This window comes from Petromyzon marinus, chromosome 19 (assembly GCF_048934315.1).
Source record: "Petromyzon marinus isolate PM22_M1 ecotype Great Lakes invasive population chromosome 19, UKy_Petmar_22M1.pri1.0, whole genome shotgun sequence".
NCBI lineage: Eukaryota > Metazoa > Chordata > Hyperoartia > Petromyzontiformes > Petromyzontidae > Petromyzon > Petromyzon marinus.
Genome location: NC_133685.1, coordinates 2652691 through 2776492, shown reverse-complemented (window position 1 = coordinate 2776492; position 123802 = coordinate 2652691). Strand labels below are relative to the sequence as shown.

Genomic DNA, 123802 nt, shown 5'->3' with positions numbered 1-123802 from the left:
TGGGAGGTGCAGGGCAAGGACAACAAACTCGACGCGCAGACGACAAAAAAACATCGCAATCACCATCACCCACCATCACCACCACCATCATCCACCATCACCACCACCATCACCATCACCACCATCACCCACCATCACCACCCACCATCACCCACCATCACCACCACCATCACCACCCACCATCACCCACCACCATCATCCATCACCACCACCATCACCACCCACCATCACCCACCACCATCACCCATCACCATCACCCACCATTACCACCATCACCACCACCATCACCACTACCATCACCACCCACCATCACCCACCACCATCACCACCCACCACCATCACCCACCATCCCCATCACCCACCATTACCACCATCACCACCACCATCACCACCCACCATCACCACCCACCATCATCCACCACCACCATCACCCACCACCGTCACCCAACATCACCATCACCACCATCACCCACCACCATCACCCACCACCACCTACAACATCATAACCCACCGTCGCTCCACCTGACTCCACGTTCATTCTGCCCTGGAGGCTTCTACCTCCCCCCACCACCCACCCTCACCACCCCCCACCACCCACCCTCACCACCCCCCACCACCCCCCACCACTTCCACTTCCCATCTCGACCCCCCCCCCCGCTGCCTTCCCCGCACCCCAGTCTCCTGCCCACCCCAATGGCACCTGCGTGTGTCCTCAGGTGAGCGCTCCGACTCAATACGCCCGAGTCCAGACGCACGAAGTCAATTGGCGACTTCAAACGCACCGACCAAGAGGCGTCGAGGTGTCGCTGTCAGTCGGCGTTAATCGGCGTTAATCGTGCGCCCACAACCCCCCTCCAGCAAGCTGCAGCGACGGGGAGCGTCACGCGGACGGCCGCGAGAGGCGTTGCGAGTCGGGGCAGTCGGAGTCGACCTGCGTCTCGCAAGCAAAGAGCTTCAGGGGCTCTGGGTCCTTACGGAGTCAAGGGAGGGCTCTGATTGCTTCTCACCGCAAGCAGTGCCGGATTAAGCTAGCGCGGGGCCTGTCGCATGTGCTATGAAGGGGCCTTAAATAAAAAAAAAATAAAACACGTAAATATTAAAACACACATTTTTTTTAATTTGCACAGTAAAGGAATTGGAATGTTTCATTTGCTATACAGCTCAGACAATAGGACAAATCGCTAACCTTAAACACCCAGTCGTTCGTAAAAGTTGAAGGCGGTATAGTACTATAGTAATAGAGCAAGTGCAGAATCACTGAGCCGGAATTGATAGCTTGAAAGTATTTAGCGCGGGGCCCTTCAAAGTGCAGGGCCGTGGCTACTACACGTGTAGTAGCTACTACTGCACGTGTAGCTAGTACACTACACGTGACGTGTAGTAGCTACTACACGTGTAGCTGCTCTTGCTACGAGGATAATCCGGCACTGACCGCAAGGAACGTTGAGACCTCTTGGTGTCGAGCTTCTTGTTCTTCGCACGGCTGACGTTGACGCAGAGAAGCCACGACTGTGATTGGACATCGAGGCGGTTGCCAGAGCCAGATGGTTGCGTCGGGAGCACGTGCGTGTGTGCGCGTGCGTGGTAAGGTGGGGCCTTACCATCAGCCCCACCAAAACTAAGCACCTGCCTGGGTATTTTGTACCATCGGACACTCCACCCCCACAACTCCCAATCGGTGATGGGGCAGTTGTGGAGAGAGTGGAGAGTTTCCCATACCTGGGCAGTGTGCTTATGACTGGCTCCAGTTTAACAGCAGAGGTCTCACTCCGAATCAGTCGAGCGGCAATATCTTTTCATCGGTTGCGTAACGCTGTGTGGAAGCTACCTGGTCTGTCGCTCCGCACTAAGCTTCAGGTCTTCTCGGCCACGGTCATTCCCTCCCTTCTCTACGCTTGCGAAACGTGGACCCCCCTAATGGAACATCTTCGCCGGTTAGAAACATTTAGGCTGGCCTGCCTACGATCCATCCTGGGTTTAACCAGACTGGATTGTGTGAGGAGCTCACAAATCCTTGAAAGATCTGGGCAGGGTCCCATCGGTGAGCTCCTCCGGCAGGCAAGGCTGCGATGGCTGGGTCATGTAGCCCGCATGCCCAGCCACCGCATGCCGAAACAGCTTTTGTTTGGCCGGATTGAGGGGGCTAAGCGGGCGCGGCACGGGCTAGAGAAGAGATGGAGTGATGTGGTACAGGAGGACGTGGAGCTGAGTGGACTTGCCGATGACTGGTACCAGCGGTGTCAAGATCGGCCTCTGTGGAGGAGGCTCGTGAAGGATGCTACTGGGCAGTTGGAGGCAGTCGCCCTCCAACAACAACGGAGGGCGGAGGAGCGACGCTCACAACAGCGAGCGGAGCGCCGGGTGGCTAAAGCACAGCAGGTTGGCACAGTAGGGGGCACAGGTGGTGCATCAGCCAGTCATCTCAGTCAGTCGACCCGTGGCACCTGGGTCTGCCCCGTGACCTCCTGCCAGCGGGCGTTCGACACTTCACGTGGCCTCAGGGTGCACATAGCCTGGCACAAGCGTCGTGGTGACGTCACCGCCACTTAGTGGCGAATGGCGGTTGTTGTTGTTGCGTGTGTTGAACTTCTTTCGCACCGTCCGTAGCTAACCGTGCGAATCGGAGGCGCGGGGTCGGGGGAAGGACAAGCAAACCGAAGACACGACTAAAGCAGTTCTCAAGAAACGAGTTGTTCAATGGAGACGACGTGAGAGTCGCAGCGGTGAACCGGGGCGCTGCCGCGTCATCGTCATCGTCGTCGTCATCGTCGCGCGCTCTCCGCGGCCTCCGTCCTGGACGGTGACCGCAGTCGCCGCACACCGAGCGGAGAGTTTCTAATGTCGCGCATGCACGTCGCCATCAAAGGCACATTCAACCGTGACATTTCACGCGCGTGTATGTGAATATATGTCTCTCTCTACCTGAATCAGCTCAATCCTCCCGTAAACCACGTGACTTGTGTGGCCACCTTCACTGAATCCCCACCCCCCCCCCCTCTCATCTACAGATCTCCGTCTCTATCGAAATCATCTCAAGCCTCCTACATCGACTCTAAATCTCTCATCTGTCGCCTATACACCTCTCTACCTGAATCAGCTCAAGCCTCCCGTAAACCACGTGACTTGTGTGTGGCCAAACAAACGCCGGCTCCTCCTTGCAGCAGCAGCCGCAGCAGCAGCCGCAGCAGCAGCCGCAGCAGCAGCCGCAGCAGTAGCAGCAGTAGCAGCAGCAGCAGCAGCAGCAGCCGCCGCAGCAGCCGCAGCAGCAGCGTCGAAGCCCTGATGCAGCCTCCTCCTCCCGATCTTTCCTGACCCTTTGCTCCAATGTGCCCGTTCCTTCGCCATCCTCGTCCTCGTGTTTCTCATTCTCTCTCTCCTCCGTCTCCCGTTCCTTTTCCTTCCACACCCCCCCTCCCCCCCTCCCCATGGCATTCTATCCTTGACTCGACTCAGCCTGCCCGTGGTACCGCCACGGGTACCGACAGCAGTCAATCCAATACACGACGTGAACTTCACCGAGGCATCTCCATGCACCGCGCGCGCGCTCGCGCGAATCGTCACAATGCGCCCACATCCAGCGGCGGAGATTTGATTCGTCTGGTTCATGGCTTAGTCCTCCCCTAGGTCGTCTCAGCCTTAAACATTCGGGCTGAATCGATGCGACGAACGGTGTGTTCCGCGTCGCGGAGGAGACAAAGGCGGCCGGGTTAGAATCAGAATCTTTATTTGGGCTGGAGAAGTCCGATGAGCGAAAACCGGACGCGGTGTCGGTGGTGTCGGTCACAACATCGCGTCGATTGTTTAATAGGCGCTCGTTAACAATGTTTGTTAGTGGCCTACGTGTGTGTGCGTTCTCTTGCGCGCGCGCGATTAAATAATTCATTTCTCTTTGTCAATCCACTGCTGGATGAAGGCCATCCCCACGCCGTGTCGGCAATGGTGTGAATAGCACCACGCCCGGCCGCCTTTGTCTCCGCGGTGCCGATGTTCTACACACTCCACCAAGTATTCATTCAAGGCTGAGTCGACCCTTGAGAAGGCTCAGAATTTGCTTCAGATGACCGCCACTGATGTTGGCCGTGGCCGGAAATGGAACTCGGACGGTCGGGTTCGGAGCGCGCTACGTTAACCACTGCGCCACCGCTCCCGTGACAATACGTTAATAACAACAACCCCCACCCCTCCACGACCCCCCATCCAGCAGTGGATCGACACAGACGCTGTTGCGCACGAACACACACGTGCGTCAAGGGTAAATGCGCAGCCCGGCAAGTGCCTGCACACGTCACTGCTGGCTGGAGGGCGTTTGGCCTACTCTTCCACGGTGTCTGTGTGTGTGTTTGTTATTTTCTGTAAAAAAATTCTTAAAACATTCCTGCCACGGTCAACTAATCCTTGCACTTAAGGTGTAACATGGGGAGGTGATGGAGGGGGGGATTCTGACAATCCCCCGCCCCTCCCCCCTCCTCACCCAAGCTTCCCATCGCCAATCACCACCGCTCCCCACTCCTCCTGCACCCCTCTGCAGCCCTCAGGGCAGACTCAATGATCTGACCCCAAACACGCAGTTCAGCTGAGCGACCCCATACACAGAGCCCCCTTGGGCGACTGTGATTCAGCTGAAGAGGAGGGGTAGGGGGAGGGAGGGGGTGGGAGATGCGCGTGATGGGGGGTGGAGGGAGATGAGAGGAGGGAGGGACGGTGCGAGATGCTGACGATGGGAAATCTACCTCGTCGTTCTATATAAGTTAGTACATTGTGTGTGTGTCTGTGTGTGTGTCTGTGTGGGGAGCGGTAGTGTAGCGGTCAGCGCACTGCGCGACGAACCCGGCGACCAGAGTTCGATTCCCGCTCACGGCCGACACCGGTGACGATTGTCTGCACCGGTACAAGGGCCTCCCCTAGGTTGACTCAGCCTCAAATGAGTACCTGGTGCGGTGTGTAATAACACCGCCACTCGGGAGACAAAGGCGGACGGGCATGGTGCTGGCCACCCACCCCCTCGTGTGCCGTGCCGGCCTTCGTAGGTGCTACTCGCTAACAGCACTTGCCCCAACAGTCTGTTCAAGCAGACATGGTAGGGGGGGGGGGCGTCTTGTGTGTGAGCTAAAATCGTTCGTGATTCAAGTCTCTACTCTCAAACCAGCCAGCTCACGGTCATGCGATGCGACAATCAATCCGACAATCAATCCGTCAACTGCACACGAACTCATCTCAGTGCTCCATCTCCTCGGTTTGACGTCCCTCTCAGACCCAGTTCTGCTCCTTGACCGCGGCTCCGTTATTATCCTCGACCATCTGTCCATCATCCCTCCTACAGCCACGACGTCACCTGCCGAAGCCCACTCCATGTTCTTAATTTTTTGGATGCCTTTGATCATTAACCCGCGTGTGTGTTCTCCAATCGACGTGCTCATCGTTCTGTCTCTCAATGTAATCGTCGTCACCGTGGTCTATCCACTGCTGGATCGTTGTGATGATGACGTCTCCAGCCTGATGTCTCAAGCCTGCGCGTGTTCTCCAATCCACGTGTCGCTCTTTCTGTCTCTCAATGCAAATCCCAAGCATGCGCCTCTCCACGTGTCTTTGCGCGACATTTCCGATGTTTGCTCCATATTTTTCCACAATGAGCACGTTTCCAACCACTCCCGCCACCCCGCATGCCGTAGCAGGTAGTTCAGCACGAATACGGACGTCAGCGCAACGCCAATTCTGGCTATCATCAAACCTTTAATTTAAAGTATTTTACGAAACGATCAGCGATGTCTCGCACCAGTTCGCGGCACCCAGGGCCCGCACGGCCTCGGCGTGTGATTAGAAAACAATGGAATGATAAATAATCCACTTAATTACTAATAATACTTAATATTAATACCCGCCCGCTTTCCCCCCCCCCCCCATCGCAACACTGCCCCACCCCCCACCCCTCCACACCCTCCACCGCCCTCGTCCCCCCTCCACCCACGGAAGAATTTGCACCGAAATCGTTCCTCGCGGCTGTTATGGCCCAAAGATGACACCTCCGTTCCCCCCCGTGCATCTCTGTGGTGGTTGTGGTGGTGGTTGTGGTGGTGGTGTTTGTGGGTCGTGGTGTTTGTGGGTCGTGGGGAGCGGTGGTGTAGCGGTTAGTGCGCTGTGCTACGAACCCGGCAAACCCGAGTTCGATTCCCGCTCACAGCCAACACCAGTGACGATTATCTGAACCGGTCCTGGGCCTCTCCTGGTCGACTCAGCCTCAAATGAGTACCTGGTGCGGCGTGTAAACATCGCCACTAGGGAGACAAAGGCGGCCGGTCGTGGTGCCACCTACCCCTAGTGTGCCGTGCCGGCCTTCATAGGTGCTCGCTAACAGCACTTGTGGTGGTAGATAGTTGTGGCATTCGTAGTGGTGGTTGTGGTAGTGGCGGTAGTTGTATGGATAGTGGTGGTGGTTGTTGTTGGTGGTGGTTTGTTATTGTGGTGATAACTTGTGGTGGTTGTGTTGGTGATTTGTGATTGTGGTGATGATTTGTGGTTGTGTTGGTGGTTGTGTTTGTGGTTTGTGATTGTGGTGATGATTTGTGGTTGTTGTGGTTGTGTTGGTGATTTGTGATTGTGGTGATGCCCTGTGGTTGTGATGGTTGTGTTGGTGATTTGTGATTGTGGTGATGCCCTGTGGTTGTGGTGGTTGTGTTAGTGGTGGTGGTGGTGGTGATGACTCCGCGTTTGGGATTGACTGCCGTCTGTAATTAATCCCCCCACTCGCTGCGCGTGGTTTTTTGCGTCAACGCGTCCGTCGGACGGTTCATCTGCTCACGGCGGACGCTTTGGCGGCGAATTCTTCTGCTCCCTCTGCTTCTTCTTCTTCAGGGGCGTTGAGGGTGTAGCGTGGAGTTAGCGGGGTCACGGCAGCAGCGCGTGGTGAACTGACCGCTTGGAGCACCGCTCGCCCACGAAAACAAGACGTGTATTTAACAAGACGTGTGTTTAATAAGACGTGTGTTTAACAACAAGACGTGTGTTTAATACGACGTGTGTTTAATAAGACGTGTTTAATAAGACGTGTGTTTAACAACAAGACCAACTCCGCTGATGAGACCCGGAAGGTCGGAAACGCGGTGCGGTTTTTTGATTGCTTAAAGACATTGTGCTGGATAACCTTGGTTTCCTGGAGGGCCATTGGGCCCATACAATGGCGGAGCCAGGATTTACAGGTAGAGGTGGGGCAACCCCTCCAGCAATGAAAAATGATAGAGGAGTTCTAGATTTGAAGCTTTCGTGACTGCAAGGATCCATACTCTTTGGTTCTATTCGGTAAAGTCACGTAGGTAAAAATAAGTAAGGAGTTGTCAGTAAGTAACGACTTGTCCCTTGCTTTTTATTCGACACGTGTGCGGCGATGGCGCAGCCATCGATCGAGGGTCGAATTCGAACCGCGTTGTGTGATCGCCATCGCGCTCGCTGAAGGTGAATGCCTTCAGGGAAGTCGTGTACTGTTTACGCAACTGCGCACAATTCTGAGTCACTTATAACTGCTTTGCCGTTAACTCAGACTATTGTCCTATCATCTCATAGAGTCCCTGGCACGTAATAATATGCTACACAGTGGCAGTGGGGGTCGCCAAATGCCGATTTATTTATTACTAATAAACCCCGATGATCCGATCGAAATTAGGGATGTCGATCGGATCATTGGGGGGCACGTGCCACCCCCCCCCCCTTACTGGCTCGGCCAGTGGACCCATAGACTAACACGCGTGTTGTATTTATTTACGGCGACGGCTGAATGTTGCCCTGGTTTTTTGCTTTCAATCCAAATTCGTATCACTCGGCGCTCACAGTAGGTGAGTGGGCGAGTGCGTGGTGAGTAGGTGAGTGACTGGGTTAGTAGGTGAGTGGGTGAGTGAGTGGTTAGTAGGTGAGTTAATTGGTGAGTGAGTGGAGACAAAGGCGGCCGGGCGTGGCGCTGCCCACCCACCGCCCTCGTGTGCCGCTCCGGCCTTCACAGGTGCTACTCACAAACAGCACTTTCCCCAATAGCCTGTTAAGGCTACACGGGGGATCTTCGTCTGTGTGAGTGTTTGAGTGAGTGAGTCGGTGAATGAGTGGGTGAGTAGGTTAATGGGCGAGTGAGTGGGTGAGTAGGTGAGGGACTCGGTTAGTGGGTGAGTGAGTTGGTCAGTTCGTTGATGTGACCTGCAGTGTGGTGATGGTGGTGGTGTTGGTGGAGGGAGTTAATGCGCAGGATGAGACCAAATCCTCGACACGGGTGGAGGAATCAAGCGGTGAAGTTCACGGGAACAGTATCCGGAGCAGCAGCAGTAGTAGTAGCGATAGCAGAGTGATAAGGAGGCGACTCTTTATTCATACCGCGCCTCCCATCTCGTACATCTCGAGGACCCCCCCCCCCCTGCTCCCGGTGGCAACTGCCCCTGTGCGGCACCAGCTGATCGCCAGCACCGACCAGCGAGTGGGCTTGAGTCTTGCCAGGAGGGGGCGATGCAGCTCAGTGGCTTCTCCCACTCTGAGTTTCATTGCGAGTAAAACTCGTACGAATTGACAGATTTGGTCCACGACGTCTCGAGGTCTGTAACGTGTCCCGCGCATTTCTGCTTTGTGTAACACAGCCGCAACATTAATCAGGGCGGCCGCCGTGGCCTATGATGCTGTGTGTGGTAGGCGACGCTGTTGATGATGGTGATGATAATGGCACCCGCAGCATTAGCCAGGGCGGCCGCTCGGCTCGAACCTGACCTTTGCAACAAGCGGCAAATGCGGTGCTACCGCTCGATCGTCAAGGGCCGCTTTTAAACCAGAACCTCCTCCCCGTTCCTCCCTCGTGCTCCCCGCTGCTTCCTCGTGCTCCCCGCTGCTCCCTCGTGCTCCCCGCTGCTCCCTCGTGCTCCCCTCTGCTCCCTCGTGCTCCCCGCTGCTCCCTCGTGCTCCCCTCTGCTTCCTCGTGCTCCCCGCTGCTTCCTCGTGCTCCCCGCTGCTTCCTCGTGCTCTCTTCGTGCTCCCCTCGTGCTCCCTCGTGCATCCCTCCCTGCTCCCACCACCGCCGCTACAGCTGCGTGTTAACGCGGTCTCCCACATCCATCGTTGGCAGGTGAGCATAATGTGGACTAATGAGCGCCTCTCTGACTTCCCAAGACAGGACATTCTTAGAGCGATCAAACGCGAGCCCCGCCCCACCGTCCCCCATTATCCCCCCCCTCCTCGACCCCTCCCCTCCCCCCCAAGCCCCCCCAACAACGCAGTTCCCAGCTCGGCTTGGGCGGCACTACAAAGCTGCCGGGGTGATGCGAGAGGGAGGAGGTGGGGTGGGGGCTGTTGGGCAGAGCGACCACCCAGACCTCACGGGCCCCCCCCCTCCCCCCCCTTCACCACCACTTCAACGCCACCGCCCCCCCCCCCCCCCCACTTATCTCAAAACTCCTCACCACCCGCACGTATACAAAGACAAATATCCCCCGTGTAGCCTTAACAGACTGTTGGGGCAAGTGCTATCTTGCTGTGACTGTGACTGTTCCACCTGAAGACGGAAGCTTGTGTTGCCTCCGAAACGTCGTGATTTGATTTAGTTGTTTTCTTTAATTTTATTTTCCCTACGTGACTTTACCGAAAAAACCAAGCAGTATAGTTGTAATCACGTGCAGTCGTTTGTCAATTCGCCTGGCGGACGAACGCCTCCCCATTGCCGCGTCAGTCGTGCCCCTTGTTCGATCATACTTCACCACGCTGGTCAGTGCGGGCCGGTGAAGTGGAGGGCCACCCGCGACTGCCAAACGTTGTCAGCCATGGCCGGGGAATTGAACTTGGGTCACATCGGGTTCGCAAGTACAGTGTGCTGACCACTCTGCCACCACTACCCCTGAATAATTTCCACAAATTCTGAATAATTGATGCAATGTTCTTCATAACCATTGTGGACAACTATGACTCACTCTACCACGTTATGTCTAGCGATGCCCTACCCTCCAATGCCCTACATCGCCATGACCTTTCCAGCCATGCCATGGATTTCCAGCCATGCCCTTTCAGTCACAACCCCTCCAGCCATACCCTGCCCGGCCCTGCCCTGCTGTCCAACCTTGCCCTGCCTTGCCCTGCCTTGCATAGCCGTGACCTCTTCAGTCATGCCCTGCCCAGCCACAACCTATCCAGCCAGCCAAACCAAATGCATCTCTGCCCAGTGACGCCCTACTCACAAACACTCTGTACAGACACGTCCTGTCCAATCGTGCCATCCTCTCCTGCAATGTCCTGTCCTACGATTGCCCCCCCCCCCGCCTCTTCCGCTCCCCCCCCCTGGCTCTACCCAGCCCAGATAAGCCTTGCGCGATGCTCTGAGGCTCCGTGCCCCGCTCCCACTAAGCCTCTCTGCTCAATGCACTCTTGGCGACCTCGCTCGTGTCACGAGGAAGGGATTGGAGCAGTCGGGAGATGGCGCGGTCATGCCTGCTTCTCTCCATCTCCTCCACCCCCCGCCTCCTCCTTCCGTCTCCTTCCTCCATCACTCTCCATCCCCTATACATCGACTCCCTCACCCCCCCTCCATACGTCCATGACTCTCCATCCCCTATCCATCGACTCCCTCACCCCCTCTCCATCGACTCCCTCACCCCCTCTCCATACATCCATCACTCTCCATCCCCTATCCATCGACTCCCTCACCCCCTCTCCATCGACTCCCTCACCCCCTCTCCATACATCCATCACTCTCCATCCCCTATCCATCGACTCCCTCACCCCCCCCTCCATACGTCCATCACTCTCCATCCCCTATCCATCGACTCCCTCACCCCTTCTCCATACTTCCATCACTTTCCATCCCCTATCCATCGACTCCCTCACCCCCCCTCCATACGTCCATCACTCTCCATCCCCTATCCATCGACTCCCTCACCCCCCCTCCATACGTCCATCACTCTCCATCCCCTATCCATCGACTCCCTCACCCCCTCTCCATACGTCCATCACTCTCCATCCCCTCATTCTCTGCCTCCCAGCTTGCCTTCCTCCTTCTGCATCTCACTCTCCCTCGCCTCCATCTCTCCCTCCCCGTATCTCCACCTTCTCTCCCTCTGCATCCATCTCTCTCTCTCCATTCCCTGCCCCCGTTACCTCCACCCATTGGGAGAGATGTCCGTGCCTTGATCATGGGTAGCAAGAACGTTTGCCACCATTTCCCATTATCATATCGTCGTCACCATCATCAGAACTGTTAACTACGACATCGGCATAATCATCATTGTCTCCATGGTTTAGTCACCATCATCATCGACATAACGTATTCCACCACAGCCATCATCATCTACAAGACTGTCACATTTCATCATCATCCACAACCATCATCGTCACTATATCCAAATTCATGATCATCATCATCATCATCATCTTTATCCCACCGGTATGATCACCTGCATGGATTACGATAGCAGCTTCATCATGGCATCATCATCATCCGTCACCGTTTCCAGCATCCGGCAGAGTTGTTTCTGCAAAAAAAATACCGATATTCCTCAAATGTTCCTTCTTTCTTCCCAGACTATCTCTGTCTCTCCCTCATCCGCTAACTGATTCCGTGCTTTGTTCGCGTGTAGACCCAAGGCCTCGGTTATCTCCGTCTCGCTCCTCCTCCACCTCCCACTGCTCTCGTCAGCTGTCCGCACGCCTCTCCTCGCTCTGAACGTCGTCCAGTGTCGACGTTCTTCCTCTTGGGCGTTTCCCCCCAAAATTCCGTTATTGTACAGGGACTCCTCTACTTACGAACATCCGACTTACGAACTTTCAGAGATACGCACAAACCCGTCCGTATGGTTCAGCTGCCTGTCGTAAGTTCGACCGCCGCGCAATAGACGGAGGCGGTGGCGTCTCCATCTACAGAACGTGAAGAACCAGTGGCATCTACATCTACAGGAGATTATACAACTATTAAAGCTATTGTCCGTGTTTAGTGTGCATGCCGTACAACATGTTTGTAAATGATATGAGTAAAGTTGGACTCCACGAACAGACCTCTGGAACCTAACTCGTTCGTAAGTAGAGGAGCCCTTGTACTGTACTTTTATATGCTCCCCCGTCTATGTTCTCTCACCTTCACCAACCCGCACTGACCAGCGTGGTGAAGTATGGTCAAATAACCCACGTGACATGCACGTTGTCGGTGCGGGGAGGGAGGTTGGGGGGGGGGGCATTCATCCAGCAGTGGATTGACATCAGGACTGTCGGTGTGTGTGCGTAAAGCGAGCTCGCTACACCTGGTGTACCCCGGTTCAACTCGCGCGCATGAACGCGATCGTTAACGCGTGGATGAAGGAGGCGTTGAATGGTGCGCGATTAGAGGTGGGGAGTCGTGGCGGGCGGGGGGCAGGGAGGGAGGTTCGATTGACCATACTTCACCTCGCTGGTCAGTGCGGATTGGTGACGTTGGGTGGGGAGGAAGGACTGCTTCAGATCTCACGCGCCACTGATGTAAGCCGTGGCCGGGAATCAAACTCAGGTGTGCAGCTTTGTGTGTGTACTTACATGTGTGTATATATTTATAGTGCAAAGCGCTGATCATTGGGCCATCACTTCAACCGCAAATATTATTCGGTTAGTTAAACAAATTAATCTTTACGAGTTTGTATGTATATCGAACTTCTTTCGCACCGTACGTAGCCAACCCTTGCTAATCCGAGATACGGGGGAAGGACGACAGTTCGTCAATTTGTCATCGCCATCATCCCTTCATTCACATCATATGCATCATCCATAATCCTTCCATCATCATCATAACCATAATTCCCTCTACGGCAGAAGCTCCGCCATATGAACGTGGAGTTGTTGCCGTTGAGTGATAGCGAGTGGTGGCGCAGTGGTTAGCGCGCTGCGTTGTGATGCCAACGCCCCCCCCACCCTTCCTCACTTGTTCATCCCACCCCAGCCGCTCTCACACCGTCTTCCTTCGAGCATAAATACGTAATGGATCTTCCCAGCCGACAAAAAAGTTTGCAAATGGTTGTGTTGACGCCCAAGGGCAGCTAACGAGACGGTAAGACTTCTCCCCACGTCTTGCCCTGTGCGGGGAGGAGGAGGGAGGGAGGATGGGGGGGGGGGGCATGAGGGTGTCCGCGCTGTCCCACTAATCCTCGCGTCCCGTAAAAGCAGTGGTTACGGGTTCACTGTAATCTCATTATCAGCCGCGCTACGAGGCCACTCGACCGTCAACGCCTCTTCCCCCCTCCTCCTCGACCCTCAACTCCTCATCCACAACCCAAACCATCATCTCCTCATTCATCCTCCGCCTTCTCCTCCCGCTCCCCTCCTCAACCCGCTGCCCTGCCCCTCAAACCTCCTCAACCATCATCCATCCATCCTCCACCATCCTCCTCCCTCCATTCTCCTCCTCCCTCCATCCTCCTCCCTCCATCCTCCTCCTCCCTCCATCCTCCTCCATCCATCCTCCTCCATCCATCCATCCTCCTCCATCCTCCTCCTCCATCCATCCTGCTCCATCCTCCTCCCTCCATCCTCTTCCTCCAACCTCCTCCTCCCTCCATCCTCCTCCCTCCATCCTCCATCCTACTCGACCTTCGTCCCTCTCATCATTCTAATCCTCCTTCATTCTCAACTCCCTTCCTCCTCCTCCTGCCTCATCCATCCCACAGTCTGTTAAAGGCTATATGGGGGATCTTTGTCATTTGTTTGTGTACACGTGGGGAGCACAGCGAGGCTTCCACACGTCACGTGATAGCCTCAAAGTGCACCTAGCCTGGCACAAGCGCTGTGGTGACATCACAGACACTTAGCTGAGAATGGCGGCCGTTGTGATGGTTGTTGTTGTGTACACGTATGTGTAGTTGTTGTGTATACGTGTGCGTGTGTGAAGTTGTGCACACATCTTTCACCTATATCCATTGTTTTGATTCTCGTGAGTTCCGATTACGACTTAAAACAACCTCCTTCGTTGTGCAGTATTCCTTCAGGACCTTTCTAACGATAATACTTTCATTTTATATAGCGTCATCCCGTAACGTTGTACATTATTTTGTACATATAGTGACCACATCCCATACGCAATGTTGATGTATTTTGTTGTTGTTGTTGTTACTGCTGCTGCTGCCGCCGCCGTGATCACGAAGCACCACGGATCTCCCGTGCGAAGTAGCCGGGAAACTTTGCTCCACGGGACCGCCGTCACCCGCGGATCCAATTGAAATGAGCGAACAGCTCAACAATTCAACACAAAGAAACTCCACATCACCCGCAATTGCGCCCGATCCCGTTCGATCGTCGAGGCGATGCGAGGTCGAGCCTGGATCGTCAGTGGCCCGGTGTTTGTAGGCGGCTTTAACGACCAATATCATTCATAATGAAGGTTATTTGGGTTAGATCGCGTCGCATGTTTGTTTCGAGAGAGCGTGTGGTCACGTGCTGGGGGGTAGCACAGGACAAATGCAGCAACAGCAGCAGCAGCAAAAAAAACGTTGTTGTACTCTACTCCTATGCGTTCTCACGCTGCCCGCCCTTACCAACGCACGCGGACCGGCGTGGTGAAGTATGGTCAAGGAACCTTCGCAACCCGCAAGGCCCCTGGTCAAGCAGCGGGCTGGCAGACATGGGGCTGGACGTGTGCCCGAGGTGACGGATAAAGGCGCAGCCCCTGCAACCGCTCGCTCGCGCCGCGGCTGGCGGGAAGGCCTCCGCCGGAGGCGATCTCGAAGGAGCCCTCCTCGAGGGCCGACGCAGCCCCAACTCTTCCGCGCTCAAGAGCACCCGCGTGTTGCCCCCACTCATGGTGCCGTCGGATGGGCATTGAAGAAACGTGCCCCGTAATTTACGACTGCCGCGCCGACAGATCGAACCGGCCGACGACCTCTGGGGATTGCGGAGTCCGATGGCCACCCCACCGCGGAAGCGTCTCCACGTGCCGCCACAAGCCCCCACCCGTCATGCGATCGCCACTTCGCTTTCAGATGCGCTGCTTCTTAGGCCGTCTGGAACGCTCTTTCCTTCCGATGTTAGGAAGGCACTGGAGCTATGCACCTTTAAGTCATCGAGATTGACAACTAATTTCTTTACAATAGTTGTTTTGTTCGTGTTCAGTGTTGTTGGCCTTCCCCCGCGCCTCCTATTAACGCGGTTGGCCACGTACGGTGCGAAAGAAGTCCAACGCACATACTTCGCTGCCATCACCACTCATCCACAACGACCACCACCACGTCGCTCCCTCCCTCCGTTCTACCCCGTCCCCTCCCTCCCCTCCGTCCCCTCCTCCCCCCTCCTCCCCTCCCACACAGGTAGGACCGGTGTGACAGGTGCGGCTCCAACCGGACAGGTAGGGCCGGTGTGAAAGGAAGATCAACCGGCCCCGAGTTCAGTCCCACGACCTCAACATGGACCACGAGGGATCGGGCATCATTTTACGACGAGCGGTGAAGAGTGGCCGCTTCCTCCTCAACGAGGCGCTAGCCAACGCGGAGCCTTGGTTTAACCCTCGTCAATCTCGGGAGGAGGGTTTTAAAAAATATATATATGAATTCGTGAAAGAAAAAAAACAATCGGCTTTAGCCTTTCCGGCAATAATGCGAGAGGTTTTAAGATGTTCAAACGCCGAATAAGGGGCACGCCTTTTGTCAGCCATCAGGTCCGCACGAGCCTCACGTGCTTGCGGTTCAAGCAAGCGAGCAAACGAGCGTGCTTGCTTGGTAATTGTGGGCATGTTGTAGGCCAAGCGCGTGTGGTTAGACGCAGACTTTGACGACTTGCCATAGACGGCGTGTCTCTTTTGGAGTTTGAACGTCTTGACACATTCCCGTATTATTGCCGGAAAGGCTAACGCGTCGTTATTTTTTCATAATTTTAATAGCGGCAATAAAATTGGGTCCCAGGGATATTTAAATTCACGTGGTGGTTGGAGGGGGTTGGGGGATTGAAAGGTGAAGGCGCATCCCTGCAATGTCTTGCTCGCGTCACTGCGCACGCAAGCTCGAGACGTGATGCGGATCGTCAACAAACTGGTGGTGGACGGGGCGATTGCGAGGTCGGTCTTTGTGTTTAGTTTGTTTGTCCTTACCCCCCCCCCCCACCCCGTCGCACCTCCGATCGGCACGGTTGGCTACGTACGGTGCGAAAGAAGTTCAACGTACGGTACATAAAACGTGCAGGAGGCATGGGCAGATCGCGTGCCTGGTAGGGACGGTGACGGCCGGCGGTCGAGACTAAAGACGGAGCGGCAGCCGTGGAGGGAAGTGCGACCGAGTGTACCTCCACCGCGGAGATGGAGCCACGGATTGTGGCATCACGCGACCGTGATGGCGATGGCTTTGGGGGGTGGAGTTGAGCGGTAGATAGATCACGGCTGACGGCGTCGCTGATGACGACGATGATGATATGTTTGACGACGGTGAAAATCACGAAGACATTTTACTTTAGTTTGACCAGTTGTGGGATGTTCGGCGAGTCGGGAGGGACCGCCCCGGGCCCCACGCTTGGGGGGGAGGTGGGGGGGGGGCGCCCGTTGACGTCACTGTCACATGTGACACTTTCGAGGGCAACACTCCCCTAGGAACGGCCCTGTTCATGTGTACAGTAGAGGCTTTCACGACCGCTTTTGTGATTTGACGTAAGTTTATTTTGGGTTAGACCGCGGAGTAGGTATATTGTCAATGTTCAGCTGCGTTGTATTTCCATCCACCACCCGACAGAGGCAAATCAGATGAAGTTGTCACGCATTGGGCAACCATGCCAGCCTGTTTCTGTTTAATCGGCAAAACGGGGCCAGAAATGTTGAAAGGCAAGCAAAGCGTTGACATTCATTGGTTTTTAATGATTGTTCGACCTGTCGCTGAAGATCACAACCAACATCATCCAAGCGTTTAGTTGGTAACCCGAATCAAGTGGCATATTTGCCCATGAGCTGATCGCCTCTGTTGGATAGTGATGGAGGGTTATCGTTTTTTTTTTATCAGACATTATACCTACCGCACGATCTAGTCACCAAAAAAATTATAATTTCGGATCGTCCTTTAATTTGAAATTTGATATCATCTCAGCTTTATTGATGTTGAAAGCGAAATCGCAAACCACAGTCATGTGCTTACGATACGGGCCGCGTACGGCGGTCGGAGACAAATACGCGACGTCTCTTTGGGGAGTTTGTGTTGGAACCCTGGACGGATCTTCTCTTTCAGCTGAACGTTCCAGAAAGATCGCCCTGATTGAAGCCGGTTTGTCATCACCGGGGCACAGGACACAAATTGTAAACGTCGTCGGATTACTCTCCCAGCACACCGCTGTGCTGAAGCAGTAACCAAGTTGGCAAGTTTTGTTTACGCGACAAAACCTTACCTGGTTGACCGTGCCCGGGTGGTGGTGATGGTGGTGGGTTTTATATTTACGCGATCTAACCCCAAAATAACCTTTAATGCGAAGGACATTCGAGAGACGAGGTCAGCTCTCGTCGTCGTCGCTGTCATTCTCGTTCGCCTCCCGATGCTCTGAACAAAACGTGAAACGTCGATTTACAATCCCGTCCACGTTGACTCCCCCCTAGGCCTGCCACGTGCGTTTCGGGGGGTCGTCGTTTTCGCGGTGCTCGGCCTGACGATGTCCCGCGTTTCACCCCGCGTGCTGCGCAGCGTTTTTGTTAAAATCAGCGGGTTTTGTGCTTTGTGCAGCCAGTGCAATGATCTGCGTGTGTATATGTGTGTGCGTGTGCTTTGGGCCAGGCGACGTGATGGTAGTTTTATGGCAAGATTTTGTGTTGTTAACCCTCCACCACTAGATAGATAGCGTTAGTTACACGTGACCAATGCACCGACGATCAAATTTTGACGGATAAATCTCCAGCTCGCCAGCCACTTACCTCTTTTCGTCATTTTCTTGGCGTCAAATTTGATCAGCATGCTGGCGATTAGAAACAAGAGTCATGAAATATGCTTAAGCCAGCGCTGAGCGGGTTGTTGTATTGCTCACACGATTTAAGACATTTGTTTAATTGTAGTATTGGTTCATTAAAGCACCGCGTGTGGAACTCGAGTCAGTCTTCGGCTGCGGCGTTCCCGTTGGCATTATCGCAGTATGTGACGAGGGCTCCTTCCCGTCATGGTGGATGGGATTTCCTGGCTATTTAAACTATAAACTAAACTATTTTATTTTACCAGCTAAGGCCCCACTGAGCTATATAGCTCTTTTTCAGAAGCGACCCCGGGCTATCACAAACGATAGCTCAACGAAGCGGCTTATCATCATCACGTGGAAATGTATAGCAGCCAGATACTCTGTACGCGTGATGTTGATTCTAAATGTGGAGGGAAAACCCGGAGTGCTCGGAGAAAAATCCACGCGACCACGGGGAGAGAGACACCGAAAACTACCAAATATACAGCAGCAGCAGGCGCCAGGGTCTGGATCGAACCCCACGACCTCCTGTATACCAGGCGAGGTAGTTAACATCTCCTAGCCACCATGATGATGATGAGAGAGACACGCAAACTCCAAAGATACAGCAGCAGGCGTCAGGGTCGGGATCGAACCCACGACCTCCTGCATACCAGGCGAGGTAGTTAACATCTCATAGCCACCGTGATGTTGATGAGACAGACACACGCAAACTCCAAATATACAGCAGCAGCAGGCGTCAAGGTCGGGATCGAACCCACGACCTCCTGCATACCAGGCGACGGGAGTTAACATCTCCTCGCCACCGTAGCGCCTGTCGATTAGCACAGCCTCGTGTTGACTCAGACGCGCTTTGCTACTGAAAGTTGGTGCGAGGGAGCCGCGCAGTCCCTCCGCAATCTGATGGATGAACTCAGGCAATCGGTGAATCTGTTTGTGCACAGTCGCTTATAGCCAATCGTCACGTCTGGTCTTCATCCTCGGTGCACTGCGGTTCCTGACAGCGCGACTCGGATGATGAGATTGTAAACGTTGTGGCCTGGCTCCCCAACACACCGGTGTGCTGCACTCGTAACGAATTGGCCACGTTCTGTGTAAGTGACAACCTTTACTGATTGGCTGCGTCGGGTGGTGGCGGGTTTAACGACACATTTAAATTTGTTTGCGCGATCTAACCCAAAACAATAACCTCTATCATTCATGGTTGATTTTGGTCGCGAAAGCCTCCTCCCACGTGATAAACTGGGTGGTCTGAGTCTGAGTCTTCGCGCCGACTGAGTTGGCATCGATTCGTCAAAGTCGCTGAAGCTTTGGTCTTTGGTGGGCAGACGACGATTGTGGTGGTGGTGATGTTGAAGATGGTGGTGGTGGTGGTGATTATGGCGAAGATGGTGATGGTGGTAATGATGGTGATGATGTTGGTCATGATGATGGTGAATACGATGGCTATGATGATGATGAAGGTGGTGATATCGGGTCGTGACAATGATGATCATGGTGATGATAAAGGTGATGATGATGGTTGTGATATCGGGTGGTAACGATGATGATGGTGATGATGGTGATGATGGTTGTGATATCGGGTGGTAACGATGATGATGGTGGTGATGATGATGATGGTCATGGTGATGATGATAGTGATGATGGTGATATCGGGTGGGCAGTCGTCGTTAGTCATCGTCGCGCTCGATGATCCTCGTCGACTCACGGCCACCGTTGACGAAACTTCAACTAAAACCACGTGGTGGGCGACTATTTTCGCCACCGATTTTTCCGAAACGTAATTCACGCGCGTGGCCGGGGGAGCCTCCTCATTTGTGGATTATCCTCGCGCCTCTGAGTCATCCTCTCTGTCGTCTTTGAGACAGACAGAGCGAGAAAGAGAGAGACAGAGCGAGAGAGAGAGAGTGAACGCTGTACGTCAACGTTACAAATTAAGATGTTCGCAGTGGAACGCGAAAATCAGAGCTACCCACGAGCTCTCAGAGACGACGACGACGACGACTCCCGATTTGTCTCTCTGCCAATGTACATTTCTCCACAATTGTTCACTTTACAGCGAGGTAGAAATCACAATTATAATCGTCGTAATGAAGGCGTAATTGTAATAACAACGATAATAATAACGACAGAAACAAACGTAAATAACTTAATTGTTTTTGCCACGCGAAAACACGCGCCAAAGCGCGTTCGTGTGCGCGAGTCTGTGTCTGTGTGTATCGCGAACAGCACTCATCCCAAGCTACAGGGAGGATCTGTGTGTCTGTGTGTGTGTATATACATTGCTATACCAGAGTTCGATTCCCGCTCACGGCCAACACCCAGTGACGATTATCTGAACCGGTCCTTGGCCTCCCCTAGGTCGACTCGGCCTCAATCGAGTACCCGGTGCGGTGCGTAAAAACATTGCCGCGAGAGAGACAAAGGTGGCGGGGCGCGTTGCTGGCCACCCACCCCCTCGTGTGCCGTGCCGGCCTTCATAGGTGCTCGCTAACAGCACTTGCCCCAACAGTATGTTGCAGGCTATACGGGGGATCTTTGTCTTTGTCCCAGTGTAATGCGGCGGGGTGGTGGCACGATGGTTTTGCCGGATGGGTTCGATTCCCGGCAAGGGCTAACTTACAACGGCCGCGAATGATATCCAAACCTGTCTGTGTTTGAACACCTCCTCCTCCTCCTGTATTATTGCCCGAAAGCCTACCAAGCCGAGAGACGTAGTAACTGCTGATATTTGCATCGCAGTTCTCCGGTCTAACGCCGGTCGGGAGACGAGGCCACGAAGGAGGCAGTCTCTGCTGTGTGGGTCGATCAGTTTCAAGGACAATGCGCACACACTTTTATCAAAGGACGTTTGTTTGCGTGTTTCACCACGAGCATGATGTGTGGTTCGCGCAGACGTGTGATGCCTTGCAAAAGGTGCCTATTGAAAGTGGTTGGACATCTGAACACCTCCAGTATTATACAGCCTATTTCTTTTTAACCCCTTGTTGATTGTCTTCGCAAGTAAGGCCGTGTCGGTGACCGGCAGTAACAATTTTTTTGTATTTTTACCAGGTAAGGTGGCCACCGAGCAATGTAGCTCTTTTTTTCAGAAGTGACCCCAGGCTATCACAAATGACAGCTCAGCGAAGTGGCTTGTCATCGTCACGTGGAAATTCACAGGAGACAAATTCTCTGAACGCACGATGATGTCAATTCTAAATGTAGAGTGGAGAAAACTGGAGGACCCGGAGAAAAATCCACGCGACCACGGGCAGAGAGACAACGCAAACTACCAAATATACAGCAGCAGCAGGCGCCAGGGTCGGGATCGAATCCTGTACACCAGGCGAGGTAGCTAACATCTCCTAGCCACCGTGCACCCTGACGATAGTTGGGTCAATCTTCATCACGCGAATGAAGAGAATGGAGGAGGTGGTGGTGGTGGTGATCGGTGTTGGATGCGGAGGAGGTGTTGTCTCGTCTAGAGTTAAATACCAGAGCGCACACACGGGACGATAGTGCGTATGTGTGTGTTAGTTGTGTGTGTGTGTTAGTGTCTGTGTGTGTGTTAGTTGTGTCTGTGTGTGTTAGTGTCTGTGTGTGTTAGGTGTGTGTGTTAGTTGTGTCTGTGTGTGTGTTAGTTGTGTCTGTGTGTGTGTTAGTTGTGTCTGTGTGTGTTAGTTGTGTCTGTGTGTGTTAGTTGTGTCTGTGTGTGTTAGTGTGTCTGTGTGTTAGTGTGTCTGTGTGTTAGTTGTGTATGTGTCTGTGTGTTAGTTGTGTCTGTGTGTTAGTTGTGTCTGTGTGTGTGTTAGTTGTTGTGTCTGTGTGTGGTGTGTGTTAGTGTGTGTGTGGTGTGTGTTAGTGTGTCTGTGTGTGTGTTAGTTGTGTCTGTGTGTGTTAGTTGTGTCTGTGTGTGTTAGTTGTGTGTGTGTTAGTTGTGTCTGTGTGTGTGTTAGTTGTTGTGTCTGTGTGTGGTGTGTGTTAGTGTGTGTGTGGTGTGTGTTAGTGTCTGTGTGTTAGTTGTGTCTGTGTGTGTTAGTTGTGTCTGTGTGTGTTAGTTGTGTGTGTGTGTGTTAGTTGTGTCTGTGTGTGTGTTAGTTGTGTCTGTGTGTGTGTTAGTTGTGTGTGTAAGTGTGTGTGTTAGTTGTGTGTAAGTGTCCGGGAGCGGTGGTGTGGCGGTTAGCGCTACGCTGCGCTACAAATCCGGCGACCCGAGTTCGATTCCCGCTCATGGCCATCACCGGTGACGATTATCTGAACCGGTCCTGTGCCTCCCCTAGGTCGACTCAGCCTCAAAATGATAACCTGGTGCGGCGTGTAAACATCGCCAGTCGGGTGACAAAGGCGGCCGGGCGTGGTGTTGGCCACCCACCCCCTCGTGCGCTGTGCCGGCCTTCACAGGTGCTCGCTAACAGCACTTGCCCCAACAGTCTGTTAAGGCTACACGGGGGGGATCGTTGTCTGTTTGTGTGCATATGTACAGCACATTTCGCTGCATGTCTGCGTGTCCCGATGTCTTTGTATGCCGGTCTGTATCTCTGCCTGCCTGTCTGTCAGCCCACGTATCTATCCGTAAACATCATTGTCGCACTCTCCATGTCACACACGTGGGGAGTTAGACGGCCAAATAGACAGACAGACAGACAAGTGGATCTGTCTCCCAAACGTGACTGGTTATTCGATTGCCTCACTACCTGCGTGTCTGCCAAATTGACCGATTAACCACCTGCGTATCTAATTTGACTGATTAACGACTCAAAGTTTCTGTCCACTTGACTCACTCCCAACGCGGCTTTCTGTCCACGTGAGTGTCCAACTCCCCACGTGTCCGTCTGGTCCACGTGAGTGTCTAACTCCCCACGTGTCCGTCTTGTCCACGTGAGTGTCTAACTCCCCACGTGTCTGTCCACGTGACTGCCCTACTCCCCACGTGTCCGTCTTGTCCACGTGAGTGTCTAACTCCCCACGTGTCTGTCTTGTCCATGTCAGTGTCTAACTCCACACGTGTTTGTCTTGTCCACGTGAGTGTCCAACTTGTGCGCGTGTCTTTGTGACCCCTACCCACTCCACGATCCCGCGTTGCCGTGGCGCGCCGTCGTTTAAACCCCAAGCTCCTCTTTGTTCGTTAACCTCGTCGCTTACAGCCAAATTCCTCCAACCTCGTTTATTACAGCTGTAATGACAGTGGAGTCAACCTGCAGTGCGAGTGGACTGATGGCTACGGGAGGTAATGACAGGGGAGTTAGCCTGCAGTGCGAGTGGACTAGTGGCCACGGGAGGTAATGGCAGGGGTGGCAGCCTGCAGTGCGAATCGACTAGTGGCCACGGGAAGTAATGACAGGGGAGTCAGCCTGCAGTGTGAATGGACTACTGGCCATTGGAGGTAATGACAGGGGAGTCAGCCTGCAGTGCGAATCGACTAGTGGCCACGGGAGGTAATGACAGGGGAGTCGGCCAGTAGTGCGAGTGGACTAGTGGCCACGGGAGGTAATGACAGAGGAGTCAAGCTGCAGTGCGAATGGACTGGTGGCTACGAGAATGATCGAGAATAGGAGCGTGGCCAGGTGACGGAAGAGGCAGTGGAGTCTGCTGGGAGAGCGAGCTGTCAAGAACCAGCGAGAAGGTTCTGGGAATGGGGGCGTGGCCTCGGACCGTATATAAGGGGGATGCGCGGCAGACACGGGGCCGTTGCAGTGGGGGTCTCCGCCTGTCCTAATGTGAGCACGTGGCTCTTTAATAAAGAAACTATCTCAAGACAAGTGCGTCGAAGTCGTCATTATTACAGCGACTCGCTTGCTGAGATGAATCTTAACATCTTAACGCAGCTCAAGAAAATAAAACACACGCGTGTGTGTTCGTGTGTGGGAGCGCACGCGTGTACGTGTGCGTGCACGTGCATGTCGGAACTGGGGAGACAAAGACGGAGGGACGGGCGTGGTTATTCCATCCACAGCACCCCCTCGTGCGTTGTTCCAGGCTTAATAAGCCTTCGCTAACAGCACTTGCCCCTTCAAACGTCTGTTCAAGTCTACACGGGGCCTACGGGGGAGTGGTGGTGCAGCAGTTAGCGCATTGGGCTACGAACCCATCCGCCCGAGTTCAATGCCACTCACGGTCAGCATCAGTGACGATTGTCTGAAACGGTGCTTGGCCTCCCCTAGGTCGACTCTGGGTACGGTGTGCAAACATCAGCAATGGGGAGACAAAGGTGGCTGGGTTTGGTGCTGGCCATCCACCCCCTCGCGTGCCGTGCCCGCCTTCAAAGGTGCTCGCTAACAGCACTTGCCATAAAAGTCTGTCAAGGCTACACGGGGAATCTTTGTTACTCTTTGTTGCGTAGCAGTCGATCGCGTTCTGCGCTAATGCCGACCACCTGGGTTCGATTCCTGGCCGTGGCTCCAACCGGCCTCGTCGCCACGGTCAGTGACAATGCGCATCAACCTCGCGTGTGCGTGTCCATCCGCGGGGTTAACTCGGCCTAAAACGATGACCCGTGCCGCGGTGACGTGGTCATCCGAACATCGGCGTAAGGAGGGCCAAGGTGGCCGGACGCGTGCGGTTCGGTCCACAAGCACCTCATCTCGCGTGCCGTCCCAAGCGCAATAGGTGCTCGCGGACAGCGCTCCCACCGCCAGTCAGAGCGTCCTAACGTGGGCGGCGGAATCTCTGAGAACGGCTTCTGTTGTTGATGGAGGTGGCGATGTTTCAATTGTGAGTCTCTCTTTTCTCTTCTCCACAACTCCCCCAAACGTCGCCATCATCCTCCTCATCCCCCATCATCCACCACCTCCGCAGCCATCTCCCGCCACCATCACCATCGCAACCTTCCGCCACCATCACCAACTCTCTCCTTCGCCACCACCACAACCTTCCACCACCTCCTCCACCATCTTCCTCCTGATTCTGTACCTTCCTCCTCCACCACCACCACCGCCGCCACCCTCCTCGAGACTCCAATAGCGACCGCTCAGGTGTTCTTGCAGGTGAACAGCTCCTCCCTCTGCACGCACTGCTTGCACTCCACGTAGCAGCACCACCGCACCTGGCACTGGCAAGGCCGCTGCGTCACGCGGCTCTGCGTGTTGTGGCCCCGGCCGCAGCACAGCGACTCGCAGCTGCCCTCCCTGTGGCACGGCCTTCCCCCGGTGCCCGGCGAGAAGCGACTGGGCCGACAGAAGCTCGGCGAATCGTCCAGGTAGAACAGGAGGAGGTCCATCTCCGGCGGTGACGACGACGACGACGGCGGCGATGCTGCTGCTGCTCCCGATGATGACGATGGTGATGACGGCGAGGACGGCGCTGGCGGCGGCCGCGCCGGTCCCCGCGGGAAGCCGCCGCCGTCGGCCGTGGCCCCGTTGGCGAGGCCCGTGACCCTCAGCGCCGAGTCGTAGGCCCTCTTGAGGAGGCGGCCCGACTCGCTGAAGGGAGCCAGCTGCCTCCAGCAGGTGCGCACGCTGCACGAGCCCGACACGCCGTGGCACTTGCACGTGGTGCGCACGCCGCTCCTCACCACCTTGGGGGGCACGGGAGGGGGGGGGGGCAATGAAGCAGTGATGCTCGTGGTGGTAGAATGCTGCCTGGTAGTGTAACTAGCGTGGGGGGGGCGAGGGGGGGGCAGGGGGGGCTTTGACCCCCCCGCCTGCTGGCCAGAGCGACGAGTTGCCGCACCTCGCATCACGTCCGTCCCGGCAAGCCGCGTTGGGGAGACAAAGGCGGCTGGGCGCGGGTGGTGCTGACCGCCCGCCCAGCCTCTCGTGCGCTGTTAGCGAATTCGAGTCGGTTCCGAACCCAATCCACGGGTCACCCGGGGCTTCCCGACCCGACGCACGACTCCAGATGGTCGGAGTGGCAGTTGCGGTGGCGTTGATGATGAGGATACGAGTGAAGAAGTGATGATGACAGTTGTTGTTGGTGGTGGTGGTGAATATGGAACGATAGTGGTGTTGGTAGGGGTGGTGTTGGTGATGAATAGATGATGGTAGAAACCGTGATGGTCATGATGATGATAATGGTGGAATGGCGGTGGCGATGATGTTAGTCGAGTGGTTGGAGTGATGGTGACGACGGTTGATTATGATGACGGTGATGATGATGACGATGAAGCCAAAGGGCTTGAATGTCGTGCCAACCACCCACCCTCCGCCCACCCACCCCAACCCTCCGCCCACCTTGAGCCCCACGTCCGAGTTGTGCGCGTCCACGCGAGCACGCACGTCCATGCCGCCGCCGCGCCTCTGCTGCTCGAGGAAGGCGCGCGTGAACTTGAGGCCGTACTTGACGTTGTCACCGCAGCCGCCCCACTGCCATGCCTGGCGGTTCTGCAGCTGCGGTGCCTCGTCGCAGGTGCAGCGCTCCAGGCGGCCCGCGCTGCACGCACGCGACACCGAGTGTGCCAGGCCCGCGGCCGAGACGCCGAAGAGGAAGGCCGTCTCGCGGAACCCTGGGGCCGGGCCGGGCCAGGCAGGGGAGGTGGAGAGGGGGGGGAGCAGTGGCGATTAGCACGGTTGGGTACGTACGGTGCGAAAGAAGTTGAACACACGTGCAGTGGGGTGGGTTGGGAGCGGGGCAAGGTGGAGCAGGGTTAGAGGTCATTGTGGAGCGAAGCAGAGGTCAATGTGTAGCAGAGGTCAGGAGTAAAGGTGATGGTACGGCAGAGGTCAGCAGTAGAGGTCATGGTAGAGCTGAGTCGAGGTGGAGGAGGGGTCAGGTCAGTGTGCAGCAGTGGTCATCGTGGAGCAGGGTTAAGGGTGAACCTATCAAAAGACCCCCCAACCCCCCCCCCCCTGGGGTCCCTACCTCTAGGCCCCTTATCCCCAAACCCATAAATTCCACCTTCTGCCACGGGACTCGGTTCCTAACCCCCGATCCTTTCTTTGTTTTCAGGACCCCCCCCCCCGGGCCACCGATTCGGTGGACTACCCCAATCGCCAAGACCCCTGACTCCCCAGCCTCTGAGCCCCCTAATTCCCCACCCCCACAACTCCCACCCCGACCCCTAAACTCCAGGAGCTATCACCAGACCCCCGATCGACTGGTCCTCCCATCGTGGGAGGGGGTTGCCACCTGTCCCGGTTTTCCCTGGACCATCCTCCACTTGAGCCGGTAGCTCCTTCTACTACTGCTGCTACTGCTGCTGCTACTGCTGCTGCTACTGTGTTTTGTCAGTTGCGTAGCTCTCCCCGCTTCTGCTAAGGTGAAGGATGCGCCTCTGCGAATCCTTGCTGACGGAAAGACCTCCGGTAAAAAGGAGGGCTCTGCTCGAGCTACGTACGTACGGTGAACTTCTTTCGCGCCGTACTTAGCCAACCGTGCTAATCGGGAGGTGCAGGGGTAGGTCAAACAAAAAGAAAACCACCGCTTTAGGGCGATGTGGCCTCCTTATCCGCGCTGTTCAGACGTCTTTGGTGGCGTTAAAATATCATTGCTTCCCACGAAGTGTCCCGTTTGTTTCGTAAGTCCGAGGTGGGAACCACCCCCCTCCCCTCCCCCCATTGACTTTGCTTAAATGAGGGGTGGGGGAGGAGGGGGCGGGTGGGGGCAGGCGGCACTGCGCAGTCGATGCGAAGCAAACCCTCAGCAAATGTTAAACGCTTGTAGAGGACTGGTGACGAGACCATCTGAGTCTGCCTATGGCTCATCGCCATCTCTGGGCTCTCTCTCTCACCAGCTGCTGTGTGCGGGAACGAGGCCACGTGCGTTGGTTACGCGTGGCGAGCCGAGTTCGATGCCCGCTCACGGTCACTGTCATCAACGACCTGTGGCGATCAACCGAACCGGCACTGGGTCCCCTGGTGCTGTGTGTAAAATTCGCCACGGGGGAGACAAAGGCGGTCGGGCGTGCGTGGTGCTGGCCAACCACCCCCCCCCCCCTCGTGTGCCGTGCCGGCCTTCATCGGTGCTCGCTACTCGCTCGCAGCACTTGTCCCAAACAGTCTGGTAAGGCTACCTGAGGGACCTTTGTCTTCGTGGTTACACTGGAAGGGGTGGCTCAGCGTTCAGCAGAGGGGGGCAGGGGTAAGGGGGGGGCTCAGTCCCCCCCCTACAGCCCCCCACGTTACGAGACGGACCCCCACCGCGCGTAACTGTTCCTCTTCGTGACCCCCTCCCCCCCAGACCCCGATCCACTTCTTCTCCCATCGTCACCTCTTGCCCCACCCCCACCTCACTGCATTGGAAGACCGCCACCCCAACCATCACCATGCCCACCATCATCCATCATCCACCATCATCCATCACCCTCCACCATCATCCATCATCCTCCACCATCACCTCACCCGCCCCGTGTCGCCACCATCATTGCCGACCATCGTCACACCCTCACCATCATCGGTTCCACCATCACCCACGACCAACATGGCAATCACCCAGCACCATCACCCACCAACATCATCATCATCAACCATCACCCACGACAAACACCTCAATCACCCAGCACCATCACCCACCAACATCATCATCATCAACCATCACCCACGACCAACACCTCAATCACCCAGCACCATCACCCACCAACATCATCATCATCAACCATCACCCACGACCAACACCTCAATCACCCAGCACCATCACCCACCAACATCATCATCATCAACCATCACCCACGACCAACACCTCAATCACCCAGCACCATCACACACCAACATCATCATCAACCATCACCCACGACAAAGACCTCAATCACCCAGCACCATCACACACCAACATCATCATCATCATCAACCATCACCCACGACAAACACCTCAATCACCCAGCACCATCACCCGCCAACATCATCATCATCAACCATCACCCACGACAAACACCTCAATCACCCAGCATCATCACCCACCAACATCATCATCATCACCCATCACCCACGACCAACACCTCAATCACCCAGCACCATCACCCACTAACATCATCATCATCAACCATCACCCACGACCAACACCTCAATCACCCAGCACCATCACCCACCAACATCATCATCAACCATCACCCACGACAAACACCTCAATCACCCAGCACCATCACCCACCAACATCATCATCATCAACCATCACCCACGACCAACACCTCAATCACCCAGCACCATCACCCACCAACATCATCATCATCAACCATCACCCACGACCAACACCTCAATCACCCAGCACCATCACCCACCAACATCATCATCATCAACCATCACCCACGACAAACACGTCAATCACCCAGCACCATCACCCACCAACATCATCATCATCAACCATCACCCACGACAAACACCTCAATCACCCAGCACCATCACCCTCACCATCATCGCTTCCACCATCACCCACCAACATCATCATCAACCATCACCCACGACAAACACCTCAATCACCCAGCACCATCAACCACCAACATCATCATCATCAACCATCACCCACGACAAACACCTCAATCACCCAGCACCATCACCCACCAACATTATCATCATCAACCATCACCCACGACAAAGACCTCAATCACCCAGCACCATCACCCACCAACATCATCATCAACCATCACCCACGACCAACACCTCAATCACCCAGCACCATCACCCACCAACATCATCATCGTCAACCATCACCCACGACCAACACCTCAATCACCCAGCACCATCACACACCAACATCATCATCAACCATCACCCACGACAAAGACCTCAATCACCCAGCACCATCACCCACCAACATCATCATCATCAACCATCACCCACGACAAACACCTCAATCACCCAGCATCATCACCAACCAACATCATCATCAACCATCACCCACGACCAACACCTCAATCACCCAGCACCATCACCCACCAACATCATCATCATCATCAACCATCACCCACGACCAACACCTCAATCACCCAGCACCATCACCCACCAACATCATCATCATCAACCATCACCCACGACCAACAGCTCAATCACCCAGCACCATCACCCACCAACATCATCATCATCATCAACCATCACCCACGACAAACACCTCAATCACCCAGCACCATCACCCACCAACATCATCATCATCAACCATCACCCACGACAAACACCTCAATCACCCAGCACCATCACCCTCACCATCATCGGTTCCACCATCACCCACCAACATCATCATCATGAACCATCACCCACGACAAACACCTCAATCACCCAGCACCATCACCCACAAACATCATCATCATCAACCATCACCCACGACAAAGACCTCAATCACCCAGCACCATCACCCACCAACATCATCATCAACCATCACCCACGACCAACACCTCAATCACCCAGCACCATCACCCACCAACATCATCATCATCAACCATCACCCACGACCAACACCTCAATCACCCAGCACCATCACACACCAACATCATCATCAACCATCACCCACGACAAAGACCTCAATCACCCAGCACCATCACACACCAACATCATCATCATCAACCATCACCCGCGACAAACACCTCAATCACCCAGCACCATCACCCGCCAACATCATCATCATCAACCATCACCCACGACAAACACCTCAATCACCTAGCATCATCACCCACCAACATCATCATCATCATCACCCATCACCCACGACCAACACCTCAATCACCCAGCACCATCACCCACCAACATCATCATCATCAACCATCACCCACGACCAACACCTCAATCACCCAGCACCATCACCCACCAACATCATCATCAACCATCACCCACGACAAACACCTCAATCACCCAGCACCATCACCCACCAACATCATCATCATCATCAACCATCACCCACGACCAACACCTCAATCACCCAGCACCATCACCCACCAACATCATCATCATCAACCATCACCCACGACAAACACCTCAATCACCCAGCACCATCACCCACCAACATCATCATCAACCATCACCCACGACAAACACCTCAATCACCCAGCACCATCACCCACCAACATCATCATCATCAACCATCACCCACGACCAACACCTCAATCACCCAGCACCATCACCCACCAACATCATCATCATCAACCATAACCCACGACCAACATCTCAATCACCCAGCACCATCACCCACCAACATCATCAACCATCACCCATGACAAACACCTCAATCACCCAGCACCATCACCCACCAACATCATCATCATCAACCATCACCCACGACCAACACCTCAATCACCCAGCACCATCACCCACCAACATCATCATCAACCATCACCCATGATAAACACGTCAATCACCCAGCACCATCACCCACCAACATCATCATCATCAACCATCACCCACGACAAACACCTCAATCACCCAGCACCATCACCCACCAACATCATCATCATCAACCATCACCCACGACCAACACCTCAATCACCCAGCACCATCACCCACCAACATCATCATCATCAACCATCACCCACGACCAACACCTCAATCACCCAGCACCATCACCCACCAACATCATCATCATCAACCATCACCCACGACCAACACCTCAATCACCCAGCACCATCACCCACCAACATCATCATCATCAACCATCACCCACGACAAACACGTCAATCACCCAGCACCATCACCCACCAACATCATCATCATCAACCATCACCCACGACAAACACCTCAATCACCCAGCACCATCACCCTCACCATCATCGCTTCCACCATCACCCACCAACATCATCATCAACCATCACCCACGACAAACACCTCAATCACCCAGCACCATCAACCACCAACATCATCATCATCAACCATCACCCACGACAAACACCTCAATCACCCAGCACCATCACCCACCAACATTATCATCATCAACCATCACCCACGACAAAGACCTCAATCACCCAGCACCATCACCCACCAACATCATCATCAACCATCACCCACGACCAACACCTCAATCACCCAGCACCATCACCCACCAACATCATCATCGTCAACCATCACCCACGACCAACACCTCAATCACCCAGCACCATCACACACCAACATCATCATCAACCATCACCCACGACAAAGACCTCAATCACCCAGCACCATCACCCACCAACATCATCATCATCAACCATCACCCACGACAAACACCTCAATCACCCAGCATCATCACCAACCAACATCATCATCAACCATCACCCACGACCAACACCTCAATCACCCAGCACCATCACCCACCAACATCATCATCATCATCAACCATCACCCACGACCAACACCTCAATCACCCAGCACCATCACCCACCAACATCATCATCATCAACCATCACCCACGACCAACAGCTCAATCACCCAGCACCATCACCCACCAACATCATCATCATCATCAACCATCACCCACGACAAACACCTCAATCACCCAGCACCATCACCCACCAACATCATCATCATCAACCATCACCCACGACAAACACCTCAATCACCCAGCACCATCACCCTCACCATCATCGGTTCCACCATCACCCACCAACATCATCATCATGAACCATCACCCACGACAAACACCTCAATCACCCAGCACCATCACCCACAAACATCATCATCATCAACCATCACCCACGACAAAGACCTCAATCACCCAGCACCATCACCCACCAACATCATCATCAACCATCACCCACGACCAACACCTCAATCACCCAGCACCATCACCCACCAACATCATCATCATCAACCATCACCCACGACCAACACCTCAATCACCCAGCACCATCACACACCAACATCATCATCAACCATCACCCACGACAAAGACCTCAATCACCCAGCACCATCACACACCAACATCATCATCATCAACCATCACCCGCGACAAACACCTCAATCACCCAGCACCATCACCCGCCAACATCATCATCATCAACCATCACCCACGACAAACACCTCAATCACCTAGCATCATCACCCACCAACATCATCATCATCATCACCCATCACCCACGACCAACACCTCAATCACCCAGCACCATCACCCACCAACATCATCATCATCAACCATCACCCACGACCAACACCTCAATCACCCAGCACCATCACCCACCAACATCATCATCAACCATCACCCACGACAAACACCTCAATCACCCAGCACCATCACCCACCAACATCATCATCATCATCAACCATCACCCACGACCAACACCTCAATCACCCAGCACCATCACCCACCAACATCATCATCATCAACCATCACCCACGACAAACACCTCAATCACCCAGCACCATCACCCACCAACATCATCATCAACCATCACCCACGACAAACACCTCAATCACCCAGCACCATCACCCACCAACATCATCATCATCAACCATCACCCACGACCAACACCTCAATCACCCAGCACCATCACCCACCAACATCATCATCATCAACCATAACCCACGACCAACATCTCAATCACCCAGCACCATCACCCACCAACATCATCAACCATCACCCATGACAAACACCTCAATCACCCAGCACCATCACCCACCAACATCATCATCATCAACCATCACCCACGACCAACACCTCAATCACCCAGCACCATCACCCACCAACATCATCATCAACCATCACCCATGATAAGCACGTCAATCACCCAGCACCATCACCCACCAACATCATCATCATCAACCATCACCCACGACAAACACCTCAATCACCCAGCACCATCACCCACCAACATCATCATCATCAACCATCACCCACGACCAACACCTCAATCACCCAGCACCATCACCCACCAACATCATCATCATCAACCATCACCCACGACCAACACCTCAATCACCCAGCACCATCACCCACCAACATCATCATCATCAACCATCACCCACGACCAACACCTCAATCACCCAGCACCATCACCCACCAACATCATCATCAACCATCACCCACGACCAACACCTCAATGACCCAGCACCATCACCCACCAACATCATCATCATCATCAACCATCACCCACGACCAACACCTCAATCACCCATCACCCACCAACATCATCATCAACCATCACCCACGACAAACACCTCAATCACCCAGCACCATCACCCACCAACATCATCAACCATCACCCACGACCAACACCTCAATCACCCAGCACCATCACCCACCAACATCATCATCATCAACCATCACCCACGACCAACACCTCAATCACCCAGCACCATCACCCACCAACATCATCATCATCAACCATCACCCACGACAAACACCTCAATCACCCAGCACCATCACCCACCAACATCATCAACCATCACCCACGACCAACACCTCAATCACCCAGCACCATCACCCACCAACATCATCATCATCAACCATCACCCACGACCAACACCTCAATCACCCAGCACCATCACCCACCAACATCATCATCATCAACCATCACCCACGACAAACACCTCAATCACCCAGCACCATCACCCACCAACATCATCAACCATCACCCACGACCAACACCTCAATCACCTAGCACCATCACCCACCAACATCATCATCAACCATCACCCACGACAAACACCTCAATCACCCAGCACCATTACCCACCAACATCATCATCATCAACCATCACCCATGACCAACACCTCAATCACCCAGCACCATCACCCACCAACATCATCATCATCAACCATCACCCACGACCAACACCTCAATCACCCAGCACCATCACCCACCAACATCATCATCATCATCAACCATCACCCACGACAAACACCTCAATCACCCAGCACCATCACCCACCAACATCATCATCATCAACCATCACCCACGACCAACACCTCAATCACCCAGCACCATCACCCACCAACATCATTATCATCATCAACCATCACCCACGACCAACACCTCAATCACCCAGCACCATCACCCACCAACATCATCATCATCAACCATCACCCACGACAAACACCTCAATCACCCAGCACCATCACCCACCAACATCATCAACCATCACCCACGACCAACACCTCAATCACCCAGCACCATCACCCACCAACATCATCATCAACCATCACCCACGACAAACACCTCAATCACCCAGCACCATTACCCACCAACATCATCATCAACCATCACCCATGACCAACACCTCAAACACCCAGCACCATCACCCACCAACATCATCATCATCAACCATCACCCACGACCAACACCTCAATCACCCAGCACCATCACCCACCAACATCATCATCATCAACCATCACCCACGACAAACACCTCAATCACCCAGCACCATCACCCACCAACATCATCATCATCAACCATCACCCACGACCAACACCTCAATCACCCAGCACCATCACCCACCAACATCATTATCATCATCAACCATTACCCACGACAAACACCTCAATCACCCAGCACCATCACCCACCAACATCATCATCATCAACCATTACCCACGACAAACACCTCAATCACCCAGCACCATCACCCACCAACAACATCATCATCAACCATCACCCACGACAAACACCTCAATCACCCAGCACCATCAACCACCAACAACATCATCATCAACCATTACCCACGACAAACACCTCAATCACCCAGCACCATCACCCACCAACATCATCATCATCAACCATCACCCACGACCAACACCTCAATCACCCAGCACCATCACCCACCAACATCATCATCATCAACCATCACCCACGACCAACACCTCAATCACCCAGCACCATCACCCACCAACATCATCATCATCAACCATCACCCATGACCAACACCTCAATCACCCAGCACCATCACCCACCAACATCATCATCAACCATCACCCATGACCAACACCTCAATCACCCAGCACCATCACCCACCAACATCATCATCATCAACCATCACCCATGACCAACACCTCAATCACCCAGCACCATCACCCACCAACATCATCATCAACCATCACCCATGACCAACACCTCAATCACCCAGCACCATCACTCCACGTTCATTTCGCCCTGGCCCCCACCCCCCCCAACCCCGACGCACCTCGCTTGAGGATGTTGGCGCGGTGCGGTGCCTCCAGGCTGCAGTTCCATCGCTCGGCGCGGAACTGCGCCTGGCACTCGGCCGCGCCCAGGCCGCTGGCCTCCAGCAGCGCGGGCCCGAGGCCCGGGTCACGGCGGCACAGGCGACGCTGCTTGCGCTGCAGCTTGAGGCCGTCGCACAGCTTCAGGTGCGAGCGGCTCCGCGCGGGCTGCCGCGCGCCGCCGAGAGGCGCAGCCCCCGAGTGCCACTGCCCCCAGTAGCTCCACGAGCTCCACGAGGAGCCGGAGCCGCCTCCTCCAACGCCGCCGGTCGAGTCCGGTCCGTCCCCTGCTCCTCCTCCTCCTCCTCGGATCGCCAGGACCAGCAGAGGCTCCTTGGCTGTGAGCCTGGGGGGGGGGTGAGTGAGGTGGGAGAGAGGGTGCGTGGATGAGTGGGGTGGGAAGGAGGGTGCTTGGGTGAGTGGGGTGGGAGAGAGGGTGAGTGGGGTGGGAGAGAGGGTGCGTGGGTGAGAGGGTGCGTGGATGAGTGGGTGGGTGAGTGAGTTGGTGAGTGAGTGGCTGGGTGAGTGTGGATTGCGATGAAGATGGAAAGTGGTGGTGGTGGTGGTGCACCTGCCAAGTCATCCGTCAACCCATAACCCCTGACGATGTCCCGTGCTCTCCTGTCACCTGCCCTTCCACACCTACAAATGATAGCTTCAGAGAAGTGCACCTAGCCTGGCACAAGCGCTGTGGCGACGCCACCGTCACTTAGTGGGGGATGTCGTCTCGTAGTGGTAATGATGATGATGATCGAGGGGAATATTGATGTTGTTCTCGTCGTTGTTGTTGATCCCCGGGCTCACGCTGCTGTCCCTCGCCTCGTCTCGTGGCCCACCTGGCACGCGGTCGCTCCTCCTCACCTCGTCACCACACCCCTCACCTCATCACCACATCTCTCACCTCATCACCACACCCCTCACCTCGTCACCACATCCCTCACCTCGTCACCACACCCCTCACTTCCCCACGCACCCCTCACCTCATCACCACGCCCCTCGCCTCCCCACACATCTCTCACCTCATCACCACGCCCCTCGCCTCCCCACACATCTCTCACCTCATCACCACACCCCTCACCTCCCCACGCACCCCTCACCTCATCACCACAACCCTCACCTCATCACCCATTCCTCACCTCCGAACTCCCAATGACCCAGAACGCGGGTGCCAGACTCCTCCAAATCCTCTCATCGCTCCTCTCGCGTCAAATCCAACCCCGTGTCAATGTCAAGGTCGCACCCCCCCCGCCCCCATGGACTCGCCTCTGCCTACTTCACCCTCTCACGCCTCCCCTCTCCGGGAAGGATCAGCAAGATTCACAGCCGTACCCCTCTGGTACGGCGAATCGGAGCGACCGCACCGGGCCCCACATTGGGGGGGGGGGGGAGTCTCTCCAGCGCTATGCCACCACACTTGTATATAATTCTATACTTATATACTTCGCCTCCCGTGGAGTGTGACGCTCAAGCTGACGGATGGCGGCCCGTGACGACGATGGCGACGTGCAGGGCACGTGCTCGGTCGATGGTGTCGGTGAGGGATGGCTCCCGTGTGGTTGTGGCATGGCTGGCATGGCGCTGTGACCTTTACCACGGTGACAATGGTCGCCTCAACAGTGCGATGGGGTTGGTGGTGGTTGGTTGGTGGTGGCAGGGTTGATGCAGATCCCATTAAAATTGATGATGATTATGGACACGCTGATGCATATGCCATTGCAGATATTATCGACGATGATGATTATGCAGATATAATGATGATGATGCAGATATAATAATGATAATGATAGAATGATGATATGCTATCGATGATGCCATTCGTGACAGATGACGATACTGAGCGATGCTGATACAGACGATGTATGTGATGATGACGATAATGATGATGTAGATTAACGCATGGTGATGTAGATGGAATGATGATGATGCTTATGATGATGACGATGCCGATAACGATCACGCGCGTTATGCGAGGATGGTGGTGATGATGACCAATCTGACAGCTGGCATTCGTGACAATCATCAATCATACTCATCAAGTCCAGCTCTGTTAGTGTGACTGTGTTTAAAAGCCGGGGGGGGGGGGGGGTCAAACAAAACTCAGGTAAGGAGGTGGTGGAGGGATACACGACACAGCCTTCAGACGCACGTGGGACGCGCAGCAGAGAGGCGTCACGGGGCGGTCTGCGCTCGCTCACGAACCCCGCGGCACACGAACACCGCGGCACCGCGGCACACGATCACCGCGGCACACGAACCCCGCGGCACCGCGGCACACGATCACCGCGGCACACGAAACCCGCGGCACACGAACCCGGCGGCACACGAACCCGGCGGCACACGAACACCACGACACACGAACCCCGCGACACACGAACGCCGCGGCACACGAACCCCGCGACACACGATCACCGCGGCACACGAACCCCGCGGGACACGAACCCCGCGACACACGAACACCACGACACACGATCACCGTGACACACGATCACCGCGGCACACGAACCCCGCGGCACACGATCACTGCGACACACGATCACCGCGGCACACGAACCCCGCGGCACACGATCACCGCGACACACGAACACCGCGACACACGAACCCCGCGGCACACGAACCCCGCGACACACGATCACCGCGGCACACGAACCCCGCGACACACGATCACCGCGACACACGAACACCGCGGCACACGAACACCGCGGGACACGAACCCCGTGACACACGAACGCCGCGACACACAGGGGTTCGTTCGGCAGCAGCTGTGGCAGCAACACCACGACTCGACTCCCCACCCGGAGATTCGATGGCAATTCGCGTTTTGTTTTAGATGATACGCCACCGAATTAGCTGTACCGTGTTTTTAAAAAAAAATCATGCGACGCGTTGTTGTCATTGCTGTGCTGGTATCAATTTGTTTTCATTGCTGTTGTACTTGGTTGTTATACGGCGTGTATCCCGGATCCCTCTTGATTCCTCACAGCTGGTTAAACAAAGCGAATTTAGAACCTGAAATTGCGTCGTTAAGACCCTCCACCACCCAACGCAGCCAAACAAATTGATAACCGACTGCGAAAAACATCGCGTCGAGTTGACGATAAGAACTTAGAAGGTGGAGAGGCGGTGATGGTGGTGATAGTGGTGATGATGGTGGTGATAAGAATTTAGAAGGGGAGAGGCGGTGATGGTGCTGATAGCATGAAATTGCTCAGTCCACCGCATCAGTCTCAGCAGCTGCAGTCAGCGTGGCCACGTACTAAACTATTTTTTTTATTTTACCAGGTAAAGGCCCCACTGAGCTACATAGCTCTTTTTCAGAAGCGACCTGGCCATCACAAATGATAGCTCAACGAAGTGGCCTATCGTGTAGAATTTTAGAGTAGCCAAAAAATTCCAACTCGCCTTTCTAAATGCGGAGGAAAAAACCGGAGGACCCGGAGTAAAATCCACGCGAACACGGGAAGAGAGAGAGAGAGACACGCAAACTTCAAATAAACAGAAGTCAGGGTCGGGCTCGAACCCACGACCTCCTGCGTACCAGGCGAGGGAGTTAACATCTCCTAGCCACCCTGATGATGATGAGAGAAAGAGAGAGACACGCAAACTCCAAATAAACATAAGTCAGGGTCGGGCTCGAACCCACGACCTCCTGCATACCAGGCGAGGGAGTTAACATCTCCTAGCCACCCTGATGATGATGACAGAAAGAGACACGCAAACTCCAAATAAACAGAAGTCAGGGTCGGGCTCGAACCCACGACCTCCTGCGTACCAGGCGAGGGAGTTAACATCTCCTAGCCACCGTGGCGCCCCACACACATGCAGCACACACGGGAGTCCAGCACGCTCCTCTCTCTCTCCCCACGTTACGGGTTGGTGCCACAGGTGCAGCCGCTCTCCTCCTTACCCGAAGTAAGCCGCCGCGGATCCCAGCGCGGCGCAGGCGGCCGCGAATCGGAGCAGAATCGGGGCAGGAGACGCGGGTCGAGCGGTGTCACCCCTCATGGTCCGGGAGGCGTGGGTGCCGGAGCTCGCATCTCGCAGAGTGTGGGGGTAAGAAGAGTCGTCGCGCGGCGCTCTGTCGTGGCTTCCCACACAACACAGACACGCGCGGGCACGCACCCACTCACAACCTCTATATATGCAAACATACACACAGGCACATACAGGCACACACGCATACACACATCCCTGCTCCACCCCCCACAATTGGCTCTCCCTCTCTCTCGGCGCTCAATGATCGAGGCGTGACCGATCACCACTCCCCCTCGCTCCCCCTCGCCTCCTCCACCTCCCTCCTCCTCCTCCGTTCTGCGCTCCTGCCGCGCGAGTTCCTCAAGCAGCGGTTGCCGTGATTTGTGGCGAAGTGCGGGCAAATGAAACCTCGTGGTTTTTACACCACGCCGGTCAGTACGGTCACAAAGTGTGTGTGTCTCTCTCTCTCTCACCGCGTGAGAGTAGGAACCAGGCGCAACCTCCTGCTTAGCTCTTCCGATATATCCGACCGGATCCGGGCGCGTTCACAGCCTCTCGACACGACGGTGCCGAACTCAAAGCCTCGCACCTCCGATTAGCACGTGTGGCGATGTGCGGTGCGAAATAAGTTCAGCATACATACGTACGTACTTGCGCGGCTCTTGTCATCTAGACTCGATGCGCTGTTAGCGAGCACCTATTAAAGGACCGTGGTGGACACGTTGGCAGACAGCCACTGACTGTAACCGCCTTTGTCTCTCCCTGTGCTGATAAGGCTGATGATGTTGAGCGCAGCAGGTGTGACCTAGTCGTGGATACTATGTAGATGTTTCTTTGGGGGGGGGGTGCTGAGCAGACCGAGAGGGCGGGACGTATAGGTCGCGTCTGGAAGCTATTTTATCCACCGGTGGTACACTGAACATGATGAGTCCATCTGTTTCAGCGTGTGTGCTGCGTGTACGTATGCTGAACTTTGCGCACCGTACGTAGCCAACCGCGCTAACGTGCGTGTGTCTGTTAAAGGCTACATGGGGGATCTTTGCCCTTCCTGCACCTGTACACACAACCGCGAATACACGTGGGCGCATACCTCCATATATATACAGCGTCGCATACACACCGTGTTTTGTCCATTCACTGCTGGACGAGGGCTATTTGACCACACATCACCACGCCGGAGGCGGGCAAGAAGCGCAGAACAACATTGAGATTTGCTGCACTGCCCTCGACAGCCCGCAGTGCGTCTTGCACCTGTGCATTGGCCACGGTGGTGGTCACCCATCCTAGAGCTATCCAGGCTCAATCACTGCTTAGCTTGCGAGAGAAGTTAAGATAACGATGTGGAAGAAGAGGACTGATGGTGACGGTGGGGGCATCGCTTCTCATCCGACATGCCTCGTTCTCCTCCCACCGCATCCACAAAGACAAAGAGTTACCCCGGTTAGGCTTCACCAGACTGTTGGGGGTAAGTTGCTGTTTGCGAGGCACCCACCCGCTCACGAACCACGACGAGCACGCACTGCACTGCTATCGCCCCCTGCTGTTCGCGTGATGATGATGCTGATGATGCTGCTGATGGTTGTGACATCAACGGGGCAGTTGTGGCGCGGGTCGAGAAGTGGTCCGAACTTTGGCAGTGTGCTGATGACCAGCTTCGGTCTGGCAGCCGAGGTCTCGCTCCGAATCAGTCGAGCGGCATTGTCTTTCCAAAGCTCCGGGTCTTCCCGGCCATCCATGCCCTTCTGTATGTTTGCGAAACGTGGAGCCCTCTAAATGAATGTCTGCGCCGATTTAAAATATTCAGGCTTGCCTGGTTTTAGCCAGACTGGATTGTATGTTCACAGATCCTTGAAAAATCTGGACACAGTCCTATCATGCCAGCGTTGGCTGGGTGATGTTAGCACGCATGCCCACCCACCACATGTCCAAGCGCTTCTGTTTGACCGGATAGAGGGGGTTAAACGGCAGCGACACGGGCTAGAGAAGAGATGGAACGATGTCATACAGGAAGATGTGGAGCTGAGTGGACTTGTCGATGACTGCTACCAGCAGTGTAAAGATTGTCTTCTATGGAAGCGGTTAGTGAAGGACGCTGCTGAGGAGTTGGGGGCAGTCGCCCCCCAGCAACAACAGAGGGCAGAGGAGCGATGCTTACAACAACCAGACGGCTAAAAATTAACAAATGGCACCTGGGTCTGTTCCATGGGCTCCTGCCAGCGGGCCTTCAACACCGAAAAAATGGCATCCCAACTACTGTCGTTTTGAGTAAAATTGGCGTAAAAATTGCATACCAACCACTGTAATTTTTCAATAAAATTGGCGATAAAATGTAGTTTTTAAAAAACTGCAGATCTATATTGTACTACTAATAGAATATCAGAAAATATTGCGAAATCATTTGGGACGGAAAAAACTGGCACATAACTAACGAGTCGTTTTTCAGTCAAATTTGCATACTCTCTACTGTCATTTTTTTGTAAATTTGGCGTAAAAATTGACTGTTTTAAAAAAACTGCAGATGTCTATTGTACACCTGCTAATTTGTACTATTAATAGAATATCAGAAAATATTGCGAAAACATTTGGAACCGAAAGAAATGGCATACTAACTAACCAGTCGTTTTTGAGTAAAATTGGCCTAAATATTTTCACTATATTTTTCAATTAAAACTGCAGATCTATATTGTATATCTGCTAAATGTACTATTAATGGGAGAATATCAGGAAATATTGCGAAAAATTTGAGACTGAAAAAAATGGCATACTAACCACTGTCATCTTTTAGTAAAATTGGCCTAAAAATTGCATACTAACCAGTGTTATTTTTCAGTTAAATTGGTGTAAAATTTAGTTTTAAAAAACTTCAGATGTATATTGTACACCTGATAAATGTAATATTAATGGGAGAATATCAGGAAATGTTTCAGAAACATTTGGACTGAAAAAATGGCATACTAACCACTGTCGTTTTTGAGTAAAATTGGCCTAAACTTTTTCACTTTACATTTCAATTAAAACAGCAGATCTATATATTATATATCTGATAAATGTACTATTAATGGGAAAATATCACCCGTCACTTGCTCATTATTATTGATGAGGGGGGCTGTTCGATGTGGAGTGACGTCACTTGCGCATGATAATTCGTGATGGGGGGGAGTGCTCCATATTGATTGACGTCACCCGCTCATGATTATTCATGAGGAGGGGTGGGGGTGTCCATTTGGAGGACGGCACCTGCTCATGAATATTAATGAAGGGGGCTCGTCGATGTGGAGTGACGTCATGAGCGTTAAGGACAGACATTCCTGGGTGATTATAGTAGGTATATTGGCGAATATCAGGAGAAATTGCGAAAAATTTGGGACTGAAAAAAATGGCATACGAACTAACCAGTCGTTTTTGAGTAAAATTGGTGTAAAAATTGCATGCCATCTACTATAATTTTAGAGTAAATTTGGCTTAAAAATTGTGACTGTTTTTTAAAAAAACTGCAGATCTATATTGTACACCTGCTATATGTACTATTAGTAGAATATCAGGAAATATTGTGAAACATTTGGGACTGAAAAAAATGGCATACTTACCACTGTCGTTTTTGAGTAAAATTTGCCTTAACTTTTTCACTCTATATCTCAATAAAAACTGCAGATCTATATTATATATCTGATAAATGTACTATTAATGGGAAAATATCACCCATCACCTGCTCATTATTATTAATAAGGGGGGGCTGTTCGATGTGCAGTGATGTCACTTGCGCGTGATAATTAGTGAGGGGGGGGGAGTGCTCTATATTGTTGACTTCACCCGCTCATGATTGTTAATTAGGGGTGGGGGTATGGGTGTCCATTTGGAGCCCGGCACCTGCTCATGAATATTAATGAGGAGGGCTCGTCGATGTGGAGTGACGTCATGAGCGTTAAGGACAGACATTCCTGGGTGATTATAGTAGGTGTGTTGGCGAATATCAGGAGAAATTGTGAAAAAAAATTGGACCGAAATAAATGGCATACGAACCAGTCTTTTTTTTTGTAAATATGGCCTCCAAATTTTCACTTTATTTTTCAACAAAAACTGCAGATCTATATTGTACACCTGCTAACTGTACTATTAATGGGAGAATATCAGGAGAAATTTCAGAAAAATTTGGACCGAAAAAAATGGCATACGAACTAACCAGTCGTTTTTGAGTAAAATTGGTGTAAAAATTGCATGCCATCTACTATAATTTTAGACTAAATTTGGCTTAAAAATTGTGACTGTTTTTAAAAAAAACTTCAGATCTATATTGTACACCTGCTATATGTACTATTAGTAGAATATCAGGAAATATTGTGAAAAATTTGGGACTGAATAAAATGGCATACTTACCACTGTCGTTTTTGAGTAAAATTTGCCTTAACTTTTTCACTCTATATCTCAATAAAAACTGCAGATCTATATTATATATCTGATAAATGTACTATTAATGGGAAAATATCACCCATCACCTGCTCATTATTATTAATAAGGGGGGGCTGTTCGATGTGCAGTGATGTCACTTGCGCGTGATAATTAGTGAGGGGGGGGGAGTGCTCTATATTGTTGACTTCACCCGCTCATGATTGTTAATTAGGGGTGGGGGTATGGGTGTCCATTTGGAGCCCGGCACCTGCTCATGAATATTAATGAGGAGGGCTCGTCGATGTGGAGTGACGTCATGAGCGTTAAGGACAGACATTCCTGGGTGATTATAGTAGGTGTGTTGGCGAATATCAGGAGAAATTGTGAAAAAAAATTGGACCGAAATAAATGGCATACGAACCAGTCTTTTTTTTTGTAAATATGGCCTCCAAATTTTCACTTTATTTTTCAACAAAAACTGCAGATCTATATTGTACACCTGCTAACTGTACTATTAATGGGAGAATATCAGGAGAAATTTCAGAAAAATTTGGACCGAAAAAAATGGCATACGAACTAACCAGTCGTTTTTGAGTAAAATTGGTGTAAAAATTGCATGCCATCTACTATAATTTTAGACTAAATTTGGCTTAAAAATTGTGACTGTTTTTTAAAAAAACTGCAGATCTATATTGTACACCTGCTATATGTACTATTAGTAGAATATCAGGAAATATTGTGAAAAATTTGGGACTGAAAAAAATGGCATACTTACCACTGTCGTTTTTGAGTAAAATTTGCCTTAATTTTTTCACTCTATATCTCAATAAAAACTGCAGATCTATATTATATATCTGATAAATGTAATATTATTGGGAAAATATCAACCATCACCTGCTCATTATTATTAATAAGGGGGGCTGTTCGATGTGCAGTGACGTCACTTGCGCATGATAATTAGTGAGGGGGGGAGTGCTCCATATTGTTGACGTCACCCGCTCATGATTATTAATGAGGGGTCGGGGGTGTCCATTTGGAGGACGGCACTTGCTCATGAATATTAATGAGGGGGGCTCGTCGATGTGGAGTGACGTCATGAGCGTTAAGGACAGACATTCCTGGGTGATTATAGTAGGTGTGTTGGCGAATATCAGGAGAAATTGCGAAAAATTTTGGACTGAAAAAAATGGCATACTGACCACTGTAATTTTTCAGTAAAATTGGCGTAAAAATGTTGTTTAAAAAAAACCTCCAGATCTATATTGTACACTTGCTAACTATACTATTAATGGGAGAATATCAGGAGAAATTGCGAAAAATTTTGGACTGAAAAAACTGGCATACTAACCAGTCTTTTTTTTGTAAATATGGCCTACAAATTTTCACTTTATTTTTCAATTAAAACTGCAGATCTATATTGTATATCTGCTAAATTTACTATTAATGGGAGAATATTAGGAAATATTGCGAAAAATTTGGGACCAAAAAAATGGCATACTAACCACTGTCATTTTTCAGTAAGATTGGAGTAAAAATGTTGTTTTAAAAATTAAAACTGCAGATCTGTATTGTACACCTGCTAACTGTACTATTAATGGGAGAATTTCAGGAGAAATTTCAGAAAAATTGGGACCGAAAAAAATGGCATACGAACTAACCAGTCGTTTTTGAGTAAAATTGGTGTAAAAATTGCATGCCATCTACTATCATTTTAGAGTAAATTTAGCATAAAATTGGGACTGTTTAAAAAAACTGCAGATCTATATTGTACACCTGCTATATGTACTATTAATAGAATATCAGAAAATATTGTGAAAAATTTGGGACTGAAAAAAGGGCATACTAACCACTGTCGTTTTTGAGTAAAATTTGCCTTAACTTTTTCACTCTATATCTCAATAAAAACTGCAGATCTATATTATATATCTGATAAATGTACTATTAATGGGAAAATATCACCCATCACCTGCTCATTATTATTAATAAGGGGGGCTGTTCGATGTACAGTGACGTCACTTGCGCATGATAATTAGTGAGGGGGGGGGAGTGCTCCATATTGTTGACGTCACTCGCTCATGATTATTCATGAGGAGGGGTGGGGGGTGTCCATTTGGAGGACGGCACTTACTCATGAATATTAATGAGGAGGGTTCATCGATGTGGAGTGACGTCATGAGCGTTAAGGACAGACATTCCTGGGTGATTATAGTAGGTGTGTTGGCGAATATCAGGAGAAATTGGGAAAAAAAATTGGACCGAAAAAAATACGAACCAGTCTTCTTTTTTAGTAAATATGGCCTACAAATTTTCACTTTATTTTTCAATTAAAATTGCAGATCTATATTGTATATCTGCTAAATTGACTATTAATGGGAGAATATTAGGAAATATTGCGAAAAATTTGGGACCGAAAAAAATGGCATACTAACCACTGTCATTTTTCAGTAAGGTTGGAGTAGAAATGTTTAAAAAAATGAAAACTGCAGATCTGTATTGTACAACTGCTAACTGTACTATTAATGGGAGAATTTCAGGAGAAATTTCAGAAAAATTGGGACCGAAAAAAATGGCATACGAACTAACCAGTTGTTTTTCAGTAAAATTGGTGTAAAAATTGCATGCCATCTACTATAATTTTAGAGTAAATTTGGCTTAAAAATTGTGACTATTTAAAAAAAAACTGCAGATCTATATTGTACGCCTGCTATATGTACTATTAATAGAATATCAGGAAATATTGTGAAAAATTTGGGACTGAAAAAAATGGCATACTTACCACTGTCGTTTTTCAGTAAAATTTGCCTTAATTTTTTCACTCTATATCTCAATAAAAACTGCAGATCTATATTATATATCTGATAATTGTACTATTAATGGGAAAATATCACCCATCACCTGTTCATTATTATTAATAAGGGGGGCTGTTCGATGTGCAGTGACGTCACTTGCGCGTGATAATTAGTGAGGGGGGGAGTGCTCCATATTGTTGACGTCACCCGCTCATGATTATTAATGAGGGGTCGGGGGTGTCCATTTGGAGGACGGCACCTGCTCATGAATATTAATGAGGAGGGCTCGTCGATGTGGAGTGACGTCATGAGCGTTACGGACAGACATTCCTGGGTGATTATAGTAGGTGTGTTGGCGAATATCAGGAGAAATTGCGAAAAATTTTGGACTGAAAAAAATGGCATACTAACCACTGTAATTTTTCAGTAAAATTGGCGTAAAAATGTTGTTTAAAAAAAACCTCCAGATCTATATTGTACACTTGCTAACTATACTATTAATGGGAGAATATCAGGAGAAATTACGAAAAATTTTGGACTGAAAAAAATGGCATACTAACCAGTCTTTTTTTAGTAAATATGGCCTACAAATTTTCACTTTATTTTTCAATTAAAACTGCAGATCTATATTGTATATCTGCTAAATTTACTATTAATGGGAGAATATTAGGAAATATTGCGAAAAATTTGGGACCCAAAAAAATGGCATACTAACCACTGTCATTTTTCAGTAAGATTGGAGTAAAAATGTTGTTTTAAAAATTAAAACTGCAGATCTGTATTGTACACCTGCTAACTGTACTATTAATGGGAGAATTTCAGGAGAAATTTCAGAAAAATTGGGGCCGAAAAAAATGGCATACGAACTAACCAGTCGTTTTTGAGTCAAATTGGTGTAAAAATTGCATGCCATCTACTATCATTTTAGAGTAAATTTGGCATAAAATTGTGACTGTTTAAAAAAACTGCAGATCTATATTGTACACCTGCTATATGTACTATTAATAGAATATCAGGAAATATTGTGAAAAATTTGGGACTGAAAAAAATGGCATACTTACCACTGTCGTTTTTGAGTAAAATTTGCCTTAACTTTTTCACTCTATATCTCAATAAAAACTGCAGATCTATATTATATATCTGATAAATGTACTATTAATGGGAAAATATCACCCATCACCTGCTCATTATTATTAATAAGGGGGGGCTGTTCGATGTGCAGTGATGTCACTTGCGCGTGATAATTAGTGAGGGGGGGGGTGCTCTATATTGTTGACTTCACCCGCTCATGATTGTTAATTAGGGGTGGGGGTATGGGTGTCCATTTGGAGCATGGCACCTGCTCATGAATATTAATGAGGAGGGCTCGTCGATGTGGAGTGACGTCATGAGCGTTAAGGACAGACATTCCTGGGTGATTATAGTAGGTGTGTTGGCGAATATCAAGAGAAATTGTGAAATAAAATTGGACCGAAAAAAATGGAATACGAACCAGTCTTCTTTTTGAGTAAATATGGCCTAAAAATTTTCACTTTATTTTTCAATTAAAACTGCAGATCTATATTGTATATCTGCTAAATGTACTATTAATGGGAGAATATCAGGAAATGTTTCAGAAACATTTGGACTGAAAAAAATGGCATACTAACCACTGTCGTTTTTGAGTAAAATTGGCCTAAACTTTTTAACTTTACATTTCAATTAAAACAGCAGATCTATATTATATATCTGATAAATGTACTATTAATGGGAAAATATCACCCGTCACCTGCTCATTATTATTGATGAGGGGGGCTGTTCGATGTGGAGTGACGTCACTTGCGCATGATAATTAGTGATGGGGGGGAGTGCTCCATATTGATTGACGTCACCCGCTCATGATTATTCATGAGGGGTGGGGGGTGTCCATTTGGAGGACGGCACCTGCTCATGAATATTAATGAGGGGGGCTCGTCGATGTGGAGTGACGTCATGAGCGTTAAGGACAGACATTCCTGGGTGATTATAGTAGGTATATTGGCGAATATCAGCAGAAATTGCGAAAAATTTTGGACTGAAAAAATGGCATACTAACCACTGTAATTTTTCAGTAAGGTTGGAGTAGAAATGTTGTTTAAAAATAAAAACTGCAGATCTATATTGTACAACTGCTAACTGTACTATTAATGGGAGAATTTCAGGAGAAATTTCAGAAAAATTGGGACCGAAAAAAAGGGCATACGAACTAACCAGTCGTTTTTGAGTAAAATTGGTGTAAAAATTGCATGCCATCTACTATAATTTTAGACTAAATTTGGCTTAAAAATTGTGACTGTTTTTTAAAAAAACTGCAGATCTATATTGTACGCCTGCTATATGTACTATTAATAGAATATCAGGAAATATTGTGAAAAATTTGGGACTGAAAAAAATGGCATACTTACCACTGTCGTTTTTGAGTAAAATTTGCCTTAATTTTTTCACTCTATATCTCAATAAAAACTGCAGATCTATATTATATATCTGATAAATGTACTATTAATGGGAAAATATCACCCATCACCTGTTCATTATTATTAATAAGGGGGGCTGTTCGATGTGCAGTGACGTCACTTGCACATGATAATTTTTGAGGGGGGGAGTGCTCCATATTGTTGACGTCACCCGCTCATGATTATTAATGAGGGGTCGGGGGTGTCCATTTGGAGGACGGCACTTACTCATGAATATTAATGAGGAGGGCTCGTCGATGTGGAGTAACGTCATGAACGTTAAGGACAGACATTTCCGGGTGATTATAGTAGGTATATTTGCGAATATCAGGAGAAATTGCGAAAATTTTTGGACTAAAAAAAATGGCAAACGAATCACCATCTTTTTTGAGTAAAATTGGCCTAAAAATGTTCACTATTTTTCAATAAAAACTGCAGATCTATATTGTATATCTGCTAAATGTACTATTAATGGGAGATTAGGAAATATTGCGAAAAATTTGGGACCAAAAAAATGGCATACTAACCACTGTAATTTTTCCGCAAAATTGGCATAAAAATATTGTTAAAAAAAACTGCAGATCTATATTGTACACCTAACTAATATTAATGGGAGAATATCAGGAGAAATGTAAGAAAAATTTGTACTGAAAAAAATGCCATACAAACTGTCGTTTTTTAGTAAAATTGGCAAAAAAATGCATACTATCTACTATAATTTTAGAGTAAATTTGGCTTAAAAATTTACTGTTTAAAAAAAACTGCATATCTATATTGTACACCTGCTAAATGTACTATTAGTAGAATATCAGAAAATATTGCGAAAAAATTTGGGATGGAAAAAAATGGCATACTAACCACTGTCGTTTTTTTTATTAAAATTGGCCTAAACTTTTTCACTTTATTTTTCAAAAATAACTGCAGCTCTATATTGTATATCTGCTAAATGTACTATTAATGGGAGAATATCAGGAAATATTGCGAAAAATTCGGAACCGAAATAAATGACATACTAATCACTGTCGTTTTTTGAGTAAAATTGGTGTAAACATTTAGTTTTAAAAAACTGCAGATGTATATTGTACACCTGATAAATGTAGTATTAATGGGAGAATATCGGGAGAAATTTCAGAAACATTTGGACCGAAAAAAATGGAATCCTAAACAGTCTTTTATTAGTAAAATTGGCATAAAAATGGTCACTATATTTTTCTATAAAAACTTCAGATCTATATTGTATACCTGCTAAAAAAAACTATTAAGGGAAGAAAATCTAAGAGGGCAAATAATGTCATACTAACCACTGTTGCATCACTGGACTGTGTTAGATAGCAGTAGATTTGAGCCTGACTGATATTGCTGAAGAAAAAGCATTGTAAAAAAAAACACCCCCCAACATGTACCCGTTTTCACCAAGAAATGCAGCCGGACAGAATTTCAGGGCAGACAATCGGCGTTTATTTCCTCGCATGAAACAGGAGGGCCCCCCTCCTGCAAAGCCATCGGCCAAACTTTCGCCATTGCGCCTCACGGTGGGGCCCACTTGCGGCGACATCACATTTCACGACGATACAATTCCACGACATGACGATTATCGCGAGATCGGTTTCCCATAGTTGAATTTGGAATCCACACGCGAAATCAACATTGCTTAAAAGTTCTTCAACTTGCAGTTCATTGAAACATCATTGCCAATCTTACACATTATAACACTTAGAACGGCACAAGACGTCAGTCACACAAGAAACAATTGAAGTGAACTACAAAATGTATGACGTCATATTTTCCATGCTGTCAATTACTCCAGAAAACATTTCGCAGAGATAATTGAATGCATCACAGCGACGCTTGCAACCTTGATTACCGAGATTGTAATTTCAGAAATATTGTCAGAAAACATTTAAGCAATATTAAATTCATCGACAATAATGAAGATGTGGTATTTTGCAAAGTGGACTACACAATTACCGTGGACCTGATTTTACACATCACAGTATCGCCGAATCACAGCAACCAAAGTGTCAAGTGCACTGTCACAACGGCCACGACCCCGTTTCACGTTCACAACAGCCTTAGTGAACCGCACTGCGCTTGCAAAGAGCAATCCATGTTCCAAACACTTCAGCCAGACTGTAAATCCCCTGTCCAATGTAAACATTGTTTTCCCCGAACCTTTATACCCCAGGAAGCAATTTTTGGCGAATGTTTGTTTTCCCCATTGGAACGACTATTTTGTTCCCACCAATGAACACTTGTTCCCTGCTCCTTCTACCCCCCAGGTTAGAGATTAGAGTTGGGGGTGAGGGTTAGACAATGCAATCGTCGATGCAAAAGTTAGCACCAGATGGTACAACATTTTTTTTACTACACTGCAAGCAATTGCTTCACAAATAAGTTGGGAAATTAGTCTGAAAATTAAGGCTTTCGTTAGAAACGAATGCAGGGAAAGATTACCGCGTTGCAAAACAACGAGGTACACATTTTCAGAGAAAGGGTACCAACATCGCTAGGTTTTCACGGTTGTGCCGAGTTCTCCCATGTGAGTTTAACACGTAGGCTTTCGCGACCAATATCATCCATAATAGAGTTTTTTGGGTTAGATCGCGTAAATAAATGTGTTTCGGGGTTTTGAGGCATGTTGTTCGGCACGATGTCCAACACTGAATTGAGCAGCTCACTTTAGTTGCCGAAGTAGCTCCCAGCATTTTTTCGATTTGAAGCTTTCGTGACTGCAAGGATTCATCTTCTTTGGTTCTTTCGGTAAAGTCACGTAGAATGAGAATAAAATAATAAAATAACACAATAAAATTCTCACGACGTTTCGGCCACAACGCAAGCGGCCGTCTTCAGGTGAAAGGTACAGAACTGAAGCTCTGTCGTCCCGACAGTTCTGTACCTTTCACCTGAAGACGGCCGCTTGCGTTGTGGCCGAAACGTCGTGAGAATTTTATCGTGTTATTTTATTCTCATTCTACGTGACTTTACCGAAAGAACCAAAGAAGAAGCTCCCAGCATGTGAAGTGAAACGTCGGGACGTGCCGATCAACACGCGGCACAATCCAAACACACATCGGAGTAGCTGTACAGCACAACTGCAAAATACGATGCATTAAGAGACTTCGCACATTTTTGTAATCAAATAAGGGGGGTACAAATATACAGAAGGGGAGCTAATATGCAGGAACATTGGCTCCCCTCCAAATATTATTAACCGCTTATATTACCAAATAATGATTCCGAGATCGAACAAACATTTGGGGATTAAAGCCAATATTCAGGCGCAAAATAAATTCGCTGAGACCCAGGTTGATGCTGCGTTCTCAGAGCTGCAGGTCGCTGGGCCCAAGCGACTTGAAGTACGAGTCGAGGTCCTGATCGGAGACGTCCTCCAAGCGGCTGGGCTGCCACACCGGCTTCTGGTCTTTGTCGATGAGCACTGAGACGAAAGAAACGGACGTCGCCACCGCCGGCACTCGACGGATTTCGCGAGACGTACACGATGCCCGCGTCCACGAACGCAACGTGCGACCAAGTTTTTATAGCAAACGCAATGTGAATACCGTCACGAGACACTCACCTGAACGGACGCCTTCGTAAAAGTCGTGCCCTCTCTGTGAAAACAAGCAACACGGTCCGATCATTTAATACCACCACTTCAGCTTGCATCAATATGACTGCAGAAGCCCCTATTCCTTCAGGTTATCAAGGCACTGGATAGGAAGGTGGCCATTACAGTGCTATGTTTAGACGAGATGAGTAGATTCTGAATTGGTTTATGAAGCTGCTTAAACTATAGGGGATGTAAATGGCGTACACATACAAAAAACAAAGATAGCCTTCATAGACTGTTGGGACAAGTGCTGAAGGGTGGAGCTGTGACCCAGTGGTTAGCGCACTGCAATATGAACCTGGCAACTGATGTATTAACTACGGCGAGTGATACTTGAAAAGGATATACGGGGGATGTTTGTCTGCGTGTATGTGCGAGCGTGTGCGAGCCCCACCATGCAGCCCTGCGTGATGCGGTACTCCATCGTGAGCACCTCCGCCAGGCTGAGGCGCCCTCCCTCGCTCAGCTGCCTCAACGCGAGCTTCATCGAGGTCGGAGACATCCGCTTCAGCATCTGCACTCGAGCGTGGGAGAGAGTGGGTGGGCGGTGCCGGAGAGCAGTCGAGGCAGGGTACGCGCGCACCACACAGGGTCGGCATTGCCTCTCCAATCACCAGGATTGAGATGATTCACAGTGTCAGCTCGCGGTGATCTGATCAGCGAGATTTGGACCTCGCAGCTTTGCGCTTAACGGTCCATCGGCATGGAACTCGCTGCCGCTGCCCAATATTTGAGACTATGCAGCCATTTCACCAGTTCGGTGGAAAATATAAGACATAACTGATTAATAGAGATCACAATGTATGAATATTGCGCAATCGTGATTACCTAGGTTATAACAGTTTATAAATATACTTGCAATTCTTCGTTATAAAGGGGAACACCACAACAAGTCACGTGTGGTAGGTTAAAGTGAGGGTACTCCAACCTCTTCCGAGACGTTAGTCCAGTGTGGAAAAGGAGGGCAAAATACCGTCCAGTGAGCAGAGGCTCTTCGACGAGAAGTAAAACACAAAAAATACAAAATTGGCCAAACATCGCATTGAAGGACCCTCCTTAAAAAGTCTCAAAATGCAGGGAGGCTTTCCTGAATACCGTTATTGCACTGAATGCAATAATTACGCACAGGCCCACGGCAGTTACGGACACACCGGCTGGTCAAAGGAAAGTCTCACACGGACATCAACGGGCGCGGCGTGGTGCGTGGGTGGAGGAGTGACAGACAAACCTGGAGCTGCTGGGTGGCCCACTCCCCGCCGTCGCGTTCCAGGTTTGCCACGATCCCCTCCATGCTGTCCGCCAAAAACAGCCTGGTCCGGAGTCAGGGGTCAGGAGGAAACGATTTGGTACAAGATTGAGATGTTAACTCCCTTGCCTGGTACACAGGAAGTCGTGGGTTCGGTCCCGACCCTGACGCCGGTATATTTGGAGTTTGCATGTCTCTCTCCATGGTAGCGTGGATTTTTCTCCGGGTCCACAATTAGAAACGTGCATTTCGAGTATTTGGCTGCTAAAAATTTCCATATATGCTACTTCGTTGAGCTATAATTTGTGGCCAGATTGTTTCTGAAAAACAGCTATATAGCTCAGTGGGCTTTACCTGTAAAAATAAAAAAATGTTTAAGGTGTATAAACGCATGCACGTGCACACACACCAAACACAACACGAACACACTGTGTTCACCAAACCGCACTGACCAACGTAGTGAAGTATGGTCAATAACCCACACGGTGTTACGGAGGCCCTCATGTAGCAGTGGATTGGCAAACGGCCTGTACGTGTGCACGTAAAGCTGACGAGCTGTTGGGCATTCGCTATGAAGAGGTGGTCAGCAGACCATGGCCACTCGCAAGGACACACTCACAGGATCGTCATCCCACCACCAAGTTCAAATTAACTTGGGATAACCAGGTGAAATTCAGGAGACGAGGGCAAGTCTCATTTGCTAGTGACCTCGGTCGCCAAAATGACAAAAGCAATGCAGTAGTGCAATAAAGCAAATAGAATATAAGAGCTGAATGAACCACATTGAGAGATATGGAAAAAACTTCACGAACATAAATCCCTGTGAAAGTAAATACATTTCCCGTAAAGTAAGTTGGATCGAACAATTTTCCTTATGTATACAAATGACTTTTTAGCACCGCATCACTCACCTGTCGATCTTCTCTCTGTGCTCGGCCAATACGAACTTCTTGGTCTCATCCAGCCTGCACTGCGGACCCAAGCACACGTCTCAATCGCTCCATCGAGTCCCAGACGTACAACAGGTTAAGAGCAGGCTTGTAATGGCGAACCCTCGCCATCCGGCGATTTGATCAACGGTTGCGAGTCTGCTGCTGGTTTACTTCCAGATACTTTTCTGCGGTTGCTGTTGCACATCTTGCACCTTGTTACTAATTATAGTGTCCACTACTGCTGATGGTGTCACTACTGCTGTTCCTGATGATGATTAAATACTACTGCTGATGCTAGCGCTGGTGTCACTATTGCTGATGATGGGTGTCAAGATTGTTCCGACTGCCGCTGCTGATGGTATTTGCTGATGGTATCTGCTGATGGTATATGCGGCTGCTGTTGCTGATGTGTCATTGCTGATGATGAATCATTGCTACTCCTGGTGCTAGTGCTGTTGCCACTGCTGCTGATGGTATTTGCTGATGGTATCTGCTGATGGAATCTGCTGCTGATGATGTGTCATGGCTGATGATGAATCACTGCTACTCCTGGTGCTAGTGCTGTTGCCACTGCTGCTGATACTAATGGGGTGTCAATGCCCTACTGCTGGTGCTGTTGGTACTGATGCCACTCCTGCTGCAAGTGTTGGCGCACTGCTGCTGCTGGTACCTCCTGGTGGTAGCGGTCCAGCAGCCGAGCGACGTCCTGCAGGGAGGGACTGGACAGTGACACCAGCTCCTGCTCCAGGGATGGCAGCTGCAAGGAAACCAGCAAACGGCACTCGCTTACAGCTACCATTCATGCTATAAGCTCGTGCAATAGCGATAATAATCACGTTATTTACGCAGTGCAGTACAGTGACTTGGTCATAACATGAAAAAAAAACCGCGGTGTAGTGCAGTGAATTCAGCACAGTGTGCTTCGGTGTGGTGTATGTTGCGGTGTGGCACAGTAGGGGGCAGAGCTGGTGCATCTACCAATCAACCCATGGCACCTGGGTCTGTCCCATGACCTCCTGCCAGCGAGCCTTCGACACTTTACGTGGCCTCAAAGTGCACATGACCTGGCACAGGCGCCGTGGTGACGTCACCGTCACTTGGTGACAAATCGTGGGTATTGGTTGGGGGTGGTGCTGTGCGGTATGAAGCGGTGCGGTACAGCGCGATGCGACGGCCCCACCCTAGCGGCCCCACCCTAGCGGCCCCACCCTAGCGGCCCCACCCTAGCGGCCCCACCCTAGCGGCCCCACCCTAGCGGCCCCACCCTAGCGGCCTCACCCTAGCGGCCTCGGTGAAATGCGTGGCGATGCCGGCGTGCTGCACATCGCGGCCCTTGAGCCGGAATCCCGTGAGCGCCAGGAAGAGACCCAACCGCCCCGGCAGACGTGGGAGGAAGTAGCCACCCCCGACATCCGGAAAGAGACCTGCCATCGGCAGAGGACATAGGGCACTTGTTTATCTTCCACGATTGCTCTGATGATGAGGTCCATGGTAAAATTGTGTTGGCAGCACAGGTCATCATCTCCCTCCACCTTGCTCAGTTCTCAACCTCACGGATTAGCTGGTTGTGGTTTAAACCGGCCCATTCTGCGACGTTCTGAATTCACCAAATTTTCCTTGGAGGGGCACGCTTTTCTAGTTGCCTCAATGGTAACTGGTGGGGTGGCTTTGGATAGGTTGCCGAATATAATAACGCGGCAAAAGAACTATTTTTTATTATTGCGAGGATGTGTTTTTTCAGTCCTGATTGAATGGTAATTGTGCCCATTGTTTGTTAGCCGTGGACTGACAAAGGACACACCCCAAGTGAACGATGTATGTGTAGAGGTGTAAATTACGCACTGTTGCGTAACCTGCATTGCCACCAGGGCAGTGCAGCATTACCCCTGGGTACAACGGTTGGGGTCAGTCAAGGTGAAACGGATCGTAGCCAGAGTTTGGTACGAACCAATCAGACGGTTCCACGTGGGAATGTATGATTGGTTCTACCTGGCCACGAAGGGGTATAAGACGGGTGACCCAACGGACCTGGAGGAGTTCTCTCCCTGCACGAAGACAGAAGACTGGGCTGAAGCCTAGCTAGGACACTGGACCAGCCTTCCAGCCCTTCTAAGGGCTAAGGCTCGGCATACCCAGTGGTCCGGACCCACCGGGCCAGCGGTGGGTCAGATAGCCTCCCCTAGGTCCTAGCCGGAGGACTAGGATAGCGGTAGACGTGTGAGTCCCGCCAAGTCCGGAGGTTGTACCTCCCTAGGGTATCGGGTGAGGGGACCGAATATCCCTCTGTGTGTGTTAAGCATTGTATAAGGAAATAATACAATAAACAGAGTGTGCCTCCTAAAGAAGTCTGCTCGTCCTTACAACACTACATATGTATGTTCAACTTCTTACACACCGTATGTAGCAAACGATGCTAATCGGAGGTGTGGGGGAAGGACAACAAACTAAACAAAAAAAAAGTGTCTCACTGGCATCTGATCACAGGACAGACCCAGGTGTTACGTGTTAACCGAGTGAAACGAACAAAGACCCACGCACACAAGCGTATATTTGCAACACTTTTCCGCGGAGAGTTTTTTTTTTTGCTGGGCTTACCGATGGCGGTTTCCGGCATGGCGAAGACCGTGCGCTCGGTGGCGACGCGGAAGTGCCCGTGCACCGACAGCCCGACGCCCTGCACCGGAGAAAAAAAAACACCAACCGGAGTTAAGATCAAAATCCAGGGAGCAGAGACAGAGAAAAGCTTTAAACTGAAGCCACCGCTGCGTCTACTGCTGTGAGAGCCGATATTGGCAAGGGTGGCCAATCAAAGATCGCACATCTGCCGTTGATAGTGCATTGGAACAACCGTAATTAGTGCATGAGTCACCACTCAATAGCCTTGCCTGGGCTATGTCGGTCCCTTCTGTATGCCTCCAGGCAACATTCCTCAAGGTATTGGGTACGTTCTCTAGATTATGACATAATCTCTGATATATTGGCACGATCTTTGATATGCTAATTCCTTTGTCAAGGCGCGTGGTCTTTGTCTTCTCACACAGCTTAAAGGTCGTGATCTAAGCGTGGCTTCTTCCACTCCAGCGCTGTCCTCCAGACAGTCTCGTCCCTTCACCTGATGAAGGCCGCTTGTGTTGTGGCCGAAACGTCGTGATTTTTTGTTATTTTATTTTCACTTACGTGACTTTACCCAATAGAACCAAAGAGTATTCACAGTTCCCTGCACTGGCATCTATGAACTACTAATATCATCTCTAAATATATTGCTTCCTTCCCCAGACCACAGGCATCATATATGAACTGCTGGCATCACCCCCTAACCTACTGGCACCCTCTTTAGAGTGCCCAATTGGGCATCTGCTCTGCTGCTGCAGCCAACTTGCTCTGAAGATGCGTCTTGAGATATGTTTGTATCTTGACGCTGCATAAATCCCAACTGCATTCTTGTCGTTCCGGGATGTTGCCGAAATATTCGCTCGCAGACAAACTTACGCCTCCCATGGTGATCCCGTCTATGAGCGCCACGTACGGCTTCTTGAACGTCCCTACGAACGGGCGGGAGAGACGCGAGAGCCACGCTCATATCACCCACGTGACCAACACAACCTTTACTCAATGGGAATATAATTAACAAAATCACGGAAATGCGCATTTGTACATCAACCGTGGACAAAACTTCTGCAACTAAGCGAGTTAGAAGTTCTGAGCTGGCACTGCCGAGACCCACGCAGCTGCTCGTGATTAAACTGGGTTTTCAAGTGTAGCCAGTTGACGGTCTTAGCCTAGTCGCCGATGATTGCACAAAAACACAAACAGATTAATTATATTTGTGCTGTGCAGGCTAAATCCCAGCTCTGAGAATAAAAATGATCAGTTTGTTATGCAACAAAGTGCCTCTCTCTAGTAGTGTGGGTGAAAACGTTCTAACCGCCGAGTGTGCATAACAAACCATTTGCAAGGATCTCAGAAGTGGTTCTGTGATAGCCGTGAGCCAATTCTCTAACACGAAAGATTGCAATGCTCTGCGAGAGCTCCGAATGGATGCCTTCGTCTCACGGTAGGATGAAAATATCACAATTGAGAACATTTTGAGGGAAAAATGTTCAATGTTGCATTATTAAGTTGTGGATGCATACCGATAGCGTGGTTCAGGATGTATTCCTCGCGGAAGAAGTCCTTTGCCAGGCTGTCACCGCGCTTTCCTGCCTCCATCACAGCTGCAACAATAAGACACAGGTCCCCAGTTTAGCCTTACAGGCCGTGGGAGGAGGCTGTTGTTAGCGAGCACGTATTGAGACCCGCACGGGCACATTGTAGAAAGGGGAGGCCAGCACCACACTTGGCTGCCTTGATCTCTTCAGTGCTGCTATTTATATACTACCACATCATATACTCGCATTTCATCCGATTACACTTGGAGAAGTCCAGGGACAGGTTCTTGTTACGTGAGCTCCATGAGCAACTGACGTTTACCACAGGCAGAAAGCCAACAAACTCGCGTGCAATGCAGTGACAACAACACTGCTACTACCCACAGTTGCAGAACAACGATCGATTAGGCCCATGTGCTCATACCTCACGCCACACACAACACATATCGGCTCTGACCTCTGATGTCACCTCCAGCACAGAACGCTTTCTCGCCGGCGCCCTTTATGATCACCATGCTGGTGGCGGGGTCTTCCTCCCATTTCTGAGACGTGAATGAACGGAGGCACACGCACGCACGAACACAAATACACACAAACATAAAGATCCTCCATATATCCTTTAGCAGGCTGTTGGGGCAAGTGCCGTAAGCGAGCACCTATGAAGGCTGCCCTGGTACAAGAGGGGGTGGTGCGGCCAACCCCACGCTCGGCCGTCTTTGTCTTCCCAATGATGTTTACACACTGCACCAGGTACTAATTTAGTCTGAGTCGACCTAGGGGGGGCCCAGCACCAGTTCAGTTATTCAGCGTCAGTGTTTGCTGTGAGCGGGAACCGAACTCAGGTTTCTGGATGGTGCAGTATGCTAATCACTGTGCCACTGCTCCCCACAAACATACACGCATGCAAACACATAAGGCGACTGATGCATTGAATGCGTTCAATGCGCGTGCATTAGCAAAGGTCCAGCACATTGTGCCAGTATTTAGTCTAGCAGCAGGTTGCACTAGTGGTGGGAGTGGTCCAATGATGTGCACATGGGGGCATGTACGCACCTCACATACGTGCAACATGTACAGTGCATGCATGTGCAGCGTTTTGTAGTAGCATTCATTATTGCAGCAGAAGCAAATGGCAATAGCAATGACGGTGGTTGATGCGTGTTGGGCATGAATGTAACTGTGTGAGAGGTAAAATAAATGTAAATGCAATCTAGTGTAGTTGCAGCGGTAGGAGGTGGGCCAAGTAGCCAGTCGCAGTGATTCACAGGTGGTCAATTGGCATGTACAGTAATATGTATTTATGATTCTAATATCGATTATTTTTCATTGGAAATGTCGTACTGGGCCCCGATTTGTGTTTGTGAGGATGAAACCAAATTCGGGTTTCAAACACATAGCCAGCGTGTGTGGGTGCACGAGGCTACACGTGGATTCTTGCGTGCAGCGCGTGACAGTTTCTGGCAATGATCCTGGTGGCAACAAGAGGAGGTGGGGTGGGGGGGGGTGGCAGCGGCAACTCGTGGTGGCAGTGGCGCAGACGAGGTCAGCATCGCCACCTTGAGCTGTGGGAGGATGTGGCGGATCATGGAGATGTTGAGGGCGTTGAGGACGCGGGGACGGTTGAGCAGCGCCACCCCGGCACAGCCCGTCCGTGCCAGCACCACCTCCGGCTCGGGGGCTGCGCTGCTTGCTGGCCTCATCGCCTGCCATGGGAGACACGAGACACGTGATTAAGCGTCCCCGGCCCAAGTAGCGAGTCCGTACGTTGCAACGTAGTTTTGTTGTCGCGGTCGTTGTGTTACGGCTCTCCGATGTGTTTTTTGTTTTGCGATGGAACTGCGTGCTCTTCGCTGTGACTTCCGAACGTGTCATGCCACGTGCTGGGAGCTTATTCAGGACCTGAATGCGGACGCTTTGGCTGCATTGAGCGACCGGCTGTACTGAATGGCTGTACTGAGCGATTGCCTGTTCTGAATGACTAGGTGTAATGTGAGACTGGCCGAACTGATTGGCCGTACTGTGAGTGTGACTGTAGTGAGAGACTGCCTGTAGTGAAATACTGGCTGTAGTGAGAGACTGACTGTACAGGAACTCCTCTACTTACGAACATTCGACTCACAAACTTTCAGAGATACGAACAAACCTGTCCATATATCCAGTTATCTGTTGGGATCGAGAGGTGTAAGTTAAACCGCCGTGCGATAAATGGTGGTGGTGGCATCTACATCTGCAGAATATGAAGAACCGGTGGCATCTCATCTCCAGGAGATTATACAACTTTTGAAACCATTCCCCGTGATTAGTTCACATGCTGTACAACATGTTTGGAATCATATTGTTGGTTCTATCGGTAAAGTCAGGTAGAAGGGAAATAATAAAAATAAAACATAATAAAATAAAATTCTCACGACGTTCCGGCCACAACGCAAGCAGCCGTCCTCAGGTGAAGAACAGAGCTGTCGGAAAGACAGCGTCATAATGAACACAATTTAGCATATTGATGACAAATGCAGATACGCTAAATTCCTCTGTTGATATGCAAACTCCTTTATGAAGGCGCTCTCCTCCTCCAACCCAGCTTAAAATACGCTGCCAAGCTTAGCAGTGTTCATTGCAGCGCTGTCTTTCCGACAGCTCTGTTTCTTCACCCGAGGACGGCTGCTCGCGTTGTGGCCGAAACGTCGTGAGAATTTTAAAATATTATGTTTTATTTTTATAATTGCATTATGTCCCTTCTACGTGACTTTACCGAAAGAAACAAGAATATGAATCCCTGCAGTGACGAAAGCTTTAAATCGAAATGTTTGCAATCGACAGGCGTAAAGTTGGACTTAAATGGACTTACGAACAGACCTCTGGTAATTTAACTCGTAGAGGAGTCCCTGTGCTGTGACAGCAACTGTACTGCCATGCCGGCTGTACTGAGCGGCTGGTAGCAGAGTACTGCCAGACTGTTATTCAAGTACTCGGCTGTACTTTGAGCTTGTCGATTCTGTGAGACTGCACAGAGAGTATCATTTGCACAAATATTTATTCCACATGTGGATTGCAACATTAAAAAAAATAACTTGGCACTCACGGGGCTGCGCTCATCTGCACTGGCTGCCCTGAGTCAATTGAGAACATTCCACGTTACTATGGTGGGAAGCTGTCTATTCATAACATAGCTGACATTGCTGACCTACAAGGTGGCCATTAGAGCTGGGAAAGTCCTTAATTAATTGAACGAAAATGTACAACTGGCCAGCTCAATGTTAACCATTATACAATTACAGCAATTCCTATAAAATAATTTGACAATCCACTGCTGGATGACGACTACACTGTCAAGAGCCATGGACGCATCATGTGCACGGTTAATTAACAAAAAAAAATCAGCTTCACATTTAAAAACGAGCACTCACGATGTGCTTGAGCGTTACATGGGCTCTGAAGAGAGATCTGCAACAACAACAACAAACAACACAGGATTTAGCGAATACTTCACACAGACACACAAGACGTGTCCCCCACCCCCCCGTGCAGCACACACTGCTGGGGGGGGGGCTTAGTGCTGTTAGCGGGCAGCACCTATGAAGGCCGGCAAGGAGCACGTGGTGGTGACAGCACCACGCCCGACCGCCTTTGTCTCCCCCAGTTCTATTGTTTACACAGCACCAGGTATACAAAGACAAAGATCCCCCGTGTAGCCTTAACAGACTGTAGGGGCAAGTGCTGTTAGCGGGCAGCACCTATGAAGGCCGGCAAGGAGCACGTGGTGGTGGTGACAGCACCACGCCCGGCCGTCTTTGTCTCCCCCAGTTCTATTGTTAACACAGTACCAGGTATACAAAGACAAAGATCCCCCGAGTAGCCTTAACAGACTGTAGGGGCAAGTGCTGTTAGCGAGCAGCACCTATGAAGGCCGGCAAGGAGCGCGTGGTGGTGGTGGTGGTGACAGCACCACGCCCGGACGTCTTTGTCTCCCCCAGTTCTATTGTTAACACAGCACCAGGTATACAAAGACAAAGATCCCCCGTGTAGCCTTAACAGACTGTAGGGGCAAGTGCTGTTAGCGAGCAGCACCTATGAAGGCCGGCAAGGAGCACGTGGTGGTGGTGACAGCACCACGCCCGGCCGTCTTTGTCTCCCCCAGTTCTATTGTTAACACAGCACCAGGTATACAAAGATTCCCCGTGTAGCCTTAACGGACTGTAGGGGCAAGTGCTGTTAGCGAGCAGCACCTATGAAGGCCGGCAAGGAGCACGTGGTGGTGGTGGTGACAGCACCACGCCCGGCCGCCTTTGTCTCCCCCAGTTTTATTGTTTACACAGCACCAGGTATACAAAGACAAAGATCCCCCGTGTAGCCTTAACAGACTGTAGGGGCAAGTGCTGTTAGCGAGAAGCCGGCACGGCACACACGAGGGGGTGGGCAAGGCCAGCAACCACGCACGCCCTGCCGCCTTTGTCTCCCTGGCGGCGATGTCTACTACACACGGCACCACGAACTAATATTTAATGCCGAGTCCACCTCGAGGAGGCCCACACACACATATACAGTGCATACAATAGGGGGCATCACTGCTTGACATTGCGCGCACTGTACACGTCGAGTATTCTTCACAAGCTCGCCATGCCACCCTTCACTCCGAGCAGAACCACACAAACAAACGCACAACAACACAGAGATAGAGAGACGACCACCTCACAAAGATAAAACAAAACAATTCCCGCCAAAACAATGTCATCAACAACAACAACAAACAACGACAGCACAACGACCAAGGGCACCCGACACTCAATCGATTCAAACGCAAAATACCGCCGCAATCCTCTCTCCCTGTGTCGTAGTTAAATAGATTTATAATTAAAAAGCGAAGTTGTTAATTTAAAGACGGTTCAATTATTAAACTCGCGTCACCTGCACACGGGGAGACGATGGCCGGGCATGGCTTGAGGTGGATTCTGGTCCCGAGTGGCTAACACCGATAGGGGTCGCTAACACCAAACTACTCGACGACTGTACCACTAATTATTTATTATAATTATTATTATTTATTCATTCCCCTCAACAAATCTATAAAAACTTTTTTTTAATCAGGAGGGTCTCTTTTTTCTTTTCTTTTTTCAAAAAAATCACGATTTGCGACGTGGTCGATGATCGTCGCATTGTGTAACCGAAATCGAGAACGTTTTGCGGGGTAAATCTTTAGGATTGGGACGCTTTGGCCAATAGGTAGCACGAGTTACATTGTGTGTATGTGTGTGGGGGGGGGTTTGTTCGCATGGGTTTTTAAAATTAAGTTATGAGAGGAAACCAGAAGAAACCCATGCAAAACATGGTGACGAACACACAAACTCAACTTCCCTCACACTGTCATACGCATTAAACTTCGCTCACAACTCTTGAGGATCAGGTTGGGAAAACATTTGCAAAACTCAAATCTTCCTCAATTTCCCTCACACTTTCATACGAATTAAACTTCGCTCACAACTCTTGAGGATCAGGTTGGGAAAACATTTGCAAAACTCAAATCTTCCTCAACTTCCCTCACACTTTCATACGCATTAAACTTCGCTCACAACTCTGTGGGTCACGGGAAGGGGTCAACATACAATCCCATTGTTTCAACCGGGATATCGAGTCGTGTGATAACAGTGTACATTTTTTTTGTTCCGGGGTAGTAAGTGTTATTTCCTAATTGCTTATGCCTCAAAAGTAGAGAAAATGGCTATTATTGCCCACGAACTTTTGTTTTTGTGACCAGGACAGTGATATTTTGAAATTTACCTATTTTCAATGAGAAAACGGGCGAATTTGCATCTTTTCGTTCACATAAAGTCAAAAAACAACAACATATGAATCAAAATTAACATGTATTTATACTAAAGTAATACAAAAATCACGACAGAAGATTTAGAAGTGAGTAGTTTTTTCGAGATTTACGATTATACTGTAAATCACTTTCGTGAATCAGCCCCCAAACGTCATCTCCCATCATGTTCTCGTTATACTGTCTTTGGTAGCGGCGTTCAAAGTCCAGTATATCCTGGTGGAAGCGATCGCCTTGCTCCTCCGAGTACGCTCCCATGTTCTCCTTGAATTGATCAAGATGAGCATCAAGGATGTGGACTTTGAGGGACATCCTCCCCCCTCCTCCGTTCCGAGCATAGATGGACTCGTCCGTCTGAACAAAGCTCGTCGCTGTCCGTGGTGCTGACGTTGAAAAGAAAAAAAACCGCCACCTTTTTTATTCGACGTAGAATTGTAATGTATAACGACTTATTGTCAGTAGCTCAGCTGATTGGAGAGTATATTGAGTTTATTGATAACATTGATGTAGTTTATATTTTAGTTTTTTTTTTATCAGTTTACTATGTGGTATTCATTATATAGTGTAGTGTATACCCAGTTACTTTGTGTTAATAGCTCAACTTATTGAAGAATATATTGAGTACATTTATTATATTCATGTAGTTTATACTTAGTTTTTTCACATCGGTTTAATGTATGAAGTTGGGTAGTTGCAGTTCTTTAGCATCAATATACTAAATGCCTCTGTTGATATGTAAACTGACTTTAACATAGCTATTTCCGTGACCAGTTACATGCTAATCCCTCACATTAATATCATGCTAATCTCCCAGTTACATGCTAATTTCTGACTTTAACACCCTGCTAATCCAACACATTAACACAGCTACATCAATGCTAAATTCTTCTGTTGATATGTAAACTCCTTTGTCAAGGCGCTCTGCTCCTCCCACCCAGCTTAAAAGACGCTGCGAATCTTAGCAGTGTTCATTGAAGCGCTGTCGTCCCGACAGTTCTGTTCCTTCACCTGAAGAAGGCTACTTGTGTTGTGGCCGAAACGTCGTGAGGATTTTATTTTATTATGTTTTGTTTTTATTATTTTATTTCCATTTTACGTGACTTTACCGAAAGAACCAAGAAGATGAATCCTACAGCCCATTGTGCCGTAGTTCTTCACCAGAGTCTCAACCAGCTCCACATAGTTTTCGACCTTGTGATTGCCCAGGAAGCCACGAACCACTGCGACAAAGCTGTCCCAAGCCGCCTTCTCCTTACGAGTGAGCTTCTTGGGGAATTCATTGCACTCCAGGATCTTCTTTATCGGTGGTCCGATAAAGACACCGGCTTTGACCTTTGCCTCAGACAGCTTAGGGAAGAAGTCCTGAAGGTACTTGAAGGCTGCCGACTCATTATCTACAGCTCCGACAAATTGTTTCACGAGGCCAAATATGATGTGCAGTGGTGGCATCAGCACCTTCCGGGGGTCCACCAGTGGCTCCCACTTGACGTTGTTCCTCCCCACAGAGAACTCGGTCCATTGTGGCCAGTCTCGCCGAGGCCTCGGCAAGGTAAGGTAAAAGGTACAAACAACGAGCCTACCTTTACCCTACCTTTTACCCTTACCCCATACAAATTACCCGATTACAGGGTAATTACTGGGGTACTACACATGAAAAAGGCTTATAGCAGGTAAATGCTTTGTAGAGCGCTTTATTCATATAGAATACTCTCGATGATTCCAATTTTAAATGGAGGCCATGGACTGCACCACGGAGCTTTTAGCGAGCGGTAAACAAGGTATTTACCGGGTAAAACTTCCCGCTACCTTTACCCTATCGGGTAATTCTTCCGCGCTACCTTTAGCCCACCCTTTACCTTACCCCTTGGCATGTCAACACCTTTACCTTTTTACCCGGTAAAAAGGGTAAATTACCTTACCTTGCCGAGGCCTAGTCACACCTGTGGCAATGCGCCTTGGTGCCCCGCCCATGCTTCTGACACACTTGGGCTACGCCTATCTCTAAACGTTTATAATCAGTTTGCCTTTAGAGGCTAACCCCCTTTTCCTGATGACGACCGCTTGTGTTGTGATCGAAACATCGAGGTTTTTGTTTATATTTTATTACTGAAAGAACCAAGAATAAGTCTACTTTATAGACTGCCAGTACGCTCACTCAGTTTAATAACCATTGCTAGTCTACATTACAGACTGCCAATACGCTCAAAAGCTTAAAAACCAGGCTACAGTCTACATTATAGACTGCCAGTACCCTCACCGAGGTTAAGAACCAGACTCCAGTCTACATTATAGACTGCCAGTACACTCACCAAACTTAATAACCAGGCTACATATTCTTGTTTCTTTCAGTAAATTGTTTTATATATTTTTAATTATTATTATTTTATTGTTTCCCTTCTACGTGACTTTACCCAAAGAACCAAGAATATGAATCCCTGCAATCACGAAAGCTTTAAATCAAAACCAGGCTACAGTCTACATTATAGACTGCCAGTATACTCACTCTGATTAAGAACCAGGCTACACTAAATGTTTTTTTTATTTTTTGTTGACTTTCTTTTTTTATTATTTTTCTATCTACGTGACTTCACCGAAATAACCAAAGAATATTAATTCCTGCAGTCACGAAAGTTAAGTCGAAATAACACTTACTACCCAGGAACAAAAATTGTGTAACATAGTGTAATCATTAGACCAGGGACGGCATCCAATGTGTATCCAGTAAAATATAAAGGAACTTAATTAATCAAATTAGCTTCATTCAAACAGTTTCAAATCCTTCAGGAATAATGGGTGCATGTGATATCATGTGATCTTTGCAGGGAAACTTCAACAGACTGATCGAAAACCATGAGACTAAAACCAGGTTAGGTTTCTCAAAATGTAGTAAATTATAACCCACTTCAAGCATAAACAAAATACAATATGGCCGTTCTTTTTTAACGCTCTGGTAAGAAAACTTTTATTTTACTAGCGAGTACCTATTAGCAATGATTTAAATATTAGAGCCATAGTACAGTACACCAATTATAATAAAGGCAGACCACAATTCGCATATGGCCTTCCCATTGTAGACTGTCGTTGCCCCTGTAACTCACTATGAAACCTTTGTCGCTATAAAACCCTTGGTTTGCTATAGGCAGATATGAAAAAATTTCCATTTGGAACTCTCACGGAAGAATACGTCACCTGGTCTACATTTTTCTTTCCAAATTAAGCGAGTTACAAAAAAAACACTTATTTCTGCGAAATCATTGGTGACCAGGCTGAGCCCATCAATTCACTACACGAGGGAACCCAATCACGAGTGGCTGAAGCCAGCTCAGAGCCCTGAGCCACCCATGTTTAGGGGTTTTAAGTGTGCAGTCATTGTAAACATGGCTTTCTAAAAAAAACACCAAATCACTTGGTTGTCTCTAAACCACGAGCCCCAGCAAGTGCTGGGCTCAGTGTCCTGACATTCATCATTCCCCATGCGTCAGTCAGCCAAGTCCACATGGGGGCGCCATTTCACATCTGTTGACGCCATTTTACATTTTCTGGAGTCTCAGTTGACTAAAAAAAACTGCTGGAGCTGACCTAGCAACCACTCATAACCCAATTGTCTTCGGCGTTAGGTCACGTGTTGAGCAATTCTTGAGAGCAACTGCCATGCTCTCCAGTGGGCATCGCAACAAGGAGAAGCTTTCGCCACATCCCGAATATGCCCAGAGAAGTGCGTGGCAAAACCTTGTCAAATGCTCGACACGTAGCCTAACTCGGAATATTAACCTCCGGTTCATCAATAACTTTGTTCGCGGACTGAAGTGCACATGTACTGCATTAAGAATAACTAACACAAACGTGTCTTTATTGCAAGCTTTAATTAAAATGTTGGTCATCCCAGTCATAAAACTGTAACGATACAAAAGGCATGTCCGACAACACGCACAAATCCACAGGTGGACCGATGATGCCCCATGCATTTGCCAAGACGCACAAGACAGCCCTCAGTTATGGTTAGATAAAAGATGGGTACATTAGTGTAACGCATGTAGCTATTTTATATTCAGGTTACTGGCCTAAACCTGATGCTACTGGTACTCCCTTAAACCAAAACATATTTCGTACTGGCGACCGCTAAAATGACATGTTAACGCACTTTGGCTATGATTAAACGTGTTGCAACACTGCACGAAAATAAATCAACCCACGGGACAATAAAAACAAGTTCACCACTAAATGAATAAAGCATAAAACGCCAAACGACAAAACGTGCGCATCACTTTAGAACATACGCAGTCTAGCGAGGTCCCCGAAGGCCTGGCCATCATGAGCCGTGGCCACAGCAGAGTTATAATCCACAATGTCATCCCTTTTAGTAAATTGCACGTGTTTATCCTCTTGTGAGCTCCTTAGCACCTTGAATGGCCAGTCAGTCCTTAATCATTAAATCACCACCACTACCACGCAAGCTACCATAGGGATGAGGATAGAGGTTTTGGTGTTAACCACGAGGCAATGTAACAATCCGACCATCTCGCGATTTGATGAATTGTTACGCTTCAAGGTCACGTTTTGATTAAAAAATCGATCCCTCTTTTGTCAAATTTTTGGAGTCTCCTTTGCTTTTTTGTCTAAATGAGACTGGCCCCCATGGTGGTTGAGGGTTAAAATTTTAAAACAATGTGCTACCTCTTTTTAAATAAAAAAACTTATTTTTTATTTGACCCGATGACCTAAAACGGAAAGCCCAAATCAGGTTCAGATGTGAATTGACAATGATGTCGTGACCTGGAATTGAACCTATGTGGCTCATAAGAATGTGACAATTTACCCCCCCCCCACACCTCGACAATTCGATGAATTCAGGTCAATATTATAACCGGTCTAGTCTTGTTTCTGTCAGTCTCACTCATTCCACAAAAGCCTCAATGTAACAGCGCATGTAATTCACATGTATCGCTAATAATGTATTCTCACAGGTGCATAAATGATTGCAAGTATCGCGAGCGATTGTAACCGATAAAACGTGTCGTGCCCACTGGTGTTTGTAGCAGGAAAGAGGCCGGAACCAAGGAGCACCGGAGAATCTCCTTGCTGTTTTGAAGACCGGTTCCGAGCTAGTTCATTGGCCCACATGGAAACAGCTACATTTGAGAAGCCCAATTCACAACGCTCGGCAAAGTGTCGAGGTCGTGACCTCATAGTCAGGTTAGCCAGTCTCCTCGTACAAACAACAGTGCAATGTCCAGGAGTTGTTTCATTGTTTGCACCCGTTTGTTTTCAATCCGTTTATCACAAGTATTTGTTTTTTCTGTAATAGAGCACACTTAAAATAAACAAGTAACGTAAGTATGGCTCTCCGATAAGCTCTCTGGTTGTACCGGGTGTATATTGGGCAAAATGTACGACGTCTCGTTCCACGTGCGGAGCCGCTTCAGGAACAGAAGGAACTGAAGAAGCTCGCAGCAATTACAGCGAAACGTCAGACATCATTCTGCACAACCTCGAAAACAGAGCGGAGAGCAATATAACACCACAGACGCGAAAATCTAAGAAGTAAAACAAGTATTGACAGGAGGGGCTGGTCACCACGTTTTGAGCGCGGGTTATTAAATCCACTCTTACGTTTGCAATATGGTTTCGAAGAATATCCACGTTGCTCGAATGGTGAACACAGACGTGTCTTAAAATAACACCTCTCTTGAAACCCTTCCGGTCTAGATTCAATCCCTCGTTTTCAATCCCTCGTTTTAAAAATATTCCAACCGCCCTCCTGTACAAATACCATACGCAAGGTTATATACAAAACATTCTATGCATGTTTGGTTATATTGGTACAGATATGTAACCTACCAATTACATACATGATAATTAAGTGCTGTCCCAGTTTGCATGATGACAATGAGCTGGTTTAATGCGCCTCAGAAGCCAAGCAGGAGCCCGGGCATTGCTTAGATGATTGGCCACCAAGTATTATGCACTGTGACCAGTTGACGGTAGTGCAGAAAAATGCATTGTTTTGTACTCTCACTACATTCACCAACCAGTATGGTGAAGTATGGGTAAATAACCCTCACTGCCTACACAGTGTGGGGATGCCCTGATCCAGCAGCGTAGTGAAAAACGGGCCGTACACGTACTCATGTAAAGCCGTACGCTCGCAGACTGTGGGGTGGCTTTGACACCACGACCAGTAAATAAAATGTTATCTTCGGTTTCTACGGCGCGAATCTTAACTGACCCGCGTCCAACTCTACAGCAGTGAACAAAGCTCTCTCGGCAAAAGATGTCACAATAACGGTAAATAAATAACCAATTAGCGCAGCAGAAGCTGCTGCACATCGCGCAAAGACAATTAGCGGTCACAATAAAAATTGCACGAAGTTCGACGGTCCCTTTTTCACGATGATTAAAATTATTATAACATCTATTTAATTAATGGGATGGGTTAGTAATTTGTGCCATTTGGATAGGCCATGTCGTGATATGCCAACCATATTTACTTTAATTTCAGAAAAGCTATTGTACATTAGCAGGGGGGGGGAGTGGGGGGGATACCAATTGCATATCAAAATATCGTTTATTTTGTTCCAAAGCATGTTTTGTAAATATTGTAAATGGGTTCCTCTGACAACACTTTGCCGCTACAAACCGACCCATGTCCATATATACGTGTAAAAAAAAACCTGCGCACAAGCATTTATATTTAAAAGTACAAGCCCTCCCCACCGAAACCCAGGCTCTGCTTGGCGAGCGTTCAACTGCAGAGACGCGCGGCCCCCACTGGGTGGCAAGCGGCGCTCATTGCCCACAAAAGTAACCGACACTCCCATGCCCTGGGAAGCTGGGTTGAGAAGGCGGCCTTGGCGTTGTTTCCATTTTTTTAACAGCCCACTGCCCCCTTCCCCCCCACCCAGTTTTACACCGATTGTGCTATCAGCATCATGTTATGACCCTACGTATCCAATCGGATTGCTCGCAGAGCAGTGCATCCCTCTACGTTACAGAACGGCTCACAGAAGCGAATATCGCAGAACAATCTTTGAGATCTCTTCAAGTGACCTCGTGTCCACATGGTAAAGGGCAACACTTTCCCACCCGCTCTACACATGAGAGTAATGTTCATCTCACGCATAGTCAGACTGAGCTAAAACTTCACAAAAATAAGCGCAGAGCCAAATTTTGATGTCATTGCTTTAAAAAAAAGCCAGTCATAAGTGACCGGGCTGAGACCATCAACTCTCTATACTTGGAAGCCTGGTATAATCACAGGAGGGTGAAACCTGTATTCGAACCCAGCATCTCGGCAGCACAAGCTCAGCGCTCAGACCACGAGGTTGTATTTCAAGGGGTGGCTTGGGGGGGATGGGTGCGGAGGTGACGTGAGCGACGACAGGGGGTGAGACCCGACATCTCAGAAGTCCATGAGCAGGCTGAACTCGGCGAATTCCCGGCGGTAGCCGAAGGAGAAGGCTGCAAGCAGCAGCGCCCACAGCAGCGCCAGCGCGCTCGCCAGCGCACTCCAGTACAGACTCCGCGGGTCTTTCATCGCTGTGCGAAAAAACGGGAGATGAGCGGGGAAAAAAGTTCAAGCTCAGGGTGGCGAGCGCCAAGACACACGCCGACCACAAAATGATCGCGCGGCACACACCGCGGTACAGGTTTTCCTCTGCGTCTAACAACCATGTTGGAGTCTGTGTTATGCCTTTCAAGGCTACGCCGAAAAGAAGGAACCCGGAAATGAAGTTGCATAAATAAAGTTGCACTTGTGGCTATGTTCTCGGGTGGTACCGCGTGTCGTTGGGCATGATGTCCGACGTTTCGCTCCGCTGGATGGGAGCATCTTCAGGAACTGCATTGAGCAGCTCAAATTTAAGGAGAAAATAATTTAAAAAATGGGACCTTTTTGCCAGTATCAAAGTATTACAAATAAGATTAGGTTTTACCCATTCTGGCAATAAAACAGGTGTTAAGATGTTCAAACACCAAACAGAAATCTTTAAAAAGGAATCAAGTTCGCATTAACCACACGTGCTTATGGTGAACATGCATGCAAACAAACGTGCTCTGAGAAATAATAAGCCGCTCAACTCGGTCCCTTGTAAACAAGCTCCCAAACACGTGGGGTGAACCGTCAAGACATCATGACGAAAAACAGGCGGGATCACCCGAGAACACATCGGAGAGTGATTCCGCTTGTCACGCAACAGACAACTCTTAAAAAGCATAAGCATTTGAGAAGGCGCGGGAGCCAGTGTGGATGAGAGGTAAATGAATGGACCTCACAAGTAGATCTGTGATCTGATACCATCTAGAGGCTGCGCTAAAACGGGACCACGTTAATGCTTGCTTTCTGCCAGGGGGGCCCCCGAATGAAAATCTGTACGCTCCGTGGCCACACAACACCGACAGATCAAATGGCATACTGTTAACAGAAACAAAAATCCAAAAACATTATAAAAAAAAAGTCATCAATTCCCAAAGATCCCCTTCACGGACTGAAAAATAAATAATACTTTCCCTTTGAATTGGAATGCCTGACACTGCCGACAGGCTATGAATAGGCAATGTGGCTCAGCTTGGGTTTCACGGCTAATGAGCGGTGTTACCACAAATATCACGACGGGCCCTGTCGGTGACCTACTGCGTGGACGGTGCTAATTGTGGTCGGCTTTTCAATTAAACAATAAAAACACAAGTGCGCTTCGCGAATTACTGTTCACCGACGAGCAACGCGCAAACGAAAGCCAAATAGTGTAAACAGCAAGGATGAGCGGAGGCGCAGTGGTTAGCGTACTGCGCTATGAACCATGTGACCTGAAATATATTCTAGAATCGGTCCTCGTCCTCCTCCAGCTAAACTCAGCCTCAAATGTTCACAATGCCTGCTTAGCAGTCTATTAAAGGTTACACACCTCGATTCAGCATGGTTGGCTACGTACGGTGCGAAAGAAGTTCAAAATACATACATGGGGATCTTCGTTTTTGTGCATGAGAGTAGTGGCGGTGGTGCAGTAATTACCGCACAGCGTTATGAATCTGGTGATTTCTATTCAATTCCCGACAATGGCTAACACGAGTGGTGAGTGATGTTTGAACCAGTCCTGGGCACCCCACCATCACCAACCAGCATTGACCTGCCTGGTGAAGTATGGTCAAACAGCCCCCATGAGTGTGTGCTCTATTCAGCAGTGGATTGGCAAAAGGGGCAGTGAATGACTTTGATTCTATAAAAAAAAACACACTAACTTCAAAACACATGATCACATGAGCAGAGATTATTACAAACTCATCCATTACTGTGCAGCATTATGGGAAAGAGCACAGATGAGCATATATCTATACTGTGTGTCAACATGAATAATGTTTCCATCCATCAGCCTGTTGGCTTTCCAGATCAATTATTATCCAACAGTATTTGTGTAAGCACGGAAACTCTGGACCGATTGAAACCTTCCGGGTCCCATCAGCAGCGTTAAATAAACGCGTTAAATAAACGCTGCTGGATTGCCAGATGTTCGTGAAGAGCAACATCTTGTAGCCCAGGTCCAACTCATTTTGTGAAGTTTGCGAGTCCAGTCCATAAGCTGGTGGTATAGAGTTGGTAAAGATTCACATCCCACCCTACTCAAAACCCTCCACCGCCAAACATTTGCCGAATTGTCACGTCTTCGAGAATTAAGATTTTATTTGTCTTGTTTGTACGGCCTCATTTGCAATGTGCACCTCATTTTTCCATTAATTAAATCGATCGGTATGTAGTTTTGAGCGTAACACTCTGGTATGCGTGGTGGGTTTTCCCCAGATTTCTCAGTTATTGAAAAAAAAATATGGTCGTCCGAGTGCAATGTGGCTCGTGTGGTGTAGACGGAACGGTGTGGAGAGGGCGGTGCACACAGGGCGGTGCAGACGGCGCGGTGCGGACGGAGCGGTGAGGTGGTGTGGACCGAATGGCATGGCCGTACTTTCTTGTTTGTGGCAGGCGAGGGCGAGCATCGTGATGCTGCCCGTCAGTGCGATGAGCGACGCCAGCACTCCGCCCGCCAGGAAGTAGCGGAGGCCCCGCAGCCAGCTGCGCCAGTAGTCCTGTAGGTACATGGCGTGGGTGACGAACACCCACAGCGCCAGCACGCCTGCAACAAACACAACAAGAGACAGCGATTCCCATGCTTAGATTGCGTGGAAAGTCGCGGCAGATCGTCAGATAGCACCGATTAAGGTTAGCACGGCGCACGAATGAGCAGGTGGTGCAAACTAGAGCTGGGATAATCAATCGACTAAAAAATTGAGATCGGCTGCTTTTCGCATTCAATTACACAAGCCCATTTAAAACTGTTGGTTGCCCCGGTTTCCTGCCTTCCGAAGGCAGGAAACCCCCGATATTTAATCCATGCCCAACGTGATGCGGCCGACTATGCGGGCGATGTCACCGAGCTCTGCCCATCACCCCCCCCCCCACCTCCGTCGAGCGGAAGACGTGGGAACAAACGTGAGGTTTTTTTTATTTTCTCCCCAACAATTCCGTCTTATCCAATTCGTCGAGTACTCGAATCGATAAACAGTAATCAATTCCTTTAAATATTTGGATAGCCCAGCTCTTGATTGGCAGCGTCCGTCAAACGCTTGTTGCTCAAGGCCAACAGGGCCAAGAGCGTGGGCATGAAGCAACCGGGAAACCTGTGTATGCCACCGCCGGTCTGCCAATAGGGAGGACGCTGTCATGGCGTAACGGTTGCCACATGGCACCCGCAATGCAGATGCCGCCGGTTCCATCTCACGGGCGCTGCAGTTGAAACAACGCTCCAAGTTTCTTAATGCCAGCCCACCCCCCGCCACGTCGGTCCACTCAGCAGATAGGCAGATCGCGTTGGGTGCGGAAACGTGTGGGTACTCAGACCCCTTTCCACGTGGAAGAATAGGCCAAATACCTTCGAGAGAGGCCCTTTCTAAAGCTCCATCTAATGAGAACCTTCCAGCAGCAGTGGCATGAGCAATCAATTGCAGGACTGCACCTTTACCAATTTACTGTAAAGTCGGCGTGGCATGGGATGCAGACTGATACACCTGCATGTCAGCAAATCCACGGACTGCGGTGAGGCAGGGTGGGTGGGTGCGAGGTGTGTGTGTGTGTGGGGTGGAATGGTGGCACAGTGGTTCACACACTGCACTATGAACTCAGACATCTGAATTAAATTCCCGGCTATGGCTGATTATATATAATCAGTGGCGATTATCCAAACCGGTCCTGGGAGCTCCCCTAGTTCGACTCGGCCTTAAATGAGTACTTTGTGCAGTGTGCAAACGTCAGCAACTGAGGAGACAAAGACGGGTTGGCCAGGCGTGGCGCTGGCCACACCACCACCTCGTGCTGGCTTTGCAACGTGCTTGTCCTCAACAGTCTCGTGCAGGCTACACGAGGGAACTTTGTCTTTGTGTGTGTGTATGTGTGTATGTGACCTCACAACAGCAAGCATAGACACGCCGGTCAACCGGCTCGCGCCCGCCCGCCGGCAGTTAGCCAGGGTGGGGACACTTAACATTTGCGGCCAACTCGTTTGTTTTAATTTTTAAACACCTTACACACACACACATATATATATACACACATTACGAGGATATTTTCATCTACAAAGAAAAAGTTCCCCCGTATCGCCTTTTAATCAGACTATTGGGGAAGGTGCTGTTAGCGAGCACCTGTGAAGGCCGGCATGGTGCACGAAAGGGGTTGGGTGGCCAGCACCACTCCTGGCAACCTTTACCGATGTCACCCCAGTGCTGCTGATTGGACCATTGCACCAGGTACTTAATTCAGGCTGAGCCGACCAAGCAAAGGCTGTGGCTGGAAATCTAACGCGGGTCGAACACAGGTCACTTGGTTCGTGCAACAGAGCACAAACCGCTGTGCAACCGCTCCCCACTCACGCAAGAGGCATAACATCTCCTCAGTGGCCCACACATAACATCTCCTCAGTGGCCCACACATAACATCTCCTTAGTGGCCCACACATAACATCTCCTTAGTGGCCCACACATAACATCTCCTCAGTGGCCCACACATAACATCTCCTCAGTGGCCCACACATAACATCTCCTTAGTGGCCCACACATAACATCTCCTCAGTGGCCCACACATAACATCTCCTCAGTGGCCCACACAGATAATATTTTGCAGTGGGCCACACCACACATCCACATGTCAGCATGCCAGCCTTAAAAAGTGCTCGCAAGCAGCATTTTCCTCAACAGTCCGTGAAAACCATGCGGCCACGGCTCCACCCATGCACACACTAGTCATGTACAAAGACAAAGATCCCCCGTATAGCCTTAATAGACTGTTGGGGCAAGTGCTGTTAGCGAGCACCTATGAAGGCCGGCACGGCACACGAGGACGTGGGTGGCCAGCACCACGCCCGACCGCCTTTGTCTCCCCAGTGGAGATGTTTACACACCGCACCAGGTACTCATTTGAGGCTGAGTCGACCGGTGGGATGCCATGAACCGGTCCGGATAATCGTCACTGGGTGTTGGCCGTGAGCGGGAATCGAATTTGGGTCTCCGGGTTCGTAGGGTAGCGCGCTAACCGCTACACCACCGCTCCCCACACCAGACACACGTGCACACACACACACGCACTCTCACATACCAGCACGTGAGCACATTCACAAACGCCAGGGTCGGGCCAGAGGCGCACACACACAGGGAAATTACGGTAGGACAGCGGAATGTTTTGAAAGTGAACCGGGGCAGGATTTACTCGGGGTTGGAAAGGGAGGGGGTGGAAAAAGACGGAAAAAACATTTAAACCGAAGTCTCCATGCCAACAAGCCCCCGCCTCCACACCTCCCTTCCCCAAAAGGCCCTCCTCGCCCCCCTCCCCATCATCTCAGTTCCCTCCCACCCCACCATTCATTCCCCAGGGTCTACTCTCGGAGCTGCTGGTCCGTCAAGAACTAAATTTGGTGCAGAGGGTGAGGGAGCGTAGTTCCGCTGGCGCTCGAACTGGGTTACTATTTAGATTGTTGCCGCTAGAAATTTCCACATAAGCCACTTTGTTGAGCTAACATTTGTGGCCAGGTTGCTTCTGAAAAATAAGTTGATAGCTGATTTGAAGCTTTCGTGACTGCAGGAATCCATACTCTTTGGTTATACCTACGTGACTTTACCGAAATAACCAAAGAGTAAGTTAATAGCTCAGTGAAATGTTTTTAAATATTTTTTTATATTTTGTTCAAGTGATATGTTTACCTTTCCTATACGTTGCACTCCTATCGTGTTTTTGTATTGTTTGTTATTGCAACGTTCTGACCCCGTGCCCCTACTGGACATCTGTGAAAAATAGATTTATAGCTCATCGGATTCCTCCAGTATAAATAAATATTCTGAATTCTGGGTACACTTGCCCAGCTGAAGACTCTGCAAAGTCCACCATAGTCACGTCATCCTGCTCGTGACTTCACCAAATCGGTCATCGCGTTTATAACTCCGAAAACAAAAAGGAGACTTACAAGGACGAGCGTTGGTGCCGGACGTCGCCGTGAACTTCAGCACAAGAAATGCCCTTTAACAAAATGCGAGTTGCAAGTTTGCGACTACTTCACCGCCAGCCTGAAGTATGGTCAAGTAACCCTAAATGCCTGCGCGGCGCGGAGGGGCATTCAGCCAACAGCGGATTGACAAACGGGTTGTACAAAGCGATCAGCTCATAATTGGAGGTCACGGGGTCAAATCCTGGTTGGGAGTTGACTCAGCCCAGCATCCCTCTGGGTGCCACGGTGGCACGATGTTAACTCGTCTGGTATGCAGCAGGTCGTGGATTCGATCCCGACCTTGACGCCTGCTGTACATGTGGAGTTTGCGTGTCTGTCTCTCTGTGGTAGCGTGGATTTTTATACATGGGTCCTCCGGTTTTTCCCTCCACATTTAGAAACGTGCCTTTATATTATATGGCTGCTGTCAATTTCCACACGATAAGCCACTTCGTTGAGCTATATGTGGGCAGGTGCACTTCTGAAAATGGGCTATATATAGCTCAGTGGGCATTACCTGGTAGAATTAAAATAGTTTAATAAGAACTACTTTGTGGGATAGTCAACAGTGGTTGTCCTATGGATAGACTCACTCCCACCATAGGTATGTGGAATTTCCACCACTTGCTTTGCAGGGCTGTAAACAGGAGATAAGCACCAATGCTTCAATGCTCATTTGAAGAGGAAATCACCCTGACCTTGTTTTTGATAGAACAGTACACAGAACTGAACTTTTGTTCTTTATTATTTACATTACGATTGTTTACCCAAGTTTTTTTTTTGTGGTAGGTCACATGTTGCTACAAGCAATCCCTATTGGGTAATTTGCAGCTCATCTTTAAGCACTGGGGTGTAAAACGACCAATGCCAGTTACACCGATCGTACGAGCCAATAGGTAAATCATCGGGCAGTGTTGTCCGTATCACCACACTACTATTGGTGAACCGGAAATCGTTTATCATCTCCCTTAAAACTTGAGAATCCAAAGTTGCACCACGATGAGAATCCACTAACTGCAGCGCTGCACTTTGACCTTGCATTTTGTTTCGGCAAAAAAAACAGATCACGTCTCCATCAGCAAAAAATGGGGGCAAAATACCAAGGTGATGGGCTTTGCTCGTATGGCAACAAGGCTATCTGGAACGGTATGCTGTTTGTGGGGGGTGAAGCTGTGACGCAGTGATTGGTGCACTGCGCTTCAAACCCGGTGAGCTGAGGTTTCTTTTCAGCCACGGCTAACATCAGTGCCAAGTCTCAACCTCCTACCCCCCTCCTTCCCTTCCTTCACCAACAGGTAAGGAAGTATGGTCAAACAGCATAACCAAAAAGGTGCTGGCGAAAGCCTTCATCCAACCAAGTGTATTGACAAAGGGGTGAACATTAATTGATTATGAATGATGCTAATGTCAAACACAAAGGAATGGTCGCCATTATCTTCCATGTTTGTCATATTTTGTTGGGGAGGCCTTCATCCAGCAGTGGATTGACCACGTGCTGCTGTAAATTATTTCTTAATGAAGCGGCACGTGAAGGTGAACATGGCCGCCAGAACGCTTCCGAAAGTGTGTTGCGGAACTAAAAAAAATGTTTAGACTCACGAGCGACGTCAGGCATATTTTGACAGCTCATTTTTAACTGGTGCACTTATCGTGAACTCTAACGAGACAAACGCGTCGGTGTAATGTGTTGCTATGCTAAAAGTGAGAACCCGAGCTCGCATTTAACTTAGCAGAGGCGTGTTCGGTCATGCCCGATTCTTGAACTTCTGAATACAAAGTTCTAAAACAATCAACTTCATCATCAGTTGACTGTCGATCCGCTGCTGAATGAAGGGCTCCCCACGCCCATCACCATCTGTCACGGTGCCACGATCCATCTCACTTCTGCGCGTGAAAATTATCTCAACTGCCATTCCGTCACCAGCCTCGTCCATGCGCGATTATCCTTTATACTCACGGCCTAATCAATGGGTGACGTGGCCCCAGTGGAAGGGCATTTGGCGCTTGTTGGAGAGGTTCGCAATTCGAATCCAGCGGCCGCCCTGGTTATTACTGCGGTCGTGTATTAACCATAATAACACTGCTGCTTCACAGTGGAAGACCCCCTGATGTTAAAGACGTTAAAGACCCCCTGTTGCCATTCACAAGAGCAGGCCATTGCGTGCCTGCTTAAGGGTCCTAATTTGACCAAATGATCCACAAATTATTCAATTGGAATCATAAATATCAATAAATCGCCCCCCACTGGTAGACTCATGGCCCAGTGGTTGATAACTCGACAGACTATACCGGTCCGTCGAGTTATCAACCGATTAAACAAAATAAACTTGAAACTGGAACCCTTGTCTCCTGCCCAAGCCCACTTACTTTCCTTAATTTGTCAATGTGTTTCGAATTTGTGTCTAACGTGTTCCCTGATCCACGTGTTCCTCTTTGCATCTCAGTTTAATTTAAAGCACTATCTATTTATGCTCCTTGGTGCACTTATCGGTTTATTTATTTTCTACATCAATGTCCGTGTTCCCGATTAATCTGTCATTGCTGGGAAAAAAATGCAATGATTGAAAACTTTCCTCTTCAGTCATACTAATATTGTTGCTTTTCATTGTGAACATTCGGCGCACTCTCACCTTCCCTGCCACGCCACTAACGGCGATGATCACTGTACGACAGTCGAACCGATATTTTTAATCCTCAGAGAAAGTATTGAGCCAAATTTCGATTTAAAGCGTTCGTGACTGCAAGGATTCATCTTCTTTGGTTCTTTCGGTAAAGTCACGTAGAATGAGAATAAAATAATAAATTGATAAAATAAAATAACACAATAAAATTCTCACGACGTTTCAGCCACAACACAAGCGGCCTTCATCAGGTGAAGGGACGAGACTGTCTGGAGGACAGCGCTGGAGCGAACACAGCCAAGCTCAGACCGCGACCTTTAAGCTGTGTGAGAAGAAACAGAGCGCCTTGACAAAGAAATTAGCATAGAATTTAGCATTGAAATAGCCGAGTGATTAGCGTGTGACTGGTCACAGAAATGGCTATGTTAAAGTCAAAGCATACACATCAACAGAGGCACCCCTTGACAAAGGAATTAGCATAGAATTTAGCATTGAAATAGCTGAGTGATTAGCTTGTGACTGGTCAGAAATGGCTATGTTAAAGTCAAAGCATACACATTCACAGAGGCACCTAGTACAAATCAAACAGGATAATTTAGCATTGAAATAACTGAGGGATTAGCTTTTGACTGGTCATAGAAATAGTTATGTTAAAGTCAAAGCCTACACATCTACAGAGGCACCTATCAATTTATTATTTTATTCTCATTCTACGTGACTTTATTGAGCCAAATGTTGTGTAGAACCAACAAAACGTATATGATGGGTCATTTTGTCCAGTTATTGGCAACTGGGCTGAGACCATCAGTTGACTATACTTGAGAAGTGTAATTACAAGCGGCTGCCTGGATTCCAATCCAGGACCTTGAGCTCGGCGCTCTGTGACAACCAAAGCAACCAGCCACCTCAAATAATATTTTTTTAAAAAGACCTTTATTTAAGACAAGGTGATGGCCTAGTGTTAAAGGGACAAAGGCACTACAGTATTTGTAAACGTACAACGTGGATTAACCACAGCTTCACTGCTGGGTAAAGCTCAAACATTATAAGGACAACAATTTCAATTTAAATAGCGTCTCAATGCGACCGCATCTCAATGGGCTTCACGAAAGTGGGGAGCAAAGTGTGGAACAACATTAGGAAAGAGGGTGAAATGGGAAGGAGGGGGGGGGCTGGAGAGGGCAGGGACACGCGGGAGAGGAGAGGGAGAGCGACACAGCGCATGGCCCAGGACCAGACAGCGAGGCCAAGCACATTGGGGACGAACCAATCGTGGGACCCAACGAGTCCCGGGGGCAGTCCAATATGTTAACTACCTCGCCTGGTATACAGGGGTCGTGGGTTCAATCATGACCCTGACTCTTGTATACTTGGACTTTGCGTGTCTCTCTCTCCATGGTCGCGTGGATTTTTCTCCAGGTCTTCCAGTTTTTCCCTCCACATGTAGAATCGTGCGTTTAGAGTATTTGGCTGCTATATATTTCCACACGATAAGCCACTTTGTTGAGCTATCATTTGTGATAGCCAGGTGGCTTCTGAAGAGCTACACAGCTCAGTGGGCCTTACCTGGTAAAATAAAAGTAGGTAAGTAGTAGCACCAGCGAGTCACGGGGAAAGCCAGAAAGCAGAGGATCAAGGCGACAACGCAGCCAAAAACTTATTTTGACAAAATAATTTAGTGGGCTGCAAAGAAGGCAGCGACTGACAAACATCCTCGGCATTGAGTGGCAAGTGGGGGGAATCGAAAGGGAAAGGTTGTGGAACTTGGAACTTGCTCACCCACAGGATGCATGGGAAAGTGGACACCCCACATATGGGCACCTATTGGCCCCCTGTTATATGTGGTCGGAACCGACAACCGCTCTGACCCCAACACTGGCCGTGTGGGATAGCGTGCCACGTGACACCTGTGAACCACTGATCATTTTTTTTCTTTGCAGTCTTGGTTCATTCAGAAGTCAATCCACTGCTGGATGAAGGCTTCCCCATGCAATGTACGCAATACTGGCCGATGAAGTTTTTCAAGATGCTGGCCAGTGTAACTTGTAGGTGTGGTCTAGGGCCGGGAAAAGTGAAGATATCGCGCACCACCGATGCTAGCCATGGCTAGGAATGAAACTCGGCTCGCCTGGTATCTGTGCAGCCACAACCCTACCCCTACGTACCATAAACGAAATACATTCAAGCGGGAACAATTACACATGCGACACAATTACAGTGAATAGTGGAAACGCAAGACATAATGCAGGATGTTGTCGGAACTAGTTTTCGTCATACAGAGGATTTTATTTACTTTCTGCTTCCACTTCGTATCGCCCAAGTATGGCTGTGGTTTCTTTCACTTCATGAAATGACAAAAAGAGGCTTTAACTTCCGTTCCCACGCAGCCGCTACCTATTATAAACACAGCCCTGTCTTCCTTACGTGCTCACGCTGCCTTTCCATCAGATCCACCCGGCAAAAATCTCCTCTTTACAAGTGGGCTGGCGTTGTGCTAAGAAACCAGCGACCCGAGTTCAATTCCTGACCACAACTCACATCAGTGGTGAGTGATATCGGAACAGAGTCATAGGGTCATGCCCTTCTCTCCCCCCGCAACCCCTTTTCACCAACCCACACTGACTAGCATGAAGTGTGGTAAAAATCCCATGAGTGACATCCATTGGTGATTTGGGAAAGGCCGTAATTTCTTATTTTGTTGATAAGAGCTCATGAATGATTTGACTATTCACACAAAGTCAAGTATATGCAGCTCGGAAGTCTTCCGTGACAATTGATCCCGCAATTGGACAATTGTGGTCAGGATGTCTGTGACATCAGCATTGAAGTTTCATGTTTTAAGAAATTTGAAGACTCCATTTTAAAATTAAACACCACATTGGATGGAGTCGAGTGAGTGTGAGTGTGTGTGTACGTGTTTCTATCACACAAAGTACATCATGGTTGTTCCCTGTCAATGTGGCAAATTTCACCAAATACACCTTGGCTCATAAATTTACAGCATCAGGAAAAACATTAAAAAAACATGGGGTCCGCAAATTCGATGACAAGCTGGCCTGTTCAACGAGCTGTAACGTAGCTCAATCGAGAAGGCCTGCGGGCTGGGTTTCTATTTCCACATGCGGGCCCTCTCTGTCCGGCACTCAATAAATCAAATTGCTTATTTATAACCACGTGAGAGTCTATTGACACTATTGTTTCACACGGAGGGATCTGGTGAAGGCAATACGACTCAACGTGTTCGCACAAACACAGCTGACCAGATGCAGCAGAGATAAAGGAAATGTAACCAGGTGGGAGCCCGTTGGCATGAGATTACATTTTTTGAAGTGGGACCTGGGTTTAATGCCTTAAAACGCCACTTTTAGGAAATGCACCAGATCATTTCAGATTTATATGAAGAGCATATTAATTTACAAATAATGGTCTAATTTATTTTGTTTTCGTCATGTGTTGTATTTCAGGACTTGTCTCGTTTAACCGAGTCCACAACTCAACTGCATAGCAGTCAGGCGGCGGTCGTCCTTGAAATACAGCGTGATAAAGATATGAAAAGTATACACTGATGTCTCCATCACCGTGTGACTATTGATGTTCTGTACTAAGAGATGTCCGTCACTCCACTTACACATTCGAGATCCCCAAAGCAGCTGGACACTATAACGAGATACACACCCACAAAAAAAACCTGACGAAACAAAATCTACTTTCAGGAAAGAGCGCTTGTTTATTAAGAGGGCATGACCTGACATGGAGAGTGGACAAAAACAGTGGTCGGTCACTCCATCCTCTTATTGTCACCAAACTTTGACTCTCTGGACAACGGAGGTGTTGTGGATTAATTATCAAGGTTGTTTGTATGACTCCGCAAGTCTCTAAAATGGGCTGTGTAAACACAGCCATCGCGATCGCTCACATTAAATGACCGTGGGAACAGGTCACCTTTCCTGCCCTAATTCCAATCTTGCCACTGAACCCTGCCACATCTGTCAATAATCCACAGCACTGGCCACAGAGAGGCTGCCCAGACGATCACTTGTTGTTGTTATTGTTGTTGCCCGCACTGCCCTTTGCTGCCCGGACCTGATCATCATGTCCCTATCCCTCCCCTGCGCTGCCTCCATACATCTCTGTGCTGTACATCTTACGATCCCTGCAGCCTCCCTGTCAATCATGCCCTGAGCACAACTGCATATCCATCAACCCCCTATTAGTGCCTACCAATTCAGACCTTATTGGTGACCCCGTGCCCCTTATACATCTCCAAGTTCATCCTACAAAGTCCCATCACAAGGGAGAAAGACAAACAAATAAGACAAAAATTATGTTACTAAACAAAAACAGTTTTCTGTATAAATGTTGGTAATTGGTGTCAATGATGCTGCTTATCATGCTACTACTGTCTGTGATCTTGCATGCTGATGCTGCTGCTTGCTTGATATGTGGATGCACAACACTCACAAACCTGTCAACCCCTTACCATTGCCCTACCTTATTACAGACCAATTCAGACCTTATTGGTCACCCCGTGCCCCGATAAATCTCAACGTTCTTCCAACAAAGTCCCATCACAAGGAAGAAACACAAATAGAACCTGAACACGCAATTTCCCTGTACAAGAATACAAGGTAACCGTATGGGTTGGCAGGAATGCAAATGGAATGCCCTTCACAACCATAACGCGCCACGTACGTACGTACGGTACGTTGAACTTCTTTCGCACCGTACGTGTAGCCAATCGGAGGTGTGGGGAAAAGGCAACGAACTAAACACAAAAAGCAGTTCGGGGCTAGGCGGTGGGGCAGCAGTGCAGCAAATCCATTGTACTGCACTTCTAGGCTCCCACACCTTTACCAGCCGGCACTGATGATCATCGTGGTGGTGAAGTTAATGTGGATCAACGTAACCACCACTCCCATCCCCAAACATCTTATACACAATGTACACACATGTTTCACCTTTTCCCCGAGCCCTGCCCAGCTCTGTCAGTAAGCCACACAGCACTGGCCAGAGAGAGGCTGCTCAGGCCGATCACCCCGTTACGTACGGGGCGAAAGACATTCGACCAACAACACACAAACACGTTACAACCGCTGCCGCCTGTAAACCTGTAAACAACTCCGGACCCCCCTTGCCTACATCCCCACCCCCGACCACCGCACGTCCATCGGGGCACGAATCCCGGCCCTGTCTCTTGTCCGTCCCCCTACCCGCACCACCCTCGTCTCCCCGCCACGACGTTTCCCGCCGCCACCCGCGTGTCGTCTCTCACCCGAGAGGCCGCCCAACGTGGCCGTCCATATCTGCTCGTACACGAAGATCCACACGCAGAAGACGGCGACGCCGAAGAGGAATCCCAGCACGGCCATCGCCAGGCGCAGCCGTAGCGCCGCCCGCCCGACCGCCATGGCCTCCTCCTCCTCCCTCGGTCACCACCGGCACCGCCAAAAGCACAAAGCTCCCTCACGTCTCCCTCCCTGCCTGCTCCGTGTAGCCTTGACAGACTGCCGGGGCAAAGCGCCTATGAAGGCCGGCACGGCACACGGAGGTGGCCAGCAAGCACGGCCGCCTTTGTCTCCCCCAGTGGCGATGTTTGTTTTTGAAGCACTCCAACGCGGCCCCAAGTCAACTCGTCTGAGGGGCCGGGTCGACCGAAGGCGAGGGGGGGGAGGCCCCCCTCAGGGAATCGTCACCGGTTGTCGGCGTGGCCGTGAGCGGGAATCGAACTCGGGTACGCCGGGCTGCTCAGGAACCACCAACAACAACAACCACCACCAGCACCACCAACAATCAACAACCTCTCTGATCGCCGACAACCTCTCTGATCGCCACCGCCTTCCACTCACCGCTGGCGGCTGAGCGCGAGTCGGCAGAGCTCCATCTTACGTGGGGCTCTCAACGCCCTCGTCCGCTCGCATTGGGTGACGTTTGGCAACAGCGCCACCAACACCACCAACACCCTCCCAGGTCAACACGCGAACGTTCGGCCAACGTTGGCGTTTGGTCGCAGGCGTTGGACCGACGTTGGTGGAACGTCGGTCCCCAACGTCGCTTGATTATTGTAGGGGGCGGCTCTAACTGCCCCCCCCCCCACCACTGGATTGTCAACATTGTCACCAAGTAATCATTATCACAACAACAACAACAATGCTGATGAGACCCAGAAGGTCAAAACAAGTCCAGAGGTTTGGATCGCGTAAAATAAATTCTGCCGGATACTTTTAAGTGTGGAAAGCCACGTAGGCTGATAGGCGTAAGACATTAATTCATGATCAAACACATTGCTCAATAACAACCGCGTGCAATGAAAAGTAACAAAAAATTCAATGTATGTAAGAGGCGACGTTTCGGGGAATGGCCCTGCTTCATAGCACATGCCAGGGAGTGGATGATAAGAGACTGCGCTGGTTTACACCATGGGGCTTTCCTGAGAATTAACTTTTTAAACTTTGTTTTCCCGATTACCAATTGTTAATTGGCATGTGAAGTTACACTAATACCTATTGAATAACAAACATTTAAATAATCAAAACTCATGACTGAATAATCCACTAATTTACACGAAAAGTTAAATTATCAATGCCAGCAAAACTCCCAACCAGTTTCGACATTCAGTGCATCATCAGCAGCAGCAGAGTTGAAGCCTGACTGCTGCTGATGAGACACTTCAATATGGAAACCGGTTCGCAGTTTTTCTTGCACTCCCCAAAGGCCCGGGTTGGGGGGGTTGTGTAAATAAAAACTATACTTAAGACATATACCCGATGGTTTGTTATCTTTCGTAACATAACGTGGACCTTGTTATTTTTTTTGCGGATTAACGTGGGGGAGGGTCCCTTACAAACATGGCGGCTGATTAGCATGCAGCCTCATTGCGTCATCGTCAACAGCTGTGCGATTATCTTGACCAATGAGCGAGGGGATTTAGGACCACGTGGACAGCCTGGGCTGTTTTTGGTTTAAATGCCCCCTGGCCCATCTTAAGATTCCGAATTTCAATGTTTTCTGGTTTACAAATGTTATTTATTTGTATTTTAAATGCATTATTTTACTTACATAATACGTTCATTTGAAATAAAATATTTGTTATTTAAGTCCCAAAATTTCAGTCAGGGTCGGTGAAATTGTATACGATTTTGTAGTATAAATGGATATACAGTATGATTTTAAATCAACTAACGCATTAGGGGTATATATGGTATCTGGATGGGCGATGTTCACCTGCGAAGCCCATCAGGCCTTTCGGGGTGGATAAAGTAGTTATCACTTTGTTGAACTATGGAATGACTCGACCCCGTCATGTCAATGTGGACTTTCCACCACTAACCCAGAGCTATAATCCGTAATGTTTTTTTCCCCACGTGGTTAACGCACAGATCAACACGCACTGCACAGTGGCGTGTGCATGGCGTTTATTTGAAATTACTTCACATGCACAGCTCTTTTGTCATTCCACTGCTGGATGAGGATTTATTATGAGACCATACCTCACTACAATGGTCAGTGCGGGTTGATTGCGGCTGGAGGAGCATAGAAGTACAGCACAGTAATGTTGCAGAACTACTTCCCCCTCCTGCCCAGCACGGAGCCCCGCAAAAGACCTATGACAACCTCTTTGTGTTCAACACAGTGGTCACCCACCCAACCACGACCCAAGCTCAGCTTAGCATCTGAGATCTGACCAAATCAGGCACATTCCTGGTGATTTGGTGACAATTGGTCATTGTCCTTATGTGTCGTGTTTATGTAATAGCGTCATTATAACAGGATGTTAATATGTTCATGTAATTTACTTAACCGGGAAAGCCTCACCGAGTCTCAAGATGCACTTTTGGGAGGTGCCTGCTATTTAGGAATGTTTGGCCAATATCTGTCAAAACGATGAGAGAGTTGCGCACCACGTGTGATGAAATCGCGATGGTGTTTGTCAATGTGGACTTTCTACGGTCCGCACAGAACGGGTTCATGAACCCAACTGCTGTACTGCCATCTGGCCACCACCTCGCAGCAGCCGAGCTGGTTTGAGAATTTTACGAATTCCTCCGTGATCCACCAACACTTGCAGATATATGTATACATAACAAAGAGCCATATACAAAATAGAGATTAATTGATGAAGGCGAGAGTACAACATGAAAGCAAACGTGGTGGAGCCGTGGAATAGTGTGGTTCGTGCACTGCATTCTGAACTCAGACGTCGGAGTTTGATTTTTGACAACGGCTAACATCAGTGGCGAGTGATATATCAACCGGTCCTGCCCCCCCCCCTTTCACCAGCCCAGCGTGGTGAAGCTTTTTTTTCAGAAGGGCCTCGTCACCATGGCCCACACTGCATGGGGAGGCCTTCTTCAAACAGGGGATAGATCATGGCTATTTATTAGTTTAACACGTATCTCTATGAGTCTCTATGTATCTCTCTGTGTCTTTATGTATCTCTATGGGTCATTAGCATCCATAATACAGGTTTTTTGGGGTTTGATCGCGTAAATGTGTCGTTACACCCAGGACGTGCCACAGAACATGTTTACGTGGCAAACCTTACTAATTGGTTGTGTCGGGTGGTGGCGGGTTTAACGACACGTTTATATTTACGCGTTTCCCCCCCCCCACCTAAAAAAAGTATTATTGCTGATGATGATGCGGTGTATTCTAAAGTATTACTGACAAGAGAAATGGTACAAAAGTTGAGAAACAGGGAGAGATGCACGCTTACGCTTGGAATTACACCGAGACAGGAAGGAGAAACACGTGGGTTGCAGGACAAAACGCAAGTTAAAGAAATCACTCAAACTGTTGAGAAAAAAATGTAAATGGGCTTGGGCAGGACAAGTCGTGGCTATAGAAGGGATGATGGCGAATGACGACAAAGTGGTGGCCGAAGGAGAGAAGAGAGAGGACATTGACCGTGGAGACGGAGAAGCGATGAGATGAGCTCATGCACCAGGACGCGGTCGACTGTGGCATCGCAGGGCCTTGAGGGGTGACGACGCCGTGCCGAGGCTTTCATCCAGCAGTGGATAGACCATATCTCATGATGATTATAATGATTATAATGATGAACGTATACCGGCAGTAACGTGAAACTTGTTTTGGTAGTGTTTATTTAAATAGTTTCATTGACCAATTTCTTAACCCCTGAAAATTTCCTGAAACATGATGAACTGATGATGTACCATGTGTACGCAAAGATGATCTAATGTGTTTTTGTAACTATTGCAATGGCAAAGATTAAATATATTTCGACATGAATTACATTTATTTATGTCAACAATGCACAGTTTAAACTGTAAATCGGTAAGTGGTTAGCTCAAGTAGCTGTCACGTGTCAGTGTTAATCCACTGCTGGATGAGTGAGTGCCACCCTCCTCACGACACCCAGCATGCGGGTCGTGTGGGTTATTCGACTATACTTCACCATGCTGTGATCAGTGCGGGTCGGTGGTAGGGACAGCAGACGTAAAAGCATAGAAGTACAGTACAGATTTGTTTTGCACCGTCCTTCACGTCGCTCTGAAGCCTATAGCACCTGCTGGACACATGAACGAGCGTACATCCAGGCACTATCCAAACTCAAACCTGCTTAGTGTCTGAGATCTGATTAAATCGGGCACATTCCTATGATTATCCATATTGGGTCGACAAGACTATCGCCGTTATGTGGAAATGCAAGTGTCTAAGAAAATATATACTGAACCCTGCCATATTAATGTGGAATGTCCACCACTGGCGCAGACCTTGTCAATAAGGGTGAGTGGTGGTGCCTGAGGTCCCACACCGTGCGACGAACCAAGGTACCTGAGATTTTGATTCCTCACTACGCCCAACGTCAGTGGCGAGTGACATCTGAACCTGGCCTGCCTTTATTGACCACCCTGGTGAAGTATAGTCACATAAATCGACGAGGGCACGGAAGTGGCTATGTTAATGCGAGATTAGCATGATGTTAATGTGAGAAATTAGAGGGCACGGAAGTGGCTATATTAATGAGAGATTAGCATGATGTTAATGTGAGAAATTAGAGGGCACGGAAGTGGCTATGTTAATGTGAGAGATTAGCATGATGTTAATGTGAGAAATTAGAGGGAATGGAGGTGGCTACGTTAATGAGAGATTAGCATGATGTTAATGTGAGAAATTAGAGGGCACGGAAGTGGCTATGTTAATTTGAGAGATTAGCATGATGTTAATGTGAGAAATTAGAGGGCACGGAAGTGGCTGTTAATGAGATTAACATGTTAATGTGAGAAATTAGAGGGCACGGGAGTGGCTATGTTAGTGAGAGATTAGCATGATGTTAATGTGAGAAAATAGAGGTCACGGAAGTGGCTATGTTAAAGATAGATTAGCATATTATCGTGAGAAATTAGAGGGCATGGAAGTGGCTATGTTAATGTGAGAGATTAGCATGATGTTAATTTGAGAAATTAGAGGGAATGGAAGTGGCTATGTTAATGAGAGATTAGCATGTTAATGTGAGAAAATAGAGGGCACGGGAGTGGCTATGTTAATGATAGATTAGCATATTAACGTGAGAAATTAGAGGGCATGGAAGTGGCTATGTTAATGTGAGAGATTAGCATGATGTTAATGTGAGAAATTAGAGGGCATGGAAGTGGCTATGTTAATGTGAGAGATTAGCATGATGTTAATGTGAGAAATTAGAGGGAATGGAAGTGGCTATGTTAATGAGAGATTAGCATGATGTTAATGTGAGAAATTAGAGGGAATGGAAGTGGCTATGTTAATGAGAGATTAGCATGATGTTAATGTGAGAAATTAGAGGGCATGGAAGTGGCTATGTTAATGTGAGAGATTAGCATGATGTTAATGTGAGAAATTAGAGGGAATGGAAGTGGCTATGTTAAAGCGAGATATTAGCATGATGTTAATGTGAGAAATTAGAGGGCACGGAAGTGGCTATGTTAATGTGAGAGATTAGCATGTTAATGAGAATTTTATTTTGTTTTATTTTTATTATTTTATTTCCATTCTACGTGACTTTACCGAAAGAACCAAGAAGTTGCGAAATAATTTCAACAGACGTACAGAACACACACCACAACATTTAGAGACATACCATTCTGACATAAGAAACATGGGACACGTCACGGCGAGAAGTTATGTTGGCCAGTGGTCAAGAATAAATGACGGGGGCGACAACCACGGAATGTAACGCGCCCAAGATCCGGACGCCCCATCGAGGAGATGGAGCAGCAAAACAAAAACATCTGGTGTGCAAAAGTGCTACGTTGGGACTGTTGTGTCGCAGAACCGTGAGAGGTAGCGACGGCGTGTCAAGGAAGGTCTTCATCCAGCAGTTGATTGATCACGACACACAACAGGAAGAGGGGGGAGCGGGGTTTCATAATTTCACACGAAATTTTTATTTTGGAAAAAAAAAGAACCGAGATAATTTGGGATGGGGGAGGGGTATTGGGCTCTAAATGGGCTGGCACAGATCACGGGACTGTGTAAACACTCACACACACACACTCCTCTCCCCATCATCTCCACCTTGACACAAACACGCAGGACCCCCCCCCCCCCGGACACATTTCAACGAGTCACGTTTGTACACGTGTAGCTTTAAGACTCCCCAAAATGCAACGTACGCCCTTGTATATACACACAACGCTGCCTCCCCCCCCTCCCCACTTTCACAAACCTACTCTGACAAGCGTGAAGTATGGTACAAAAAAACACATGCCTTGCATGCGGCGTAGTACTCATCCAGCAGTGAATTGAAAATGGCTGGAATTTATTTTTGTTATAGGCTGCTACGCTGTGGGCAGCAGAGGGCAGTGCATCGAACTCCACTGTTGGATTCTGCTTCCATGGACTATGCTCTCCCCACACGCCTTCAAACGACCTTCCAATGACCAGCAAGCATTAAGTTTAAACCAAATAAGCACCCACCTCCCCTCCCACACGACCCATCCCTGCGTGGGGACGCCTTCATCCAGCAGTGGATTGATTTTTTTTTAAAGGGCTGTACGGTAACACGTACTGCGCTACAGCTCGTAGAGAATAAGAAACGCAACATACTGCACACACAATAGTATACAGTACTGTATAGTAAATACAGTACACGAATGTGTATAGTACACGCGGATATATGGGTGGGCGACTGAAACCAATCATTCGACACTGGAGGGGGTCGATAAAATAAACACCATTTTTTTAATCGTAGTGGTTGTCCAAATGTGGCCGATTCCCGCCATTGGAATGTGGAATTTCCATACATTTAAGACCAATAAGAGATGCATTGGGTGCAGAGCGGTGGCGCAGTGATTTGCGTCGCTCCCCTATGTACTCCGCAACATAGGTTCGAGTCCCGAACCATCAGTAGCGAAGTTGAACTGGATTCAAAGCCGTAACACCACCTCGGCCCTTTAAACCAATCAGCCCTTTACCGACCAGCCCGGTGAAGTATTAAGTCAATCCCCACGATCGACACGGCGTAAACATTTAACTCATCCAGCAGTGGATGGAACAAGGGGCTGTGGATATACAACACGTGTACTATACAAACTTGACGGGGTACTCAAACATTGTAATCGACATCAGGCGTCGCAAACACCCAACTTTTAATTCTCGCTCAACGCTACGTAAACAAGTTACCGTATTCTCCGGATTATAGAACATCTCTAGGAATACACATGAAAAGATGGATCCCAAACGTTGTGTCCCCGTTGCCACGAGTGAAATTACAAATCGAATTCAACACAAGTACCGGATTTACAAGACGTACCGCCAACGCTTATCTTTAAAATACAAAGGGGGTGTTGGTGGTGGATGAGTGGCAAGTGCGTCCTATAATCTAGAGAATAGGGCAGAACCCATCCAAGTCTCCTGCTCAATTGGCACATGTTTTAAGATATTTTAAAACGCCCCTAAGCGCGACCTACAATTGTTGTATTCAAAACGAGCAAATGTATAAATGGTTATTCTCACGACTTTTTGACCATCCCCCCCGCCCACCGTTGCCAAGTCGCCGTGGTGCGTAAACTGCACGGGTGCGTAACGAAAATAGAAAACGTTATTAGACGAAACATTACGACAAAAACAAGACGCGCGTTCGTTTTTGGGGATTGCGACACTCCGCCCCCAAACGTTCATCCATCCCGCGGCTTCTGATCTCCCCACCCCCCACCGAACCCACAGGTCACCCTTACCACAAGGGGCGGTCACACAATGACCCAATGCCCTCTTGACCCACCGACTCCACGAGTCCGGCGACTTTTTGTTTTCTGGCAGAAACTTGGGCGCGAGAGACAGAGAGGGGTCGGTCCGTCGGTCCGTCGTCTCGCGTCTCGTCTGCTCAGCAGCTGCGGGATCCGGAGGTGTGGAAATGATTGCGCCGCTGCCGTGGTGGTGGTGGTGGCGGCATCAGCGGTTTTGGCCACGGTGACATCTCGATCTTGACCGATTGACCCCCCCTACCCCCCCGGGAACTACGCCATCTGGGCCTCTGTGCCGAGTCCCGTGCCCGTGAGTTGCACGAGCAACTCGTGTTGCCGGTTGAGTTTCGCGTTGTCGGCTCGCAGCCTCTGTAGTTCGTTCTCCAGCTGCACGATGCGATGGACTTCCGACGATCCCTGGGTCCAGCAGGTGACCTGCGGGTGGGGCAAGGTCGTGCTGGTGCTGGGACCCCCGTGTCCACCGCAATCGTCTCGTCCAGCGGCGAGGTCTGCACCGCCTCCAAGATGCTCTGCGTGGCCGTCACCTCTACGGCCACCGCTTCCTTCTGCTCCACTGGCGACATCTCGCCGAACACCACCACCGCTACCACCACCACCATCGCCTCCATCACCACCATCGCCTCCATCACCACCATCGCCTCCATCACCACCATCGCCTCCATCACCACCACCGCTACCACCACCACCATCGCCTCCATCACCACCTCCATGAATACCGCCACCACCATCGCCTCCATCACCACCACCTGGGGCCTCCTCTCCATTCCCAGCTCCTCTGCCATCGGGATCGCCACCACTGCCGTGACCTCCTTCAATACCACCCTCCCCTTCTTCTCCTCCTCCCCCCTCTCCACCACCACCTCCTCCTCCTCCTCCATCCTGCACGCCCTCCATGCGCAGCCTCAGCAGCGCGTTCTCCTCCTGCAGACGCGATAGGCACTTCTCCAGCTCCAGGTACTCCTGCAGCAGCTCGCGCTTGCTCATTGCGTTCAGGCTCTCGGTGTGATATCGCTCGTACGTCTCGAAGAAGTCCCTCAGCAAGAAGTCCCCACCACCACCACCACCACCTCCTCCTCCTCCCCCGTCCGAGGCTCCGCTGTGGGGCGCGTCGTCCCCACCTGCCCAGGCGCCCCCGCCCTCGTCCCCGGAGCAGCCGCCGCCGCCGCTGTCACTGCTGCTGCTGCTGAGGGTAGCGGGGGCGTCTCCCGAGCTTTCGTCTTCCGTCTTGCAAGACGATGAGCGGCGGCGGCGGCGACGGCGGTGATAGCCGCCGTGGTGGTGGTGGTGGTGTCCGGGGCAGCTGGGCGGCGGCTTCAGGTCGGGCTCGCCGAGGTCGTGCTCCTCCATGAGGAACTGCGTGGTGTTGTAGGGAGCCACGGGGAACCCCTTCGCCTCCATCTCGGCGCGGATTCGTGCGGCGCGGCGCGCGTCTCTCTCCTCGAGCTGTCGCTTCTCGTCCCACGACAGCTTCGTGTAGGGCTTCCAGCGGCGTGCGCGCTTCTGCCTCGACGGCCTCCTACGGTGCCGCTTGCCACCACCGCCTCGGCCCTGATGATGCTGCTGCTGCTGCTGCGGTCGCTTTGGTCCGGAATCTCGTCCAAAGTCTTGACCTTGGATTTTCAGCGGATCGGAGTCCACGGTGTGGGGATGCTGCTGATGTTGATGAGCTTGCGGCTGCTGCTGCTGTTCAAATTCCTGCTGCTCCTGCGTTTCGCTTTGCTTGTGACGATGCTGGTGCTCAAGCTGCTGCTGCTGAGGATGTTGAAGTGCACGTCGTTTGTTCTGCTGACCATCTTCCAACGGATGCTGCCGTTGCTGGGACCTGTTCTTTAAATTCTTAGCGTCCACGTGCCGTCCGTCAACAACGATCGCCTGCATGGCTTGCAGCCCAGACTCGCCCCCTGCCGCCGCCGCCGCTGCCGCCGCTGCTGCTGCGACCGCTGTTACCGTTGCCGTTACGGTTGCGCCGACCGCCGCTGCCATGGCCCGGTGCCCCGAGGGCGCTTTGCCGCTGGGGCAATGGAACTGATGCGCATCCTCTCGCCACGGAGCCGCTCGGCCGGGCGAGCAAGCGTCGCCCATGACGGGCGGTTTTTGCTCGGGCTCGAGGCGTTTGTTTACAAAATGTCAAATCGGGAGACGAGCAAGGGGGGTGGGGGGTGCGTGGGGGGGTTGTTGTGAGGGAGAGCAGTGGGAAAGCGGAAGGCCACGCGGAGCGACCCGAGGCGTGGCGGGTGGACACGCCTTCTGAGGGCGGCGCTGCGGACGGGGAACTTTTATAGGCGAGCTCTGTATCCATCCGCCGCCTGCTCACTTTGGCACAGTCCATTTGCACTCAAATGCGCGGGGGGGGGGTTTCTGCGAGATGGTTCGGCGTTTGCAGCGGAGCGTTAACGGAAAAGGCGGCGCGTACCAACTAGCCTCAGTTGTCTGGGGGGTGCCGGGGGGGGTGCTGGGGGGGGTGCTGGGGGGGGTGCTGGGGGGGTGCTGGGGGGGTGCTGGGGGGGTGCTGGGGGGGTGCTGGGGGGGGGGGTGCTGGGGGGGGGTGCTGGGGGGGGGGGTGCTGGGGGGGGGTGCTGGGGGGGGGGGTGCTGGGGGGGTGATGTCGAAGTTGGTTCGCGGTGTGAATGAGGCTGCGTTGGCACCTTTCAACCGGCGAGGCTGGTACGCAGAGTTCACCAAATGTCTCATCAACCCAGCACAGCAGCGTGAGCCAAGTGTGGTCAGAAACATAAATATGGGGATGACCGAAAACAATCATTCGTCCAGCAGTTGATTTGGGAACTTTTAATTTAAAAAAGATGATGACGAATACTGTAAAGTATCATCGTTTGGCATGGTCTATCCGCTGTTGGATGAGGGCCTCTTCACGGCGTTCTAAACCGGACACGGTGCGGCGATGGCACCATCCGTCTATCGGACCAGTACGTGAGTTTAGTTTTTATTGAAGTCTTTCAAAGTTGATTTTGGTTTGACGAGATGATCTGGGCACTTCCACATCCGCGCTGGGCGTCTTCCTCCTTTGGCTGCCATTCCGTGGCTCGTCTCGTCCAGGGGCCCATCAATCACCTTCATCACCATCACCTTCCCCATCATCACCTTCCCCATCATCCCCTATCCCATCATCACCTACCCCATCATCATCCCATCATCACCTACCCCATCAATACCTTCCTCATCATCACCCCATCATCACCTACCCCATCAACACCTTCCCCATCATCCCCTACCCCATCATCCCCTACCCCATCATCACCCCATCATCACCTTCCCCATCAACACCTTCCCCATCAACACCTTCCCCATCATCATCTACCCATCAACAACCCATCAACACCCCATAAACACCTTCCCCATCATCACCTACCCCATCATCCCCTACCGCATCATCCCCTACCCCATCGACACCTTCACCATCATCACCTTCCCCATCATCCCCTACTCCATCATCACCTACCCCATCAACACCTTCCCCATCATCACCCCACCATCACCCCATCGACACCTTCACCATCATCACCTTCCCCATCATCACCTTCCCCATCATCACCTGCCCCATCATCACCTTCACCATCAACACCTTCCCTATCATCCCCTACCCCATCATCACCCCATCATCACCTACCCCATCATCACCTTCCCCATCAACACCTTCCCCATCATCCCCTACCCCATCAACACCTTCCCCATCATCACCCCATCATCACCTTCCCCATCATCATCCCATCACAACCTTCCCCATCATCACCTTCCCCATCATGCCCTATCCCATCAACACTTTCACCATCATCACCTTCCCCATCATCACCCAATCGTCACCTTCACCATCAACACCTTCCCCATCATCACCTCATCACCACCGACCCCATCAACACCTTCCCCATCATCCCCTACCCCATCATCCCCTACCCCATCATCCCCTACCCCATCAACACCTTCACCATCATCACCTTCCCCATCATCCCCTACCCCATCATCACGTACCCCATCAACACCTTCCCCATCATCACCTTCCCCATCATCACCTTCCCCATCATCCCCTATCCCATCATCACCTACCCCATCATCACCTACCCCATCAACACCTTCCCCATCATCACCCCATCATCACCTACCCCATCAACGCCTTCCCCATCATCCCCTACCCCATCATCGCCTACCCCATCATCCCCTTCCCCATCAACACCTTCACCATCATCACCTTCCCCATCATCCCCTATCCCATCATCACCTACCCCATTATCATCCCATTATCACCTACCCCATCAATACCTTCCCCATCATCGCCCCATCATCACCTACCCCAATAACACCTTCCACATTTTCCCCTACCCCATCATCCCCTACCCCATCATCCCCTGCCCCATCAACACATTCCCCATCATCACCTTCCCCATCATCACCTTCCCCATCATCCCCTATCCCATCATCACCTACCCCATCATCACCCCATCAACACCTACCCCATCAACACCTTCCCCATCATCCCCTACCCCATCATCCCCTACCCGATCATCCCCTACCCCATCAACACCTTCACCATCATCACCTTCCCCATCATCCCCTACCCCATCGTCACCTACCCCATCAACACCTTCCCCATCATCACCTTCCCCATCATCACCCCATCATCACCTACCCCATCATCACCTTCCCCATCATCACCCCATCATCACCTTCCCCATCATCACCTACCCCATCATCACCTTCACCATCATCCCCTACCCCATCATCACCACATCATCGCCTACCCCATCATCACCTACCCCATCAACACCTTCCTCATCATCACCTACCCCATCATCCCCTACCCCATCAACACCTTCCCCAACATCACCCCATCATCACCTTCCCCATCATCACCCAATCACAACCTTCCCCATCATCACCTTCCCCATCATCACCCAATCAACACCTTCACCATCAACACCTTCCCCATCATCACCTCATCATCACCTACCCCATCAACACCTTCCCCATCATCCCCTACCCCATCATCCCCTACCCCATCATCCCCTACCCCAACAACACCTTCCCCATCATCACCTTCCCCATCATCACCTTCCCCATCATCCCCTATCCCATCATCACCTACCTCATCATCACCTACCCCATTATCACCTTCACCACCAACACCTTCCCCATCATCACCTTCCCCATCATTCCCTACCCCATCATCACCCCATCATCACCTACCCCATCATCACCTACCCCATCATCACCTTCACCATCATCACCTACCCCATCATCACCTTCACCATCAACACCTTCCCCATCATCACCTTCCCCATCATCCCCTATCCCATCATCACCTACCCCATCATCACCTACCCCATCAACACCTTCCCCATCATCACCTTCCCCATCATCCCCTATCCCATCATCACCTACCCCATCATCACCTACCCCATCAACACCTTCCCCATCATCACCCCATCATCACCTACCCCATCAACGCCTTCCCCATCATCACCTACCCCATCATTGCCTACCCCATCATCCCCTTCCCCATCAACACTTTCACCATCATCCCCTATCCCATCATCACCTACCCCATCATCATCCCATTATCACCTACCCCATCAATACCTTCCCCATCATCACCCCATCATCACCTAACCCCATCAACACCTTCCCCATCATCCCCTACCCCATCATCCCCTACCCGATCATCCCCTACCCCATCAACACCATCATCATCTTCCCCATCTTCCCCTACCCCATCAACACCTTCCGCATCATCACCTTCCCCATCATCACCCCATCATCACCTACCCCATCATCACCTTCCCCATCATCACCCCATCATCACCTTCCCCATCATCACCTACCCCATCATCACCTTCACCATCAACACCTTCCCCATCATCACCTTCCCCATCATCCCCTACCCCTAAATCACCCTATCATCACCTACCCCATCATCACCTTCCCCATCATCACCTTCCCACCATCACCTACCCCATCATCACCTACCCCATCATCACCTACCCCATCAACACCTTCCCCATCATCACACCATCATCACCTACCCCATCATCATCCCATTATCACCTACCCCATCAATACCTTCCCCATCATCACCCCATTATCACCTACCCTATCAAAACCTTCCCCATCATCCCCTACCCCATCATCTCTTACCCCATCATCCGCTACCCCATCAACACCTTCACCATCATCACCTTCCCCATCATCCCCTACCCCATCAACACCTTCCCCATCATCACCCCATCATCACCTTCCCCATCATCACCCCATCACAACCTTCGCCATCATCACCTTCCCCATCATCACCCAATCATCACCTTCACCATCATCACCTTCCCCATCATCAACTTCCCCATCATCCCCTATCCCATCATCACCTACCTCATCATCACCTACCCCATCATCACCTTCACCACCAACACCTTCCCCATCATCACCTTCCCCATCATTCCCTACCCCATCATCACCCCATCATCACCTACCCCATCATCACCTACCCCATCATCACCTTCACCATCAACACCTTCCCCATCATCTCCTACCCCATCACCACCCCATCATCACCTACCCCATCACCACCTTCCCCATCATCACCTTCCCCATCATCCCCTATTCCATCATCACCTACCCCATCATCACCTACCCCATCAACACCTTCCCCATCATCACCCCATCATCACCTACTCCATCAACGCCTTCCCCATCATCACCTACCCCATCATTGCCTACCCCATCATCCCCTTCCCCATCAACAGCTTCACCATCATCACCTTCCCCATCATCCCCTATCCCATCATCACCTACCCCATCATCATCCCATTATCACCTACCCCATCAACACCTTCCCCATCATCCCCTACCCCATCATCCCCTACCCGATCATCCCCTACCCCATCAACACCTTCACCATCATCATCTTCCCCATCTTCTCCTACCCCATCAACACCTTCCCCATCATCACTACATCATCACCTACCCCATCACCACCTTCCCCATCATCACCCCATCATCACCTTCCCCATCATCACCTACCCCATCATCACCTTCACCATCAACACCTTCCCCATCATCACCTTCCCCATCATCCCCTACCCCTAAATCACCCCATCATCACCTACCTCATCATCACCTTCCCCATCATCACCTTCCCACCATCACCTACCCCATCATCACCTACCCCATCATCACCTACCCCATCAACACCTTCTCCATCATCACCCCATCATCACCTACCCCATCATCATCCCATTATCACCTACCCCATCAATACCTTCCCCATCATCACCCCATCATCACCTACCCCATCAACACCTTCCCCATCATCCCCTACCCCATCATCTCTTACCCCATCATCCCCTACCCCATCAACACCTTCACCATCATCACCTTCCCCATCATCCCCTACCCCATCAACACCTTGCCCATCATCACCCCATCATCACCTTCCCCATCATCACCCCATCACAACCTTCGCCATCATCACCTTCCCCATCATCACCCAATCATCACCTTCACCATCATCACCTTCCCCATCATCACCTTCCCCATCATCCCCTATCCCATCATCACCTACCTCATCATCACCTACCCCATCATCACCTTCACCACCAACACCTTCCCCATCATCACCTTCCCCATCATTCCCTACCCCATCATCACCCCATCATCACCTACCCCATCATCACCTACCCCATCATCACCTTCACCATCAACACCTTCCCCATCATCTCCTACCCCATCACCACCCCATCATCACCTACCCCATCACCACCTTCCCCATCATCACCTTCCCCATCATCCCCTATCCCATGATCACCTACCCCATCATCACCTACCCCATCAACACCTTCCCCATCATCACCCCATCATCACCTACCCCATCAACGCCTTCCCCATCATCACCTACCCCATCATTGCCTACCCCATCATCCCCTTCCCCATCAACACCATCATCACCTTCCCCATCATCCCCTATCCCATCATCACCTACCCCATCATTATCCCATTATCACCTACCCCATCAACACCTTCCCCATCATCCCCTACCCCATCATCCCCTACCCGATCATCCCCTACCCCATCAACACCTTCACCATCATCATCTTCCCCATCTTCTACCCCATCAACACCTTCCGCATCATCACCTTCCCCATCATCACTACATCATCACCTACCCCATCATCACCTTCCTTATCATCACCCCATCATCACCTTCCCCATCATCACCTACCCCATCATCACCTTCACCATCAACACCTTCCCCATCATCACCTTCCCCATCATCCCCTACCCCTAAATCACCCCATCATCACCTACCCCATCATCAAGTTCCCCATCATCACCTTCCCACCATCACCTACCTCATCATCACCTACCCCATCATCACCTACCCCATCAACACCTTCCCCATCACCTACCCCATCATCATCCCATTATCACCTACCCCATCAATACCTTCCCCATCATCACCCCATCATCACCTACCCCATCAACACCTTCCCCATCATCCCCTACCCCATCATCTCTTACCCCATCATCCCCTACCCCATCAACACCTTCACCATCATCACCTTCCCCATCATCCCCTACCCCATCAACACCTTCCCCATCATCACCCCATCATCACCTTCCCCATCATCACAACCTTCGCCATCATCACCTTCCCCATCATCACCCAATCATCACCTTCACCATCAACACCTTCCCCATCATCACCTCATCATCACCTACCCCATCAACACCTTCCCCATCATCCCCTACCCCATCTTCCCTACCCCATCAACACCTTCACCATCATCACCTTCCCCATCATCCCCTACCCCATCATCCCCTACCCCATCAACACCTTCACCAACATCACCTTCTTCATCATCCCCTACCCCATCATCACCTACCCCATCAACACCTTCCCTATCATCACCTTCCCCATCATCGCCTACCCGATCATCCCCTACCCCATCAACACCTTCCTCATCATCACCTTCCCCACCATCACCTACGCCATCATCACCTACCGCATCATCACCTACCCCATCAACACCTTCCCCATCATCACCCCATCATCACCTACCCCATCAACACCTCCCCCATCATCACCCCATCATCACCTACCCCATCAACACCTTCCCCATCATCACCTTCCCCATAATCCCCTACCCCATCATCCCCTACACCATCATCCCCTACCCCATCATCCCCTACCCCATCAACACCTTCCCCATCATTCCCTACCCCATCATCCCCTACCCCATCATCCCCTACCCCATCAACACCTTCACCAACATCACCTTCCCCATCATCCCCTACCCCATCATCACCTACCCAAAAAACACCTTCCCCATCATCACCTTCCCCATCATCACCTGACCCATCATTCCCTATCGCATCATCACCTACCCCATCATCACCTACCCCATCATCACCTTCACCATCATCCCTTACCCCATCATCACCTACCCCATCATCACCTACCCCATCATCACCTTCCCCATCATCCCCTACCCCATCATCACCCAATCATCACCTTCACCATCAACACCTTCCCCATCATCACCTCATCATCACCTACCCCATCAACACCTTCCCCATCATCCCCTACCCCATCATCCCCTACCCCATCTTCCCTACCCCATCAACACGTTCCCCATCATCCCCTACCCCATCAACACCTTCCACATCATCACCCCATCATCACCTTCCCCATCATCACCTAATCATCACCTTCACTATCAACACCTTCCCCATCATCACCTACCCCATCAACACCTTCCCCATCATCCCCTACCCCATCATCCCCTACCCCATCATCCCCTACCCCATCAACACCTTCACCATCATCACCTTCTCCATCATCCCCTACCCCATCATCACCTACCCCATCAACACCTTACCTATCATCACCTTCCCCATCATCGCCTACCACATCATCCCCTTCCCCATCAACACCTTCCTCATCATCACCTTCCCCACCATCACCTACCCCATCATCACCTACCCCATCATCACCTACCCCATCAACACCTTCCCCATCATCACCCCATCATCACCTACCCCATCAACACCTTCCCCATCATCACCCCATCATCACCTACCCGATCAACACCTTCCCATCATCACCTTCCCCATCACCCCCTACCCCATCATCCCCTACCCCATCAACACCTTCCTCATCATCACCTTCCCCACCATCACCTACCCCATCATCACCTACCCCTTCATCACCTACCCCATCAACACCTTCCCCATCATCACCTACCCCATCATCATCCCATTATCACCTACCCCATCAATACCTTCCCCATCATCACCCCATCATCACCTACCCCATCAACACCTTCCGCATCATCACCTTCCCCATCATCACTCCATCATCACCTACCCCATCATCACCTTCCCCATCATCACCCCATCATCACCTTCCCCATCATCACCTACCCCATCATCACCTTCACCATCAACACCTTCCCCATCATCACCTTCCCCATCATCCACTACCCCTAAATCACCCCATCATCACCTACCCCATCATCACCTTCCCCATCATCGCCTTCCCACCATCACCTACCCCATCATCACCTACCCCATCATCACTTACCCCATCAACACCTTCCCCATCATCACCCCATCATCACCTACCCCATCATCATCCCATTATCACCTACCCCATCAATACCTTCCCCATCATCACCCCATCATCACCTACCCCATCAACACCTTCCCCATCATCCCCTACCCCATCATCCCCTACCCCATCATCCCCTACCCCATCAACACCTTCACCAACATCACCTTCTCCATCATCCCCTACCCCATCATCACCTACCCCATCAACACCTTCCCTATCATCACCTTCCCCATCATCGTCTACCCGATCATCCCCTACCCCATCAACACCTTCCTCATCATCACCTTCCCCACCATCACCTACGCCATCATCACCTACCGCATCATCACCTACCCCATCAACACCTTCCCCATCATCACCCCATCATCACCTACCCCATCAACACCTCCCCCATCATCACCCCATCATCACCTACCCCATCAACACCTTCCCCATCATCACCTTCCCCATAATCCCCTACCCCATCATCCCCTACACCATCATCCCCTACCCCATCATCCCCTACCCCATCAACACATTCCCCATCATTCCCTACCCCATCATCCCCTACCCCATCATCCCCTACCCCATCAACACCTTCACCATCATCACCTTCCCCATCATCCCCTACCCCATCATCACCTACCCCATCAACACCTTCCCCATCATCACCTTCCCCATCATCACCTGACCCATCATTCCCTATCGCATCATCACCTACCCCATCATCACCTACCCCATCATCACCTTCACCATCATCCCTTACCCCATCATCACCTACCCCATCATCACCTACCCCATCATCACCTTCCCCATCATCCCCTACCCCATCATCACCCAATCATCACCTTCACCATCAACACCTTCCCATCATCACCTCATCATCACCTACCCCATCAACACCTTCCCCATCATCCCCTACCCCATCATCCCCTACCCCATCTTCCCTACCCCATCAACACCTTCCCCATCATCCCCTACCCCATCAACACCTTCCACATCATCACCCCATCATCACTTCCCCATCATCACCTAATCATCACCTTCACCATCAACACCTTCCCCATCATCACCTCATCATCACCTACCCCATCAACACCTTCCCCATCATCCCCTACCCCATCATCCCCTACCCCATCATCCCCTACCCCATGAACACCTTCACCATCATCACCTTCTCCATCATCCCCTACCCCATCATCACCTACCCCATCAACACCTTACCTATCATCACCTTCCCCATCATCGCCTACCACATCATCCCCTCCCCATCAACACCTTCCTCATCATCACCTTCCCCACCATCACCTACCCCATCATCACCTACCCCATCATCACCTACCCCATCAACACCTTCCCCATCATCACCCCATCATCACCTACCCCATCAACACCTTCCCCCATCATCACCCCATCATCACCTACCCGATCAACACCTTCCCCATCATCACCTTCCCCATCACCCCCTACCCCATCATCCCCTACCCCATCAACACCTCTCTATAGGAACTCATCATCACCTTCCCCACTATCACCTACCCCATCATCACCTACCCCTTCATCACCTACCCCATCAACACCTTCCCCATCATCACCTACCCCATCATCATCCCATTATCACCTACCCCATCAATACCTTCCCCATCATCACCCCATCATCACCTACCCCATCAACACCTTCCGCATCATCACCTTCCCCATCATCACTCCATCATTACCTACCCCATCATCACCTTCCCCATCATCATCCAATCATCACCTTCACCATCATCATCTCCCCATCATCACCTCATCATCACCTACCCCATCAACACCTTCCCCATCATCCCCTACCCCATCATCCCCTACCCCATCATCACCTACCCCATCATCCCCTACCCCATCAACACCTTCACCATCATCACCTTCCCCATCATCCCCTACCCCATCATCACCTACCCCATCAACATCATCCCCATCATCACCTTCCCCATCATCACCTTCCCCATCATCCCCTATCCCATCATCACCTACCCCATCATCACCTACCCCATCATCACCTTCACCATCAACACTTTCCCCATCATCACCTACCCCATCATCACCTACCCCATCATCACCTTCACCATCAACACCTTCCCCATCATCACCTTTCCTATCATCACCCCATCACAACCTTCCCCATCATCACCTACCCCATCAACATCTTCCCTATCATCACCTTCCCCATCATCACCTTCCCCATCATCCCCTATCCCATCATCCCCTATCCCATCATCACCTACCCCATCATCACTTTCACCATCAACACTTTCCCCATCATCACCTACCCCATCATCACCTACCCATCATCACCTTCACCATCAACACCTACCCCATCAACACCTTCCCCATCAGCACCCCATCACAACCTTCCCCATCATCACCTTCCCCATCATCACCCAATCATCACCTTCACCATCAACACATTCCCCATCATCACCTCATCATCCCCTACCCCATCATCCCCTACCACATCCACACCTTGATCATCATCACCTTCCTCATCATCCCCTACCCCATGATCACCTACCTCATCAACACCTTCCCCATCATCACCTTCCCCATCATCACCTTCCCCATCATCCCCTATCCCATCATCCCCTACCCCATCATCACCTACCCCATCATCGCCTACCCCATCATCCCCTTCCCCATCAACACCTTCCCCATCATCACCTACCCCATCAACACCTACCCATCATCACCCCATCATCACCTACCCCATCATCACCTACCTCATCATCACCTTCACCATCAACACCTTCCCCATCATCGCCTTCCCCATCATCCCCTACCCCATCATCACCCCATCATCACCAACCCCATCATCACCTACCCCATCATCACCTTCCCCATCAACACCTTCCCCATCATCCCCTATCCCATCAACACTTTCACCATCATCACCTTCCCCATCATCACCTACCCCATCAACACCTTCCCCATCATCACGCCATCATCACCTTCCCCATCATCACCTTCCCCATCATCACCTTCCCCATCATCCCTATCCCATCATCAACTACCCCATCATCACCTACCCCATCAACACCCTCCCCATCATCACCCCATCATCACCTAACCCATCATCGCCTACCCCATCATCCCCTTCCCCATCATCACCTCCCCCATTATCCCCTATCCCATCATCACCTACCCCATCATCATCCCATCATCTCCTACCCCATCAATACGTACCCCATCATCCCCTACCCGATCATCCCCTACCCCATCAACACCTCACCATCATCACCTTCCCACATCCCCTACCCCATCATCACCTACCCCATCAACACCTTCCCCATCATCACCTTCCCCATCATCACCTTCCCCATCATCACCTACCCCATCATCACCTTCCCCATCATCACCCCATCATCACCTTCCCAATCATCACCTACCCCATCATCACCTTCACCATCAACACCTTCCCCATCATCACCTTCCCCATCATCCCCTACCCCATCATCCCCTACCCCATCATCACCTACCCCTCATCACCTTCCCCATCAACACCTTCCCCATCATCACCTACCCCATCAACACCCCATCAACACCTTCCCCATCAACACCTTCCCCATCATCACCCCATCATCACCTACCCCATCAACACCTTTTCTATCATCCCCTACCCATCATCCCCTACTCCATCATCCCCTACACCATCAACACCTTCACCATCACCTTCCCCATCATCCCCTACCCCATCATCACCTACCCCATCAACAACTTCCCCATCATCACCTTCCCCATCATCACCTTCCCCATCATCCCCTATCCCATCATCACCTACCCCATCATCACCTACCCCATCATCACCTTCACCATCATCACCTTCCCCATCATCACCTTCCCCATCATCCGCTACCCCATCATCACCTACCCCATTATCACCTTCCCCATCAACACCTTCCCCATCAATACCTTCCACATCATCACCCCATCATCACTTTCCCCATCATCACCTAATCATCACCTTCACCATCAACACCTTCCCCATCATCACCTCATCATCACCTACCCCATCAACACCTTCCCCATCATCCCCTACCCCATCATCCCCTACCCCATCATCCCTACCCCATGAACACCTTCACCATCATCACCTTCTCCATCATCCCCTACCCCATCATCACCTACCCCATCAACACCTTACCTATCATCACCTTCCCCATCATCGCCTACCACATCATCCCCTTCCCCATCAACACCTTCCTCATCATCACCTTCCCCACCATCACCTACCCCATCATCACCTACCCCATCATCACCTACCCCATCAACACCTTCCCCATCACACCCCATCATCACCTACCCCATCACACCTTCCCCATCATCACCCCATCATCACCTAACCCGATCAACACCTTCCCCATCATCACCTTCCCCATCACCCCCTACCCCATCATCCCCTACCCCATCAACACCTTCCTCATCATCACCTTCCCCACTATCACCTACCCCATCATCACCTACCCCTTCATCACCTACCCATCAACACCTTCCCATCATCACCTACCCATCATCATCCCATTATCACCTACCCCAGTCAATTACCTTCCCCATCATCACCCCATCATCACCTACCCCATCAACACCTTCCGCATCATCACCTTCCCCATCATCACTCCATCATTACCTACCCCATCATCACCTTCCCCATCATCATCCAATCATCACCTTCACCATCATCATCTTCCCCATCATCACCTCATCATCACCTACCCCATCAACACCTTCCCCATCATCCCCTACCCCATCATCCCCTACCCCATCATCACCTACCCCATCATCCCCTACCCCATCAACACCTTCACCATCATCACCTTCCCCATCATCCCCTACCCCATCATCACCTACCCCATCAACATCATCCCCATCATCACCTTCCCCATCATCACCTTCCCCATCATCCCCTATCCCATCATCACCTACCCCATCATCACCTACCCCATCATCACCTTCACCATCAACACTTTCCCCATCATCACCTACCCCATCATCACCTACCCCATCATCACCTTCACCATCAACACCTTCCCCATCATCACCTTTCCTATCATCACCCCATCACAACCTTCCCCATCATCACCTACCCCATCAACATCTTCCCTATCATCACCTTCCCCATCATCACCTTCCCCATCATCCCCTATCCCATCATCCCCTATCCCATCATCACCTACCCCATCATCACTTTCACCATCAACACTTTCCCCATCATCACCTACCCCATCATCACCTACCCATCATCACCTTCACCATCAACACCTACCCCATCAACACCTTCCCCATCATCACCCCATCACAACCTTCCCCATCATCACCTTCCCCATCATCACCCAATCATCACCTTCACCATCAACACATTCCCCATCATCACCTCATCATCCCCTACCCCATCATCCCCTACCACATCCACACCTTGATCATCATCACCTTCCTCATCATCCCCTACCCCATGATCACCTACCTCATCAACACCTTCCCCATCATCCCCTTCCCGTTCCCCATCATCACCTTCCCCATCATCCCCTATCCCACATCCCCTACCCCATCATCACCTACCCCATCATCGCCTACCCCATCATCCCCTTCCCCATCAACACCTTCCCATCATCACCTACCCCATCAACACCTACCCATCATCACCCCATCATCACCTACCCCATCATCACCTACCTCATCATCACCTTCACCATCAACACCTTCCCCATCATCGCCTTCCCCATCATCCCCTACCCCATCATCACCCCATCATCACCAACCCCATCATCACCTACCCCATCATCACCTTCCCCATCAACACCTTCCCCATCATCCCCTATCCCATCAACACTTTCACCATCATCACCTTCCCCATCATCACCTACCCCATCAACACCTTCCCCATCATCACGCCATCATCACCTTCCCCATCATCACCTTCCCCATCAATCACCTTCCCCATCATCCCCTATCCCATCATCAACTACCCATCATCACCTACCCCATCAACACCCTCCCCATCATCACCCCATCATCACCTAACCCATCATCCCTACCCCATCACCCCTTCCCCATCATCACCTCCCCCATTATCCCCTATCCCAGCATCACCTACCCCATCATCATCCCATCATCTCCTACCCCATCAATACTACCCCATCATCCCCTACCCTATCATCCCCTACCCCATCAACACCTTCACCATCATCACCTTCCCCATCATCCCCTACCCCATCATCACCTACCCCATCAACACCTTCCCATCATCACCTTCCCCATCATCACCTTCCCCATCATCACCTACCCCATCATCACCTTCCCCATCATCACCCCATCATCACCTTCCCAATCATCACCTACCCCATCATCACCTTCACCATCAACACCTTCCCCATCATCACCTTCCCCATCATCCCCTACCCCATCATCCCCTACCCCATCATCACCTACCCCTCATCACCTTCCCCATCAACACCTTCCCCATCATCACCTACCCCATCAACACCCCATCAACACCTTCCCCATCAACACCTTCCCCATCATCACCCCATCATCACCTACCCCATCAACACCTTTTCTATCATCCCCTACCCCATCATCCCCTACCCATCATCCCCTACACCATCAACACCTTCACCATCACCTTCCCCATCATCCCCTACCCCATCATCACCTACCCCATCAACAACTTCCCCATCATCACCTTCCCCATCATCACCTTCCCCATCATCCCCTATCCCATCATCACCTACCCCATCATCACCTACCCCATCATCACCTTCACCATCATCACCTTCCCCATCATCACCTTCCCCATCATCCGCTACCCCATCATCACCTACCCCATTATCACCTTCCCCATCAACACCTTCCCCATCAATACCTTCCCCATCATCACCCCATCATCACCTTCCCCATCATCACCCCATCACAACCTTCCCCATCATCACCTTCCCCATCATCCCCTATCCCATCAACACTTTCACCATCATCACCTTCCCCATCAACACCTTCCCCATCATCACCTCATCATCACCACCCCATCAACACCTACCCCATCATCCCCTACCCCATCATCCCCTACTCCATCAACACCTTGACCATCGTCACCTTCCCCATCATCACCTCATCATCACCTACCCCATCAACACCTTCCCCATCATCCCCTACCCCATCATCCCCTACCCCATCAACACCTTCTCCATCATCACCTTCCCCATCATCACCTTCCCCATCATCCCCTATCCCATCATCACCTACCCCATCAACGCCTTCCCCATCATCCCCTACCCCATCATCGCCTACCCCATCATCCCCTTCCCCATCAACACCCTCCCCATCATCACCTACCCCATCAACACCTTCCCCATCAGCATCACCCCATCATCACCTTCCCCATCATCACCTTCCCCATCATCCCCTATCCCATCATCACCTACCCCATCATCACCTACCCCATCAACACCTTCCCCATCATCCCCTATCCCATCATCACCTACCCCATCATCACCTACCCCATCAACACCTTCCCCATCATCACCCCATCATCACCTACCCCATCAACGCCTTCCCCATCATCCCCTACCCCATCATCGCCTACCCCATCATCCCCTTCCCCATCAACACCTTCACCATCATCACCTTCCCCATCATCCCCTATCCCATCATCACCTATCCCATCATCATCCCATCATCACCTACCCCATCAATACCTTCCCCATCATCACCCCATCATCACTTACCCCATCAACACCTTCCCCATCATCGCCTACCCCATCATCCCTTACCCATCATCCCCTACCCCATCAACACCTTCACCATCATCACCTTCCCCATAATCACCTTCCCATCATCCCCTATCCCATCATCACCTACCCCATCATCACCCCATCATCACCTACCCCATCAACACCTTCCCCATCATCCCCTACCCGATCATTCCCTACCCCATCAACACCTTCACCATCATCACCTTCCCCATCATCCCCTACCCCATCATCACCTTCCCCATCATCACCCCATCATCACCCCATCATCACCTTCCCCATCATCACCTACCCCATCATCACCTTCACCATCAACACCTCCCCCATCAACACCTTCCCCATCATCACCTTCCCCATCATCCCCTACCCCATCATCACCCCATCATCACCTACCCCATCATCACCTACCCCATCAACACCCCATCAACACCCCATCAACACCTTCCCCATCATCACCTTCCCCATCATCACCCCATCATCCCCTACCCCATCAACACCTTCCCCATCATCACCCCATCATCACCTTCCCCATCATCACCCCATCACAACCTTCCCCATCATCCCCTATCCCATCAACACTTTCACCATCATCACCTTCCCCATCATCACCCAATCATCACCTTCATCATCAACACCTTCCCCATCATCACCTCATCATCAACACCTTCCCCATCATCACCTACCCCATCATCACCTTCACCATCATCACCTTCACCATCATCACCTACCCCATCATCACCTTCCCCATCAACACCTTCCCCATCATCACCTTCACCATCATCACCTACCCCATCATCACCTCCGCCATGATCACCTTCGCCATCATCACCTTCACCATCATCACCTTCCCCATCATCACCTACCCCATCATCACCTACCCCATCATCACCTTCACCATCATCACCTTCACCATCATCACCTTCACCATCATCACCTACCCCATCATCACCTTCCCCATCATCACCTACCCCATCATCATCTTCCCCATCATCACCTACCCCATCATCACCTACCCCATCATCACCTTCCCCATCAACACCTTCCCCATCATCACCTTCCCCATCATCACCTACCCCATCATCACCTTCCCCATCATCACCTACCCCATCATCACCTTCCCCATCATCACCTTCCCCATCATCACCCCATCATCCCCTTCCCCATCATCACCCCATCATCACCCCATCAACACCTTCCCCATCATCACCTACCCCATCATCACCCCATCAACACCTTCACCATCATCACCCCATCATCACCCCATCAACACCTTCCCCATCATCACCTACCCCATCATCACCCCATCAACACCTTCACCATCATCACCTTCCCCTTCTCCACTCAAACCCCCACTTCACTCACTCACGGCCAACGTGATGTGTTGCCGACTGCTTGCGTGTGGCGCTCTGTGATCCACTCGTTCCTCTCTCGCTCTCAAGGTCCTCTCCGCGTCATTCCAATCATCTCCCTCTCCCACGCTTCTTCGCGCACTCTTCACGTTCATTCTCTTATCAAGAGTCCACGTTTTTTTAAATCTACGTGGCATAGCAGGTAATATATGTACAGGGTGGTTCGTATGTCTCTTTTTTCTCATTTGCATATTCATTTAATTTTAAGTAAAATCTACTTGAAATAAATGTTACGTTTGAGATAATTAAATGAGGGGGGGTCACAATACATCTGGACCACCCTGTACACTGATGGAAAACTTTCTGCCGATCGACAAAGCCATTGCATCGTACACCCATGTACACCACTTGCAATGTACACCCACGTGCATCGTACACCCATGTGCACCCATGGGCATCGTACACCCATATACACCCACGTGCATCGTACACCCATGTACAACTGCTAGGTGGCACACAGAGGCGGAGTGATGTAATTTAGAACCTGGCCCATTGTGTCAACTACCGCGCCGGGGGTTCCATCCGAAGCGACTTCCTCTGGAATAAAAAATTCTAAACCCGCTGCACCACGGCACTCGCCTCGAACCCGCCCGTGGCAATAATAATAAGAGAGAAGAATTATCTCCCTTTACCCAGAGAAGCCTCGCCGAGTCTTGAAGACTCCAATCATTGGAGACTCGTGGAGTGTGGCGCTAAAGCCGATAGAAAGTTGGCGTTCCACGCTGACGGTTGCCAGTAAATCCACATGGTAAAACACACACAGATAAAGATGTCTGAAAAACTCAAAAGAACGATTAAGTTAAACAGTTCCAGCGTCTTCTTGTTAAAGCGAGCCATGGGCCGGTGCTATCACCCTTTTCAGAGCCCCGAGCCAGTGGTGGAAACTCCACATTCCCATGACGGGGTCGAGTCCTGTAAACATACAGAACGCATATGCTGCTTGACTTGCTACAAACTGAAGCCATAGTTTGTGTGTGATTAGTGATGGTTAATATGGGGAGGGGGCGGAGGGGGCGGAGGGGGTGTTGGAGGGTGGAGGGGGGGCAATGCACATTAGCCCCTCCCCCACGTCTTTCTTGGGAGCCACTCCCTAACCACTGGGGTCGCTCCCGGAACGTCGCCTCTCCACGCCGTCCCTGTTGTGAACGGTGGAACTACTTGTACACACGGAAGGATTTGAGGGTTGAGGCGGGGTGGTTGGGTGGGGGGTAGTTGAAGGAGGTGGTGGAGATTTGCTGTCTGTAAAAAAACAAACTAAAGTTGCAATACGAATTACACATTTCACCGCTTAAAAGTAACAAATAGTGACAACATTGGGTTAAGTTCGGTTAATTGCTTAAATTGTGTTCACGCCCGAAAAGCAACCAAGAAATATATTTTTTTTAAACACAACTCTCAAGCAAAAACACTGGCGCGTTGCCTCTGTCTCCCGTTCGAGACTGGGGTCGCGGTTTTCACTTGGCTGTGTTGACTGCGGCTTTGGGTCTGGGTGCCCAGAGCCTGGGCCGTAATGCCCCGAGCAAACGCGACACGAGTTGGCAACGACCGAGTCGCAGATGAGCTGTCAATCACGGGGCGACACGCGTGCTGCTGCTGCTGGCAAGATGCGAGTCGTGAAGCACCGTCTATTCTCCGGATTCTACGACTGACTTCCCCCCCCACTACCCTGTGTGATGGGCTGCCACGGTGGCTAAGAGATGTTAACTACCTCGCCTGGTATACAGGAGGTCGTGGGTTCGTTCCCGACCCTAACGCCTGCTGTATATTTGGAGTTTGCGTGTCTCTCTTTCTTATCATCATCACCGTGGCTAGGAGATGTTGACTACCTCGCCTGGTATACAGGAGGTCGTAAATTCGTTTCCTACCCTAACGCCTGCTGCTGTATATTTGGAGTTTGCGTGTCTCTCTCTCCCCGTTGTCGCGTGGATTTTTCTCCGGGTCCTCAGGGTTTTCCGTCCACATTTAGAATCAACATCACGCGTTTAGAGTATTTGTCTGATATACATTTCCACGTCACGATGAGCCCACTGCGTTCAGCGATCATTTTGTGTCCAGGTCGCTTCTGAAAAAAGAGCTCCATAGCTCAGTGGGCCTTAACCTGGGTAAAATATAAAATAGATACCAGCATTTTTATAATTTATTGACACTGGTCGTCACTGCCAAGACGCGCCTTACTTTCCCAAGGGTCTTATAGAATACGGTAGCAGTGGAAACGGACTGATCAATCGTTTATCTGTTCCCGTTCTAGACTCACGCGTGCGTTGAATCGCGTGGGTAGCCTTGGTCAATCCACTGTTGGATGAACGCCTCTCCCAGGCCACCACCACCTCTAGCGAATCCCCATTCCATCTCGTGTCCATCATACAACTTGGTACAAGGATGACGACCATTTATGTAAACAACTCATAGCAAGACACCGCAACAATCATCACGACAATCACAAACCATGCCAACAAAGATAACTCCCCGTGTAGTCTTAACAGACTGTTGGGGCAAGTGCTGCTAGCGATCACCTATGAAGACCGGAACGGCACACGAGGGGGGTGGGTGGCCAACACCACGCCCGAACGCCTTTGTCTCCCCAGTGGCGATGTTTACGCACCGCACCAAGTACTCATTTGAGGCTGAGTTGACCTAGGGGAGGCCCAGGACCGGTTCAGATCATCGTCACCGGTGTTGGCCGTGAGCGGGAATCCACCCAAAGGTCGCAACCGCGTCCATCATTACGATCAGGCCCCAACAAAAATCTGTGCCACAATACCCTACCACTACCAACAACAACACCCATCACAACAACTACCACTATAACTAAGTCCATCACAACACCCATCATCACCAACACCCACCATCACAACCACCTCCACCACCATAACAATTGCAACTAGGATTGTTAGGGCGCGGTGTCACGCCATAACAATTACAACAACAGTCACTTCTACAGCAATCACAAACACAACATTGGGACACTTTTGCCAACATCAAAGTATGAAGAGCATGTTTGTTCGCATGCTCACCACAAGCACGTGTGGTTAATCCAGACATGATTCCTTACAAAGGGTTTCTCTTTTATTGCCAGAAAGGGTACAAAGCTCTTCTTATTTTTTTCATACCACAACACCCATTTATCACAACCACCACAGCAATTAAAGCACCACCTCAACACAACCACCGCGTGCCCTCCTGGTTGACTGCCAACATACAAAGACAAAGATCCCCCGTGTAGCCTTAACAGACTGTTGGGGCAAGTGCTGTGTGTTAGCGAGCACATATGAAGGCCGACACGGCACACGAGGGGGGTGGGTGGCCAGCACCACGCCCGGCCGCCTTTGTCTCCCCTAGTGGCGATGTTTACGCACCGCGCCAGGTACTCATTTGAGGCTGAGTCGACCTATGGGAGGCCCAGGACCGGTTCAGATATACGTCAACCTGGTGTTGGTGGCCGTGAGCGGGAATCGAACTCGGACTTCCGGGTTCATAGCGCAGCAAGCGAAACCACTGCGCTACCGCTCCCCACTACAATACAATAATTAAACATACAATACAAACACAGATAAAAAAAATATACTATATACACACATTGCATAAAAAAATACAAAACACAATTAATCGTTTTATAGATCAGATGTCGGTTAGAACTCTAAAGTAAAAAAAAAATAACCAATCCGATTAATCGATGGCTGGGGTTCGTGCCAGGTGTGTGCATTGCATGTGTCAGATCTCGGAAGCTAAGCATGGTCGAGCCTGGACATTGCTGGGATGGGTTCATCAACGTGCACGCCACGTTGCTGCAGGCTGTGATAGGAGGTGGGGGGGGGGGCGAATCTTTATTTTTGGTGAATAATTAACCCCATTCCACCTCGGTCTGTCTTGTGACTTACCAGCAGCGAGCCTCCTACACTTCACGCAACGGCCTCAAAGTGCACCCAGCCTGGCACAAGCGCTGTAGTTGACGTGACCGTCGCTCGGTAGAGAATGGCGACGGCTGTTGGGTTGTTGCTGATTGTGTGTACGGTGTGTTGCTGATTGTGTGTGCGGTGTGTTGTTGATTGTGTGTGCGGTGTGTTGCTGATTGTGTGTGCGGTGTGTTGCTGATTGTGTGTGCGGTGTGTTGCTGATTGTGTGTGCGGTGTGTTGCTGATTGTGTGTGCGGGGTGTTGCTGATTGTGTGTGCGGTGTGTTGCTGATTGTGTGTGCGGTGTGTTGCTGATTGTGTGTGCGGTGTGTTGCTGATTGTGTGTGCGGTGTGTTGCTGATTGTGTGTGCGGTGTGTTGCTGATTGTGTGTGCGGTGTGTTGCTGATTGTGTGTGCGGTGTGTTGCTGATTGTGTGTGCGGTGTGTTGTTGATTGTGTGTGCGGTGTGTTGCTGATTGTGTGTGCGGTGTGTTGCTGATTGTGTGTGCGGTGTGTTGCTGATTGTGTGTGCGGTGTGTTGCTGATTGTGTGTGTGCGGTGTGTTGCTGATTGTGTGTGTGCGGTGTGTTGCTGATTGTGTGTGCGGTGTGTTGTTGATTGTGTGTGCGGTGTGTTGCTGATTGTGTGTGCGGTGTGTTGCTGATTGTGTGTGCGGTGTGTTGCTGATTGTGTGTGCGGTGTGTTGCTGATTGTGTGTGCGGTGTGTTTCTGATTGTGTGTGCGGTGTGTTGTTGATTGTGTGTGCGGTGTGTTGCTGATTGTGTGTGCGGTGTGTTGCTGATTGTGTGTGCGGTGTGTTGCTGATTGTGTGTGCGGTGTGTTGCTGATTGTGTGTGCGGTGTGTTGCTGATTGTGTGTGCGGTGTGTTGCTGATTGTGTGTGCGATGTGTTGCTGATTGTGTGTGCGGTGTGTTGCTGATTGTGTGCGGTGTGTTGCTGATTGTGTGTGCGGTCTGTTGCTGATTGTGTGTGCGGTGTGTTGCTGATTGTGTGTGCGGTGTGTTGCTGATTGTGTGCGGTGTGTTGCTGATTGTGTGTGCGGTGTGTTGCTGATTGTGTGTGCGGTGTGTTTCTGATTGTGTGTGGTGTGTTGCTGATTGTGTGTGCGGTGTGTTGTTGATTGTGTGTGCGGTGTGTTGCTGATTGTGTGTGCGGTGTGTTGCTGATTGTGTGTGCGGTGTGTTGCTGATTGTGTGTGCGGTGTGTTGCTGATTGTGTGTGCGGTGTGTTGCTGATTGTGTGTGCGGTGTGTTGCTGATTGTGTGTGCGGTGTGTTGCTGATTGTGTGTGCGATGTGTTGCTGTATGTGTGCGGTGTGTTGCTGATTGTGTGTGCGGTGTGTTGCTGATTGTGTGTGCGGTGTGTTGCTGATTGTGTGCGGTGTGTTGCTGATTGTGTGTGCGGTCTGTTGCTGATTGTGTGTGCGGTGTGTTGCTGATTGTGTGTGCGGTGTGTTGCTGATTGTGTGCGGTGTGTTGCTGATTGTGTGTGCGGTGTGTTGCTGATTGTGTGTGCGGTGTGTTTCTGATTGTGTGTGGTGTGTTGCTGATTGTGTGTGGTGTGTTGCTGATTGTGTGTGGTGTGTTGCTGATTGTGTGTGCGGTGTGTTGCTGATTGTGTGTGCGGTGTGTTGCTGATTGTGTGTGCGGTGTGTTGCTGATTGTGTGCGGTGTGTTGCTGATTGTGTGTGCGGTCTGTTGCTGATTGTGTGTGCGGTGTGTTGCTGATTGTGTGCGGTGTGTTGCTGATTGTGTGTGCGGTGTGTTGCTGATTGTGTGTGCGGTGTGTTGCTGATTGTGTGTGGTGTGTTGCTGATTGTGTGTGGTGTGTTGCTGATTGTGTGTGGTGTGTTGCTGATTGTGTGTGCGGTGTGTTGCTGATTGTGTGTGCGGTGTGTTGCTGATTGTGTGTGCGGTGTGTTGCTGATTGTGTGCGGTGTGTTGCTGATTGTGTGTGCGGTGTGTTGCTGATTGTGTGTACGGTGTGTTGCTGATTGTGTGTGTGGTGTGTTGCTGATTGTGTGTGGTGTGTTGCTGATTGTGTGTGGTGTGTTGCTGATTGTGTGTGCGGTGTGTTGCTAATTGTGTGTGCAATGTGTTGCTGATTGTGTGCGGGGTGTTGCTGATTGTCTGCGGTGTGTTGCTGATTGTGTGTGGTGTGTTGCTGATTGTGCGGTGTGTTGCTGATTGTGTGTTGCTGATTGTGTGTGGTGTGTTGCTGATTGTGTGGCGTGTTGCTGATTGTGTGCGGTGTGTTGCTGATTGTGTGTGCGGTGTTGTTGCGAGTGGCGGTGGCACAATGATCCGCGCACTGTGATCCCCATCCGGGAATCAAGAGTTAAATTCCGAGCCGCGGCTAACGTCAGAAGCAAGTCGCGTCCAGAACCTGCGTCGCGGCCTCCTTCGAGGATGAATCAACAACCATCAATGCGTGAACAGTTGCGATTATTAAACATCACCGCTGGGGATACAAAGGCGAAAGGGGCGTGCGCCATGCAGTCGTGTAAGGAGGTCCTCACTCACAGCACTTGGCACTTTGCCCCCAAACAGTCTATACGCAGGGATCGTGTACTGTATATACACTGCATGTTATGTATATGCTGTATGTTATGTGGGTGACTTTTCCATAATCGATGCCAGAACGCGTTTTTTTGGTTGTCAACAGCCACGAGCTTCCTACCGTAATTGCACGTTTTGGCAGCTCAGCACTCTCAACAGCACCGCAGCAAATTCAGGACAAGCCCCACACCAGTGAGGTGGATGGGTGGTTGGGTTTGTGGATGGACGGGTGGGTGGGTGTGTGTTTGGGTGGATGGGTGGGTGTTTGGGTGGATGGGTGTTTGGGTGGATGGGTGTTTGGGTGGATGGGTGGGTGTTTGGGTGGATGGATGGGTGTTTGGGTGGATGGGTGTTTGGGTGGGTGTTTGGGTGGGTGGGTGTTTGGGTGGGTGGGTTGTGTGGGTATGAGACATACGTGATGCTGGTGGTGGTTGTAATGGTGGGAGCTCCGTACCGGTGTAACGTCCCCTTGGGCAGGCGGCTGACGCTACCACCAACTCACCACATGAATGAGCCCCTTTATCAGGCTGATCTTAGAAAGCTAAACAGTCTTTTGAGCCTGTTGGAGTAGCCTACTTGGATGTGAGGAATGACTGTAATACCAGGTGTTGTTATAGGCTTGTGGGGTTGAGAGGTGGCCAGGAGATGGCAGCCCGGCAGTGGATTCTTGAATCTATCTGTGCGGAGACGTTGAGTGTTTCCACGCCCGTCCGTCTGCGTGATGGAGGTTTCCTCCTCCCACGCGAAGTCAAACTCTCACGCATGCACGGTCAGACATCTCAATTCAGCAACACCATCCTCCTCCCACGCGAAGTCAAAATCTCACGCATGCACGGTCAGACATCTCAATTCAGCAACACCATCTTGGAGAAAAACACAATCTTGAGACTCAGGCTTTCCTGGATGAACAACGGCCACCGTGAACGACCATTGTTCTAATTGCGGTGCATCATACCCAGGGACCGCGCTGGGATGGACAAAAGAAACACGTTTTCACATGAAATCGTGAGTCAGATGAGACGGGCCAGAGGGGCCGTTTCACCGCGGAGATGGAGTGACGAAATCAGTTCGCGTGCAGACGCTGCACGGATCGGTGCATCGCAAGGGGCGGCTTCGGGTGGAAAAGGGCATTCATCCAGCAGCGGAAAAGGGCATTCATCCAGCAGCGGATATTTAAGGATCGTGCTCGCTGATCATGAAGATCGCAGCTGCGAATCGTTTACGATGTAAACACGGGCGGAAGAATGGTGGCTGGGTAATGAATAGCAAAGCCACGGTGCGAAGCCGAAGTGACACGTGCGTTTGGCATTGGCTTAAAATATACAAATAAACGTCGGTGGTTTTCGTGTGCAGAGGGAGAAATAAATAAGCCCTCGGGGTGTTTTTTCATGGAGCTTATCTGGCCGCCAGGATCGGGCGACTTTCATAATGCATTGCTCAAACAGCGGAGTGGCTCAGCAGCCGTAGAATATATGGAGACAGACCCACACATGTTTTCAGTGCTGTATAGGAACGGGCTCTCCAGACCCAACGCTAAAGCAGCAGCGAATTGTTGAAGCAGGCGAAACTCTTCGACAAGAATTTGGTGTGCGGAGGCAGCTGTCCACCAGTGCCGGACTAAGCTCGTGCCGGGCCTGTAGCATGATGTTACAAAGGGGCCTTAAATTAAACAAATCCGTTAATATTAAAACACAAATGTTTAACTTGCATAGTAAAGTAATTGTATATTTTTGTATTTGCTGTACAGCCCAAATAACACGACAAATCGCTAACCTTAAACACTCAGTCGTTCGTAAAAGCTGAAGGCGGTATAGTACTATAGTAATAGAGCAAGTGCAGAATCACTGAACCGGAATTGATAGCTTGAAAGCATTTAGCGCGGGGCCCTTCAAAGTGCGGGGCCCGTAGCTACTACATATTACTACATATGTAGTAGTATGTAGTTACTACATATGTACACGTGTAGTAGCTACTACATATGTACACATGTAGTAGCTACTACACGTGTACATACACATGTAGTAGCTACTACATATGTAGTAGTAGCAACAGGCCCCGCACTTTCAAGCCCCCCTTGCTAAATGCTTTCAAGCTATCACTTCCGGTCCAGTGACTCTGCACTTGCTTTATTACTACAGTACTATATAATCACAATAACACATATTGCAACTAATTACTAATCTACAACTCATTACTAATCATAACCATTGACTGATTACCAATCGATTATATAATTACAATACCCCCCCCCCCTCCGCTTCAAATCACTGCACCTGAATGAGTTAAACGATGACGTCACCCTGCCGCTGCTCTGTTTAAGACCGGGAGCACGTGGAGAGGGCTTTACTATTCTGGCGAATTGCCCGATGATGCTGGATGTAATTACCAGCGAAACGTCGTACTCAAATTTTAAATGCTGTTGATTCACTCTTCAACACACCGGTGGGCTAAAGTAGTGAACTATTTGTCTTTTGTAAACGTGACATTTTTTACTGTTTGGCCGTGTCGGGTGGTGGAGGGTTACGACACATTTATAAATAACGCGATCTAACTCAAAAACCCTTTGTTATGAATACTACAGTACTATACTGCCTTCAATTTTTACGAACGACTGGGTGTTTAAGGTTAGCGATTTGTCGTATTATCTGGCTGTATAGCAAATGAAAAAAATACAATTACTTTATTACACAAGTTGAAAATTTGTGTTTTAATGTTTTTTTTAAACTTAGGGCCCGTAGCATATGTAGCTACTTTTGCTACTCGGATAATCGGGCACTGAATACATTGCGGCTCGTATAGGGCACTGCTGGTAGTGTTCGTCATACGATCGCCAGGCGGCGCTGAGTCAACGCATGTTGGATGAAAGACGCGAAACCGGCACTCGTCAACGCAATGTGGAGTGCCAAAGCGCCGCGTCACAATGCCATCGCATCTTAAAGACGCCGTGCAGACACAGCCGGGCATGCTGACGTTATGGAGACGGTCACACAAAGGCAGAGAGGAGGTTCTGCGCCTGGACTTGAGGG

General features: G+C 50.1%; 4 protein-coding genes across 4 annotated transcripts; all 4 read right to left on the bottom strand.

Moving 5' to 3' along the window:
* Positions 1 to 16703: 16703 nt before the first annotated feature.
* On the bottom strand, positions 16704 to 40013 carry LOC116943794 (protein Wnt-9a-like). The gene is made up of 4 exons (XM_076068067.1): positions 39729 to 40013; positions 35785 to 36170; positions 26016 to 26287; positions 16704 to 25360 (listed from the first exon to the last, which is right to left on the bottom strand). Exons 1-4 carry the CDS (start codon positions 39824 to 39826, stop codon positions 24815 to 24817), a joined length of 1302 nt encoding a protein of 433 aa, XP_075924182.1. The 5' UTR covers positions 39827 to 40013; the 3' UTR covers positions 16704 to 24814.
* A 10864-nt stretch (positions 40014 to 50877) lies between these two features.
* HIBCH (3-hydroxyisobutyryl-CoA hydrolase) lies at positions 50878 to 64388 on the bottom strand. Its single transcript, XM_032957265.2, has 14 exons — positions 64281 to 64388; positions 62783 to 62819; positions 60935 to 61081; positions 59836 to 59920; positions 59364 to 59444; positions 58720 to 58772; positions 57826 to 57904; positions 56509 to 56654; positions 55901 to 55987; positions 55210 to 55268; positions 54281 to 54362; positions 53447 to 53566; positions 53020 to 53053; positions 50878 to 52878 (listed from the first exon to the last, which is right to left on the bottom strand). Exons 1-14 carry the CDS (start codon positions 64307 to 64309, stop codon positions 52763 to 52765), a joined length of 1155 nt encoding a protein of 384 aa, XP_032813156.2. The 5' UTR covers positions 64310 to 64388; the 3' UTR covers positions 50878 to 52762.
* A 4651-nt stretch (positions 64389 to 69039) lies between these two features.
* On the bottom strand, positions 69040 to 87165 carry LOC116943921 (heme transporter hrg1-B-like). Its single transcript, XM_032957266.2, has 3 exons — positions 86598 to 87165; positions 75144 to 75311; positions 69040 to 72729 (listed from the first exon to the last, which is right to left on the bottom strand). The coding sequence occupies exons 1-3, from the start codon at positions 86731 to 86733 to the stop codon at positions 72593 to 72595; spliced, it is 441 nt and encodes a 146-aa protein (XP_032813157.1). The 5' UTR covers positions 86734 to 87165; the 3' UTR covers positions 69040 to 72592.
* A 5520-nt stretch (positions 87166 to 92685) lies between these two features.
* On the bottom strand, positions 92686 to 96788 carry LOC116943922 (uncharacterized). Its single transcript, XM_032957268.2, has one exon. The coding sequence runs from the start codon at positions 96607 to 96609 to the stop codon at positions 94780 to 94782; it is 1830 nt and encodes a 609-aa protein (XP_032813159.2). The 5' UTR covers positions 96610 to 96788; the 3' UTR covers positions 92686 to 94779.
* Positions 96789 to 123802: the final 27014 nt, after the last annotated feature.

Bases quoted from the DNA above. Each gene is read 5' to 3' on its own strand.
- HIBCH (XM_032957265.2), bottom strand. From the start codon at position 64,309: ATGCCCGGCCATCGTCTCCCCGTGTGCAG. The intron at 62,820-64,280 runs GTGACGCGAGTT...TTGTTGTTGCAG, and splicing joins CATCGTCTCCCCGTGTGCAG to ATCTCTCTTCAGAGCCCATG. The intron at 58,773-59,363 runs GTATGCATCCAC...GCCCGTTCGTAG, and splicing joins CATCCTGAACCACGCTATCG to GGACGTTCAAGAAGCCGTAC.
- LOC116943921 (XM_032957266.2), bottom strand. From the start codon at position 86,733: ATGGCGGTCGGGCGGGCGGCGCTACGGCTGCGCCTGGCGATGGCCGTG. The intron at 75,312-86,597 runs GTGAGAGACGAC...TGTTTGTTGCAG, and splicing joins CACGTTGGGCGGCCTCTCGG to GCGTGCTGGCGCTGTGGGTG. The intron at 72,730-75,143 runs GTACGGCCATGC...TTTTTCGCACAG, and splicing joins CGCCTGCCACAAACAAGAAA to CGATGAAAGACCCGCGGAGT.
- LOC116943922 (XM_032957268.2), bottom strand. From the start codon at position 96,609: ATGGGCGACGCTTGCTCGCCCGGCCGAGCGGCTCCGTGGCGAGAGGAT.
- LOC116943794 (XM_076068067.1), bottom strand. From the start codon at position 39,826: ATGAGGGGTGACACCGCTCGACCCGCGTCTCCTGCCCCGATTCTGCTC. The intron at 36,171-39,728 runs GTAAGGAGGAGA...CCCCCCCCCCAG, and splicing joins TCCGCGGCGGCTTACTTCGG to GCTCACAGCCAAGGAGCCTC. The intron at 26,288-35,784 runs GTGCGTCGGGGT...GCCCGGCCCCAG, and splicing joins CGCCAACATCCTCAAGCGAG to GGTTCCGCGAGACGGCCTTC.